This window comes from Bos javanicus, chromosome 24 (assembly GCF_032452875.1).
Source record: "Bos javanicus breed banteng chromosome 24, ARS-OSU_banteng_1.0, whole genome shotgun sequence".
Classification (NCBI taxonomy): Eukaryota; Metazoa; Chordata; class Mammalia; order Artiodactyla; family Bovidae; genus Bos; species Bos javanicus.
Window position 1 is genome coordinate 50,929,488 of NC_083891.1, and position 144,179 is coordinate 51,073,666.

The following is a 144,179-nucleotide window of genomic DNA, read 5'->3' on the forward strand; positions in this document are numbered from 1 at the left end:
GCTGTCTTCTTTCTTTGCTGATGTCCTGCTGCATACAAAAGGCCATTTCAAGTCTTTCTGCCCAAGTCCTTGTCTCTGAAGAAGGGAATAAATGCAAAATTCCATGGCCTGAGGATAGAGCTCAATAGATGAATTTTTGCAAAATTGCAAAACCGGTATTTAAACAATAAGTCCTTGTACTTTGTCTTTAAAAGACACAGGGCTTTGGCATTTCGTATGTACTTCTGAATGCTTTAATGTAAGTCATCTTAAAATAATTTTTGATGAAAATTTTCAATTTCTGTACACATCCCACCACGACTCTAAAAACTTTGACCAATTAGAAATATGCATCTACTTTGTTTGTGGCTTCTCATATTCTCTGCTCCCCTCTCCCTGCTGCCCCCTGCTGTGTGGACCTGGGAACTCTGAGATCTGGACTTAATGAATGAAAACCAAAATTCTTAGCTTAGCTGTTTAGGGCCTCCAGAAATCTGCCCTCCAGACTGTTCAATTGTCTTCTCCAGATCCACCTTCTTCTTAGAGGAGCATATTCACGGTGGTCAGGTCATGGTTTCTTGACCTTGAAGAGTGTGGTTTGCTACGCCCAAAGGCTCATCAGTTTGGGAAAATAAAGCCGTTTGCCACAGTTTAATCCCATTACAGATGTAGCTTCGAGTACCAGTGCTTTTTATTCCTTCCTTTCCCAGCGTCCTCTTTTCTGCTCTGTCTTTTCTTCCTTCCTCCTTCCCCTCCTCCTCTTTACCAAAAAATCAGGTATAAATATTTATTTCTTGATCGATCATGAAACTTTTCCTACCACTGTTTCTTCCCAGGCTCTATTTGTATTCAAGAGTAGGATGACCGGCTTCCCGGGTTCCTAGGCACACCTATTGTCCTTGCAAGGTTATGACTCCTACTCTTTTCACTCTCAAAAATGTCAGGGTTTGGGAGATGAGTTAAATCACAACTCTACTGTCATATGAACCTGTTATTGCTACTAAATATGTTGCTGGAGTTGGGAACATGGATGAATTCAGTTGGATGTGCAGGACACTTTGTGGGTAGTGACCCCTCACTCTCTCCATGCATCAGCACTACATTCCATAGTTACAGGGAATGGCTGAATTAGTTCAACATGATCCTTTCTCCACATGCTGTACTGCTGAGGTTTTAAAATTGTGAATATAGATACAAGTGATTCCAATTTTAATAATTTAAAATACAGTAACACTGTGGTTAATATTATGGATGGGTTAATAAAACCTTTCCTGTGTGACAACTGTGCATGGTCCTTACATGTTTTCATTTCTTGATGGTGGAGGTGGGGGTTTGCTAACATGAACAATAATCTAACAAGTGACCACCATTTAAAACAATTTGTAACTTTTAAAATAGTTTTCCTCCCATTGTCTCCCTCTCATGATAACTTTGAGGTAGAAACCACAGGTGTTATTGTTACCTATTCTGTGGATGAAGAAACTGAGGCTTGAAGAGTTTTGTTGAGTTGCTTCTGGTCATATGGTAAGTTGGAAGTAACTAGGGCTTCTAACACTGCATTTCTTTTTAACAAGCCTAGGCTAAGCTGAGATAAAAGGTAGACTCCTTGATTTTAGTAGCTGGAAAAAACAAAGACTTCTCACATAAAATCTGCTGTGAAGTAGCAGCTTCCTTCTATCTCGTATCTATGTCACTTGGAACATTAGAATTCCAAGGTCACTGAAGCAGGAAGATAGAACCATGGAAGAGGTCCCTGGCTCTTAATGCCTTAACATGGCAGGATGCCAGTTATCGCTGCCCTTGGCTTTAGCTAGGAAAAGTCACATGACCCTGACCTAGGTATAAAGACTGGAGGATATGGTAACCCCCAACTGTTTCTGGCACAGCCACATACATATTGATCTTCTGGAAAATCTTTAATAAGTACACATATCAAGCAAAACACTATATTTTCTTAAACATGCTTTAACATTCTATAAAGAAAAAGTGGGGAGGACTGAAGGATGAAAGAATATTGGCAAAGTGTTGTTAACTGTTGAAGATGAGGGGTGAATACATGAATACATGAGAAATTATGATATTATTGTACTTTTGGGTATCTCTGAAAATTTTCATTATATATATATATTTAAATAAAAGAATAAACATTGATCTAGGGGGCCCTTAATCTGTATATCTGAGGTGAGCATTTAGCAAAATTTTTCCAGATAACCTAGGTTCAATCCCTGAGGGGAGAAGATCCACTGGAGAAAGGAATGGCTACTCACTCCAGTATTCTTGCCCGGAGAATACCATGAACAGAGGAGCCTGGAGGGCTACAGTCTATAGGGTCACAAAGAGTCGACCACAACTGAGTGACTAACACTTTCGTTTCCATATGGGCTTTCCTGATGTCTTAGCAATAAAGAATCTGCCTGCAAAGCAGGAGACCGTGGTTGGATCCCTGGGTCGGGAAGATTCTCTGGAGAAGGAAATGGCAACCCTCTCCAGTGTTCTTGCATGGTAAATCCCATGGACAGAGGAGCCTGGCAGGTTAACAGCCCATGGGTGGCAAAGAGTCAGAAATGACTTAGCCACTAAACCACCACTACATATATACATATATATATGTATACATATGTATACACACACATATATATATATATATGTATACATATGTATACACATATACATATTTATGTATACATATGGGATTTATAATTTATGGGATTCCCTGGTGGCTCAGATGGTAAAGAGTCTGCCTGTAATGCAGGAAACCCGGGTTCGGTCTCTGGGTGGGGAATATCCCCTAGAGAAACAAAAGGCAACCCACTCTAATATTCTTGCCTGGAAAATCCCATGGATGGAGGAGACTGGCAGGCTACAGTCCCCGGGGTTGCAAAAAGTCAGACACGACTGACAGACTTCACTTTCTTTCACTTTCATACTTATTTCTAGCTATTGGAAGTTTAGTTCATGAAAATGATTGAGTTTCATTATTTGCTTTCTGATTACATGTTGAATTTTCCTTAACTTTGAGTCCTTTAGAATCTGGTAATTCTTGATGTTACGAACTAAATGTTCCTTTCCTATGAAGAAATGAAAAAATTAAATAAAACTCTGCTGGGGCCAGAATGTTAAGTCCTCTCCACTTCTGCATTTTGGAAATCTGATGGTGTGCTTGATTTAAAAGGGCCACTGTTCCTGCAGTTTCTGCCATAGAGAATGGGCTCTATTTTCCTACTCTTGGATTTGGATGGTCCTTGTGGCTACTTTGACCAATAGAATGTAGCAGGAAGGATTTGTAGGAGGTGTCAGCCTAGGCACAGGCTTCTGTTCTCACCGTCCAGTGATCAGCTGCCCTGTGAGGAAGCCCATGCTCGCTTGCTGGAGCTGTGTGACCCAGTCCACCGTCACACCAACCACAGGACATATGAGTGACAGCTACAGTTAAGCCTCCAGACACCTACAGGTATGTGGGAGACCCTAAGTGAGATCAACCAAGAACCACTCCTCTGAGTCCAGCTCAAATTGTTGACCCTCAGATTCATAAGCAAATCAAATAGCTGTTATTTTAAGCCACTGAGTTTTGGAATAGTTTGTTATGCAGAAGACGAGCGATCAGAAAAAATAGTGTTCCACCCACAGGCCCCCAAGGCAACGGTTAAGATTTCAAAATGCGTTTTCTATTTTGGGGAAGTTTTTTTCTTTTTTCCCATTTCTTGAAAATCTCTAGGCAGCACAACTTAGAGATGATAAGAACTGAGTCTCAGAAGTCTCTGAGCTAAAAAAAAAAAAAAAAAATTATCAAACTGTATTTCTCTTGGAGGGAATTGGTGTCCTTTATTCACTCAGCTTTAGTTTTATCTACTTTTATGACATCTGAATTGCACAAGGATGTGATTTAATTCTGGGCTTGGAACAGAATTTACATTGGCACTGGGGGACTTTTCCTGAGAGATAAATTTCAAGGAAACACATATTGTAATTCAAGGGAAAGTGTGAGTTTCAAACCAATATGATTTTGAGAGCAACAGAGTTGAGGGGCTGAAGACTAACTTAGTCCCCAGTGAAGTGGATACTTACCTCTTCTGGGATTAACCCAAGAGCTTCATGAGGCAGGAGACGTTTGCTACGGAGGTGATGAAAGTAAGACTGAAAAAAAACAAAAACAAAAACCTCTTTCACGTGTCCTAGTTTCTATCACAGTTCGGAGAGGTATAATGTTCTTCACGATTACACCAAGGCCCTAGATTTTAATGAAGCAAACCCTCCTTTTCCTATCAATCTTCAGTGGATCAGACAGAGAGAACCATTGTTTCCCAACCACTCTGTTCTGAGTCTCTTTGCATTTAGAGAAGTTTGAGAAAGAAACTTGCATTCCAGATACAGCTCCCTATATGTCCTGAAGCAGAGTAAAGCTGAATTTATGAATTCCTGAACTCCACCAGTGAGTCTGAACTACATGAATTCCTGAACTACAGCAGTGAGTCTGAGCATCTTTGGGAATGATTTGCTAAACTGCTGTTTTTCAGGTTAAGGTACCTTTGCTACAGATTGAATCTTGCCTATGAGAGCCAGTCTAAAAAAGAATCATGAATTGAAATGTATCACTTTGGAGAGTGCCTTTCATCTTCAGAATACTCACTGTATATATTAGAGTTTACAATCTGGAATCTTTGACCCTTGATAATCATTTTCAAAATATATTGTAGCCAAGAATAACTGTTTTTTCCTGTCCCTAAGAGGCTATATTAGATTTATTTTTCAAGGATGTGAATAGTTCACATCTTTTCTACTAAAAAAAAGTCATGAATGGGAACAAAGATATTTACCAGGAGAGAAGGCTGAACACTGTATGAGGGGTTGAATGGATAAAACAGGCGATTTATTCAAGCCTGGAAGCCTACTGACAAAGAAAGTGCTTGAAAGAGCGGAGAAATTCAACAAGAGGAGTTTGATGGCTTGCTTCTCTGTGCAAGGCCTTGAACCTGGGGCTGTTATGACTCCAAAAATAATGAGACACAGCTTGTCTGTCCTCAGGAACTTACAGCCTATGAAGGCATGAAAGACATAATGTATCTGAAAAGTTAAGAGCAATGTAACAGGGAAACACCAACAGAGCAGACTGACACATCACAGAAGTGCCAGGTAAACATGAAATGACTATATAGTGTGTGCTATAAGAACTCAGGTGCAGCAGAGATTGTTGAAGCCTGGGCCTGGGAGAAGGTCATGCATTTTATGCTGCTGGAGTGAATTAGGATCCTGAAGAATGGACAGGATTTGGAAAAGCTGAAAGGGATGGGGGAGGTAATTCAGTCTGCAGAAGAATAGAGAAATTGGTACATGGGATGACAAAGGAAAGAGGCAAGACAATATACGACATGAAGCATATTTGGTAGACAGTGAGTAGAAGAGTTTAACTAGAACAGACTGAAGGTGTATGTTGATGGATTTTGGGGTGATGAACTGTATTTGAGCCTGATTGTGGCTCACCTCTTTAGTGGTTAAGGAGTTTGATCTATATTTTCTTGGTAATTGTGATCTTATACAAATCTTTTGATCGTTTCAAACATTTGTTAAGGGACACAAAAGACTAAAGATTTTGTGGGGCCTTGATGAATGAACAGGTACTTTCTGAAGGGTTATAAGCTGAAATAAGATACATTACTCTTTCCATCTTTGGTTTAAAAAAGTGATCAGAAACCCAGCCAATCTATTAATTAAGATCAGGTTGAGAACCTCTCTACACCAAAATATGAACTTGGTTCTATCATCTAAATTAGGTTTCTCACATGAAACTGGACAAAAAGAAATTGAACAGTAAGCTTCACCATTCTCCTCTACCCAAAAACACACATGTGCACTCAGAAATGATATTCAAAATATCCAACATTCAGAAAGTAATAGAAAACGTAGCTTACAAATGATACATGTAGGGATACATGTGTCATTGTACTGCTTATTGAGTGATTTAAAATGAGGTGCAAATTGCTCATAAAATCATTTTAATAATTTCCAAATAATTTGTTGATGAACAGAGATGGTGATTGCAATATTTGACATGACTGTCATCCAAAAAATAATGACCTGGTCTCAACTTTGGTTTGATGAAGGAAATTACACTGAATGGCACCAAACTGTTCCAAAGCGATTTCATCGAATTGTGAGCCTTTAGGTCCTTGGGGACCAGACACTTTGTAGCGGACAGAGGAGAGAGGATGCACAGTCTGCTTTGTGGCTTGGCATCCACTTGGGCACAAGGGCTTTTCATGAAGCTGGGGCTGGCCTGAAGATCTCTGTTGCCTTCCTCCTCCCCCACTGCACTCCAAAGGTGGCTCTCGGAGCTGGAAGCAGAGATGTGGACACCCCTTGCTCCCTCTTGTGTGCAGCATCAGCTTCATTACCACGAGGGTTGGGTTTAATGGCGTTATATAAGAAGTGACCGAAGCAGGACTTACATTTTCTGAGCAACGAAGGCTGCCACTTCTGCCTTGATTTCAATAGGATGGATCTGTGCCTGTAACAGTGAGTTTAAAACACAAACAAAAAACAACAGAAAAACTCCTCAAGTTGTAGTAAGAGAGAACTCGGGCAAAGGCAGACCTCTATGTTAAGTCAGATGCTGGCAAAACCATGCCCAAAGGTGAATGCAGATAATTCTAACAGCAGTATAGAGAGCACATGTGTGTGTGTGTGTGTGTGTGTGTGTGTGTGTGAGTGAGTGTTAATAGCTCAGTCATGTTTGTCTCTCTGAGACCTCATGGACTGTAGCCTACCAGGCTCTTCTGTCCATGGAATTCTCCAGACAGGAGTACTGGAGTGGGTTGCCATTCCCTTCTCCTGGCTATCTTCCTGACCCAGGGATCGAACCTGGATCTCCCCTATTGCAGGCAGATTCTTAACCCACCAAGCCACTAGGGAAGCCCCCTAGAGAGATCTGTGTCACAGAAGAGAATGCAGACTAGATGAGCTTTGGCCTCTTTCAGAGGCACTCATTATTTTTTCAGTTAGGAGACTATGTTCAAAACTCAGTTACCTATCAGTGTGTATAAGAAATGGAAATTGGTTTTCTGTATAGAATGGCCTGAACTGATCTGTCATCTTTATAAAATCTCAAGGAAAATAACCCTCTTTGGATATTGCTTAATATAAATACTTGGACTAGGTAGACCATTCTTGCTATAAATGTCAAGATCAAGTAATACAGGTAAGTAGCTCCCGTTTCAACATTCTATAACCATGAAGTCTACTACAGTCTGGACACACTAAATACGTTAGTGTCTGAATAGGATCACAAAGGATTATCTGGGTTCAAGGTTGAGAGGTTCAATCCTTAAAGTGCTTTGTGACGACCAAAGGAAGTTGTAGAAGAACAGATCTTGGGTTCCATTCCAGAGATGCTGATTCATCAGGGAAGGGCTCTGGAATCTCCTTTTTTTTGCAAATGCCTAAGGTACTTGGCTGTCCATATGGCCTTGTGTTACCGAACCTTAAGAAACACTGAACTAAAGCTTTTAGTTTCAGGAGACTGTAATTGCAGACTTTTTGAAGGAAGGAGAGAATGATTAAGGGTGTAGGATGGAGGGAAGATAATGATGGTATTCTTGTTATCTACATCAAGAAGTGAAACCATTGGTGAGCAGCTTCTATCTTCCCAAGAACTGCCCGAACAGCCACAGTTTTCTAGAAGCTGTACAAAACAGGAAGGTCCTGCTGTTAATTTCTCACAAAGTTATAATCAGATTATGACAGAGACAGAAGGCAGGGAGAAGGGGAGAGGCGGGTGTCATCCTGCTAGTTTCTTACTTCCAAACCTATTATCATCTCTGAATGAAATGAACACACTGCCAACTCTGATTCTAGATCGTTAACCAAGAATTTAAATTTAATAAAATCCCTGACTAATCCAGACAATTGGTGGCCAACTAGAAACTTTCCCATCAAATTCTTAAATAGTATTTACTTTTATAAGATGCTCATGGTTTCCAAGTCAATTATCATGCTAGAGAATACTACACATGAGTCAGAAGAAATGAGCTTGATTTACATGTAGCAACATGAGTGGATCTCAAAAACAAAAGACTGAATTGAAAAAGTAACACACAGAGGTTGATAGTAAAATACCACTTATGTATATAATATGCACACACAAAAACAATGCTATTTTTCCAGCCTGAGTACACATCTAAAAAAAAGTTGGAATGGGAATATATGTGTTAAATAGACTAAAATGAGGGCCTGTGTTGGGAAAATTAAAACTGGAGATAGACAATAAAAAGGAAAAATAATTCACACTATACCAAACCAAATAAAACCAGGACCTTGCCACAGATAAACAATAATTGTGGATCTTGAGTTGAACAGTATGATATGGACTCAATTTGGGACCTTGGGACCTCTGAGGGACAAAAGGAAAAATGTTCACGACTTGGTCTCTGTACTTATGGAATTGCACTATAGCTGGATTACATACATGGAATAAATATGATACTGTAATAGAACCACAGTGGCCAAGGGGTAAAGAATCTGCCTGCAATGCAAGAGACACAGGAGACACGGGTTCGATTCCTGGGTCAGGAAGATCATCTGGAGAAGGAAATGGCCACCCACTCCAGTATTCTTGCCTGGAGAATTCCACGGACAGAGGAGCCTGGTGGGCTGCTGTCCACTGGTGACAAAAGAGTCAGACACAACCTAATGTCTAAACAACAACAACTATAGAGCCTGTCCTGGCGCAGCCTTTAGCAGGCAGCCATTGCTTCTCAGTCAAGAAGCAACAGTTAGAACCAGACATGGAACAACAGACTGGTTCAAATTGGGAAAGGAGTGTGTCAAAGTTGTATATTGTCACCATGATTATTTAACTTATATGCAGAGTACATCATGTCAAATGCTGGGCTGGATGAAGCACAAGCTGGAATCAAGACTGTGGGGGGAAATAATCAATAACCTCAGATATGCAGATGACACCACCCTTATGGCAGAAAGTGAAGAACTAAAGAGCCTCTTGAAAGTTAAAGAGGAAAGTGAAAAAATTGGCTTAAAACTCAACATTCAGAAAATGAAGATCATGGCATCCGGTCCCATCACTCCATGGCAAATAGATGGGGATACAATGGAAACAGAGACTTTATTTTGGGGGGCTCCAAAATCACTGCAGATGGTGACTGCAGCCATGAAATTAAAAGACGCTTGCTCCTTGGAAGAAAAGCTATGATCAGCCTAGCAGAGACATATTAAAAAGCAGAGACACTACTTTGCCAACAAAAGTCTGTCTAGTCAAAGCTATGATATTTCCGGTTGTCATGTATGGATGTGAGAGTAGGACTATAAAGAAAGCTGAGCGCCAGAGAATTGATGCTTTTGAACTGTGGTGTTGGAGAAGACTCTTGAGAGTCCCTTGGATTGCAAGGAGATGCAATCAGTCCATCCTAAAGGAAATCAGCCCTGAATGCTCATTAGAATGACTGATGCTGAAGGTGAAACTCCTATACTTTGGCCACCTCATGCGAAGAGTTGACTCATTGGAAAAGACTCTGATGCTGGGAGGGATTGGGGGCAGGAGGAGAAGGGGATGACAGAGGATGAGATGGTTGGATGGCATCACCAACTCGGACATGAGTTTGAGTGAACTCCGGGAGTTGGTGATGGACAGGGAGGCCTGGCGTGCTGTTATTCATGGGGTTGCAGAGGCAGACACCACTGAGTGACTGAACTGAACTGAGCGACTTAACTGACTGACTGCTTCACATAACCCAACTCCACTCCCGCCCCCCACCACTCTGTTACTAGGCAGCAGTTGCCATGGGACCATTCGTGATTCTGCCCAGCCATTGGTCGGCACTGCAGGGGCTCCTCCCCCAAGCTAGCAACTGTCACTGAACGACCATTAATAGACCTGCTCAGCCATTGGTCAGTGATGCAGTTGGTCCCTCCCCAAAGTGAGCACCAGCCTGAGAGCGACAATTAGTGGGACTTTTCAGCCAAAGTTGGTAGAGTGGTGGTCGTCTAGAGGAGAGTGAGGTAAGAGGCTTCTCCCCTCCAGCTCACTTGGCTTCGGACCAGCAGGAACAGGCTGAGGGCTGTGTCCTGCTGCTCCAGAGCCCTCGCCAAGGCCACCCACTGGCTTGGCCCAGGCCTCGAGGTGGTGGTGAACTTCTCCCTGAGCCCTGCCTCTGCAACATAATGGCGGCGGCCGACTGCATGGGACAGTGGTCTGAGGGACCTGGTTCCTGCCATTTGGGTGGCCCGAGGAGCCTGAGGGCTGGCTGATCCTGGGCACCTGGCTCCCACAGTGATGTAGCTGGGCAGGGTCTGGGGACCCGACCCTGAGGGAGCTGCCACCTGAGACCTGCTTCCTCTCAGCCAGGGCTGGACCTCAGGGTTAAAGTGGTCCCTGAGGACCTTGCCCTTACTTGTCAGAACAGAGAATAACATTCATTTGGTAGAGATTTATGGGAACTTTGTTACCTGACGGTGACCTTACTTCAAGAACCAAGGCTCTAACACCAAGACGTTTGCAACAACTCACCGTGCCCCTCCCTCATCTTTCTTAGAAAAGGGCTTTTCTGAGAACTTTCGGAGAGTTTGGAGTTTTTAAAGGATGAGCCACCCATCTCCTTGCATTATTGTTGCTCAGTTGCTAAGTCGTGTCCGAGTCTTTGTGACCCCATGGACTGCAGCACACCAGGTTTCTCTGTCCCCCACTGTCTTCCAGAGTTTGCTCAAATTCATGTCCATTGAGTCAGTGATGCTGTCTAACCATCTCATCCTCTGTCACACCCTTCTTCGCTTGCCCTCAGTCTTTCCCAGGATCAGGGTTCTTTTCCAGTGAGTCAGCTCTTTGCATCAGGTGGCCAAAGTATTGGAGCATCAGCTTCAGCATTAGTCCTTCCGATGAATATTCAGGATTGATTTTCTTTAGTATTGACTGGTTGGATCTCCTTGCAGTCCAAGGACTCTCAAGAGTCTTCTCCAGCACCACAGTTCGAAAGCATCAATTCTTGGGTGCTCAGCCTTCTTTATGGTCCTACCCTCACATCCATATGTGACTACTGGAAAAACCATAGCTTTGACTATACAGACCTGTGTCTACAAAGTGATGTCTGTGGTTTTAAATACGGTGTCTTGGTTTGTCATAGTTTTCCTTCCAAGGAGCATGTGTTTTTTAATTTCATGGCTGCAATCACTGTCTGCAGTGACTTTGGAGCCCAAGAAAACAAAATCTGTCACTGCTTCCATTTTTTCCCCTTCTATTTGCTAAAACCTTTCTCTGATCCAAACGCCAACATTTTGACATTTGACCCCACTGTGCGTTGGGCACACAGACTTGCATTTCAGTAGCAAAATAGTCAAGTGTTAGGCAATACCATGGAGAAGGAAATGGCTTCCACTCCAGTATTCTTGCCTGGAGAATCCCAGGGACAGAGGAGCCTAGTGGGCTGCTGTCTGTGGGATCGCACAGAGTCGGACACAACTGAAGCGACTTAGCAGCAGCAGCAGCAGGCAATACCAGTGATTACTATAATAGTTCAGAGACTGGGAAAAAAAGAAAAAGAAAATTACAGAAAATTTTAAGGTGAAAGGAAAGGAAAAAGCAAACATTTGTCCGTGTCTGCTAGTGGTCCTTAATGGATTTTCCTGTGTGACAATCTTTGAAAGTCTGTTCTTTTCACCATTTCCTCAAGAGTCTGCAAGAATTAATACCAGTATAGATCCTCTAGGCCTATCCCAGTTTCAAAGAACTATTTTGTTCACTTTGTACTCTTCCAGATGACTGAACTTTGCATACATGAGGATGATGTTATTTTAATCTAATTTCATGTATTTATTCTTATTGTTTTTTATATTGATTTTAAAAATATTTTTTCTGTAAGGCGAGGTAATATATGCAAAAGTTTTCCAGTGTTAAAGTGTGCTCTTCTGCCTCACATTAGTTAAGGTGATGCTAACTACAGTAGACACACATCAGAGGCTGAAGACTCACATTACAGTACAATGATGGTTCTCCTGGTCTACTGGCTCTTCTCCATGCAGTGATTCCAGACTTCAGTTTCCTGCAGTGTTGAATCTTTGCCATGTTATACATATGATTCTCAAATTTCTCTGGGGGACTTTTTCATTCCAGCCTGCTGGAAGAGGGAAAGAGGATGGAACACCATGTTTGGAGAATTTGATGGACCAAAACTGGAAGAAGTGTTACATCACTTCTTAACTCCATGCGCTTGGCTAGAGCTCAGATGGAGGACTAACAAGACGGTTGTGAAAGGTAATCTTTCCGTATGCTCAGGGATATGGGGAGATAGTCTGCCATGTAACTCCTTCTTATTTATTTATTTTCATTGAGCTTCCCTTGTGGGTCAGCTAGTAAAGAATCTGCCTGCAGTGCGGGAGACCTGGGTTTGATCCCTGGGTTGGGAAGATCTCCTGGAGAATTCCATGTCCTATATAGACCATGGGGTCGAAAAGAGTCGGACATGACAAAATGACTTTCACTTTCACTTCACTTTTTTCATAAGATGTGTAGAAATAGAAAATGTTAAAACTCATAGGAAATATCCCTTTGACTTAACTTGATATGTTTGATATATTGAATCTGAAGTTGGATAAAAGGACTTGGTTGTGCCCTTTTAAAGTCTTCTTCATTAATTGATCATAAAATAAAGAAGGCTATATGAATAGCACAATTGTATGAATTGAAAAAGTTTGCAAGCCTTCACCTGAAAAATATTCTGGCATCTGGCCAACCGGGGCACTAATCAGCCATTCACCTCTCCTTCTTAAGCTGCCTTTTCTGACTTCTCTGAGCCAATAAATATCCAGATGTCTGAATCTTCCAGTCTTGATTAAATTTTATGGATTTTACCCCTGACCTGCCCACAGGGAATAGCCTGGGCCTTTAGGCCTTAGCTGTTTTCCTTGGACTCCCATTTCCTGACAGCCTGAATTTCTCTGCCTAATTGCTTCAGCCATGGCTGTGCTGGTATAGAATTTCCTTCCAACTTTTTCAAAGCAAGGATCAGCTCCCTTCTAAGTAGCTAGATTCTGGGTAGTGCTATATCCTGCTTAGTATCACTTTGTTGCTATCTTCATCTCATTGTAACTCTGGCGTACTAATAGTTGGGATTTATATGTGAAATCCCCACAAAAGAGCTTACTATTTTATCCTGTATATGTTTGGAAGAGTGCTGAGTCATCCAGATATTTCAAATAGAAATTTAAATCTGAATCCTGTAAGAAAGTTCTCCTGGGGATATCTGCTCCAGTGTCTCTGCCACGTGTTTGGGAATTTGCTCATCATTTTTGGTAACTGTTCAAAGTTGTAGAGGGAATGGAATCAAATTTCAACTCAGGCCTAGGAAAGTCAATGTGACTGAACACAGACTTTGTTCCTTGGATAACCTGGGGTCTAAAGTGTGTGCAGCAGGGTTATCAATTCATAATACAAATATCGGTAATGTATCTTTTAATCACACTTTTACATAAACTGATTGATAATGAATAGTGCAGTCATTTCCTTGCCTTTGCCTTATTATAAAGGTCAGATATTGGCAAATTACCATCTGTTGGTCAAATCTGGCCCACTGCCTATTTTGGTAAATAAAGTTTTATTGGAACACAGCAGTACTCATCTTTTCACTTATTGTCTCTAGCTACTTTCATGCCACAACAGCATAGTTGAGTAGTTGTGACAGAGACTGTAGTGCTTCCCAGGTGGCTCAGTGGTAAAAGAGTCCGCCTGTGAATGCAGGAGACACAGGAGACCTAGGTTCAATTCCTGGGTCAGGAAGATCCCCGGGAGGAGGAAATGGCAACCCACTCCAGTATTCTTGCCTGAAAAATTCAATGGACAGAGGAGCCTGGTGGGCTATAGTCCAAGGGGTTGCAAAAGAGTCAGACTCAACTGAGTGACTGAGCACACACTACGGAGACTGTATGGCCGTCACAGACTGAAATATTTATTATCTGGTCCTTTACACAGAACGTGTGCCTATTTCTTATATGATTTATATGATTCCTAACATCCCTTACATGATTTATAAGACTTATATGATTCCTAACACGGAATATGGCCAGTGAATGTGAATTTTTGATCCCACCTTCCTTTGCTTAGACTGTTGCTTCTACCTGGAGAGCTTTGACTCTCCATTTATTCACTTATCCAACAGGCACTGTTCTTGGTGCTGGGTCAGTGAAGATCACACACAGAATATGCTCTGTTGGGGCTTCTGTTCTTCTGGGGTAGGAGACGAGGTTCCAGGTAAGCGAGTAGATGCGTAACATCACGTCTCCTCACGATTAGCCTCACAAAGGCAAATAAAGCAGTGCACAGGGTGTCTGCCTGTTTAATTCCTCCTCGTTTTCCAAAGTTTTGCGCAAGCCCCACTTCCTTCACGAGATGTTCCTTGGTCTCCCCATTTCGTCTTTCCCTCCCTGTTAGCTCACAGATCCTTCTAGTTTGTGCTTTTTTGTGTTATTCCACTTTGAACTGGAGTTCTTTGTGGATGTTTTTCTTCGTAACCAGAGATTGTGAGCCTTAATAACAAGAGTCATATGACAACTTTTTTTGTTCCCAACAGTAACTAACACAGTAACTGAAAACAGGAAACTGGTGAATAGCCCCAGTTAAGCCCGGTTCTAACAATGGAGGTCTTTAGTAAAGTACAATTTAATGCACCCGCCTCACAGTCTGTAGTATTCCTGAGTTTGTGATCATCACTGTGGTCCACCAGTTGCTTACAAGAGAGGAGGAGAAAATTTCCCACTTTTTAAGGAGCTGGGATCCTTTCAGAAATTAACTACACCCACAGATATATCCTAGCCATAAGTTTTATCTTCTCTTTTGATATAGAAATCAGATAAAATTTTAATTGATTATACCCTAAATTTCCCCCAGTCAAGGGGGAAAAGTCCAAGCAATCAAGCAAATAAAAGAGAGAAAGGGATGAAGTTGCATATACCAAAGCAGTTACCAAATAGGTGATATAAATGAGAAATTCTTGGCATTTTGTTGCTGTATTAAATCATTAAATCACACACACACACATACACCCTCTGAGTTCATGGGCTGGTCTGTCAAGAAAAAAAACAGGTTACTTTGTTGGAAAGAAGCTAGCGTTGGAGGTTGCATTAATCAGTGCTTAGGGATCAGCCAATTTCTCCCCTGATTGGGATGAATGGGGTTATTCATGAGAGGGCATCTGTGAAGGAAGTGGGGGGAGTTGTGGCTCGCTGGGCTGGCTAGTGCCTGAGAGTGGAAGGAAAATCTGTCATCAGAACAAATGAACATCAGCGAGGTGAGGGCAAAGGCCAAAGGTGCTGGTGGAAGCTGAGTGAGAAGGCAATGAAGAGCTGCAGCCTGTTAGAAATTCGCACGTTTCTCCAGGCAAAGCCAGAGACACAGAGCTGGGCTACAGATTATGAGCCTATCGTATTTCACTCATCACAGAGGCCTTCGCGGAAAAGACCCGAGTCTGTAACCCTTGGCCTGGAAGAGACTAATTTTATTATTGCCTCATTCTCTTCAGCATCATCACCAATGTCCCCCAGTGTTTCTCAGCACTGACTGGGAGGAAAGAGCCGGTATGGAGGTCTTGTAATGCCTAATAAAATCGTACAGCTCCTAGGTACTTGTAGCTTCTATCTCAGGACACCCAAGTGCTACTGAACTAGAAAGTCTGGAAATTTCTGTCGATGATGAGAGTGAATTGGAGACAAGGCAGCAGTCTTGCCTGCTGTGGGGCCTTGGATAAGATCCTCTCCTCAGCCCAGTGTTAACCTTCCCTTTGAACTTGACCCATGCTCATTCCCACTCTGTTACAACTACATATCCTTGAAAAAAGCAATCAAGGACTCTGGCCTGTTGGAATTCAGACTGTGTTTTTGAGAACAAACTGTTTTATGGGACAACCTGCAGGCACCTGGGCTAGGAGTGCCCCCTGGGACAGACAGTGCAGTGGTTGGTTAGGCAGTGGCCTTGACTGCCCTGTAGGTTTCTCTCACTGTGTATTTAAAGTCTTTCCCATGAAGGTTGTACCTCTTGATGCTCATGTCTTTGCATATTTATAAAATGAGACTGATTCCATTCCTAAGATTCTATGCTCGTGTTTCTAGTACAGTCTAAATTCCCCAACACTATCACTGTGAACTTGAGCTGTCTATAATGACAGTCACAGCATTTGTCCTGTAGTAAATATAAGTGCATTTGTCCGATGATATAGATACTACTGTTATAAAAATGGGCCTCCCAGGTGGCGCTAGTGGTAAAGAACCTGCTTGCCAGTGTGGGAAACACAAGAGACACAGGTTCAGTCTCTGGGTGGGGAAGATCCCCTGGAGTAGGAAATGGCAACCCACTCCAGCCTTCTTGCCTGGAGAATCCCCTGGACAGAGGAGTCTTGACGGGCTATAGTCCATGGGGGTCACAAAGAGTTGGACACGACTGAAGCAACTTAGCGTAGCACACATTATAATAATAGCTATCATTAATCAATAACTTACTATGTGCCTGATACCCTGCTAAACACTTAAAAATTATTTGATATACTTATATATTGCAAAATGATTGCCGCCATAGAGTTAGCTAACACATCCATCATCTTACATAATTACAATTTTTTTTTTTTGTGGTGAGAACAACAAAGATCTACTCTTTTAGCAACTTTTAGGTGTATAATACAATATTATTACCTATAGCCAGCAGTACATTGTACATGAGACTCCTAGAATTTATTTGTCTTATTACTTTGACCAACATTTCACATCTGTCTCATTCTCCCACCTCTCAGCTCCTGGCTAGTACCATTCTACTGTGTCTCTGTGAATTTAGCTTTTTTAGATTCCACGTATAGATAATGATATGTAATGATATTTGTCTTTCTCTGTTTGACATTTTATTTATTATTAACTTACTAATTATTAACTTAGCATAATACCCTGAAGCTCCGTCCATGTTCTTGTAAACGGCAGAATTTCCTTGTTTCTCATATATAAATATAAATATATATAATATGAATATGTATATCTTCTTTGTCCATTTATCTGTTTAGGGACACAGACACTTGGGTTGTTTCTATGTATTGATTACTGTTAATTTTGAACAGTGCTGCAATAAATATGGGAGTACAGATAAAAACATACAAAGTAACATTTGCAATAACACTATGAGGTAAGTACTAATATTCTTCCCTTTTTATAGATGGGGAACGTGAGGCTTAGGTTAAATATCTTTCCCAAAGACTCACAGTCAGAATCTGCAAAGCTAATTCCAGAACCCAGGCTCTTAGCTTCTGTGTTATGATTGCTCCAGTTCACACAGCCTAACGAGGGAGGGTAACTGAGGTTCAGGCGCCGGCAGCTGGGCTCAGAGGCACCACTCTTCTTCAGTGCTCTATGCTTTTATTTGTGTCTGTGTTTACATATGTTTTCACCAGATTTGCTGCACTGAGTGGTAGCTCTTTTTCTTCTTGGGGACAAGTGGAAGTCAGGAGAAATCACGGCCTGAGGCTTAGTAACTGTGCATTTTACAGTGTAGGTTAGCTCTGTGCATTTATGGAAGAATGAGACATGGCACTGAGATGTAGAAATAGTCATAGGCACTTTTAAAACTGTGCACTTGTAAACTGTGGCAGGAAGGTTGCAGTTATATCTGTTTCAAACACCATGAAGTTGCACTGACCTTTTTTGATCCTATGTAACAGTGGACTCCGGAGAGGGTGATGGCAACCCACTCCAGTACTCCTGCCCGGAGGATCCCGTGGATGGAGGAGCCTGGTAGGCTGCAGTCCGTGGGGTCGCTGGGGGTCGGACACGACTGAGCGGCTTCACTTTCATGCATTGGAGAAGGAAATGGCAGCCCACTCCAGTGTTCTTGCCTGGAGAATCCCAGGGACGGGGGAGCCTGGTGGGCTGCCATCTATGGGGTCGCACAGAGTCGGACACGACTGAAGCGACTTAGCAGCTTAGCAGCAACAGTGGACTCAACTGTAGGTAGAAAAAGGAAATTGCAGTCAGTGGAGAAAGAGCATTGTCAATTCTGTTTTACCTGAAGTGATTAACTCATTACCGTTGGATATAATTTATGAGTAACTGCAGGTTACCTTCTATGACTTGCCCGTTATCTGAAATGTTTCATATTTCAGGCTGCTTTGGCCAGATCTGTGCTAAAAGAAATAAACAGTAAGAGAAAGAGTGAATTTCTATCTTATTTGAAATATCTTCTTCCTTGTGATTAACCAGCAGAGAGGTTTTCTGTTTAGCTAACAAAGAAAAAGGAGTTTATAATATAGTATTTGGAATTTGAGATCCCAGTAACCTGCTTCGTAATTTTCCTTTAATATAAGCAACATAATCCATTCTCTGATTTACTAGTTTCCACTTTCAAAGAGGCTCAGTTCAGTTCAGTTCAGTCGTTCAGTCGTGTCCGACTCTGCGACCCCGTGGACTGTAGCACGCTAGGCCTCCCTGTCCATCACCAACTCCTGGAGTTTACTCAAACTCATGTCCATTGAGTCGGTGATGCCATCCAACCATCTCATCCTCTGTCATCCCCTTCTCCTCCCGCCTTCAAAGAGGTGGCACATGCTATTTCCACAGCATTTGCCAGAGGTTTGTTTAACCCATGTCTTGATTTGCATCTAGAATTGCACAATGTAAATTACCAAGTAGACCCTGAGTAACATGGTGGAATGAGATTCTTTAGATTCTGAACGCAGTCTCTTAACCCTCAGCTTCCTGTTTCTATCTGTTCCATCTATATGCCTGTAGGAAGGCTGCTGAAACCGTTGGGATAGTGGTGCAGGTGATGGTGATTAGTTCAACAAATGTTTTTGGCTGCCTTCCAGAGACATGGTCAGTAGAACTTCCTGGCTGCCTTGGAGTTTGGTGGGGCCTCCGTGACCAGTTCTGGTAAATGTGTTATGTTTGGAAGTGTGTGTCATTACTGTCAGGGCATTCCATTGGCAGAACATACCCTCCAGAGCTCTTTTTCCATCTGCTGTGGACCAGCAATGAGCCTTCTACATCTGTCCTGTTAGCCTTGTTCCTAGAATGGGGACTTCATGGAAAAATGCTGACACAAAGGATATATAACATGAGCAAGAAATTGATTTTTTTTTTTAAGTATGGGGGTTTGTTAGCAGAACAGAAGCCAGCCTATCATGAGGCCAGAGTTATCTGTTAGAATATTGTATGGAACTAGCTAAGCCCAAGAATCCTCATCAGGATAGTCCCGAAGAACAAGGTGCTGGGATGGGCAGGCTCTCCTTTTGTATTAAAATAAAGCATATTATTATAAAGCTGTGTTAATTAAACCAGTACAGTATTGTTAAGGTGATAAATAAAATGGCCAATGAAAGAAAAGTGAGAGTTCAGAGCAGTCTCAAACTTATTGGGGAATTGTATATTTGATATAGTAATGTTGCAGATTGTTAAGGAAAAATAGAAAAGTCAAGAAATGGTGCTGGGAAAGTTGGTGTTCCAAATGGAAAAAAATGAATTTAGCACTCTATCTTGTACACAAAAATCAATTCACATGTAGGTTAAATAGCTAGATGTGAAAGATAAAATTTTTAAACTTATGAGGCTTTGAGTAGAGAAGGAATTTTTAAAAGAGAAATAAAAGATTGATAAATTAGATGCACTATACTGGATGCTTGGGGCTAGTGCACTGGGACGACCCAGAGGGATGGTATGGGGAGGGAGGAGGGAGGAGGGTTCAGGATGGGGAACACATGTATACCGGTGGTGGATTCATTTTGATATTTGGCAAAACTAATACAATTATGTAAAGTTTAAAAATAAAATAAAATTAAAAAAAATTAAGAAACATGTATAATATCATGTATGAAACGAGTTGCCAGTCCAGGGTCAATGCACGATACTGGATGCTTAGGGCTAGTGCACTGGGACGACCCAGAGGGATGGTATGGGGAGGGAGGAGGGAGGAGGGTTCAGGATGGGGAACACATTATACCTGTGGCGGATCCATTTTGATATTTGGCAAAACTAATACAATTTGTAAAGTTTAAAAATAAAATAAAATTTAAAAAAAAGAAATCAAAAGCCTTTATAAAAATTTATGAAAAAAGAGAAGCCACCACAGCAAATGAATATAATTTGCAAAGGGTTACATATCAGAAAGAAAAAGATAACTGTGTAATAATTCAGTTCATAGGAAACACCTTTAAGCCATTTCACAGAAGAGGGAATACAAATGCCAAATAGATACAAGAAAAGACATTTACTTCATTAATTATCAGAAGAATGCAAATTAAGTACACATAAGCACTCAAAAATTTAGAAGTTATACCAAGTTGTTATATCACTTGTTATACCAAGTGTAGATGAGGGTGTGGATATATATGAATCCTCATGTACTCCTTATAGAAGTGTAGGTAGTTAATAACACTTCGGAAAACAAGTTTTCGTTCTCTGTAAAGCCAAACATTTCATTTCTCTACAAATGAGCAATTTCAGTCATAATTTGTCATGAAGAAATACTCTAAATATGTATACTAAGACATATTCAATGGTATAGCCATTAGGGAAAGCAGTTTGGAAGTGCCCCCTAGAATTACAAATGGAATTACTGTATGATCCAGCAATTCCACTTGTGGGTATATATGCCAAAGCTATGAAATCAAAGAGATATCCGCATTCCCCTGTTCATTGCAGCAGTATACAGAATCATCCTGTGTCCATTGACGAATGGATTAAGAAATAGGTCTCTCTCTAAGTATGTATGTATGTGTGTGTGTATGTGTCTGCTGTTAGTCATATTCAACTCCTTTTGACCCCATGGACTGTAGGCTGCCAGGCTCCTCTGTCCATGGAACTTTCCAGGCAAGAATACTGGAGTATTTGATCTATATAAATACATGTATAATATTCAGCCAGTTATTTATGACAATATGGATGAAACCGGAGGACATTATACTAAGTGAAATAAGCCAGGAACAAATAATGCATGATCTCACTTTTACATGGAATCTAAAAAAATTGAACTTGCAGAAGCAGAGAGTAGAATTGTGATTTTCAGGGGCTAGAGGATAGGAGAAATGGGGAGATGTTGGTAAAAGAGTACAAGCTTTCAATTTTGCAGGATGGGAAATTTTGGAGAGCTAATAGCATAGTGATTATACTTATAAAATACTATATTTTATAGTTGAAATTTACTGAGAGTACATCTTAAGTATTCTCATAACCTACACACATAAAGTGGTAACTAGGTGAGGTGGTGGATATATTAATTATCTTTATTGTGGTTATTTTACAATGCATGTATACATCAAAGCATTGTAATATATACCATAAATACATACAATATTTTTTTGTCAATTATACTTCAATAAACATTGGGGAGGTGGAAAGATACATGCAATACTGTTCATGGCAACACTGAAAGAGCAAAAATACTAAAATCAAATCAAACAAATCAATATGCCCATTGACAGGAACATAATTAATTGTGGAATGGCTTTAAATGGAATATTATACATCAGTGAAAACGAAATGTATCACCTGTGTGTCATATTTGTTTGATTTATGTATAATTATGAATGATGAATATTTGAATAAGGAAAATAAGTTATAGAATAATACATACAGAATGAAACCATTTTTGAATGCTTAAAAACAAGAGCAACTATGTAGAGAAAAAAGCTGGGGAATGAATGAGCAACGGTAACACACTTGCAGCTACAGCGATTTTGATAATACTCCAAGTATTTAGTAGGCGATAGATCCATACGTGTTTGTTTTATTAGAGTATTTTCTCCTTTATTTATATGTCACATATATGTAACAGATCTTATTAAATAATTTTTCCTAAAGATCGTATATATGTCCAGTGAAGTATTTAAAGAACTGTCCAGTGAAGGTGGAACAAAAGATACATCTCCATTGGAAACCTCTTTCCAGCAACATGTTAAACACCTTTGAACAGTGTTCCCAAATACAGTTGCTTTTCCCAACATTTTTTCATTTCTGATTCTGACATTCATGAATGCCTCTGAAATCCTCGGATAACAGAAGAAGGGCCCTTCCCTGGCAACATATTCTTTTCCTCCTTTTCTTTCTCTTTCTTTTCTTCCTTTCTCTTTTTCTTTTCATTTAAAAAGTTCAACTAAATCACAGATACTTTGTTGCTTTAATAGTTGTTATTAGCATCATTTCTAAGACATTTGCTTCTAAAGTACTTCTTTTTTGGTCAACACGAAGTACCTTTCTCAGATGATAGCTTGTCTTCTCAATATTTGCATTTAAGTTTTCAGATAATTCTTTCCTGCCTCTGTGTCAGTGTCTGCAGTTTCCCTGGAACCCCACTAACTGCGATAGCCCACGTTCATATAGCACATACTATGCTCTAGCTTATACTCTTAGTGTTATCTCATTCAGTCCTCACAAATCTTGCTAGTATTATCCCCATATTGCAGATGAGAAAGTTAAGGCCTGAAGAAGTTAAAAATCACCAGTGGCAAAGCTGGGATTCAAACCAAGTGGTCAAGATACATTTTCCATGTTTCTAACTAACTAACACATCATTACACCCACCCTGTGCTTTTAAAGCAACCAGTTTTCTGTAAGAAGCAATACAATTGTCTATTGCTTTCAAAAAAATTTTCCACTGGGCATCTTCCAACACGCCTGTATTGAATTTATCTCTGGATGAGATGCAAGCCTTTACCAAGAGTGTTGCCTGGTTTTCAAGTATTGGATTGTTCTATCTGATCCTGAAATATGCAAACCTAGCTAGTATAGCCTGCTAGACTAGTTTGGATACAAATAAAGTTCTGTCTTTTTAAAAAAAAAATCATCAAACTCAATTATCATTGTATCCGTAATACACTTACCTGATTCAAAATTCTGAAATTACAAAAAAGACTATGCAGTCTGAAATAGTTCCCACATGCACCTTTCACCCAGGCTCCCAGATTCTCTGTGCAAAAATTTATTCTACCGTGCAATAAACTTTTCCAGTTTCTTGAACACAGCAGAGAAAACTTACAAAATTTATTCATTTTTAATTGGATGATAAGGGCTTTACATTACTTTGTTGATTTCTGCCATACATCAACATGAATCAGCCATAGATATACCTATGTCCCCTCTGTCTTGAACCTCCCTCCCACCTCCCACCCCATCCCACCCCTCTAGGTTGTCACAGACAACCTGTTTGAGCTTCCTGCATCATACAGCAAATTCCCATGGCTATCTGTTTTCCATATGGTAATGTGTATGTTTCAATGATCCTCTCTCAGTTCATCCCACCCTCCTCTTCTCCCACTGGGTTCACAAAGTCTGTTCTCTAGATCTGCATCTCCACTGCTGCCTTACAAATAGGTTCACCAGCACCATTTTTCTAGATTCCATACATATTTATTAATATATGATATTTGTTTTTCTCTAACTTACTTCACTCTGTATCATAGGCTGTATGTTCATCTACCTCGTTAGAACTGAGCCAAATGTGTTTCTTTTTAGGCTGAGTAACATTTCATTCTATACACATACCATAACTTCTTTATCCATTCATCTCTCGATGGACATCTAGGTTGCTTCCATGTCCTAGCTAATGTAGTGCTGCAATGAACATTAAAAAGACAACATGTGTCTTTTTAAATTATGGTTTCCTTAGGGTATATGCCCAGTAACGGAATTGTGTCATATGGTAGTTTTATTCCTAATTTTTTAAGGGCTCTCCAGCCTGTTCTCCATAGTGGCTGTATCAATCTATATTCCCACCAACAAGGCAAGAGAGTTCTGTTTTCCCCACACCCTCTCCAGCATTTATTGTTTGTAAACTTTTTGGTGATGGTCATTCTGACCCGTGTGAAGTGGTATTGCATTGTAATTGTGATATTGCATTGTAGTTTTGATTTGCATTTCTCTAATACTTATATGCAGAGTACATCATGAGAAATGCTGGGCTGGAAGAAGCACAAGCTGGAATCAAGATTGCCGGGAGAAATATCAATAACGTCAGACATACAGATGACACCACTCTTATAGAAAGTGAAGAGGAACTAAAAAGCCTCTTGATGAAAGTGAAAGAGGAGAGTGAAAAAGTTGGCTTAAACCTCAACATTCAGAAAACTAAGATCATGGCATCCGGTCCCATCACTTCATGGGAAATAGATGGGGAAACAGTGGAAGCTGTGTCAGACTTTATTTTTCTGGGCTCCAAAATCACTGCAGATGGTGACTGCAGCCATGAAATTAAAAGACGCTTACTCCTTGGAAGGAAAGTTATGACCAACCTAGATAGCATATTCAAAAGCAGAGACATTACTTTGCCAACAAAGGTCTGTCTAGTCAAGGCTATGGTTTTTCCAGTAGTCATGTATGGATGTGAGAGTTGGACGGTGAAGAAAGCTGAGTGCCAAAGAATTGATGCTTTTGAACTGTAGTGTTGGAGAAGACTCTTGAGAGTCCCTTGGACTGCAGGAGATCCAATCAGACCATTCTAAAAGAGATCAGTCCTGGGTGTCCTTTGGAAGGAATGATGCTAAAGCTGAAACTCCAGTACTTTGGCCACCTCATGTGAAGAGTTGACTCATTGGAAAAGACTCTGATGCTGGATTTATATACTTTGGATTGTGGGCAGAAGGAGAAGGGGACAACAGAGGATGAGATGGCTGGATGGCATCACTGACTCGATGAACGTGAGTTTGAGTGAATTCTGGGAGTTGGTGATGGACAGGGAGGCCTGGCGTGCTGCGGTTCATGGGGTCGCAAAAAGTCGAACACGACTGAGCGACTGAACTGAACTGAATAATGACCGATGTTGAGCATCTTTTCCTGTGCTTATTAGCCATCTGTATGTCAGCTTTGGGGAAATGTCTGTTTAGGTCTTCTGCTCACTTTTTGATTGGCTTGGTTGTTTTTCTGGTACTGAGTTGCATGAGCTGCTTGTATATTTTGGGGAATTGTCCTTTGTCAGTTGCTTCATTTGTTATTGTTTTCTCCCATTCTGAGGGTTGTCTTTTCACCTTGTTTATAGTTTCCTTTGCTGTGCAAAACCTTTTAAATTTAACTAGGTCCTACTTATTTTATAGACAAATAAATATGCATATTTAAAAATCATTTTGAATATGAAATATTTATTTTGCACTTAATTTCATGTCAGGCACTACACTTAACCCTTTTGCTTAATCTTTCTAATAGCTCAGTCAGGTAGATTTTACTGCATCCCATTTTGCAGATGAGAAAACTGAGGCACAAGAATCACACATACTGTACCAAACATAGCTGAGATTTGAAGCCAGAGAGTCTGACTCCAGAGCCCATACTGTTAACTGCTATGATATATTGCCTTTCCCTGCTGAAGTGTTTTATGAGAAAAATGAGATACCAGATTCTTTAAAGTTTATATAGTCCACATAGGGGAAAATATCCCCATTTCTTTAGGGAGAGTAAAATATTGTACATTTCTTTTTTTACAACATCTTTAGTGAGATATAATTTGTTTACCATAAAATTTACCCATTTAAAATGCACAATTTAATGATTTAGAGTATATTCACAGAGCTGTGTAACCATCACCACAATAAAAGTTTAGAACATTTTCATCATCTATAAAAGAAACTCTATACCCATCAACAGTCACTCTCCATCCCCACTGTCCCTATAGCACTCGGCAACCACTAACACACTTTCTGTCTCTGCGGATTTATCCATTCTGGACTTTTCACATAAATGGAATCCTACAGTATATAACCTTTTGAACTGAGTTCTTTCACTTTGTATAATATTCTCTGTTAATTGTTCTATCCCTGACATGTCCCTTTAGCAGGAAGTTAATATTTTTATCCTGTGGACTTCTCCCTGTCTCCAGTTTCTTAATCAGTTCAAAATTCTGGCACAATAATTGGTTAAACAGGTCAGTTTTGCTAATGCTTTTGTGGCTGTGCTGATATCTCATTTAAAGACTAGTCTTGCATGTTTCAGTGGACTCTTCTAGACCATGGAAGGATGCACTCACTCACCCAAATTCTGCTTGGAGTGCCACATGCTTGATCTCTGGGATCTTTTTGTTGTTGTTGATCACGTTTACATGCCTACCCACTGCTTTTTTCAAATAAGAGTCATGGTGTCAGTTGGCCAAGTTTCAAAGTGGGCGTCTAGCTCCAGCCTGGACCAGAACATCTAGATCCCTCTGTTAGAACTGGGACGATAGTGCAGTCCCATTGGTGAGTTTACTTTTAGGGTCCTTGGGGTCTTGTTTGGCTAGTGGAATTTGGATTTGGCAAATCTTGTCTCTGCTAATAGTCTTCCTTAACTTTGAATTTTAGGGAATAGGTGTTGGGGGTCTGTGTTCCTTTCTTCACAAAAAACCTTGAGGAAAATCATTCAACTTCGTATACTCTCTGCTGGCACTAGTTTAAACCTTCAAAAGTGTGTCTTATTGGAACATAAAGGTATTTGCTATGTCTACTTCTAGACCAATGACTGACTATCAGATAAGGGAGCCGCCCTTAAAATTCTTCGAGCAAGGAAGACCATTGCCAAGGCTGCTTGCTATATCCAGCTAAGCAAAGAAGTGAAACATAGCTTCAGCAATCCACTACACAATGCAAACATTTCACATCTGGTAAATAATTCCTTTTCATTGTTTAAAAGAAATTGCATCAGCTCAGTGCTCTTCATAGTCTCCATTGACATTTCCTTGAAATTTCAGAGCTCTGTTTGTGCATTTAAAATTTTTCTTTTTGTTTTTAAATTTTTTTCGAGCTATGGTTAATATATAATGTTGTGTTAGTTTCTGCTGTACAGCCAAGTGTATCAATTATACATATATCCACTCTTTTTTAGATTCTTTTCCCATGAAGGTCATCACAGAGTGCTGAGTAGAGTTCCTGTACTAAACAGTAGGCACCTATTAGTTATCTGTTTTATATATAATACTATGCATAGTAGTATGTGTATGTCAATCCCAATCTCCCAGTTTGTGTTTGTGCATTGAGTATGGCAGTGTGGACTTGGAAATTTGCTCACTCACATTCATTTCTCCTACCATTAAGTTAAACTCTTCTGTGTCCCTTTCAGAGAGATGGATTATCTTGCCTTTCGGGGAGGTAGATTTGACAGTCTGTATATCCCATCAACTTTTCTCTCTTTTTTTTTTTTTTGACACAGTGAAGAGCAAGAAATTTAAAAGTTTAAAGAAAATTTGCAAAGATAAAGGGGAGAGCAGTTTGCAGGAGATCCACTTACTGTAAATACGCCTGCAGACGGTGTCAGCCAAGTGACTGCCAGCTGCGGTGAGTACAGCTGCTGATCGGAATGCAGAAGCATTGCTTGCAGAGCTTAGAGCTCATCAGTATGGGGTTCGGTCCTGGCCGTGCTGTGAGAGTGGGGAGCATCCCTAGTTCAGCAGGTTTAAATCCAGGGTCGCTTGTATTAGAATTCTGTTACATACGTTTGTTAATGGAGAAGATTTCTAGTACTAATATAATGAGTTGTTTTCCCTTCTTGTTGCTCTCAAGGCATTACTTTTATTATAATAGATTCTAGCTAGTTTATGAGAGTAAAATGAAGCCAGTGACTGGAAAGGCAAGAAGTTACTTACTTTTTTTCTTAAGGAGGAAAGTAGATATTTCACATGTATGATTTACAGTTGTTTATCATGCAAGATGACTGACTGCTGACCCCCAAAAGGTTTCATTTTCTGGTTCAGATCTAGAAAGGGCCATACAGACAAATGTGGTAGAGTGTCATATGGAAGATTTAGATGGTCGGACTTCTGCCAGCCTTCTCAGGGTGAGGAGGCACACAGACCAGACAGAAAGCTGAGAGATCCCTCCATTGCTTGTGCCTGAGCCCCTTCTTCAGGCCAGCTGTTATGCTAGGTACTTTCCTTGTGGAAAAAGAAAATTAATAGCCCTATCTATCTACCTGTCTAATTTTGGCCTTCCAAGTGGCTCAGTGGGTAAAGAATCTGCCTGCAGAGCAGGAGACCTAGGAGATATGGGTTTGAGCCCTGGGCTGGGAAGATCCCCTGGAAGAGGGCATGGCAACCCACTCCAGTGTTCTTGCCTGGAGGAGCCCGTGGACAGAGGAGCCTGGGGGACAGCAGGCCATAGCGTCACAAAGAGTCAGCCACAACTAAAGCGACTATGCATGCATGCAGGCACACTGTTTTAATTGAAGTATAATTGGCTTACAATGTCATGTTAATTTCAGATGTACAGCAAAGCTATTCAGATGTATATGTGTATGTGTGTGTGTGTGTGTGTGTATATTTATGTATATATTCTTTTCCCTTATAGGTTATTACAAAATATTGAGTAAAGTTTCCCGTGCTCCCTATGCTATACAGTAGATCCTTGTTGGTTATCTATTTTATGTATAATAGTGTTATACATAATCCCAGACTCGTAATTTATCCCCACCCCTTCCCCTTTGGTAGCCATAAATTTGTTTTCTCTATCTGTGGGTCTATTTTGTTTTGTCTGTAAGTTCATTTGTATCTTTTTTTTTCTTTTTTATTTTAGACTCCTCGTATAAGCCGTATCATATGCATTTGTCTTTCTCTGGTTTACTTCATTTAGTTTGATAATCTCTAGGCGCATCCATATTGCTGCACATGGCATTATTTCATTCTTGTGCCTGAGTGATATCCCACTGTATAAATATGCCATGTCTTAAAAGTCATATTTTCCTATTCACAATTTTTCTAGGTCACAAGTGTGGCTGAACTATTGCTATACATCTCAACAGACTTAGAGCAAATAGGAGTTGAAAAGAAGACTTAACTCAAGTGACTATGGGACTAGAAAGCCTTGGGCTAGTTCATTATCAAGATCAGAGCTTAAAGGCTATTGACAAGTCAATTACTGTAAAATGACAAGCAAGAAAGAACTTTAGCCAGGTAAGACAAATGTTTTTGAAATAGTATCTGTAGGAATTCTGAATTATTAAATTTCTCACTATGTTATTTGCTGAAAAAAATAAACTCTCCTTTGCTGATCCGCCATTTAAAGTACAAGTATTTATTTCTATGGAATGTAACCTTTAATTATATGGCTAGATTTATTTCAAAATTCACTTTTTTGGTAAGAAATTCTATTTATACATTAGAAGTTCAGTAAGAAAGTGTTTTGTTAGAAAATGCTATAGAAATTGAGTTAATTTGCCTCAGTTTTGACATACACACTGATTATGAACTCCTTGTTTATGACATTTTAACTTCATTCTGTCACCTCCGTATATTGTTGTTGTTCAGTCGCTCAGTCGTGTCCGACTCTTTGCGACCCCATGGACTGCAGCACGCCAGGCGTCCCTGTCCATCACCAACTCCCGGAGCTTGCTCAAACTCATGTCCATTGAGTCGGTGATGCCATCCAACCATCTCATCCTCTGTCGTCCCCTTTTCCTCCTGCCTTCAATCTTTCCCAGCATCAGGGTCTTTTCCAACGAGTCGGCTCTTCGCATGAGGTGGCCAAAATATTGGAGTTTCAGCTTCTTCAGCATTAGCCCTTCCAATGAATATTCAGGTGACCTCAGTATATAAATGACAAGAATTTGCTTGTTAGAAAAAAGCATGAATATCTCATGCTTTGGCTTTTGTTCCTTTGTTCCCTTTAGCAAAACAGATGAGTGAGTCAAACAGATTCATTTCTAATCACATTTGAAGTTCTTTTTGTTGTGCCATTGTTATTGTTTTCAGTCCTCACAAAACCCCTCTGAGAGAAATTGCATTATTGCTGGGGAAATAACTGCTGGGAAAACTGGGGCTTAGAGGCTTAGAGACCTTCTGCTCCAAGGCAACATGGGAGGTGACAGAGCCAGGAATCAAATCCAGACCTGTCTGTACTTATGGCCCAGCTCTTTTCACGCATCAATGATGCAAATGTTAGATGTTTTATAGTAGGCTCACAGGTCTCTGGGTCTCCCTCTGAGTTTTTTTCAATCTGTTTTTTTCCTGTTGTTCATATTGTGTTATTTCCGTCATTTTGTTTTCAAAATCGCTCATTCTTTCCTTTGTCATCTCCATTCTGCTGTGAAGCTTGTCCATTGGGTTTTCATTTGGATTATTCTTCATTTCTAAAATTTCCATCTGGTTTTTTTGTTGTTGTTGTTGCTGCTGCTGACCTTTTCTATTTTTTCTCTTGTTTCAAGCATACTTGCTATTGCTTATTGAAATATTTATACAATGGCTAAATTTACATTTCTTGTGAGACAATTCTGTCATTTCCATGTCGATATCTGTATATTAGTTTCTTAGGGCTATTGCAACAAATTACCATAGATTTGGTGGCTTCAGACAATAGAAATTTATTCTCTTACCATGTGGAGGTCAGAAATCTGAAACCATGGGCTTCCCTGGTGGCTCAGTGGTAAAGAATCCACTTGCCATTCAAGAGACATGGGTTTGATCTCTGGGTTGGGAAGATCCTCTGGGGAAGGAAATGGCAACCCACTCTAGTATTCTTATTTGGGAAGTCCCATGAACAGGGGAGCCTGGTATATTACAATTCAAGTGGTCACAAAGAGTCTGACATGACCTTTTGACTAAACAACAACAATGATCTGAAATCAAGTGTCTGGTGGGGCTGTGCTCCTTTGAAGCCTGTAGAGGTGAATGTATCCTTGCTTCTTCCAGTATCTAGTTGGTTAAAAGACTTACAGGAAAAGTTTCTGTACTCATAATTCCATTTCTAAGGCTCTGGGTGCTTTATAGATGGCAAAATAAACAGCTTCAATTTAAGGCTGAGGTTGGCGGGGATGCAGTTACTATTGCTTCTGCTACTTTTGGGAGACAGAAGAATTTGGGTTGTTTCCATTGACATTTTTGGTTCATTGCTGTGTTTGTGGTCTTATTGGGGCAGCCATGAAGGTTGTTGAGCATCAGCAAACTGCTTGGACAATCTAATCCTGAATAAAGTTTCAGACTTTCTTTAATGAATCCTGCCTCCTTAGCATCAATCCCCTTCAAGTTTTCATCACCGATCCCAGTGCCATTGCTCTTCTGTCTTGCCTGAACAATTGTCAGTTTCTACTCCTAATTTTTCTTGTCTACCTACCCACGGAGAAGGCAATGGCACCCCACTCTAGTACTTTTGCCTGGAAAATCCCATGGATGGAGGAGCTTGGTAGGCTGCAGTCCAGGGGTCGCTGAGGGTCGGACACGACTGAGAGACTTCACTTTCACTTTTCACTTGCATGCATTGGAGAAGGAAAGGGCAACCCACTCCAGTGTTCTTGCCTGGAGAATCCCAGGGACGGGGGAGCCTGGTGGGCTGCCGTCTATGGGGTTGCACAGAGTCGGACACGACTGAAGTGACTTAGCAAAATACCTACCCTAGAAAAGTGAAAGTGTTAGTTGCTTAGTTGTGTCTGACTCTTTGTGACCCCATGGACTGTAGCCCGCCAGGCTCCTTTGTCCTATTCTCCAGGCTAGAATATTGAAGTGACTAGCTGTTTCCTTCTCCAGGGGGTCTTCCCAACTCTGGAATCGAGCCCCAGTCTCCTGCATTGGAGGCAGAATTTTTACCATCTGAGCTACCAAGGAAGCCCCATAATATAGTTAAAGGTATTAAAAATATTTAAGATAGTATAAATTAACTGCATGAATGTGGTCCCAGACCACTTCTGCCCATGTTTCCTGACACAGAGAAGAAGCTGAAGAATAAAGTCGGTGTTTAGAATGAAACAGAAATGAGAGGTTGAGAGAAAGGCCTGGGTATTGGATCTCTGAGGTCTGTCTTTTATTAGCCAGTAACCTGGTAAAGTTAATTAACTTCTGTAAACTCTGTATTTTTTAACCTATGAAATAGGGAAATTAATACTACTTATCCAATAGAGTTCTTATGAAGATTATGTGAAATAAAAAGCATAAAAAGTGCATAAAAAGTGCTTAACAGTGTCTGGCTAGAGTAAATGCTCAATAAACTTTAGTAGAATTCATTATAGCTAAAGGTAGAAGACAGCTTCCTCCTCTTTTTTCTCATCCATAGTGATTGGGGCTTCTCTGTCAGTATTTAGGCTTAAGCTCCCAAGTGGTGCAGTGGTAAAGGATCTGCCTGCCAATGCAAGAAACTCGGGAGACTCAGGTTCGATCCCTGCCTTTGGAAGATCCCCTGGAGGAGGAAATGGCAACCCACTCCAGTATTCTTGCCTGAAGAATTCCATGGACAGAGGATCCTGGTGGGCTGTCATCAATGGGGTCGCCAAGAGTTGGACACGTGTGAGTGCACGCACACACGGACACACACGCATCACTGACTGTGGGACCAATTTCCGGTCCCCAGTATCCTCTTAGCCCATCTGTCAGGCTCATTACCATCCTTGATGTCTCACTTTACTCATCCTTATTCCTTTAAGACATTTAAGTAAATTCAGTCTTAACAGACATACTTTGAGAATATTTTCATTTAATTGCAGTAAGATTGAAATTTTTAAGGTACTAAAATGCATTAGGAGATGGGACCAGTGAAGTTTTTTTTTCCATTTTTGGAAATTGAATACATTGAAACACAAAATAATTTTGATTGTTTCAAGTATCACATTACCAAGTGGGTACCTTATAGGAAGAATGTGTTTGACAAGGGCATTCTGTAGGCAATTCAGCCTGCTCAGCACAATTGCTCCAAGAAGTTGAAATGTTTTTTCTCTTATTAACAGACTGACTTCATATTTTTATGGGAAAACTGATACTTTCCTTTGTAGTGTCCTCTTAAGATGCATATGAACTCTAGTTTAAAGCGGGCAGCCAGTGACCTTATTGCATTTCTCTCTTCTGACCCAGTTTTTAAAAGAAATGCAGCCTCAGCACCTCTCTTATCTTTTCCTTTAGCTGCTTGAGATCTAAGCAGAATTCCCCCAGAATTCATCAGTGAGGTTGGTCTGGGGAGACTCTAATGATCTCTGCTATTTCTCTTTAATATAGAGAAATATTAAAGGCTGTTTTGACTGCCCCAGTGGACATAATCATTGGAAAGAGCAGAGTCAGTGATGGCAAAGTAATAAAGGAACCCTGGACAACATGAAGGGCCCTTGGTCCTAGTCTTCATTCCATCAATTGCTGTGCACCTGGCTATCTTTTTTTTCCTTCTAGATATCTTTTTCCTCATCCGTAAAATGAGAAGCTTTTACTAAAGAATCTTTAGGATCCATAACACGTGTACTTTATAGCCTACAGATAACCTCAATATTTCAGGATCAACATGAATATGAATTTGACACTCTTTATTGAAAGTGAAAGTGAAATCCCTCAGTCATGTGAGACTCTTTTCGACCCCATGGACTGTAGCCTACCAGGCTCCTCCACCCATGGGATTTTCCAGGCAAGAATACTGAAATGGGTTGCCATTTCCTTCTCCAGGAGACCTTCCTGACCCAGGGATTGAACCTGGGTCTCCTGCATTGTAGGCAGACGCTTTACCGTCTGAGCCACCAGGGAAGTCCCATTGGGTATAGTTTAATTCAGGCCTTGTTAACTGCAAGAACAGAAACCTATCAGACTAGTCCAGAGATAAAGGGAGATTATTGAAGGACTGCAAGGAACTTTACTGAAGGCATCCCAGGATAGGAGGTGAAGTTCTGCCAGGCCACAGGGGAGCTAGGGAGAGTCAGGAACAGAGCCGCCCCATTCCAGAATTTCTCAGCGCTGCCTCAGTTGGACATTTGGTCTGTTCCTCTGCTTTCTACTACAGACAGGTTGGTTTCTTCTAATTAATTTTGAATTTTTAGCTCCCTTGTAATTCTGAGTTGTCTTGGCACAGTGCTGATGCTTATTAAACCTTGACATTTTTGCTATTTAAAATTTTATTTTATATTGGATTATGATTGATTTACAATCTTGTGTTAGTTTCGTGTGTACAGCAAAGTGATTCAGTTATACACATACACACATCTATTCTTTTTCAAATTCTTTTCCTATTTCGGTATTATAGAATATTGAGCAGAGTTCCCTGTGCTATATACTAGATTCTTATTGGTTATCTCTTTTATTTATAGTTAGTGTATATATGTTAATCCCAACCTCCTAATTTATATCTCTTCTCCCATCTTTCCCCTTGGGTAACCATATGTTTGTTTTCTAAGTCTGTATAAGCTCCATGATGTTTAACTAAAAGATCTGATACCTCTCATGATCCAACGTCTTTAGCCCTTTAGAGATCTTCTTCTTCTATAGCCTTTAGAAGAGAGTGCCCAGTTTGAGTCAGGCATCCATCCTGGGTCCCACCAGTGGTGGCTAGGGGCCATGCAGTGCTCAGAGTCACTCCTGTCACAGGCTGTGTGTAGGGGTACAGGCATTGAGACAGTGATGGGCGTGTCTACTAAAGGCCTAAGGAAATCCAATCTAGGGGCCCGGGGGCTTGAGTGGACCTTCATCTCATTTATGAAAATCCACTGGAGAGATTGGGGGTGGGCAGACACTAAAGAGGCTCCTAGTCAATCATTTGCTCAGCAATACTCAGTAAAGACCCTCACAGACAGATGACATCTGTGTATTCAGTAATCTATGCAGAGTGCCTGGTGGGGCACTTACCACTGAGCACGTGCTGTGTGATTGACGACTCCCCTCTCAGTTGAGCTGTAAAAATAAAATGTCCTTTTATCTAGTGATGTATAGGGGAAATGGGATGGGCCTTTGAATTCCAAACAAGGGAGAGCTCTTTAGGGGTTGAAGCTGGAGGTCAGAAAAATCTCAGGTGACTGTCTAGCCTTGAAGGGTGGATAGAATTCACACAGGATACAGAGAGAGAGGGGTGAAGAATGCATTCAGATTTCAGGAATATAAAGAGAGAGAGAGGCCAGCTGCTGAGATTTGTGGAGCAGAGAGCAGGCCGTTTCTGGTTGGGGTGGGGAGTTTGCCAAGTAGATAGCAAAGGCCCTAACGCTTCAGGATGGAAGGCTTGCCCAGGGACTGTTCGTGAGTTGGGTGAAAGGTAGAGCCGTTCCTTGATAGGCAGACTCCTAGGTGTTCACTGAGCACGACTTGACTCAGAAATACCGTCAGTGGCCCAGTTTGCCATGAGGTCCAGCACATAAGGCACTTGATGACCTGGCACTTAGATGATTCAGAGGCTTATTATGTAAGCAGTGAAAAGGTATTTAAAGTACTACTTCTCAGAAGAAAGACTCCTTGAAGGCAGGTAGATGCCCTGGTAGCAGATGAGAGCTGGCTAGCGGGCATACTTATGACCCAGAAAGTGAACATAAAGGGTTCCACACTGAGACTGTTCTGTTGAGATCAAATAGATCATATTGCCAAAAAGTTTTTAAGAATGGAAAAGTTCATTATAAAGGCTTATCAGATATAAAACTTATTTTTTTTTCCTCTAAATTACTCCATCACTTAAAAGTCTAGTGTGTCCTGAGTTTCACAGGTGCTTATGTTTCTTACTGAATATAGGATTCCCCACCTTGGGGATGATAGAGGTGGATACGCTATCTCTGTTGGGTCCTGCTGTTGTGAAACACACATAGCCCTGTGTATCAGTTATCTGCTACTGTGTAACGAATTACTCCAAACCTAGCAACCTAAAACAATGAACATTTATTCAGTTACTGAGAGTGAGGTGTCCAGGAATGGCTTAGCTGAGTGCTTTTGGTACAGGGTCTCTAATAAGGTTGCAGTTAAGCTGTTGGCCGTTATCTGAAGGCTTAACTACAGTTATCTGAAGGCTTAACTTGGGCTAAAGTATCCGCTTCCAAGCTCATTCACATGGGTTTTCTGGTTCTTTGCTGGATTTTGGCTGGAGACATCATTTCCTCACCACATGGACCTCTCCTAGGTGGCCCGAGGCCTCCTAATATGTCTTGAGAAATGAGAGAGGAAGAGTGAGAGGGAGAGACAGAGAGAGAGAGAGAGGGCCTCCCAAAACTGAAGCCAGTCTTTTTTGTCATCTAATCTTATAAACAATGTGCTATTATTTCTGCTGACTGCTATAGGTCACACAACCCAATCCTGGGACAATATGCCTTGGTCCAGGGACCAACTGGTCATCTTGGAGGCTGGCTATTATATCATGAAGCTTTGGGTAAGACAGCTAACTTCTCTGAATCTCCTCTTCCCCTCCATTAAACAGGAATAAAGACATGAGCTAGAAGTGCTGACGTCATGGAGTCAGGTGATGGATGAGAAAGCCCTTTGTAAACTGTAAAATCTATTGGATGAAAAAGTTGATACATGATCTGGAGGTGAGAACTAAAAGGCAAAAAACAGTGGGAAGTTCCAGCCCAGCAGAGGGGAATCCTGAGTTCTTTTAGGCCATAAAACCCTTCCCCTTCTCACAGACATGGTAAGTCCCCCTAGGGCTTGGCAGATGGAGACTATGTAGAGTTTGGGGTTGGAGTGCTTTTTTTTTTTTTCTTGGAATAATAAACTTCATGTTTCTAAGGAAAATAAATGAAGAAACAAGTCTTCCTGCAAGGTTTAAAAGGTTTGAGGCCATCAGCTTGTTCTTACAATACAGTTTGTTAATGCATCAATTGTCAATGAATTTAAAACATGTGGATTCAATTTTACTGAAAGGGTTCATCACTTGCAAAAATATATTTGGGGTTCCATTGAATGCAAGGACATCTAATAAAAGTGCCCATGTCCTGAGCTCACATACCCTTTTTCAGGCCAGCATCAGAGGCAGACATTCTTGCCCACAAACTGGCTGGGCTTATTCCTCATTTGCATGTTACCTCTTGACATGATTTGAGCTGAGTTTAAGTAGATAATTTTGACAAAAATGTGCAAGATTGATTAGAAAGTAGGTACACACTGGTCAGAATGACCATCACCAAAAAAAAATCTACAAACAAAAAATGCTGGAGAAGATGTAGAGAAAAGGGAACGCTCCTACACTGTTGGTGGGAATGTAAATTGGTGCAGCCACTTGGAGAACAGTACGGAGGTTCCTTAAAAAACTGAAAACAGAACTGCCATCTGATCCAGCAGTCCCACTCCTGGGCGTACACCCAGAGAGAACGATAATCCCAAAGGATACTTGCACCCCCGTGTTCACTGTAGCCCTATTTGCCACAGCCAGGACGTGGAAGAAACAAATGCTCATTGATGGAGGATGGACAAAGAAGACACGGTACATATACACAATGCAGTGTTCTTAGACATAAAAAAGAATGAATTAATGCCATTTGCAGTGATATGGATGGATCTAGAGATTGTCATATCATATGATATCGCTTATATATGAAATCTAAGAAATGGGACAAATGAACTTATTTACAAAATAGAAATAGAGAGTCACAAATGTAGAAAACAAAGTTATGGTTACCAAGCGGGGAAGGGGTAGATACATTGGGAGATTTGGATTGACATGTACACACTATATAAAATAGATCACTAATAAGAACCTACTATATAATGCAGGCTCAGATGGTAAAGAATCCACCTGCAATGCGGGAGACCTGGGTTTGCTCCCTGGGTTGGGAAGATCCTCTGGAGGAGGGCATGGCAACCCACTCCAGTATTCTTGCCCGGAGAATCCCCATGGACAGAGGAGCCTGGTGGGCTACAGTCCATGGGGTCACAAAGAGTCCGACATGACTGAGTGACTAAGCACACACATACAGCGCAGGAAACTCTTTTCAACCTCTCTAATGACCTATTTGGGAAAAGAATCCAAAGAAGAGTGTATGTGTGTAATGGATTCACTTTGCTGTACACCCAAATCTAACACAAGATTGTAAACCAACTATATTCTAATGAAAATTAATTTAGTGGAGGGAGTGGGTAATGGTAAACTAGATAATTACACCCAAATAACCATTTTGTTCAAGCCGCTAAAATAGCCAAGACAAATCTAAAAATTATTTTCTTTAAAGTGTGAAGGAACTAAAAAGATAACGAGGAACTACAAACTACGGTCTTGGCAGACACAGGAAACTAGAAAGATGAGATCATCTTTTAAGACCACTTTATATACACTATCATGTGTAAAATAGTTACTAAAGTAGAAGAAAGAAATGAGAATCTAAAAATTAACACAGACTGAGAAAGTAAAATCTGCCCCGCCATGTTGCCATCAGGTGGACATAGCCACAGATAGAGCTAGCTGCAAAGTTAGTGGGAGACAATGTTTGTCCAAGGACATGCTGCCCTTGTAAAATGTCATAACGACTTCTTTCTTTAAGTGATTCCTGCTTTCTTACCTGTGAACAGTATTTTTTTTCCTCTGAAATCTTTTGTTACTTGAAATTATATCAACAAGAATGAAACATCTCACTTTTGCCAAAGGATCTGAGCCACTTTGATAAAGAGAAGGAACCTCAAGCTTCAGTCTATCTGCAGAGTTTCAGGTAACTGGTTGCTAGACACAGCATTCCATATCTATCTTAACTTTTAGTGTCTAAGGAAACAGGACCCTGAATCCACTTTTCAGTCCAGACTTGTTTTGCTTTGAGCCTGTCCCAGCACTGCTTCTTTTAAGTTTCAACTAAACTCCACCTTTCCCCCAAATTCTGTAACTTTGTCATTTCTGTTGTTTGGTGAGATGTTTATGGTTCTTCTGTCATTTCCCTGGTGGTTGGTGGTGGTTTAGTTGCTAAGTGGAGTCTGACCCTTGCAAGCCCATGGACTATAGCCCGTCAGACTTCTCTGTCCATGGGATTGTCCAGGCAAGAATACTGGTGTGGATTGCCGTTTCCTTCTCCAGGGGATCTTCCTGATCAAGGAACTGAACCCAGGTCTCCTGCACTGCAGGAGGATTCTTTGCTGACTGAGCCACCAGGGAAGCCCTATTAATCTGACTTTATAGAGCTATGGGGTTTGCTGCTGGTTGTCTTACACTGATGGGTTAGTAGAGGAAGAAGTCATTTTTCCACTTCTGACAGTGACTGTAAGCCCTTACAGCTTTGATGTTGGTTTCTGCAGCATCAATGGGGTTAACTCCAGAGCTTCTGATTAAAAGTGGTGGGTGAGTTTCAGTAGCAGTGGCAAGAGCAGTGGCAATCACGTGGGTTAGTGGGCTCTGAACTGGGACACGAAGCAGCTTCCTGGTCTCTGGGTGACTTACTCTTTTCCTCTTGTTCCTCTAATTCTTCTAACATTTTACAACCAATTCTCTCTTCTGCTTTTTTCATCCTTTTGTCTATTTTTAATCTTGATAGATTCTTTTAACCTAATTTTCAGTTCAGTAATTCTTCAGCTGTGTCTAATTTAGGATTAAAGCCAACTATTGAATGACTTTTTTTGTTACTGCTTTAATTTTCACTTCTAAAATTTCCAGGTTTTTTTTTTCCCCCAAATCTGTTGTTACATTTTTAGTCTCCATTTTCTGAATTTTTGGCCTTATCTGTACTTTTAATTTGTATGCTCTTAATAACATGCTCTGTGTGTGTGTGTGTGTGTGTGTGTGTGTGTGTATTTGATAGAATTACTAAGAGAAATAAATAAATCTGCTGTCATAATGGAAAATGACAAAAATCTCTCTCTCAGTAATTGATAGAATAAACAGACAAAACTTAAAAATAATATAGATGTGAATAGCACAGCTTACAAAACTACTTAATTCCCATATATAGAACACTGTACCCAACTGAAAAATGTTTATTATTTTTTAATTACATGGAGAATAGTTACAGAAATTGACTATAGACCTATAGATCTATACATTCATTAGGGAAGATATGTATCAAAGATGTCAGTTTGCTGGGAGCCAGCATATTGCATATTGAGTGCATATTGCATATTGCATATTGAGTGCAGCACTTTCCACAGCATCATCTTTCAGGATCTGGAATAGCTCAACTGGAATTCTACCACTGCCAGGAGCCAGCGTGAGGAGCTCCACCCACGACAAAGGTCATGAGGAAGGAGGCTCGGCATACGCAAAGGCGGGATCGAGCCTCAGGAGTCCCCCTGGAAATTCTTGAGCATTTACACCCAAAACCAGAGTCTGCCTACTTTCTGCTTTGTGCTTTCACCTACACCTCTGACTTTACAGGGGGCTGTCCCCCACTACCTCTCTCTGAAAAAGAGTTAGCTTACAGCTCCAGTTAATAATTCCTGGGTGTGACAGTGTTTCAACCTACAAACTCCTTTGGAAGTCCCCTAGCCTGCCTGAATAGGTTTTTCCGGCCACATGTGATTGCTCAGAGCCTCCCAACTGTGAGAGGCATGAGATGTTCTAAACTGTCTAAACACAGATTCCTTTGAGTAGTTAAAAGATTGATTAGAAATTGTATTGGTGAAGGGATTTTCACTTGTTGGGCCAATGTTTGCTGCTAAGTTTCCATATCCCTTACCTGCTGTGTCCCTGGCAGTGTATTGATTAATATAATTGGTGTAAGTAGTAGCTTTAATGTTTGTAACCTGGGACCCCTGAGTTAATTCTTTTTCTTGTTATAGCCCACCACACCTTTGCTCTGTAGGAATGCAACTTTATCTAATGCTTTTGGAGGGTGGCTCCTGACCAATCACCTTTAGAGAAAAATAAGTTTTCTGAAGAAAGGGTCTTAAAATGTTAACAGGCCTCCGGGCCAGAAGATGATGCAAATCACCTAAGCTTTTGCATATGATGAGTTTGCAGGAAGAAAGCCTGGCTTGCTGCATGACTCTACCCCTTCCCCCATTATCTATGCATAACTTAAGGTATAAAAACTACTTTGGAAAATAAAGTGCGGGCCTTGTTCACCAAACCTTGGTCTCCCCATGTCGTTCTTTCTCTTACCTTCTGGCTGAATTATTCAGCCTCTTTTCTCCACTGAATTTCCTCACTGAGCTATCCTTATTCTATTACTCTTTATATCTTTGATAAATATTTAAATAAATAGGTCACCTATGCCGTCTCTCCTTCGAATACCCTGGATCAGCCGGGGCTGGACCCCGGCATCAGTTCTTCCAAATGGATCTATAGATTCAATGCAATCCCATTGAGAATACCAGCAAAGTATTTTCCAGAACCCAACAAGCTTATTTTAAAATTTGTACTAAAACTAAAAGAATGAGAAGCGATATTCTTAAAAAAAAAAAAAAAAAACTTGGCCTACTCATTGTTAAAATTTATAGTAATTAAGACTAGTCTAGTATTGGCAAAGGGGACTTCCTAGGTGGCCCAGCAGTAAAGAATTCACGAAAGAGATGGGCTTGATCCCTGTAGTAGGGGTCCCCTGTAGTAGGAAAGACCCCCTGTAGTAGGAAATGGCAACCTGCTCCAGGACACTTGCCTGGAATACCCATGGACAGAAGAGCCTGGCGGGCAACAGTCCCTGGAGTCGCAGAGTCAGATATAACTGAGCATGCATGCAAACCTGACATACAAAGTATTGGCAAAAAGCTTAAAAAAACCAACCAATGGAACAGAAGAGAGGACCCAGATATTCACTGATGTATGTATGGACTTGAGTTGTGACAAAGGAAACCATAGACTAGAAAAAGAATGTTTTTCCCAATAAATAGAGTTAGGGTAATTGGATAGTCGTGCAGGCAAAAATGAAATAGGATCCTTTTCTCATTTTACATGTAAAAACAATTCCAGGCATATACAGACCTAAGTGTAAATGGAAAAACATAAAAGCTTTTAGAATGTAACATAGGTGAGCATCTTTAAGACCTCAGAATGTGGAAAAAACAAGACAGACGAGTCACTAACTGTAAAATAAAGAATTGATATATCTGATGACATTAAAATTAAGATATTTTGCTCACCAAAAGACAAATAATGAGAGACAAAAAGCAAACTACAGAGTGGGAGAATAATTCCATAACATATCTAACAAAGAAAAGGTTTGTATCTAGAATCTATTTCAAAACTCCTTCAGATGAATAATAAAAATGCATGTTATCTATTAACAATAGAAAAACTTTGGAAACACTTCAACCATAGTTTATTATCTGCTGCTGCTGCTGCTAAGTCACTTCAGTTGTGTCTGACTCTGTGTGACCCCATAGATGGCAGCCCACCAGGTTCCCCGTCCCTGGGATTCTCCAGGCAAGAACACTGGAGTGGGTTGCCATTTCCTTCTCCAATGCATGAAAGTGAAAAGTGAAAGTGAAGTCGCTCAGCTGTAGCTTCTACCATTAGATTGTCATCTTAGCAAGGACAGGACTGTTTTGTCTGTTTTTATGTTATGTACCTGAATGCCCAGGCTTCCCTTGTAGCTCAGCTGGTAAAAAATCTGCCTGTAATGCAGGAGACCCTGGTTCTATTCCTGGGTCGGGAGGATCTTCTGGAGAAGGGTTAGGGTACCCACTCCAGTATTCATGGGCTTCCCTGGTGGCTCAGATGGTAAAGAATCCACCTGCAATGCAGGAGACCTGGGTTTGATCCCTGGGTTGGGAAGATCCCCTGGAGGAGGGTATGGCTACCCACTCCAGCATTTTTGCCTGGAGAATCCCATGGACAGAGGAGCCTCGTGGGCTACAGTCCATGGGGTTGCAAAGTGTCAGACACGACTGAGCAACTTAGCAGAGCACAGCACCTGAATGCCCAGGACAGCACATAATTGGCACATAATTGTGCTCAAAAAATATTTATTGAATATCCTCATTTAACTCTCATAACAAACCCACAATTGAAGGACTGCTACTCTTCCTAAATTACAATGAGGAATCAGAGGCTCAGAGAGCTCAAAAATGGCCCATCCAGTCTCTCTAGATAGCAATTAATAAGGGCAAGACCCAAATTCGTACCTTCAGATGCCAGAAGCCCATTTTGTGTCCACTGTATTACCTGAGCCTCTTTACAATCCTGCTAATGGCCAGTCATGGGTAGCCAGCTGAGAGTACTTCAACATGCAGGCCCCAGGTAACTTACACTTTACACGAAAGACTACATCAGGCCAACATAAGTGGCTCAGAATAATGGAAATTGTCAGATCCTGGTCATCTAATTTAACAGTTTTCCAATGAGATGTTTCCCTCAAGGGGCAGGGCTGCTTAGCCTCCATTCCACAGAGTAAAGGAAGAGGCTTTCTTCTCTGGCTTGACCATTTACTCTTTCCTTATGAGATAATCTGAATGAAACTACAGTTTTCTTCATCTGCTAACATTCAAAAGGCTCAGCTAAGAACTCTCTTTCCTTGTCTTCTGCCAGTATTCTTTATTACAGGCTCTGAGCTTGATGTACAATTAATGCAAGGTTGATTATATTGAGATTATAAGAATTTACAGTGGTTTACTCATTCTTAGATTTAAACAATGTCATATAGGATAAAGCTTCATGAAAATGCCAGCCATTTATCTTGAGTTCCATGTAGGCCAGTCAGATCTAAGAGCAGAGTGCAGCATATTGACCTCCAGGGCTAGGACCTGCCACGGAGGGTAGACACGTTCCAGCCTCCTGACTGGCCACAGGATGGAGAAAGACTCCTAGGAGTCTTGAATGAATCGATCTTTGAAAGAAGGCAGTTTTTGTTTTTGTTTTCCCACAAGGAGATTTTTTGCAGTGTTTAAGAGAAATTAGTACCCAGGAAGTTTGAGAGTCACACAGGAAAGATGCTCCCTTCACTGTCACAGTAATTCAAAGATATTACTTCCATTCTGAGCTTCAAATCAGATTTGTTGCTTGATTAAAGAATAGGGTTCCTTTGTGTCTATATGTTTGCTCTTTCCCATAGGTTACCACCTTTTCTCTCACTTTTCAAAGCCCTTTCCATTCTTCATGATCTGCCTTTTTAATGACTCATACTGTCTAAGGTTGGCTGGTCAGGAGGATAAGAAATTGTGGCTGTGTATTACCAGAAATGGGGCTTCTATGGTGGTTTAGTGGTAAATAATCCACCTGCCAATGCAGGATATGTGAGTCTGATCCCTTGGTCAGGTAGATCCCCTGACAAGGAAATGGCAACCCACTCCAGTATTCTTGCCTAGGAAATCCCCTGGACAGAGGAGCCTGGCGGGCTGCCATTCATGGGTGGCAAAAGAGTAGGGCATGACTTACTGACTAAACAACAACATTACTAGAGCAGAGGCACAGACACACCTGGATAGTGAGCTGCCGAACAATAGGACCAGCATCCAAAACAGTTCAGTCGCTCAGTCGTGTCCGACTCTTTGCGACCCCATGGACTGCAGCACGCCAGGCTTCCCTGTCCATCACCAACTCCTGGAGCTTACTCAGATTCACGTCCATTGAACTGGTTATGCCATCCAACCATCTCATCCTCTGTTGCCCCCTTCTCCTCCTGCCTTCAATCTTTCCCAGCATCAGGATCTTTTCCAATGAGTCAGTTCTTTGCATCAGGTGGCCAAAGTATTGGAGTTTCAGCTTCAACATTAATCCTTCCAATGAATATTCAGGACTGATTTCCTTTAGGATGGACTGGTTGGATCTCCTTGCAGTCCAAGGGACTCTCAAGAATCTTCTCCAACACCACGGTTCAAAAGCATCAATTCTTCAGTGCTCAGCTTTCTTTATAGTTCAACTCTAACATCCAAAACTTGATTTTCTGGTTATTTCCATCCCCAGGTATGGATCTGTCTGGTGGGGTTATGCCCAGTCATCTCTGAACTGTGGTGCTTCTCCTAATGCCTTGGTTTTGAGGGTCCATCAAAGTTGAATGTACAGCCATAAGCTCTGCATGGGAGCTTTCAAGAGCTAGTGGGTTTGTCAAGGTACCAAATGTGGTGGGTTGAATGGCAGCTCTAAAGATATGTCTATATTCTAATCTATGGACTCTATAACAGTGAAAAAATTAGGCTTATTTGGAGAAAAGTTCTTTACAGATGTAATTAAGTTAAGGATCTTGAGATAAGATTATCCTGGATTAACCACATGGAACCTAAATCCAATGACATGTGTCCTTACAAGAGACACACAGATGAAAAGACCCAGAGAGAAGGAGGCCATATGAAAAGAGGCAGACATCAGACTGATGAAGCCACAGGCCCAGGGACGCCTGCAACTACAAAGCTATGACAAACCTAGACAGCATATTAAAAAGCAGAGACATCACTCTGCTAACAAAGGGCTGCATAGTCAAAGCTATGATTTTTCTAGTAGTCTGTATAGATGTGAGAGTTGGACCATAAAGAAGGGCTTGAGGCCCAAAGAATTGATGCTTTCAAACTGTGGTGCTGGAGAACACACTTGAGAGTCCCTTGGACAGCAAGGAGATCAAACCAATCAATCCTAAAGGAAATCAATCCTGAATATTCACTGGAAGGACTGATGCGGAAGCTGAAGCTCCAGTACTTTGGCCACCTGATGTGAAGAGCTGATTCATTGAGAAAAAACCCCTGATGCTGGAAAAGATTGAAGGCAGGAGGAGAAGGGGATGACAGAGGATGAGATGGTTGGATGGCATCACCAACTCAATGGACATGAGTTTGAGCAAGCTCCAGGAGTTGGTGATTGACAGGGAGGCCTGGCGTGCTGCAGTCCATGGGGTCGCAAAGGGTCGGGCACGACTGAGCGACTGAACAACCTGAGGCTGGAGGAGACAAAGGACAGAATCCCTTATAGCGCCTCTGCACAAGTGTGGGTTTAATTTCAGAGTTCTGGCCGCCAGAGCTGTGAGGGGGTGAATTTATGTTGCTTTCTGTCACCTGGTTTGGGTAGTTTGTTACAGAAACCCTAGGAAGCTGATCCACCAGGCCATGGGCCTCGTGCTCAGGCCAGTTAGAGGCCCACTGGGGATTAGGTAAAACTGGTAACTGGGACTGAAAAAGGCTCAGTTACAGGAATGAGACCTCTAAAAGGGGGCCAGGTATAGACAAGAAGCTGCAGGTCAATGAAGGCCCAGTTGGCCAGGGTCTCATCTAGGACATAAGACTAATTCCAGACATTCCGCTGATGGGAATATGGTTTATGTTAGAACAGTAAGTTCAGTTGTTTTTGATGAAGACAAGTTTGATTCCCCAAACTATGGGTCACTACTCCTTAGTTGATTGTGAAATCAATTAAGTGAGAGACAATAGTTTTTTAATGTTTGTTTGCTTTTAAGAATGGAATAAAAAACATCAGATTGCATCACACAGGGCAGAAGTAAGGATTTGTATCAGTGAGATACTTTCAGGAAACAGATGACACTCAAATTGAATAACTTGAGTTAGTTTAAACTCGGAAAGTACTATTTGCAAGAGCAAAAGCAGCAAGAGATGGTGCAGCATTGGGGTATAATATTAGAAGGGAGACCTTGCTATTTCTGTGGGCTTCACTGGTGGCTCAGGCGGTAAAGAATCCACCTGCCAATGCAGGAGATATAAGGAGGGCATGGCAACCCATTTCAATATTCTTGCCTGGAGAATCCCATGGACAGAGGAGCCTGGCGGGCTATAGTCCATGGGGTTGCAAAGAGTCGGACACAGCTGAGAGACTAACACAACTCCGAAGCCTGAAGATGTAAATGGAAAGAGCTTCTAGAATACTGTAAGGTTGGGGGTTGAGTTGCCTGGTGGGGCTGTGGTCTTCAGAGGAAGCAGGCAGATGCCCCACACTAAGCTGGCAGGTGAGGGCCAGTATAAAATAAGTGCCCAGTCCCACCCCCCTCCTGCTTCCTCATCTCCCGCCTGCAGCTCTCAGTGGCCAAGACCACCTTCGGGCAGAGAGCAAATGAGTCCATGGATCCGCTGCATACACATCAGCTGGAGAAGGGTGGATACTGAGCTAGAAGAGCAGGAAGAACTAATCTAGACTAGTACTGCTTCCTGATGCTCTTGTGAGTGCCGAGTGGCAGTAGAAAGTAGCAGTACTTTGCTTACTGTGTGTTATGGTTAAAAACTGGAGAAAACGTAGGAGGAATTCCAAACCTTCCAAACTTAACGATTGAAATTGTTCTGGGCTGCAAGTTAAAGGTTTCAGAAACTGTAGCCAGGCCAAGCCAGGAGGGACAGCACGGATTCCATGGAGAACCTTCCCTTAACTCCACACCATATCCATCCCTCCTTACGAGAACTGCCTGCAGCTTTTACTGCACATGATGGGCTTGGATTATACTTTATTCAGCATTGCACGTTATGCTAGCATTTAAAATTCTTTGCGTCAAGTATGTAAGTTGGGTCTCCCTGATATTCTAAAGTCCTTCAGGGAAGAAGCAGGGTCATGGGCTTCTCATGTAATCTCCGCAGTGCTCAGAGGAGAGTGAAGCTGGCCAACCCCTGGAAATTTAATTACATATGAAGTACAAGAGGCCAGGGAGCCTCCCGATCTTTCATCAGACCTGGTGCTTCAGACCTTGGTTCGCGCTGAGGAAACTATAATGAGTTGAACTTAAAACCTAATTCGTCCTAAGAAAAGTTTCCTTTAATGGTTAGTAAGGATATAACTGAAAGCCAGAAGTCATTTAGTTACTAGACTCATTGGAACCTTTGCAGGATCCATCTTTGAATTTTTTTTCCCCTTAGACTTTGACCTCTGCAAACCCAGAGACCATCCAAACTTGCCTCAATTATATTTCTAAGAATCTCAGTTCTCTACAGAGCCGAAGTATGTCAAAGAAAGTTCTGAACCTGAAAAACTGGAAATTCTACACCCCACCGAGTCCTAGGTTTCGCCAGTCACCATTTGGGCAATCCTGAGTGGGTGAGGTGGCCTTGGTTACTCAGCCATCTCATCATCAAAGCCACAAGGAGTCACTGTGAGGCTGAAGAGAGTGGTAATCAGGGCAGTTGAGGTTCAGAAAGAAAAGTTTCAAGGGTAGGGATGGAAGGCTTTTCCTATCTTCTAAATCCCATAAAAGAAGCTACGTTTAGTTCCAACCTTCTTCCTCTCCAGTCCTTCATAACAGACAGAGAGACACAGACACACTCCTCCAAGAGAATCTCGCTGTCTCTAAAGGTGGCCGATTGCTGGTGGGGTGGGCGTCGGTTGTCTTTGCTGGAACCTTGGGTGAATGTGAAATCAGATTTGGGCTGAGGAAAGCTGCTCCCTGGTCATTTCTAGCATTACTTTACATACAGATTGGTTTTCTGAAGAAGCAACATGGATTTTAGTTGTTCTGCACTGGGAGGGAGAGACACGGGGCTCAGGATATTGTCTTTGACATCCCTTTGATGTCCCTTTGACATCTTATTTTCAAGGAAAATAGATGTTTTGAGAAACACACAGTTTGCTTACAAAGCTTAAACGTGTGTGTACCAACTCCACGCTTTCAGTGTCTGTTACCATCTGTTATCCTTCAGAGTGAGAAGGTGGGAAAGAGGGTTCTGCCTGTTACAAGCTGTGTTGTATCCCCCAGAGGACTGCTGAAATCCTAACCCTGGTACCTGTGAATGTGACCTGGTTTGGAAAGAAGGTCTTTGCAGGTGTGATTGAGTTGACATGAGGTCGTATATGACAAGCATGTGTGCTAAGTTGATTCAGTCATGTCCAACTGTTTGTGACCCCATGGAATGGAGCCCGCCAGGCTCCTCTGTCCATGGGATTCTCCAGGCAGAAATACTGGAATGGGTTACCATGCCCTTCTCCGGGGGAAATCTTCCTGACCCAGGGATCAAACCAGTGTCTCCTGAATCTCCTGCACTGCAGGTGGATTCTTTACCATGGAGCCACCAGGGAAGCCCCATATGATGAGAGAGGACCCTAAATCAGTATGACTGGGGTCCTTCGAGGAAGAGAAGAGGACATGTCCACAGAGGGAGATGATGTGAGGAGATGGAGGAGAAGCCAGGTGACGATGGAGGCAGAGAAGGGAGCAGTGCTTCTGTAGATCAAGGAGCGCTGGGGATTGTTGCTGTCAGTGGAAGCAAGGAGACAGGCAGGGACCAAATTATCCCTCAGCAGGAGCTAACCCTGCTGACACCTTGATTTCCAGCTTCTAGGCTCTAGACCGGAGAGAGAATCAATTTCCCTCAGTTTAAGCCACTCCTTTCTGTAGTATTGATATCAATACGTTGTTGTGGGGGGCCCTAGCAAACTCATATATTACCTCCTTTTTTAGCCAAGGGTTGTAACATGGTCTTAGCCACTACCAGCTTCTACAGAACTTTCATGATTTCTACTCTTAATGTTTCAAATGTTATAGACTTCATGTTTACCGTGTAGTATCACACATCTGGCAGATGTTGTACATTTAGCTCTTCATTGAAACATATTTTAACATCCTGAGTTTTCTGGGAAATGGTAAGGCTGGACTCAGGGCCCTCGATGATCCCTGTGAACCCATCCTCTGATTGGACCACCTGCTTAACAAACCTCTGGGGATGAAGCTTTTTAAAACTGAACTCTTCCAGGTGGAGAGAGACCTGGGTAAAACAGGGCCTCCTGGAAACTGAAGATCATCACACAGAAAGGCTCTCAGTGATGCTGAGAGGGGCACTTGTGGCTAAGGGAGACGGTCTGGCAAAGGGGAGCATCTGGAGGGAGGGCCAGGAGCGAGGTGCAGGGATAGATGGAGGCACAGAGAAGCCCTCCTTCAGATGTGTCGCCTGCTCCTTCCTGCAGGGCCGACGCGCTGGGATGTCACCCCTCTTTTAAGAGCAGAGGACTGGCTGCCTTAGGGACCCTCTGGGCCAGGCTTGGTCCAGCTCCACGTCGTTGTCCCTCTGAAGAGCCGCCCAGTCCCACAGGGCTGCCTCCCATCACACGGATCTGGCTTGTCGGCTTTGGTTTTCTTTGGCTCCTCGGTTCTTCTTCGGAAGCTCCTCACGGGGCAGTTGGGCAGGCAGCTGCGGGACCGCTGCGGTGGTGGTTGTGCTGATTGATTGAACACCACAGGCGACACCGGCCAGAACACTCCTCACTCTGATTGTCCTGAGGATCGGGCTCACTAATGAACGGGCTCTGATTACAGCCCGGCTTCTGAGAGCCTCCCTTCAGCCCAGGGGCTGACGCGTCTGCTCTAAGTACATCTTGAAAAGCATGGCAGAGTTCTCAGTGGGATCTGCTGCCATGGGAATGAGATTTGTTCAGCCTGCTCGTTGTTCTCAACACTGTTGCGAGGTGGCAGGCGATTCCACCCAAGCCAGGTGCTGCCACACAAAGCCACCTGCCAGTGAGCAATGGGGAAGAGCTGGCTTCCTGGATCCTGACATTAGGCCTGCGTGTTCCCAACTGGAACCAAGCTGGGAATCTCTCAGAGTTTGCTGGGGAGACTAGAGGGTGTGATGGCTCCTTCTAGCAAGGTCAGCTCTTCCCATTCAGAGACTGCTGCTTAAAGCTTTGGAAAACAATGAGGTTGACCTGTAATTTCGCCTGTGCCCAGTTCCTGGTCAGTGACCTGGCAGGAAAGTGACCATAGGCATTTCGCTCTTTCATTCTCTATTTCTGTCTCCAACTCCCTGGGTTGTAATAGGCAAACGGAGATTGATCCTTTTTTTTTTGGTAAAATAATGATTTCTAAAGTATCTCCTTGTTTTAAAAAAAAGTCTGGTGTTTCTATTTTAACTATTTCCACCCATATGTCATCTTCCATGGGCTCAGAGCTGCCCATCCCTCGAAATGTGTTTCTGCCCTGAGAAGAAGCACATGAGAAGCTGAGCAGGAAACTTGTCTCCTTTCAGATTTACCCCAGACATGATTAGACAGTTACCCAGAGTGATGCTGTGCTGTCCAAGGTTCCCAGCCTCCTTGACCTGGGCATAGACACCTCATTCTCCCTTACTTGCGAGGAGCATCCTGGGTTTCTGCCCACTGAGCTGCTTGGGCCTGTGGTAATTGCATATCCTGACTGGGGCCAGGCTCTGAGGATGATTACAGTATCCGGAGAGCTGCCCAGTGTCATGCATACCGCACTCTGCACAGACTCCTTCAGCGCTGGCTGGGGTGGATGAATGGGAAGTTGGTTTCAAGGCTGAAGGTTTCAGCCCATCATAACAGGCTGAAGGGTTGAGGAGTCTAATTTTGGAGGCCCAGGGGAAGGAAGAAGGGACATTTGTGGGGCTTGTAGAAGCTAGGACTCTGGTGCCAGGAAGAACACAGGAGAGAAAGACAGGGCTTAAATCTGTGTATGAGAGGGTAAGGCAAGATCTGAACCTTCTTCCAAAAACCTTTGTTCAACAAGGTTTAGTTTTAGGAGAAGAGATTACAGTAGGCCAGTTAGAAGAACCTGGCTATGAGTTGGCAACTGCTTTAATAGCTTCTTTGGATTGAATTGTGCCCCCCCAATAATAGATGTTGAAGATTAACCCCCAAATCTGTGATTGTGACCTTAGTTGGAAATAGAATCTTTGGGGATATAATCAGAGTAATATCCCCCAGTGGGTTAAATCTGATATGACTGATGCCCTTGGAAGAAGAGGGAAATGTGGAAGCAGATACTCAGGGAAGAAGGCTGTGTGAAGATGGGGGCAGGGATAGGAGTCACGTGCTTCCTTGCTAAAGACCACTACCGCATGCTGGCAACCCCCAGAAGCTAGGAGAGAGGCATGGAAAAAATTCTCTTTTATAGTCAGACGGAGCCAACTCACTTTGATTTCAGACTTCTAGCCTCCAGAACTGTAAAAGAGAATAAATTCACTTTGCTTTAAGCCACCCAGTTGGTGGTAATTTGTTATGACATTGCTAAGAAACTCAGTAACCAAGTTAATCTGATGTGGAACTGCTGAAGGGCTGGTCTGGCCCTGCTTATATGTTCTTTGTGTGAGAGTCAGATGGGTTTCAAAGACGGATAAAGGGCTGAACCAAAAAGGGGGCTGTGAGGGCAGTGACTCTCGAATGATGTGGCTGGGTTGTTTTGAAGGTGGGTGTGTGTTGGTACATAACATAGCCACCAAGGCTTTATTACTAAATGTATCTATGTGTCATGATTACCAAGGTGGGATTATTTGTAAGTGGGCTGGGGCAATGTAATACACCATTTCTGTAGCTCGCATCCCTATCCTTGAAGGCACAATCTTACAACTCCCCATCCTCCTACCTTAATTCCCTGACTTCTTCTCAACATGCAGTTTCAAAAACACATGTTAGAGGAACGTAGGGCAAAAAGATAAGGAGATTCCCTACCTAGTTCATCTGACAACTCTGTCTTAGGGAAACGCTAGATGATGTAACAAACAAACCCTAAAAATATTACTGTTTCACATAGTAAAAGTTCTTTTCCTCACTAATGTATTAATAATAGTTCAGTAGTCCTGGAAGGGAGGACAAGCTGGATCTGCTCCACACTGGTGATTCAGGGACCCGGGCTCCTTCCACATTGACATTTACATCCTTAATGGCCTTGAGTTCCCTGTTTTAGGGAAGGGGGTTTGTAAAAGTTCCATGTATGTCTCAAAAGCCATGGTCTGTAAGTGAAAGTTTTGAGTTCCTCCATATTCTGTTGGAAAAGCAGACGCATGGCCCTGCCTGGGAGGGAGTTGGGCTGTGCTGGGAAATGTGGTGTCCGGCTCCGTGTCTCCCGGTCATGCTCCCACGACGATGGGCCCACTTTCTTGGTGGACAGCTGTCCATCTTTGTTATGGTCTCTTATATAATTTCAGAAATGTCACCACATAGTTCTCAGAAACTTCCTTTTACTCTTTATTTGAATTTTTATATAGCAGATAATAGAATTGGCAGCTAACTACAATAAAAAAAAATGGCAATTTTTTTTTTTTTCAAATAAGACCTGTGTTTTAATCCTGGCCCCAACATTTAATAATTGGCTAAATCTTGGGCAATTTACCTAAATTCTCTGAGTCCCCATATCCAGATGTGTAAAATAGAAATAGTAAAATATTTATTTGAAGTGTAATGATTAGAAATTATAAGTATACAGGGCTTGCATTTAATAAGTGCCTATTAAATAGGAGCTTTTCTTTTAATTTCAATACAGTTATCAGCAATGGATTTTTATAAGTTAACATGTTACTGTTAAACTAAAAATTTCCTTAAGTCTGAGATATTTTTCCTGTAATTTAAATGTTTCCACTTAACCATGGAAGTTAGAGTTAAAGATCTCTTGGACATCACTGTATTTGATTTCTGGGGATTTGGAATGACTTAGTCAAGGTTACAGAAGGATTTAGTCGCAGAGATAAGACTAAACCTCGTGACTTTTCGGCTTGTAGTTCAGTGCGCCATCCACGTCCTCCTGTTGAATTTATTGAAGATTGAGTACACCAGAATAGTAGCTTCCAAATAGGAACTTTCGGATAAACTTTTTGTCTGCTTTGGTTGGGTATGACTTCTGGGCTAGCCGTCATTTTCCTGAATCTCATCTCATTTTTAGTATTGTTGTGCCAGAACGCTTCCCTGATGGCTCAGAAGGTAAAGAATTTGCCTGCAGTGCAGGAGACCTGGGTTCGATCCCTGGGCTGAAAAGGTCCCTTGGAGAAGGGAATGGCAACCCACTCCAGTATTTTTGCCAGGAGACTCCCATGGACAGAGGAGCCTGGAGGGCTATTGTCCACGGAGTCGCAAAGAGTCAGACACGACTGAGCAACTAACACACAATGAATTTTGTTGTTTCTAGAGAGTTTATTCCTTCCTAGTCATTAAAATATGACTTAAATAGCAATGCTTTTAAAGGACATGAAAACTGATTTGCCTGTGTGCTGTGTTTTACACCAGTAGTTTTCTTTTTGCTCCTCCCTTTCCAAACCTTTGGACCTCCTTTCTTTCAATGATTTTCTGATGGTTAAGAACAAATCATCTCTGTATGTTTGTGAGTATATGGGTGAGTGTGTGTGTTATCAGTTCATAAATAGATTATAATATTGTACAGTGTAAATGCCAAACAATTAAGCAACTTTATTTTGAGAGAGCTGAATTTCTGATAAACATTATCAAGAAGTATATAGACCTCCAGGTCTGACTCTATGGTCATGTGTTGAATATTAGTAGGAAGAGTGAGTAGTCATAGCTGGGCATAGTAGCATATTAACTGGATCCAGCATGGTCCTTTCCTTTTTTTTCTTAAGGGATGGTCTTTGCCAACCTCAGTAGAGAGGAATTAATAACCAGGAACCAGAACTGTACAGCCTGACAAGCCTGGAGGAGGTCTGCTGTGGAGTTTCTGTAACCCTGGAAGACTAGGTGATGGTCACCCACCTCAACAAGGCTTCACCAGATCAAACACTCTAGGCTGTGGGAAGATCATAAAGTATTCTTAGCATTAGAGGCCTATGACATGGAGATGTCAGAGACTGGAGCCTGTCTCCAGCAGGATTAGTTCCTCTAGACATGCTTCCAAAGGGTAGTTCAGGCTCAGGCCTTGAATGGAGGCTCTTCTGGGAGTGCTCCTTCTCCTTCCTCTGCGCCTCCCTGTTCTCATGCGTCTCCTCCTTGAAAACTCCTCAGTTTGGATCTGCTCATCTTCAGCTTCATGAATGGCCTTCTCCTGCCCACCTTCAGAAGCAAAGGTGGGATCCCTGGTCCTTCCATGTCTTGGAAATGAGAAAGCTCCATTCTTTGTCCAGATATTAATAAAAGTGTTCCTTAGCTGCAATAGATTGATCAGAATATGTTCTGGCCCCCAAAACTACAGCCCATTTCCTTATTATTCACCTAGGAAGTAATCTCATTTGACCACATTGAGAGTCCTAAAAGGCAATCCCATTTAATATCTCAAGAAGAACAGAGAGTTCTAGAGGTAACATGGATTTCACTTTACCTGTGTTGAAATATTGGATTGGCCAAAAATTTTGTTTGGGTTTTCCTGTATGATCTTATGGAAAAGCCTGAATGAATTTTTTGGCCAACCCAATATTAAGCCCTTGTATCATTGGATTAAAGACATTTTGACTTCTTCCTACTTCTAAGTGGCCCAACAAGTGTTTCCCCATCCTACTTACTATACATATCTGGCACGCTCATATTGCTATCCAGAAAGTGAGGCAATAGTTTTGATTATTTTCCTCTATTCAAATATAGGGGATTGGCATCCAGGCTATTTTCACTTCATTCTTCCAATAAAGAACACAGAAAAATAAAAGACACTCATTAATAATTTGGTTTAGATTAGGAAGATGTATTAGTAAAAATTCTTAACTGTGCAAGTGACAGAAAGTCAACAGAAGCTAAGAAGAAAAAAAAGGTTAATTAATATAAATGTGAAGTTCAAGGGAAGTAAATTTAGCTCCAGACCTGGCTGGTCCTAGATAGCATATTAAAAAGCAGAGACATTACTTTGTTGACAAAAGTCCGTATAGTCAAAGCTATCGTTTTTCCAGTAGTCATGTATGGATGTGATAGTTGGACCATAAAAAAAGCTGAGCTTAGAAGAATTGATGCTTTTGCACTGTGGTGTTGGAGAAGACTCTTGAGAGTCCCTTGGACTGCAAGGAGATCCAACCAGTCCATCTTAAAGGAAGTAAGTCCTGAATATTCATTGGAAGGACTGATGCTGAAGCTGAAACTCCAATACTTTGGCCACCTGATGCAAAGAAGTAACTAATTTGAAAAGACCCTGATGCTGGGAAAGATTGAAGGCAGGAGGAGAAGGGGATGGCAGAGGATGCAATGGTTTGATGGCATCACTGACTTGATGGACATGAGTTTGAGTAAGCTCTGGGAGTTGGTGATGGACAGGGAAGCCTGGCGTGCTGCAGTCCATGGGGTCAAAAAGAGTTGGACACGACTGAGCAAATGAACTGACTGGCTGGTCCAGAGATACTGAGCACTATTCTCTCTCTTCCCTTATCTCAGTGAAACCCTTGCTTTGGATTTCATCATGGATTGGCATGACTGCTGGCAGTCTCAGAGCCAACTGTTGTTACAGGTCCTGAATCCTCTTGGATGATGGCTCCAGAAGGGATATTGGCTTAGTGTACTTTTCATCTGAGAACCACTCACTGGGGAGAGGGTCATTTTACTAATTTGATAAATCTGGGTCTTATGTCCAATTTGGGTGGCAGAACTAACCCAGCTCAACCAAAAGGATAGAGCAGAATTATCTTAGAAAGTTGGAGGGCAAGTTTCTCTTAGGGAGGAATGCTGTGTAGATAACAAATCTCCATGTGTCTACTCCAGGAATGGTCTATGGTGTCCTAATGGGAAACACCTAATATACAATAGCAAATGTTGTATAATTAAATACTGAAACGCAGATCCCAGAAGGGCAGTATGGAAGGAGCTTCCAAAAAAGACGGAAAGCACAGAGAAATGAGGATAATCAGAGAATATTTCATACAGAGGGGATCTTCAACCTGGATTTTAGAGAAAGGTTTCAGACAGATAGTGGTTAGTAAAAGAAACGAAAACACTGGCAGGAAAACAGAGTTGGGGAGCCTGAGATAGTGAGAGTTCACATCAAGGCAAAGCACGGTTCATCCCAGACAGAAGACGGTCCAAGGCGCAGCTCCCTACCTTGGCAGTTTCTCTGTCAGCAAGCTGACTTACGATGGTTCACTCCTCTCTGTTCACTTGGCTTCCTTCAACAGAATCAAAGCACTGCTTGCATTTGGGGAATCTGAGACCTACTAAATGGTAGAGGCTTTGGGGACTGGAGAAGGGAGTGAGAGACTCTAGGCTTTTCCTCAATCCTCTTCCTTCCCTGCTGTCAGGTGCTTGAAATTGCATCCAGAAGACAATGTTCATTGACAAGACTTTGGTTTTTGGGGCTCTAAAATCACTGCAGATGGTGACTGCAGCCATGAAATTAAAAGACGCTTGCTCCTTGGAAGAAAAGTTATGACTAATCTAGACAGTATATTAAAAAGCAGAGACATTACTTTACCAACAAAGATCCATCTAGTTAAGGCTATGGTTTTTCCAGTGGTCATGTATGGATGTGAGAGTTGGACCATGAAGAAAGCTGAACACCAAAGAATTGATGCTTTTAAACTGGGGTGTTGAAGAAGACTCTTGAGAGTCCCTTGGATTGCAAGGAGATCCAACCAGTCAATCCTAAAGGAAATCAGTCCTCAATATTCATTGGAAGGACTGATGCTGAAGCTGAAACTCCAATACTTTGACCACCTGATGTGAAGAACTGACTCATTTGAAAAGACCCTGATGCTGGGAAAGATTGAAGGTGGGAGGAGAAAGGGACAACAGAGGAGATGGTTGGATGGCATCACTGACTCGATGGACATAAGTTTGGATAAACAGGGAGGCGTGGTGTGCTGCAGTCCATGGGGTTGCAAAGAGTCGGACACAACTGAGTGACTGAACTGAACTGACAATGCTCATGAAATGCCTGATGTGCCCATTCCTGGAGAGAGGGGCTCTGTGACAGATTCTTTCATGTGATGAGGCTTATGAATGAGATCAGGAGAGTCAGGTTGGTAAAGTAGGTAAAGGACTGGAAGTGTGAAAGTGTTAGTTGCTCAGTCGTGTCTGACTCTGTGCGACCCCATGGACTGCAGCCCACCAGGTTCCTCTGTCCATGGGATTCTTCAGGCAAGAATACTAGAGTGGGTTGCCATGCCCTCCTCCAGGGGATCTTCCCAATCCAGGGATCGAACTTGGGTCTCCCATATTGCAGGCATATTCTTTACCATCTGAGCCCAGGAAAGCCCAGGTAAAGGACTGGAAAAAGATAAAACCCAGAGATGAAAGGTGGGTGAGTGGGGAACAGAGGAATGAGACAAGAAAGGGTAGGACACCTCAGTCAGGGACAAACTGCACGGGCCAGGGCGCTGTGGCCTGGGGAGGCGGGCGGGTGCCCGACAAGCCCCTGTCCTGCTGTGCTGCTATGTTGTAGAAGCTTCTCTCACAGCAATGTTGTGGTTTTCTAGTCGCCAAGTCATGTCCGACTCTTTTGTGACCCCATGGGCTGTAACCCTACCAGGCTCCTCTGTCCATGTGATTCTCCAGGCAAAAACACTGGAGTGGGTTGCCATGCCCTTCTCCAGGGGATCTTCCTGATCCAGAGATGGAACCTGGGTCTCCTACATTGGCAGGCGGATTCCTTACCACTGAGTTACCTGGGAAGCCCCAACAACAATGTAAAGCAGTGTAAATATTTCTGTGTAGGCACATCGCATTTTATACACTGAGAGTGTGTGTGTTTGTGTGTGAGTGTAAATGTGTGTCGTGTTGTGTTATCTGAAGAACTGTGTAACCTTTGGGTTTTAGGTCATATTACGCTGGGGAGGAGTGTCCTCACTCTGGTCCACAGCACAGGGCTCATCGAGTGAGCTGAACGAGCAGGCAGCTTCGTGGTCTGCCTCTGGCGTGATCACGACGCAGCCCTGCTCCTGGGGGCCCTTTGTGACTTGCTCTGGGCTGCACTCCCATGTTTATTTTGGGAATAATGGAGACTCAGAACCCAGCATGACACTGCCTGACAATTTATTTTTAAAGGGGTTATAAATATGTAATTCCTTGAACAAGAAATCAAAGCTCTTCAAGTATGTTTTATAATCAGCTATAATCTCTGAAATAAACTGGCTTACACCTTAATGCAATTTGCATTAATAATTTCATTTTCTTTAAAATATCAGCATTTGCTTTGCTGGCATGTGAGACACACCGCCAACAGTTGTCTGTTGCAAAGCCGAGCTCGGAGGCCTGTCGCAGGTGCCCCTGACAGAGTGCCTCCCACTGCAGCTCATGCAGGGTTCATATCCCCTTTCTTACTTTCTGAGACATTCACTCCCAGTTCTCCTTTTTGTCCTGAACCTTCTTTTCTGATATCATGAACAGAAACACTGGTAGAGCAGAAAAATAAGAGGCAGAAAGATGGAAGTAGGTGTATTTTGCATGACTTTCTGGGATGAAGAGTATGGACTTGAGAGTTAGACATGAGTGGTTAGGTTCAAATCTAAGATCGGTCATTTGTTACCAATCTTGGGATATTACTTAACTTTTCTGAGTCAGAGCTGCCTTATTTGTAATAAGCATAATACTTTCTTCCTCACAGGGCCGTTAGGATAAAACACTGAAAAGACACCACATATAAAGTACCAAGCAGGAAGTAGTCATGAAGTGCTAGTTTCTTCTAATAAGGGTGAGTTTCCTCCTTTACTTAAAGCAAAGGCAGGAGCCTTCTTCCTTGTGAAGGAGATACAACACTGACTTCATTTGGGGACATAATCAGAATAGGCTAGATGGTGTTGCAGTAACAAACAATCCCCAGATCTCAGTGACTTACAAAGCAAAGGTTTATTTTCTACTCTTGCTACCCATTCACTGTGGGTCAGTTGCGTCTCTTCTTCACTGTGGGATCCAGGAGGACCGGGTGGACGCTACTGGGATATACTAGTCACGGTGAGAGAGAGAACGAAGCTTATGAACAATGCTGCTGCTGCTGCTGCTGAACCATGAGCTGCCTCTTTTACCCAAAGTGACATATCTCACTTTGCCCACGTTTCATTGGCTAAATCAAGTCACATGGCTAAGCATATTGATTAAGGTAGAGAATTAGAATGCTTTATCCCTTTCTGACTAGGGAGGCCTCCTTATTGACAGCATAAGATAAAACTGAGGTCTGAACCAGGACATTGTGTACATGACAAAGATAAATGTCAGTTATCTTTGTACATAGATGACAAAGTCCTAGTGAATCAAAATCTTGTGAGAGGCTCATGACACACATTTTTGCTACTTTCCACAGATAATTCTGGTATGCATTGTCTGGTTAACAGCCACTGTGTTAGAAGGTTAAAGTAGATCTAAGAGTCAGGAAAAATAGTAAGCTAATTAGCTTTGGAGGGAAGTGTTATAATAGAGAAAACTTGACCTTTTTTTGTCTTACAAATCTTTTTTTTTTTCCTGTTATATCTTTATTGAATTGTTCCATGGTCTCCTTATTTATAATTTAGGAAGCAGGTGAATTGAATACTTACTATTTCTCCAGGGAAAATAAAGAACTAGGTTGCTTTTCGTTTGTTTGTAGACCTGCATTGATTTTCTGATGGGTCAGGGGCTCTCAAGGCAAAACAGCATCAACATCTTTGACTTAAATCTTTCTGGGCTGTCTGAGGATGGATGCTGAGAGTCAGGCTTTGATTAACCATTTGCTTTGGGTACATTCTACTGTCTTCTGTACAGATAGTCTTCTGTTAGCTTTTCATTGCTTTGTTAGTCAGTCAGGCATATTGAGTTTCCTTCCTAGCACACTCATTTTTCCTGTGGTACAAAGTAAGTCTAGGAAAGAAAATCAGTGGGGATGTGCCTATGAGAGAGGAAGACACAGGAAAATGAAGGGGCAAAGGAGCATGTCTTAATTGAGTGCCCTGACTTCAGATTGCCTTTTTAACAATGCTGTGTCTTTAATCTTCATTAATCTCATCCTTAGGTTCCAGACATTCCTTTGGCCGAAGAGGAGCCTGAGCCAGCACCTCCCCCACATCCAACCAAGGAAAGACCCGATCCATACTCCAATACTTACAGACGTTTAATAAAGATATCTTACTGATGGGAGGGAGGTGGCAACAAGTATTTTCCTGGATCCAAAGAACACATCATAGTTCAAGACTACAAATAACTCTCCGTGGGATTTTCTGGAGTCAGTGTGACTTCTCCCAGGTCAGTGCTTACCCTGGGGTTTGGCTTTTTCTTCTCATGTCAGAAAAATGGGAAACTGAATTATAGAAAGTTTAAGCAAATATTCAAACACCTTAGAAGCTGGAGGCCCACCAGTTGCAGGACTTTGATTAGTGTGACTTTGTTCTCGCACTCTTCACCTTGACTCTCTGTGTGTTCGCATGCCTGGGGAGTGCCTGACGGGCCGACGCTGTGTCTTGGCAGGAGCTCCTTGCACCGAGGTCTCGGAGCAGCAGAGCGGCCCCTCAGCTCCCTTTGCCTGCTGTCAGGTGAGCTGGAATATTTTTTGGTTTAAGTTTTCAGTTTTTGTTAAAATGGAAATGTCTCTGGGAGGAGTCAAATCTCATTTTTTGTGGGGCGTGTGCATGCGAGTGCTATTTGAGGAAAGAAAATCTATGCTGGGAAAATTATAATAGTGCTCTACAAATGTTTGCTGATTGTTTTTTTTTTTTTTCTGAGAGAGTTACACAGATGGCCAGCTCTTCTACCATAATGTAGATTCTTCCCTGGGAAGTAGCTGCCTAAGGTCTACCCTCTATCAGCCCTTTTATATCTAAGTGTGGCCACGTAAATGAGTTCAAGCCTATGAAATGTGATTGGAAATTGTCGAGTAGAGAACCTTGCACTGGTTCTCAGTGCCTGGGGAGGGCTCCCACTACGTGGAAGATAGCAAAGATTGTCACAGTGCCAGCCACTAGGAGTGGACGTTCAGACATTCTGCCTCCTGCGTCCAGGTATTAGAGTTCCAGGGAAAACACTGGGAGTCAAGAACTGGATAGAACAATGCTGAACTTCCATAGGAAAAGGCAGAGCAAGATCAGTTCCTGTGGATATCGGTCCCCCAAGGTCAGGGAGTCTTTCCTGGCAGTCCATGCTAAGCAGTTGACCTACACACACCCCTGCAGTGAAAGGAATCCACGTGAGGTCACATTAGACGGGGCTGGAGGACTTTTTAAAGATGCATGAAAAGGTCAGGGGTTGATTGAATCCCCCCTTTTTTCCAAAGGTTCTCAGCAGGTCTGAATAAGGTGTGGCTCTAAATCAAATATTCCCTGATGCCCTAGGGACAGAGGCAAAGAGGTATAATGGGAATTGGACACATAAACTGGAAATTTCTGCATGGTGAATACCAGAAGTATGGGCGTTCAAGGGAGAGATTTCAACTGTGGACTTGAAAAGTGGCCCCAAACTATGTTATACAAAAAGTGAGTGAGAGGTAGACGGATAAAAGAAGGGATGGCTAGGGTGGGCGAGTGCACTGAGCTCTGCAAAGGGAAGTGTCTCTCCAGCCACCTGCATCTTCTCTGCTGGGCCTGGGGAGGTAGGTTTGATGAGGGAGCAACTCCCTGGACTGAGGTTGGTCCACATCAGAGACTAGACCCACCCTTCCTCACAGTGCTAACTAGAGGCTGACACTGTGGTCAAGTCCTTGCAACAGTGATCCTCACAGGTATCTACTCCTACACCTGTTCCTCCTTAAAGGCTTAGCTGATGGACCAGAGGTGGAAAGTCTCATTCAGCTCCCATGAGGTGTGGAACTCAGTGGAAAGCTCTCATTTAGCCCACGTGGGACCCTTCCTCCTTTTAGGAAGCCTAATTCATTAGGCTCAGTGACCACACCACAGACTCAGGTATAGGGGGAAGGTTGGCTGACACTAGGGACCTGAGCCTGAGAATTGGACACAATTTTTTTCTATTTTGTCTGAGACTTTCCCCAGCTCACATTCAGCCAGACCTCCACCTCCAATGAGAGACCTGCATATCTGGGTCACAGTTACAGCTTCAGTTCTGCCAGCTGGAGTATCTAGTTCTGACAGCTGCTTCTTGTGGCTCAGCTGGTAAAGAATTTGCCTGCCATGCAGGAGACCTGGGTCTGATCCCTGGGTTGGGAAGATCCCCTGGAGAAGGGAAAGGCTACCCACTCCAGTATTCTGGCCTGGAGAATTCCCTGGACTGTTTAGTCCATGGGGTCTCAAAGAGTCTGACGTGACTGAGCAACTTTCACTTGCACTTTGCCTGCGTATACATCCCAAGTCCAAGTTAGACCTGAGGCTTTTTTTTTTTAAGGTCTTCTGGCCTGGATTTTACCAAAGACAAAAACAAGCCTGTCCTTTTCTCCTGGTCCTCCTTTCTTGTCTCTCAACCTGCCCCCAGGTGAGCCCATGCAAATCACCAATGTGTTCCCCAGCCTGATTCATCATCAAGCAGACTTAGGAAGTATATGCCCCAAAGACCCCGGTGTCGGCAAAGGTGAAATGTTTTGGTTTATTGTAGTATCTCTCATGCAGTATCTCTTTTTACCCACATGAGCATGATCATTGCATACTTCATTTACTCAAAGGCCTAAAAATGACAGAAAAATTTGAAAAAGGATTTGATTGTGTGTTTTTAGCAGGAACAAAAGCTTTCATGCAAAAGTAGCAGAGTGGAATTTCTGGCTTTTTCAGGTTGATGGGGATATAGCATTAAGAATTCCCCATTCCTAAAATAATACCTCATAGTTTGAATGCCAGGAGAAGGTCTAGTATATAGCATGTGGTTGTGCCTTGAAATTCAGGACAGAAATGGAAAGGACATTTGGAGTGGGTAGGACCTGGAGAGAAGTGCTCATTTGCTTTTTTTAAAGTGAACTAAACTAGAGCTTGAGTATTCTCTGGAGATCAGAAGATGGAGAAAAGATGTTAAATAACTCCAGAGAATGTAAAAGGGAAATTGCTAGGGACATTTAGTAGGTAATGAAACGTGTTTGTTTTTTTTTTTCCCCCTCCCTAGGTGGAGGTGTTACATTCAGGTGTTACAGAGAAGATTCAGGATATGTAGATATTTTAGTTTGACAAGGATTGGGGTTTTCTAGGTGTGTGTCAAGTGGAGGGGGGACAGTGGAGCTAAAGATGTTTTCAGTGGAAGTCTAAGAAAGGTTACGTGATTCATCTCAGGTCACATAGCAAGTTAATGGCAACAGCCCCAAATATGAACCCAGGTCTGCTACCCCATCATTAGAAACCCCTATCAGGGCCCTGACACTCTGGGCTGGATAAAGTGGGAAGGGAGACAATGAGGGGTGGTTTCATCCAGATTATTCATCTGGTCTAATATTGTTATTTTGTTATTGTGTGTGTGTGCACACGCTAAGTCACTTCAGTCATGTCCAACTCTGTGCAACCCTATGAACTGCAGCCTGCCAGGCTCCTCTGTCCATGGGATTCTCCAGGCAAGAATACTGGAGTGGGTTGCCATGCCCTCCTCCAGGGGATCTCTCCAACCCAGGGATCAAACGCATCTCTTATGTCTCCTGCAGTGGCAAGCAGGTTCTTTACCACTAGCGCCACCTGGGAATAAGTTCCATATTGCAAATACTGTGCCAAATAAATTTGACACATTGCTTTAACGTTAACAGGTATCTGCTTGTATTTAAGAAAATCATCCCCATGTATGCTTGTGGTCAAAGAGAACAGCTGTACCCTATCTGGGAGGTTGATTGGAGGACTCGCTAAGAGCTCTGAGCAGCCTTAGCCACACTCTTCACAGATAGACAGGGAGGCACAAAGTCATAACACGTTTTATGGAAAAACCCATGAAAACTTCAAGCCTTCTGTAACACCAATTATGAATAATTTAAATCATTCATATTGTATTAGAAAATGTCAGTGGCTATGAGCTAATTCGTTTCAAATGTATTTTATTTGCATAAAATTGGCATTTTAGAAAGTGAATTTATTGCTCACAATCATCTCTTCCAATGTGAGATTATTGCCATATTAGTAGTAAATGTGCTCTGACTGAATCTATATCATTTAATCAAATATTCCTAGATTGAAATCCTAATCATGTCTTATAAGATTAAATAAAAAGACCCAGAGGATGTTTTTGCAAGGCCTCAACCAAGGAGGACGAACTGGTGACTTAATAGGAACATTTACTGCTTTGACTGCCTGGAGTGTGAAACCACCTATGTTTGAGGAGTCCCTCATTTCACACATCATAGCAGGAGGCAGAATCCTGCTTGAGAAGGTGGCCGGGTAGCAAACTGAAAAGGCCAGATCCTTTCCCCGTCTCCTTTGCAGCTAGCGTGGCATTGTGATCTAGGCTCAGCCAATCAGACACACCTTCCCCAGCCCCCACCGAGGCTTTGAATCACTGCTAAGGAAGCACAGAGTGGGCAGAGGAGAAGCCGTTCTGGTAGCACAGGTGACGGTAGAAGCAACTCCAGGTCTGATGCCAGTGGCAGAGAGAGGGCAAGCTGGCATCCGGTGTTCTTCGGTTGTAGAAGACGTGTCACTGTAAGTCAGTCGCAAGTGGGATGACGATACATTGTAGTTTGCTTGGGACAGGCCCAGGTCATGCCTGTTGTCTTGTGACAACAGAATTCCACTTCGTTTTCAGAATTGTTCCAGTTTGTCAAGTTAACAATCTGGCCACCTCAGTTGTAATCAAGATCCTTTAGATCTGCAAACGTCTCTTAGAGTGTTCCCTTTACCTCCTTGCTTTGAAATCAGGTTCTTTGCTGAGAACGCTTCTTTATTTTTGTCCCTCCTCAGTGATGGCTGTCTTTCTTCCTACATTCATTTCATTCCTTCATTCTTGCCTCATTCTTCTGTGCCCAGAAGGAGAATATATGCCTTCCTTGTCATCCTTGCTTCTTGTTCCAAATTTCAAATCATTCTCCAAATCATTCCTTTCAAATGTAATAACCCTAGTCCTTTCTCACCACCTATCACCCTTTTAGTGTCTTATTTATTGTCACTTATTGTGTTTATTCCCTGTGGCTCAGTTGGTAAAGAATCCGCCTGCAATGCAGGAGACCCCGGTTCGATTCCTGGGTTGGGAAGATCCCCTGGAGAAGGGAGAGGCTACCCACTCCAGTATTCTTGGGCTTCCCTTGTGGCTCAGCTGGTAAAGAATCTGCCTGCAATGTGGGAGACCTGGGTTTGATCTGTGGGTTGGAAAGATCCCCTGGAGAAGGGAAAGGCCACCCACTCCAGTATTCTGGCCTGGAGAATTCTATATAGTCCATAGGGGGCAAAGAGGCAGACCCAACTGAGTGACTTTCATTGTCTTTATGGACTTGAATCCCATGATTCATGATTATTATCATGCCTTTGTGTATATCATCAGCTAGCTTGATCTTTCTCCCTCTTATGCACTTGCCTGGTAAAACCTTCACCCAGATTCTATCCAATAACAAGCTTGAGATCAGCTGAGGTGAAACCACTCAGTCGTGCTGTGAAGAAGCTTTTAATTTTCTACCCTAGTAGCCCTTTCTCTGTTTTTTCCCTTAGTAAAATTACACTTCAATTTTAGCTGATTGCATGGAAAAATGGGCCTCTCAAATGCCCATTGAGATGAAAGCAGAGCTGTTTTATAAATTTGTAGGGAAATGTTCCCGAAGAAAGGGTATATGTGTGTGAGAACACCTATAGCTTTTTTCCTTTCCTGGAAAGAACACATTTGTGAGGGCTGGAACCCGAGCACCTGTCTTAGGCAATGAGGTCATGTGTTAAGAAAGCAGAGGTTGGGTCCTGATGATCACAGTGATCATCATGCACTGGAGACCTAGACCTCCTGTTTCTGGACCCCATGTCAGAGCAAAATGAACTTTCGTCATGTTGTGCTAGTCAGAATAATGATTCCTAACGATGTCTATTCCCTTATCTCAAAAACCTATGAATATATTTCCTTCCCTGGTGGCTCAGACGGTAAAGCGTCTTGCTTACAAGGTGGGAGACCTGGGTTCGATCCCTGGGTCAGGAAGATCCTCTGGAGAAGGTAATGACAACCCACTCCAGTACACTTGCCTGGAAAATCCCATGGACAGAGGGGCATGGCGGGCTACAGTCCACGGGGTCGCAAAGAGTCGGACACGACTGAGCGACTTCACTTTCACTTACCTTGGCCAACGGGACTTTGCAGATGTGGTTAAATTAAGGGCCTTGATGAGAGGACCCTGGATTATTCAGGTGGGTCCAATCTGATCACATGAATCTTTAAAATTGATAATTTTCCCAGCTGTAATCAGTCAGAGAGAAAGGTGTGAGGATGGAAGTTGGGACAGAGAAACGTAGTATTTCAGGCTTTGATGATGGAGGGAGAGGATGAGAGAAGCTGGAAAGGGCAGGAAAACGGATTCTCCTTTAGATTCTCTGGAATTGAATGCAACCCATCAACACTTGATTTTTACCCTCAAGACCCATTTTGGACTTTGCATCTATGGAATCATAAGATAACATATTAGTGTTGTTTTGAGTTAATAATTTGTAATGTCAGTAATAGAAAACTGATGCAATTGGTTTATACATTGTTATCTTGTGTTTATATATTACTCACAAATATACTCAATCTCAAATAATATACATACTGAATGGTTTTAACTGAGTAAGATACACATTGAAGAATCCAGGACTGCTAGTCTTGAGGAAGTTTTTGAAACTACCCAGACTTTATGTTGAATTGACCAAAAAATTCATATGGGCTTTTCTATTCCATCTTACAGAAAAACCTGAACAAACTTTTTGGTCAACCCAGTACTGTATTTCCCCAATTGACTCATATTTCCCCTCTTTCAAATGGCATCTTCTCTATTCTTCAAACCTCAAACATTTCCTTCCCATAACATATACCAGTGCCTTTGCTTCTTATTTTATTTAGAAAATAGAAGCAACGCAAGGGGAACCTCCTGGTCCTCTCTCCACCATACAGATTAACTTGTTGTTTCTTGTTGTTATTAGTCACTCAGTCATGTTGGCCTCTTTGCGACCCCACAGACTGTAGCCTGCAAGGTTCCTGTGCCCATGGAATTCTCCAGGCAAGAATACTGGAGTAGGTTGCCATTTCCTTCTCCAGGGGATCTTCCAGATCCAGGGATTGAACCCTGCTCTCCCACTCCAGTACTCTTGCCTGGCAAATCCCGTGGATGGAGGAGACTGGTAGGCTGCAGTCCATGGGGTCACTAGGAGTCAGACACGACTGAGTGACTTCACTTTCACCTTTCACTTTCATGCATTGGAGAAGGAAATGGCAACCCACTCCAGTGTTCTTGCCTGGAGAATCCCAGGGACGGGGGAGCCAGGTGAGCTGCCGTCTCTGGGGTCGCACAGAGTCAGACACGACTGAATCGACTTAGCAGCAGCAGCTCCTGCATTGCAGGCAGATTCTTTACCAACTGAACCACCAGGGAAGCCGATATACTAACCTACCCACATTTTATCCATTTGCTGAGCCATCTTTGCCTGTTTCGTGGACAGTGTATTAATGCTTAGTTTAGACTCTTCACATGTGCACTGTGAAGAGTATTCCTTGCCCTAGTCTCTATGCAGAGATGTTGTTCCTTTAATTACACCTTTTTGCTCCAGCATCATCAGTATTTTCTATTTGATAACTTCTTCTATGCTTTTTGCTTTTACATGGAAAGGGAGAATTGAGGGAATGTATATGTGGTTGGGGGGGTGTATGTGTGTGTGTGTGTGTATATGCAGAGGAGAGCTATCTATAGATCTTAGTATTTATTCTCTGAAGCCTTAACTAGAAAATCAATACATATCAACACATGTTTATTTATAATCTATACAATGCCTATTTACTTAATAAAGAGTTATGAGGTTATAAAGTGATGTGTTTATCACAAGTCCTAGCTTATTTAGAGAAGTTCTAAAATAAAATACCTTTACTACTGATCTCCATAGCTACATCTTTCACTGTCAGCCTAAGTAACTAATTTTGGGTTCCAAAAATAAGTCAATCTATCCATTAGACAAGAATGATTTCAAGACCATCTTTGAATTCATGAGGGGTTAGCACACATGAAACACTAAAGGATAAAAGGCGCAACTTGAGGTGGCAACACGACTGGGTGAGATTGGAGGTAGGAGAGTCTGGCTCTGCTGGAGTAGCAGAGTTTGTCCTGTCCAGGCCTGAGCAAAACGAGTGGTTTTGGCTGCAGTGCTGTGGTTTGGCTAAAACTGTCCTGGTATCGGAGAAGGCAATGGCACCCCACTCCAGTACTCTTGCCTGGAAAATCCCATGGACAGAGGAGCCTGGTAGGCTGCAGTCCATGAGGTCGAGAAGAGTTGGACACGACTGAGCGACTTCACTTTCACTTTTCACTTTCATGCATTGGAGAAGGAAATGGCAACCCACTCCAGTGTTCTTGCCTGGAGGGCTGCTGTCTGTGGGGTCGCACAGAGTCGGACACGACTGAAGCAACTTAGCAGCAGCAGCAGCAGTCCTGCAGTATAGACAGACATCCAAGTTTGTTAGAAACGGCCATTGGTCAGAAGAGCTGCACCATTTCCACTCCACCGGCCATGGAAGGGTTCCCCTTGTTCTACAATGTTGTCAAGACCTGTATTGTCAGTCTTTATAATTTTTAGGCATTAGGTGGCTATGTAGTGATCTCTAACTGTGATTTTAATTTGCATTTCCCTGATGAACAATCATATTGAGCACTTTTTTAATAGGTGTTTTGGCCATTATGTATCTTCCTTTGTGAAGTGCTTGTTAAAATCTTTTACCTATTTTATTGGGGTGCTTGTCTCATTATTACGGATTTGTGGAAGTTCTTTATTATTCTAAATACAAATCCTTTGTCACCTCGAAGCCAAGAAGACTTCTGAAAGCAAATAAAGAACTTGACTAGTGGTGACTTAAGCAGCCACATGGCAATTATCTGATAAAGCAAAAAGTCCAGAGCCAGTGAGTTCATGGCTTACTAAGCGGACCTGCGGGCCTTGGCAGTTTGGCTTTTCATTTTGTGCTTGTGACTTCATGGCTACGAGATGGCTGCCATTGCTTCAGGAGCTAGGTCTTCATTCAAAGGCCAGAAGCAGTGAGGCAACCAGGGAGGCAACATAAAAAGGTCCTTGTATGATTTTTCCTTCTTTCAAGGGAGATAAACATTTCTCAGTAGCACTCCCAAACTTCCTTTGGTTTCTGATGGGCCACACACGCTCCAGCAGCAGAAAGGCTGGGAAATGAGCATTAGGCAGTGGTCTGTATATTAGTTAGGGAGCCTAAGATCGTAAAGAATATGCAACCTGGGTTCAATCCCTAGGTTGGGAAGATCCCCTGGAGAAGGGAATGGCTACCCACCCACTCCAGCATTCTTGCATTCCATGAATGGAGAATTCCATGAATGGAGGAGCCTATCAAGCTATAGTCCATGGGGTTGCAAATGGCTGGACCTGGCTGAGCAACTGACACTTGGAGTGCTATATGTAGTCCTGACGGCATTAGGCCATCGTGAGTCATGCCCTGGGGCTGGGCACGTTGCATAAGCACAGGTGCTGTGGTTTAGTTTTTATTTATTCATTTTATTTTTGGCTACACTGGGCCTCTGTTGCTGCTCATGGGCTTTCTTCAGTTGCTGTGAGTGGGGACTCCTCTTGGTTTCGTTGCAGGGGCTGCTCATGACGGGTTCTCTCGTTGCGGAGCGCAGACTCCAGGCCTGCGGGCTTCAGTAGTTGTAGCACATGGGCTCAGTAGTTGCTCCAGGGGCTTAGCTGCCCCGCAGCATGTGGAATCTTCCCGGACCAGGGATCAAAGCCACGTCCCCTGCATTGCCACAGGGACTCTCAGCCTCTGGACCACCAGGAAGGCACGGGTGCTATTATTTAGGAGAGAGGAATGACACTGCATAGGCACTTAACAAGGAAACATTAAAACCCCCAAGCCTATGTGTTACTCCCTGATGCAATGAGGGATTCTCTGGAAAATGTTGGGAAATCTTGGTAAGCTTGTGGACATCATGGAAGTCTCATAAACAAAAATTAGAAGACCAAACGGTTTGACTTAAAAGCACAAACTTTCCTTGAATGTCTCATCTCAAAGAAGCCCTACTGGCTTAAAGAGCTGAATCAAGTTGTTAGTTCTGATCAACTTCATTGCTGCAATAGGAAGTCAGGTTTCATATCTACATTGTCCAGGGGAACAAGGGCAGATGGGGTGCCACAGGAGTGCTGAAGGCAAGTGGGGGTTAAAGGGTCTATGCCTTCGTCTGGGTCTCCTTTGAAAGTGGAGCCTGAGATAGGGACGTTTGCGTTTGAGAAGTGATTCTAGGAAGCAGGAGCAAAGGCCTGGGGAAAGTCAATGCAGAAGCACAGGAAGGGTTGGTCATTCCTGGTGATGGCTGACACATGACTGTTCTGGGGGCCTCTGGGGAGCGGATAGACTACAGGACGGGCTGGTTCTCTAAGTGTGGCCCTTGAATGAGCTGCACTGGCCTCACCTTGACTGGGTTATATGTGCAAATGCATGCCCCCCTCCTTGATCTCCTGAATCAAGACATCTGGTGGGGAGGGGACCAGGGTGTTGTATTTTAACAAAGTCTTCAGGTGACACTTACACATGCTCACATTTGAGAAGCAATGGTTTGCCCCACAGAGAGCGCATTCATTTAATTAGCTCACATGCCCCAGTGATCAAACCATGTGGGGTTAACTTCCTTCTACTTTAAGGTTGCTCATGCTCTAGGGCATCGCTCACCACCTGTCAGAGGAGCCCAGGATGGAAAGCAAGAGTCTTCAGTGCAGCTGAGGCAAGGCCTATCCACAAACACTCCCAGGATGCTAGTTTCTAGCAATGGTTGGAGTAGAAGGAGGGACAAAAGAGTGTGACCATGGCACGCCAAGCCATCCGTGCATGCTCAGTCATGTCTGACTCTTCATGGATGGTAGCCTGCCAGGCTCCTCTGTTCATGGAATTTCCCAGGCAAGAATCCTGGAAGTGGGTTGCCATTTTCTACTCTAGGAGGTCTTCCCAACCCAGGGATCAAACCCACATCTACCTCTCTTACATTGGCAGGTCACCACTGCACCAGTTGGCAAGCCCAAAGAATCAGACAAGAGCTGTCTGATCCATGAGAGGAGAACAAGGATAGGCCAGTGTAGATCTGACAGCTGCTGTAATACCCGAACTTCAGAGAGGAAGCCAGGAAATCACTTTGTAAAGCATTAAGCGCTTCATCAAGGGCCTTGAGCTCCCAGAAGGAAACACACTGTATAATTGCGTGGGACTTAAGTGTACAGAATGCTTTAACAAGACACATGAGAAACAGTAGTATTTAGGCTGTAGTGTATCCTTGAGGCAGGTGGAGTGTTTCCATCTGTTGAAAGTGGCGTCAGTGATGTCTCCCTGCTGGGATCAAGTTAAAGAGAATGGATTTGTCACTGTGTTGGGAAAGAGCTTCTCAAAAGAAGATATTCACCAACTCTCCCTTGGTTTCTTCGGAAAGTTAAATCTGTGCAGTTTCCCATCTCTATTCTCCTTCACATGGCCCCAGGAAAACTTCCACTTCTTTGCCACAAATTGCTTCCCATCCAGTTTTCTCCTTTCTCCTTCGACCCTAAAATTTTCACTGGTCTGATTTGAATTATTCGAAGAAAGGACAGAAAAATAGCCTGTTGAGACTAGTTAATGTGGGTTGGTGGGGTGGGGATGATTAACTCAGGTGTGGAGTAGAGGGATTCATCTCACAGGTCCTTCATAAGTGATGTTTGATTCAACATGAGAAATTTCCAAATTTTATTCAGAAGTATCATTAAGCTGGGAGGCAATAACATGAGCTCTAAAGATGGAGAGAGAGAACATAGTTGCAGGCTTTTTCTACTGTGGGTGGGAGGTGCTTGAAAATTCAATTTGAAAAGTTATAGCTACTGCAATTTTACATTTATGCGTCTATGTGTATACAGATCAGGGAGAACTGGTCAACCTCTCCACCGCCACGCTGCCCCACCCCCTTTTAGGGCTTCCCTTCTAGGGCACATCTCTTAAGCTCAAGTTGTATCTGGTGACGACATTTATTTTGTCTCCATTGTTGGAAACTTAAAGTGTCCAAGACACAGGCCATGGCCTAGGCTTAGTATCTCAGAAAGCATAGTAGTGCTCTTCTAGTTTCCTTTAAAAAGAAGATGGTCGGATTCCAGAAAGAAACAATTCTCCCTTGGAATAAAACTCTGATTCATCTTCATAAAATGTACCTTTTCTCATGTTCCAATTCAGCTCTAGACTGCAGTGATCTTTAATAAAACAGCCCAGAAGCCAGCCTAGGTCTCTGCCCTCCAGATCTAGGCAAAATTAATCCCAAACTTTGTACATTATAAGCCCCCCAATGATGCCTATGGCCTGTGAGCTGATGCACAGGATGGAACTGTCAAATCAGACTCGTATCAGTTGGAGATCTTACCTTTGGCGTACTCTTCTAACCATTGATACTTCCGTCTTCTCCCTGGCCTCTGGGATGTGGGCAGCATGATCAGAACAGCACTGAATCTCATTCTTTCTGTTCCTTTTATCACAACTGAGGCAAGTCAGTTTTAAAAATGGACTATTCACTTACAAATGAAACAACAGGGAAATACAGGGACAATGTTTCTGAAATTACCTTTTCTAGCTCACGTTCAGGCTCATGTGTTTTTTCACCTGTGCAATCTTGTCCTAGGAAGCAGAGTTCATTATGGGCTAACCTCCAAGGCTGTTTTCCTCCACATTTATGGCTCCATCAAACGGTTCATGGACCCAGTAGTGCAGCCTTGATCCCTAGACTCACAGTCAAGGAAGCAGAGAGTAACCCTACCACTTTTATTTGTCTAGGGCTACGGCCCCACCTTCTTAGGAAAGACAGAGGAACCAGAGATCAAATTGCCAGTATCCGTTGGATCATACAAAAAGCAAGGGGATTTTAGAAAACATCTACTTCTGCTTCATTGACTACGCTAAAGCCTTTGACTGTATGAAGAAAGTAAAAGTGAAAGTAGCAGTCACTCAGTTGCGTCCAACTCTTTGTGACTCCATAGACTGGAGCCCACCAGGCTCCTCTGCCCATGGAGTTCTCCAGGTGAGAAGACTGGAGAGCATTGCCATGCCCTTCTCCAGGGGATCTTCCCAACCCAGGGATCAAACCCAGGTGTCTCCCATTGCAGGCAGATTCTTTACCATTTGAACTATCTGGGAAACCCAACCTTGTGACTGTGTGGATCACAACAAACTGTGGAAAATTCTCCAAGAGGTGGGAATACCAGACTCTTTTACCTGCTTCCTGAGAAACTGGTTTGCAGGTCAAGAAGCAACAGTTAGAACTGGACATGAAATAACAGACTGGTTAAAAATTGGGAAGGGAGTACAACAAGGCTGTATGTTGTTGCCCTGCTTATTTGACTTCTATGCAGAGAACATCATGTGAAATGCTGGACTGGATGAAGCTCAAGCTGGAATCAAGATTGCCGGGAGAAATATCAATAACCTCAGAGAGGCAGATGACACCACCCTTATGGCAGAAAGTGAAGAGGAACTAAAGAGCCTCTTGATGAAGGTGAGAGAGGAGAGTGAAAAAACTGGCATAAAATTCAACATTCAAGAATTCAATATTCATTCATCACTTCATGGCAAATAGATGGGGAAACAATGGAAACAATGACAGATTTTATTTTCTTGGGCTCCAAAATCACTGTGGATGGTGACTACAGCCATGAAATTAAAAGACGCTTGCTCTTTGGAAGGAAAGCTAAGACAGACCTAGACAGCGTATTAAAAAGCAGAGACATCACTTTGCAAGCAAAGGTCCATATAGTCAAAGCTATGGTTTTTCCAGTAATCATGTATGGATGTGAGAGTTGAACCATAAAGAAAGCTGAGCACCCAAGAATTGATGCTTTTGCACTGTGGTGTTGGAGAAGACTCTTGAGAGTCTCTTGGATTGCAAAGAGGTAAAACCATTCAGCCCTAAAGGAAATCAACACTGTATATTCATTGGAAGGACTGATACTGAAGCTGAAACTCCAATATTTTGAGTGAAGAGCCAACTCACTGGGAAAGACCCTGATGCTGGGAAAGATTGAGGGCAAGAGGAGAAGGGAGTGACAGAGGGTGAGATGGTTGATGGCATCATTGACTCAGTGAACACGAGTTTGAGCAAACTCCAGGAGATAGTGAAGGACAGGGAAGCCTGCCGTGTCACAGTCCATGGAGTCACAAAGAGTCAGACAAGATTTAGCGACTGAACAGCCTTGGGGCCCACTAGGAAGCTGTCTTTCTGAAGAGCAGTCCTCTCTCCCTATTGGCAGATCTGTTGAGATTAAGGAAGTGAATGGCCTCCACATTTTGATGTTATTCTTCTTATACACAGGGAATCCTTTGCAACCTAAAACAGGCCCACTAATTTAGTGCCAGAATTCTTTATCTTAGTTAGGAATTTTTAAAAAATGTTATTTATTTGTATGTTTATTTTTGGCTGTGCTGGGTCTTTGCTGCTGAGAGGGCTTTTCTCTAGCTGCAGAGAGCAGGGGCTGTTCTCTAGTTGCGGTGTGCGGGCTTCCCATCGCTGCAGCTTCTCTTGCCGCAGAGCACAGGCTCTAGGGCCCTCGGACTGCAGTAGCTGTGGCTCCTGGGCTCTAAAGCACGGGCTCAATATTGTAATGAAGGGTTAGTTGCTCCACTGCTTGTGGGATCTTCTTGGATCAGGGATTGAACCTGTGTCTCCTGCATTAGGAGTCAGATTCTTCACCACTGAGCCGCCAGGAATGCTCCTAGTGCTAAAATTTTAAAAAGTACCCAAACACCCAGAGCTATGGTGGAAGAAACTTTATTGGAGAGTCCAAACATTACCATCTCTGAGCAATAAAATTATTCTAAAGGAACTCACAAATAATTTTTTCTATTTTTCATCATACCCTTGTCATAATTCAAGATTTATTTTATAGTCTATTTCCCCCAGGCTGTGATTGATTAGTCCATGATTCCACAGTTGTTCAATCTGACACATGTTTTGGCAGACAAATACTCTTTTGAATAATAATTGTAAAAATATAAATGATCCTTCTTATTCCTTAAATCTATACAGAAAGTAAATTACCAAACTGGACTGGATCTCAGCTTTGTTGAGCTGCAAGTTTGGTTTGAAGTTGAGTTAAATCAAAAAGAGTGCTTACCAAAAGAAACCACTGCTTCTGGCAGTGAAGTAGCTCAGTCGTGTCCGACTCTTTGCGACCCCATGGACTGTAGCCTACCAGGCTCCTCCCTCCATGGGATTCTCCAGGTAAGAATACTGGAGTGGGTTGCCACTTCCTTCTCCAGGGGATCTTCCAGACCCAGGTATCGAACCCAGGTCTCCCGCATTGGAGGCAGACGCTTTAACCTCTGAGCCTAACAAATATCCCAGATACCTTTGGGAGGGTTAGTAAATCATAAGATCACATGCTTGCCATATGAATTAATATAGGTTATCCTTTCTTTATAGCGGGTTTGTGTAGAGAGAGAGAGGACAGGGATGCATAAAGGACTAAGGGGCTTTCAGTCTGATGTCTGCCTTCGTGATGGTGTCTTCACAGGTGATCAAGATATCTTTAATCTACAATCGTATCATGAATGTACAATTGCACAGACTCCACAAATATTACTGACATAGTTCTGACAGTTCTCTTTCCCTTAATGAGTTCAGAAATCAACTTTCCCCCTTGCTAATTCGTGACAGTGGGTGATGAAGAGGTGAATTTCTCTCAAGCATTTTAGCCTGGGAATAAGATTTCTAGCAACACATTGCTTTTCCTTAGATTTCAGTAGCTCACACCATTTTTCAGGTCTAGTGGATTTTGACAGAATGTGATTTTTATGCTGAGCATTTCCTGTGAATATTTGAGTCTGGCTCTGCTCTAGGAGACCCACAGCCTAGCCTAAAAGGGGAATATGCAGGAGAGATGACATTGGTGGGAGGCTCAGATGGAATATAGTCTCCAAGGTGTCCAGCCCATGAAGTATTAGGAGTCCTAAATCCTATGGGCAAAACTCCATCACTTCCTGTCTCAGCTCCCTATGGGAAAGCCTTAGCCTTTGGGCAATAAGAAGGAAATTCAAAAGAAATCCTGTCTAGGAGTTCACATAGGTATGGGGTAACATGTTTCCACTGATACCCTAGATAGCGCTGGGTTTATTCAGAATTTGCAGTCATGTTCCTGTCCCATTCATTTCCTGATCATAACCAGGACTTATTCTATCAGGAGAGTCAGTTTCCATAGATTATCAACTATGGATTGGGGCATGCAGAATGAACAGGGCTAAGCTTCCTGTAGGCTCATGGCTATGATGAGTGCTTGGGGCTTGAGTGAAATGGAGAGATGGAGGTGATGATGGGAAGGGATGTTGGTACTTTTCTGGCCCTGGACCAGGAAGCTTCTCTCTTGTGCTGCTTTAAAGAAAATCACCACAGCCTCAGTTAATACTTGATTTCTACAAGAAATTTTATGTAAGCAGAAAAATTACTTGTATGCCATTTTTTGTTTAGCTTGTTGGCAAACGTCACATTCTATTTTTTAAACATCATCTGAACCAATTTTATGAGTCTCCAAAGTGTCTTGTTTTCAAACTCAGAGATTCTCTTAAAAATACTCACTAGCTGAAATAGTCCAAACCAATTTTTTCAGTATCATGGCTTAAAATGTTTTTTTTTTTTTTCCCAGACAAAATTTGAACTGCTGAAAGCTTAGTTTCAAGGGAAATGTAAACACACTAGAAATCAAAACAAATAGGATGAAAAAAAGGGACAGCAACGTGATAAATACAAGATCACTAATATGGATCCTGATGCTAGGGTGTATTTTAACTCTAAATGACTCTCAGCAGGTGATACTTATAGAGGAAAAAAAAATACCTGTTAGTTGCATCTTAGTAACCAGTTGTATGACCATTTTATCTGTCTTAATCACTCCATGAAACTATGGGACTGGACTATGATATCATAAGAACCCCTTCTCTTCTCATGTACTAGAAATCTGGCCAATATCTTTTATTTTGCATTTAAGAAAACATAAATTTTGAAAAGATATCACATTTAATTTAATTTAAATTTGAGAAAATACTTAGTTGTATTTAATCTATCAATTTAATTTTAGTTGAACAAAACTTCTTAGTTAGGGTATGTCCTTTAGATTTCCCATGACCTTTGACCGGAATAGTAGATGATCAGCTTTGCCATGTGAACAGGGATGGAACAATGGAGTTGTTAGCTGCTTAGGGCTTCCTTCAAGCAATTCACATGATCCGGGGCACATTTTCTCATCCAAACTGCTATATACCCCAACTGGCTCTTGAGATACTGAGGGTCAGTACAGCCAGACACCCACCATTCTCTTCCCATGCACTGACTTAACCCAAATGACACTAGAATGGGACCAGAGCCATTCTTTCCAGAGGAGACGTACCATATTGGAAGATAAGTCAGCAGATGAGTTTTGTGATATGTACCCCTCCCAGAGGACAAAATGTTGTCCTATAATCTTCCATATTGCCATTCACAATTGACAAATAGCCAGGTAGGATTCCTTAATGAGTGTGCTCCTCAGGATCATATAGGGAGAAGTTGGGTAAAAGTTAGATCAAGTGCCAGGTCCTAACTGATGGATCAGATTTACTTTTTTCTAAATTGAGGTATAATATATATGATACATAATACATAAAATATATACTATTATATAAGTTTCAGATATACACAGTGATTCACAATTTTGAAAGATTATACTCCAGTTATAGTTCTTATATTCCCTATGTTGTACAGTATAACCTGATGTGCATGGGTGCTTGCATGCTAAGTCACCTGTCATGTCCAACTCCTTGCAACCCTATGAACTATAGCCCACTGGGCTCCTCTGTCCATGGGATTCTCCAGGCAAGAAATACTGGAGTGAGTTGCCATGTCCTCCTCCAGGGAATCTTTCTGATCAGGGATCGAACCTGAGTCTCTTATATCTCCTGCTTTGGCAGGCTGATTCTTTACCTCTAGCACCACCTGGGAAACCCAAAATATAACCTTAGAGCATATTTATTTTATACATAGTAGTTTATACCTCTTAATCCTCTACCCCTATCTTGCCCCTCCCCCTCCTTCCACTAGTAACTATTAGTTCTCTGCATATGTGAGTCTGTTTCTTTTAAATTATTCACAAGTTTGTGTTATATTTTAGATTCCACATCTAAGTGATATCATACAGTATTTGTCTTTCTCTGTCTAATTTATTTCACTTAGGATAATACCCTTCAAATCCATCCGTGTTGTTTCAAATGCTAAAATTTAATTCTCTTTTATGGCTGAGTAGAATTCCATTATGAATTCCCCAGGAGGTGCAGTGTAAAGAATCCACCTGACAATGCAGGAGATGCAAGAGATGCTGGTTCTATCCCTGGATGGGGAAGTTCCCTTGGAGGAAGAAATGGCAAGCTCCTCCAGTATTCTTGCCTGAAAAATTTCAGATAGAGGAGCCTGGGGGGACTGCAGTCCATGGGGTTTCCAAGAGTCAGACAGAGTGACTGAGCACACAGAATTCCATTATATATGTATACACACCACGTCTTCTTTATCCATTCATCTGTCAATGAATGCGTAGGTTACTTCCATATCTTGGCAGTTGTATTAAATAAATAATGCCGCTATGAATACTGGTGTGCATGTATCTTTTCAAATTAGCATCTTCATTTTTTTCAGATATATCCCCGGGAGTGGAATTGCTGAGTCATATGGTAGTTCTATTTTTAGTTTTTTGACACAGATCTGTAATGTTTTCCACAGTGAATACACAAATTTTACAGTCTCATCAATACTGTACAAGATTTTCCTTTTCTTCACATCCTCACCAATGTTTGTAACTTGTGTTCTTTTTAATGACATCACATTAAAAAGCAGAGACATTACTTTGCCAACAAAGGTCCATCTAGTCAAAGCCATGGTTTTTCAAGTAGTCATGCATGGATGTGAGAGTTGGACTATAAAGGAAGCTGAGCACCAAAGAATTGATGCTTTTGAACTGTGCTGTTGGAGAAGACTCTTGAGAGTCTCTTGGACTGCAAGGAAATCCAACCAGTCCATCCTAAAGGAAATCAGTCCTGAATATTCATTAGAAGGACTGATGCTGAAGCTGAAGCTGAAGCTCCAATACTTCGGCCACCTGATGCAAAGAACTGACTCATTGGAAAAAACCCTGATGCTGGGAAAGGTTGAAGGCAGGAGGAGAAGGGGACAACAGAGGATGAGATGGTTGGATGGTAACACTGACTCAATGGACATGAATTTGAGTAAGTTCTGCAAGTTGGTGATGGACAGGAACGCCCGGCGTGCTGCAGTCCCTGGGGTTGCAAAGAGTCGGACACGACTGAGCCACTGAGCTGATTGACTCTTAATAGTTGTGAGGTGACACTTCATTGTGGTTTTAATTTACATTTCTCTGATGATTAGTGATGTCGAGCATCTTTTCAAGTGCCTGTTGGCCATCTGTGTGTCTTCTTTGGAAAAATGTCTATTCAAGTCTTCTTCCCATTTTTTGATTGGATTGCTTTTTTTTTTTTAACTTTTGAGTTGTATGATCTCTTGATATATTTTGGATGTTAACCCTCTCTTCATCATATGATTTGTAAATATTTTCTCCCATTCAGTAGGTTGTCTTTTCATTTTTGTCAATTATTTTCTTTGATGTGTGAATGTTTTTAACTATGTACTAGTTGTTAATTTTTGCTTTTATTTCCCTTGCTTCGGGATACAGATTAAAACATATTGTTATGATTTATGTCAAAGAATATTCTGTGGTTTTTTTCCTAGTAGCTTTATGGTTTTTGGTCTTAACATTTAGGTCTTTAATAAATTTTTGACTTTATGTTTGTATATGGTGTTAAAGAATGCTCCAGTTTCATTCTTTTGCATGTAGCTGTCAAGTTTTTCCAGCACCACTTACTGGAAAAGACCACATTTTCTCCACTGTGGTTGTTTTTCCCCCACCCGCCAAGTAAATGAGTAAGTTGGACAGTTTCAATATTTTCTTAACTAAAACCGTATTTTTCACAGAGTGTTACACTTGAGGAGTTGCTATGTATTATAAGAAAAGGCGGTTCCATGATTGAATGTTTGGGAAATGGTATGTAAAACAATGTTAACAGGTTTCTTTACTACAGAATTTCTCCTAGTCTCTTCTATGCAGATATGCTTTTGACTCTAATATGGGAGTTAAATTAAGCTTTTATTTATTTGAAAATGATTTTTTGAGGAGTGGCCTATGATATTAGTATTCACAAAAGTTCTTTCAGCTTTATAAATCTCACCAATGCACTAATCATTTTAGAAGATTTGAATGTCCATTAAACTCAATGAAGATCCACATTCTCTGGGAAGTCATTCTGTATTTCACTGTTTTCCAACAGGAACCTTCTCCTCCTCTCAGTGGAGAGAATATTTTCTCTGATCAACTGAAAAGGGAATTATCAAAGGGAGTGCTTCTGAATAATTTGATGCAAATTTCCCTGACTTTTATTGACTCTCCCATCTCCACATAATGATTTTTTCTTCCATTTTCTGAAATGTAGCCTTATGTAAAAAGTCAACATATGAAAATCCAAACATGTAAAGCATAAAAGATGAGGGGAGAGCTATTTATATAACAGGAGAATTTTTTACTTTACAAAATGATTCCTCCCAGAGTCTATTTTAGATCAAAAGTTGGAGACACTGAAGAAAATTCAGTGGTCTCACAGTTTCCTCTAACTTCACCATCTATTACCTTTTAGTAATCTTAACCTTTAAAAGGCACTTCCAAAGTGGTGCTAGTGATAAAGAACCCACCTGCCAATGCAGGAGACATAAGCGATGAGGGTTTGTAAGATTGCCTGGAAGAGGGCATGGCAACCCACTCCAGTATTCTTGCCTGGAGAATCCCATGGGCAGAGGGGCCTGGTGGGCTACAGTCCATAGGGTGGCCAAGATTTGGACTTGACTGAAGCAGCTTAGCACATAGATGCCTCTGTTTACCCACCAGTGGGATTGATTTAGCCTTAGAATGGCACCTTCCTCTTCCACGTGGCCGGTGGGCTACTCCCAAGATCCTCTGCTGGTCAGGGAGGTCTTTCCCACCAGCTGGGGACCACTGTTCAGTGCCAAGCAAGCTCCAGCCAGAATCTCATTATTTATTTTCCCAGTGGTGCTTGTGGCTTGGAGACTTATTTATCTACAGAGATTATCACCCATTGGAAACAAATCTTTGTATATCATTTTTTAATTATGCCTCTGAAACATGTATTCTGTTTTGCCAGTTGTCTGAGTTGCTGGGACGTTCCCCCTTGGTTGACCAAACGGTTTCTCAGACAGCCACAATGAATCAAGATGTACACAAACTTGATTTTTAAAGGTGTTTCCTGCCTTGTTAACCCAATCATTATGAAGACAAAGGAACAGTTGGATCATTGATACGTTGGCGAAAAGCATTAGCTTTCTTGTAAGGGCAATTTGCCACTTCAGGCATAATTAGGCTAGTTAAACACATCTTTGTGAGTCAGTGGGCTGGGAAGTCTTTATCCTTATCGTGAATGGTGTAATTCAAAGAGACTCTTAGCTCTAAATGGAGATGCCCTTTCAGGGCAAGGTAGTTCCTATGATTGCTGGATATTTTAATCTCTAGGCCTAACTAACCCATTGGTTTATGTGCCTCAAGAAGACCATCACCTCTAAAATATTTCTGCAGTCCTTCATTAAGTAGGATTTGAAATCCTTGGCGACACTTGAGGAGAAGAGAAATCAGTTAAAACACCAAGTCCCGAGAGTGAATGTTCTTTTTCAGGTTATTTTGTGCTAGTTGTCTGAGAAAAGAGAATGGAGTATGTAAGGGGTCGGGAGGAGGCCAATAAATCCTTGCATCCCCCAAACCCATACTCTGCCTGTAGCTCAAGCCTGAGGACAGACACAGATGACAGAAGATCGGTGTGCTTGGCTAACTTCTCCTATGGCAATGAAGCATATGGATCTGCCCTTGAGAGTGAGGGGGGAGGGGGGTTCTGATCATGTTCCTGGTTCTGCTTCTCCAACCAGCTCTGTGATCACAGCGGTCCATTAGCCTCTGAGTTTTCTCACAGCAAAGTGGGGATCCATCTCTGCTTTGCTTGGATGCACAGAATGTTGTGCTGAGGGCTGTGCTACTAAGATCATGGCTCTGAGAATTACAGATTATGATGATTAATAAGGGCAAAGGTCATGACTTTTTTCTTTGCTTCTTTTACATCTGTTTGGCTTATGTGGGAAGAGCACAGGTATTAGAATTGCACCCATCTGAGATTCCTCTGCTCATTACTCAGTTTCCTCATCTGTACACCAGGCAGTGATCATCTGTGTCTCGGGGACCGTGAAGTCTTGGCAAATTCTACTGCCTCTAGTTGCGTCATCTGGGGTTGGGCCTAGCAATCTTTCCCTAGTAGCTTTCCCTTGTGTGTTTGGTCAATGGCAAATGCAGCTTCATCAACACTTTCCCAAGTCATTCAGGGCACTTAGTTGTTGGGTTGTGGCTTTATAAGAAAAACACTAAATTGTGACATTTCCACATTTCCTGCTACACTGTTTCTTTGCTTGTAACATATAAAGTCACCTTATCGTGTAATCTTTTTGAAGACACTTAAAGCAGCAGTCCTCAACCTTTTTGGCACCGGGGACCAGTTTCGTGGACACAATTTTATAACAGACCACAGAGGACAAGGGGATGCTTTCAGGATGATTCAGGGGTATTGCATTTATTGTACATTTTATTTACATCAGCTCCACCTCAGATCATCAGGCATTAGATCCCGGAGGTTGGGGACCCCCGATTTAAAGCAATAATTAATGATCCAAGTATAAGTTAAAATTGAACTGCAGGTTAAAACCATAATAAGATACCAACAGAACATTAAAAAATAAAAAGCAAAAATTAGTTCTACTCCCCCTCCCTCGCCCCTGCCCCCACCCCTAACTCATGCATAATGGAAACAAACCAAGCAACCAAACAAAAACTAAACACAAATCTGACAATATCAATTTTTGGCAAGGGTGTAGAACAACTGGGATTCTTATATATTGTTGGTGAGAATGCAAACTGGCATAACCATTTTAGAAAACTATTAGATAGTACCTAGGAAAGCTGAACATATGCCTACCTTATGACCCCTAAACAAATGCGCATGCACACCAAAAGTATACAAGAATGTTCCTGACAGTTTTACTTAAAACCACCAGAAACTAATATCAGAGTCCACTGTGGTGTATTCACTCATGGGAACACTGCATAGTAATGAGAGGGCAGTGGGAAGCTTCCATGGTGCTGGTAAGGTTTTATATTTTGATCTCAGAGGTAGTTATATAGGACTATTTATTTTATAACAAATTATCAAGCTGTACACTTAAGATCTCTGCATATATCTTATACTTCAGCAAAATTTTTGCTAAATAAATATTGATATTATTTTTTAAAAAATTCACTGCCAGATGGCTGGAAAGTTTCTTTAGGCTGCAATTAAAAGATGTCACGATTTTAGAGATCTTAAAATAGATATAAAAGAAAAATGCAACTTAAAATTCAGCACTCACATATTCATGCAATTGTGCATTACTTTTTATTCAGAAATAATTTACCAAAAAAATCCCCCACACAGATATTAAGTGTACAATTCAGTGAGTTTTGCTACATGCATACCTTCAAGTTTATAACTCCAGTCAAGATATAAACATTTCCTTTCCTTCACCACTTGTGCTTCTTCCCAGTCAATTCTCCACCTCTTCTACCCAGAGTAAGCTAACTGTTCTTTTTTTTCTAATTGTTGAAATATAGTTGATTTACAATATTTCAGGTATACAGCAAAGTGATTCCGTTATGCACACACATATATTCTTTTGAAGATTCTCTTTCATTATAGGTTACTGCAAGATACTGAGTATAGTCCCTGTGCTATACACTAGCTCCCTGTTGTTTATTTTATATACAGTAGTGGGTGTACCAACTGTTCTTCATTGCAGCACATCAGGTTAGCTTCACTTGTCCTTGAACAGAATAGAATTAAAATAGAATCACAAAGTACTCTTGTGGCTGGCTTATTCATTCAGCATTATGCTTTTGATGTTCATCCAAATTGTTGAATGCACCAGTGGTTAATTTTTTATTTTATGAATATATATTTTTTCCATTTCTCTGCTGTTGGATATTTGGGTTATTTCCAGCTTGGAGTTACTGATGAATAAGACTGCTATCAATATTTTTGTGCAAGTTTTTCTTGAAATGTGTGTCCTAAGAACTCTTTGCCTCTTAGGTCATAAAGTCATTTCTTATGTCCCTTAAGAAGCTTTTTTTTTTTTTTTAATGATTGTAACTGTGATCTATCTCAAAATAATTTTTACGTATAGTGTGAGGTGAGGATCAAGTTTCATTTTTATCTGGTTGTTCAAACCCTGTTTGTTGAGAAGAACCTTTCTTTCTCCATTTGATTACTTTGCATTGTCTGTTGAGAATCAACGAGTCATTTATGCATAGATCTATCCAGGAGTTTCTGCTCAGTTCCATTGATCTATGCACTTACCTTAATTCTCATAGCACACTGTTTTAATTACGGCAGCTGTAGAATAAGTATTGAAAGCATAGAATGAGTATTTATGTATTGATTTTTCCCATTAGGTAACACAAGTGCGTTTATAGACCTCTTGCCAATGAAGATAAACTGCATCCAGTGTGCTGTGTGGTAAGTCGATTTTATGTTAGATGAGAAATAATCACTCTGATTTCAAAAACCTTTCAGGCAGGATACCTTAAAACGTGGAGGTGTCTCTGCTACTCAATAAAAATTTTACTACTGTTTATCCTGCTTATCGAGGGTAGTAAGTACATTTCTTATGGCTCTGTTGACATTTCTGCCTTTACCGTGAAGTTCTTAGTACATCTAACCATATTAAATAGTGGCTTTGGGTATATAGTAATTGATAAATGTGCTTTTATTTACATTTCAGTCTCCAGTATCACTTTTAGCATACTTAGTTGGTCCGAATTTTCCCTTTTTTTTCCTTTTTTTTTTAATGTTTCACTTTTTCTTTTTTTGCTTATTTTTTTCCTTTTTTTTTTTTTTTTTTAGAAAAGGTGGATTATAACCTCAGCCCAGAGCAATAAAGATTGACCTTAAAATAATTAGGTGGTCTCATTTCTTATTTGTCAGTGACTGGTTGAGGTGTGGCAATGTGGTGCAATTCTAGGCAATAAGAGGGGATGGGGTATGACTTCTGGAGTTTCTGTGAAAGGTTTTCTGGCTGATAAAATGAATTGGGGGTTGTGAACAAGGTAACAGTTTCTCTCCTGCTGTTATTGTTGCTGGATGTTGGGAAGTCAGGAGGTGATACCTGGAAACTTTGTAGCCATCTTGTGACCAGGAAGAGACTTACAAGCTGATTTGCTGAATTAAGCAGAGTCAAGAGAAGGAAGAAATCTGAGTCCTCAAAAAAAACGAGGGAGTTTAAAAAATAATGTTTTAATATATCCCCAGTCTTCTAGTTATGGGGCTTAAAATTTTTTGCTCTTTGTCAAAATCATTTGAGTTGGGATTTTTCTTATTTGCTCCCTAAAGCATGCTATCTTGCATTTCAGCAGCTCTTTGATGTGCTAAGAACTCATACTCAGAAAATTAAATGAATGAGGCATTAGATTAAGAACCAAAGCATGAGCAAAGGCATACTCTATTGACCAATTTTAGTCCTCAGAATGTATGATTCTAAAAGTGAGGGGGGACCACTCATTTTCATAAAGTTTGAAAATACCTGCATGAACTCGATACTGCTATGTCTTGGGATATGGATATTCATGACTCGGGTAACTATAGATGAGAGTAGAATGTTGGGGGCAGGAGAAGCAAAACCAACTACAGATCTTGAGACGAAGTTCACGATCATGTCCCCTGCCTAAAGAACCACTGGACTATAGAGACCTGAGCTTATGAGAGATGTCGAGTAGTACAGCTAAGAACGCTGAGCGCGAGGCAGGACCAGACATAGAGCTCCTGAGTTTCTGTGTAGGAGGGGCTTAACGGCTGTAGCAGGTTTCTGTTTGGACCTGCCGTTGCAAAGAACTTTTCCTATTAGCTATCCATGTCAACGAATGGGGCGGGACAGTAGCCAAGACACTGGTTACCTCCGCTGAGTCAATGATTAACACCAAACCAATTTTCCTGCCTTGGATTGAGAAAACCCACAGTCATTAGAAAAGCAAGCCAACCTCAAGATCCATAGCTGTTTTATTTTGAAATGAAGTCATTATTTCAAGGCAGAGTGCATAAAGTATTCCTGAAGGGTTTTCAAGACAGAAAAATTTCAGTTCTGGTTGGTTAGCAATCAAGGTAGTCTTTCAGTTTTCAATTTCATTGAAGGGAATGCTCCATAATTTGAACTCCTGGTGCTGAAAATTGAGCTGAAAATGAGACTCTCATGTTGTTCAACCACTGCTTTGTTATTGGCCTGATTATTACTAGTAAATCATCTCATCCATGTCGGAGGAGAACAAGAGACTCCGTCCTTGCCCTCAAGGTGTACAGGCAAGATCCCTGGAAATCCTTTTTTCAAAATAGCCTGTGCAAGGTGGGGAATGGTATCTTCCACTGGTTTGAGTCATGGTTCTTTCCATTTCAAGCAAAGGGTCTTCTTTTTTGGCTGAATTTCTACATTTTAAAAGTTCTTCCAATGGGAAAGCGTTAATATCCCTATGATACAGGACATGGCAGCATGAAATCCATAGACTGAATTGCCTGGGTTTCTTTTAACCACTGTACACAGGCAGGGTTGGGAGTTCTTTGGGAGACCTGTCTTTCTTGCTAATATGTTAGCATGGTACTTTTCTTGGTTAATACATTTGTATATTTGCAGGGGTCTTTGGAAAAATGATGTGAAAAGCTATTTGTTCATAATGCATGTTTTACCTACCATGGGGTGGATTGAACTGAATAATGTATGTTTAGCTCATCTAAAAACTATAGACCAAGGGAAAGAAAAGACCTTGCACCAAATTGTTTCCATTTCAAATTTAACACTGGAGATTACTGTCTTTGTGTTGTCAGGCTTACTCTGTGTGTGTGTGTGTGTGTGTGTGTGTGTGTGGAGTGTGGCCTTCAGGGTAAAGCTGTTCTACCAGCTATGAGCATATTTTTTAACTTGAAGAAAATACTACCAGCTTTTACAAAAAATTCAAGCCTGCCTCTCATGAATCACAGAAAATTGTACCAAAGAGTACAGCCCTAAAGTTTATGGAGGTCATACTGAAGCAGATGCTCAGAGCCTGTTCATATCGTGCTGCTGAGTTATTAGTAGAACAGTAAATTAGCCCGTGCTGCATACTGATACTGTTGACTGATGAATGACTTTGGTGACCTTATTGGAAGTTTGGGGCACTTCTGATCTGACTCTAATATGTACGAAAGGAGGTGGGAACTGCTGTTCAATATGATCATGGGACAGAGGAAGCCTACTGAAGCAGGGGTACGATGGCCTCTTCCCTCCTGCACCTTCGGGGAAATGTTTGCCTGCATGCCTTTTTAGGATCAGCAAGGTAATGACAGGGTAGTGCAAGTGGGGAAATCAAGAGACTGGGCCAGTGACTACAGGGAGAGTGGATGTGAGGAAAGATGGCAGCGAGGAGTTTGGAGAGGATCAAGTTCTTAAAGAGGGTTTGTGGAAAAGAGGAAGATTCTGGGAAAATAGCAGCCAAATGGGACTCTGAGGAGATAAGTAAGAAAGCATAATTTTTAGTATTTTTTTCCTTTGCGTCCATTTATTTCCATTTTCTGAAATCTTCAGAAAAGATGCGATCAAAATTGCCTTCGGCCACTGGAGGTGGTCCAACTTCATATATACACAATCACTTATTTCACATTGTACAACCTGTTTCTATCACTCATCTTGCAAGTTCCCAGATTAGTTATTGAAAAGTTTCTTGAAATTATGTCTTGGTGTTGCTCCGCTATCAGGCAGGAAGTGCTATAGTTGGGCGAGGGTCCAAGAGTTGAGCATGTGGTCTGGCAACTTAGACAGAAAAGATTCTGTTGGAGGACTTTGGAAAAGGTGCTTCCCTGGTGCAGGGAGAGGATGCTTACAAAGTGAAGGTCTCTTTGTGTCCTGGCCACCCTTTGACCTAGTTTTTTGATAATTTTTTTGGTGGCTCGTGACCATTAAGTGACTTCCCAGAGGTAAAAGGACAGCCTAGGATGGAAATATGGAAGGCACTGGGGTCCTTTACGACTCTGTTGAGCTGGTTCTGTATCGTCTACCTTTAGAGTACTTGTTCAAATCTTCTTAACCACTATTTCTAACTATGAATTTTTCTGCATTACTAAATTTTGTTAATCAAGAGTGAATTTCCTTACGGTTAAGCCTCTAACATTAAACTGTTTTCTCACCTGTAGCCAAAGTCATTACTAACTGGCATACAACACATTTAAAACTTTCACCATTCATAAGGTGCAACCAAACAAAACAGAAATAAATTGGAAATTAGAACCTATGAAAAATTGCACTTGTCATCCATACCGTCTGATTTTTCAAATGTTTATATGGGTCAGAACTGTTTGGCCTCATTGATTGACTTTATCATGAGCAAATATCATAATTGAACTCAAATATAAATGTTCATGAATAAATGTTTGCAGTGTGTCTGTTTTACATATTGGTGTTCAATTAAAATTTCATTTGAAAAGAGCTAAAATAACTAAAAAGCTCTAGCAAAAGCCAAAGGGAAGTAGGATAGTTAAATATTTGTGTCTGTGTATATGTGCATGTGTCAACCACTGCATTTAATATCTGATCATTTAAGTTTATTAAACTCCTATGTGGGATCCACTGTTCTGGGGGCTAGAGATACAACACTTAATTTGATACAGATTCTGACATCGACAAGACTCCAGCTTGATCAATGGTGCCACGATCTGACCACATGCTGAGAATGAAAACCAAGTAATCATCCTTCAAAGACTTCACACGTCCCATTTGTAATGTGTGAGCAAATCACTTTGCTCCACCCCCGGGGTACAACCCCCTCTTATGCTCTTCTTTTCTCCCGCCTTGAGCTCAAGCCATCCCTGTTTCCCACTTGTCCTCTGTAGGTTCTTCTCTACATGGTAGGTTCTTCTCTACATGGTAACAAGGGTGATTTTTTTTTTAAAAAAACCTCAAGGAGATCATGATGGTCCCTTCTTTTCAGCTTTTTCATGGCTTTGCATCACTATTAAAAGAATAATCTAAAGACCTACCCCTTGTGCACAGAGCTTTGAGATCTCACACCGGTTACCTCTGCATGTAAATTCTGCCTTCACTGAGTCCAGCCCAAGTATTCTGGTCTCCTTGCTGTTGTTCCGCAGCAGGTTGTTCCCTTCCTGGTAACCTTGCCCTGATTTTCTCGCTTCAGTCAGGTCTCTGCTCTGAGTCATCCCAGGTGTGTTGTGTATCTACTCATTTATTCTCTGTTTTTCTCACTTGAATATCAGTTCCAAGAGGGCAGGGTCTTGGCCATTCTAATAAATCCAAATGAATGAATCAGTTAACGAATTGTGGGTGATAAGCTCTTTTTCTTTTTTCCCTCGTCTTGAGTCTGCCCTGACTGGCAACATTTTCTGGGCCGGGTTCATCCACTGTCTGTGCCTGTGTGTTTGCATTTGTGAGACAAGGGGAAATTTCCGGCCAGTTCGAGGATGGGAGGTTTTCAAGCACGGGCCTGGTGGCTCTCCTCCTGTATTGCTGGGGTGGCTCCCACCTTTGCTTATGCATCAGACCAGCTTGTTGCCGGGCAGGGTAGGCAGCAGGACAGTGCAAAGGTGCTGACTAAAGCAGGTGTCTCTCCCTTTATCCGAAGAAGAAGAAAAGCCAGCTCAGGTTGCCCCAGGCAGAGAAACACAGGAAGTCAGCAGTGCTCTCTCTGGCTTGGCGTCTGCTGTGCACAGTCCTTGCCTGTTTCTGCTCCTCCTGCCGGTGAACTGAGTGGGATCCTGCGGCCCTGTTTCGCATTCCAGGAGCATGGATTAGAAAATATAATCGATCCACAGAAACTCAGCATATATTCCTTTCTATGTGTGCACTGAGTGGCAAGAAGATGTCTAGAACCACACACACCTGTGTCCAGCTCTGGCTCTTCTCTAGCTGTGTGACCCTGGGCAGGTGTCTCTACCTTTCTGAGCCTCAGTCATATTGTCAGCAACATGGGAGCTCTAAGACCCACCTCATGTGGTTGACACAACAGCTACGTGATATCTAGAAGGTATCTATGTAGCATCACAGCCGAGAAGATTGTAGTGAGCAGATGATGGGTCGTTCATCACTGTTTTGGCCCCCTTTGTCTTTTTAGCAGCCTTTAAATTCACTCTCGAGGTCATTTCTGTTCAAATAAATTGCCAGTCTTGTTGACAAGACCTGGGAACTGTGGGAAACCAGGCTGAGACAAATGGGAAACAATTGCAAAAACCTGAACACACTCATATGCCGGGACCCATTTCAGAAGAAACTGCAGCCTGTACACCGTTCATGGAACACCGCTCTGAGGCTGGAGAGGCTGTGGAACCCACAGCGAGGCTCTCCTCTCCCACGGGGACTTCCCTCCCAGTGGGCGGTCCTGCAGGAGCCAGGGGTGGCCTGGGGGGCAGGCCCCTCATCTGCAACCCCAGCCCGGCTCTGGGGGTGGTGGTTTCACTGCCCTCCTCCTCAATGCTGGCCCCCTTCCCCCGGTAGGGTGGGGAGGTGGGGAGTCCAGCGCACTTACCAGGCCTGTGAGAAGGGGGCCCAGTGAGCATTGCGCCAGCCTGTCCTCCACGCAGCTCAGCTCTCTCTTACCCGCCACGTTTCAAGCTCCTTTGTGGGAGGGCAGGGTCTGGGGTGGGAAGGGGTCTGCTCTGGAATGATTGGAGTCTTGTCAATACCTCCACTGGATCGTGGAGTTGTCAGCAAAGGAAAGCCCATGTTGAAAGACCAGGAGTCCTCAGGACAAAGGGGTTTGGTTCACCTGGAAGAACTAGTCTTAGGACCCTGGCAACAGAAGTTTTGGGGGCAGGGCCACTCTGAGATGGCGAGTTCAGACCGAGGGCTGGGAAGGCCCTGGGTCTAACAGAGAGGGAGAGGCTGGCTGCTGGGATAGCATGAGGATTTGGGATTCTAGCCAAGGGAGGAAGGGAAAGAAGTCAGAGGAGTCTCCTGTGTCCTGAAACATCGAGATCGTTTCCACCTCAGGGCCTTTGCACATGCTCTCCCTGGAATGCTCTTACTTCTAAATCTGCATGGCTTCTTTCTTGCTTCGAAGATCCAGGGCTTGTCCAAAAGATGCATTATCTTTGAGACCTTCCTGGATTTCCTCTCTCCCAGTATCAAATCTCCCCTTCCCCTTACTATCTACAGAGCATCTCTAAGTGTTTTACTTGGTATATTCAACACTCCCATGAGGTTCTAAGTCCATGCTCAACAAGTAAAAGAATGCATTTTATATCAGAGACTCCCCAGCTGATGAATGTCCCTACTTTGTAGTCAGTTTCCAGAACATAAGTCTGGGTTCAGAATAAACTGTAGAAACTTTGGCCAAAAGGAGTAATACTCAGACAGGCCTGACAAGTGTGGCTGGCTCCTCTTGTGAGCAGAGGCTGTTTATACTCAGGTGTTCTAAGGTTCCCCTTTAAGGCACATCTGTGAAGCTAAATAAACATGAGCTGTTTTTGTAAAGTTACAATTAATCTAGTGTAAAAGGGTCACAATCATGACTGTCCTCTTACTTAAAACTTCATTCTCCAAGCAAAATGATGAAGGCCATTATTAGAGGGACAAGAATCATTTTTCAAACACTGACACACTGCAAGCCTGTGTGCTTAGTTGCTCAGTCATGTCCGACTCTTTGTGACCCCATGGACTGCAGCCTGTCAGGCTCTTCTGTCCATGGTGATTCTCCAGGCAGGAATATTAGAGTGGGTTGCCATGCCCTCCTCCAGGGGACCTTCCCAAGCCACGGATCGAACCCAGGTCTCCTGCATTGCAGGCAGATTCTTTACTAACTGAGCCACCAGAGAAGCCCAAGGTGAAGTGAAAACATTTTGCTTTAGCCATCTGTGTGTATTTCTAATTTTTTTTTTAAAGTGTTAGTTGCTCAGTCATGTCCGACTCTTTGCACCCCCATGGACTATAGCCTGCCAGGCTCCTCTGTCCATGGAATTTTCCAGGCAAGAATACTGGAGTTGGTTGCCATTCCCTTCTCCAGAAGATCTTCTAGAACTTAGAAAAGAAATGCTATAGAATGTTAATTGCTATGTCTGTACGTCTTACCAGGCTCAGGCAATTCCTAACAAACTGGATTGATGGCTGTGAAACTGTTCCACTTTGGTAGAGAGAAAAGGCAGGCAAACTGGCCACCTCTAGCTCTTTGTGGATCCCTAAGATTAAGCTGTGACTGGCTCAGCCACAGAGCCAAACAGATAGTAGCTTCATTCATTCACTTATAAAGTATTCACGGATCCCCTACCACGTGCCATACTTTTTTCTAGGGGTTGGGGATTCAGCAGTGACAAAGAGACAGGTGTGTCTGCCTGCAAGCAGCTGCCCATTCTAGTGGGGGAGACAGACAACATCACAATAGATGAAGTACCCAGGATGGCGGAAGGCGACCCACAGTGGAAAAGAGGCAGAGGAAGGTGAGGCAGGATGCAGGAAGCTCTCAGGTGACATCTGGGCAAAGATCAAAGGCAGTCAGGAGCACAGCGGGGCGAGGGGTGTGCCAAGCAGAATGGCCAGGGGAGATTCTATGCATATTTGAGGAGGGGCAAGGAAACCAGTGCATCGGGACTGTGAGCAAAGCAGCGGACAAAGGGCTGACGAGCCAGAGGGAAACACAGCGGTGATCGCTTAGCGCCTGCAGCCAGTGGAAGGAGCCTTGGGCTCTATTCCGAGTGAAACACCAAGCCAATCCAGAGTTTCACAGTGGAGCCGCACGATAAGTTCACAATGTAAAAGGACTCCTGAATTCAATGCTTGGACAGCCTGTGTTATTTTGGTCAAAACATTCAAATCTAAAAAAGGGCTTGCAGGCAGCATAAATGCTGGGTATAGTGGGGACCCTGATGAAAATCCCCATCTATGCGGCAGATACTTGCCATCCGCTAAAGCTTCTGCATTTTTTCTCGCAGCAACGCTGAAGGCCAGAGCCAGGGGCAAAAGGGTTTGAGCTCTCAGCCCATCTTGGCCCCACAAGGTCACCCTCCCCCTCATTTTGGCATCCTTGACTGAAGGGAGGAACTGGGGGGGTCATGCTGATGCCCAGCTCGCAGAGTCCTGGTCACCACTGACCTCCCCCTGCAGATTCTGAGGCTAAGATTGCCCCCATCATTCTCAACTTTTGGCATTGATGCAATTCTTCATTTCATGGCTCATGATCAGCGATGTCTTTTAAACCTGGGGCACTCTGTCTAATGGGATTTTTGAGTTATTTTAAAGTTTGAGAAGTAGCATGTGAGATGTGGTTTGGATGCAAAATGTTCAAGTTAGCCTCTCTGGGGTTTTGAGTTACTTACTTTATGAAGACAGTAAGGTAATGAGTCCTGGCCAGTCCTCCTAACGAGATGGGCCAGGATGAGGTGTTAAGACAGAGGCACATATCCAGAGCTTCAGGAGCTGGGAAAGCAGGAGCCCCTGTATTGTACAAGATGAGCTCACCAACCTTCTAACTGTGTCCCCTCAGAGGGTCCTGAGGGTACTCCCTTCACCAAGGCTGGGGGAGATACATTTATGGGGGAGCCCCAGTGTTCTCTGTGCAGGCTCTTATCCATGGCCAGAAGTGATGGTGTGGGCAGCTGCCATCCCACAGGGCTCCTTGACTTCGGTGGGGATGACGGAACACAGCACCAAGATGGGGTATTGCATTGCTAAAGACAAGGTGGGTGTGTTTCCTGTAAGAGTTTGCAGAACCCAAAGTAGCAATCAGAATAGTATGGCCTGCAGAGCCATTGAATGGGCCCGTTGATCACGATGTTCCTTGAGCAGAAATAGATGGGCAGGCTATTAAAGCCTTAATTGACTTGCATAAATGGGAAAGCTCTAGCTCTGGTGAATAGAATCACCACAATAGAAAGCAGTGATCCCTCAACCCATTCTCAGACTTGAGTCATTTCATAGACACAGAGCCTCTTGATAAATGGGAGGAAAAATCTCCTTGGAAATCCTGCCACACAGCCAACAGTTTACACTTTGAATCCTCCTTCTGACCCTCGCTAAAGGGGCCTTTGGCAATGTATTAGGGTGACTGTGTGTGGGGGTACGGGGTGTAACTGGACTGTCATGGACGAGAGGACCCTAGAGACCCAAACTGCCACTGTATTCCACTGACCAGGTGATCGGGGGGTCTGGCTCTGTTCCATCTCCAGGGGGGCCCTAGACCCACTCTGGGGTTATTTCTCCAGTTTCAAAAATCATAGTTGGAAAAAAAAAAAAAAACATGACCCAGTGCCCTCACAGGCGTCAGAATCCGGCACCTCTTCGTTTAAGCGCTTCTTCTTCCGGAATGCTGAGTTTGCCCAGTGCTCAGAGCACTCTCTGTGCACAGATGACCTCGCATAGACCGCTGTCTCGAGACTGTGTCTCCAGGGCCCGGCCACCCTGGCTTGTCAGCTGGTTGCTCATGAGGCCGAGCATGATGGAGTGGACAGTGGCAGGACAAGGAAGGACTGTAGAGGACAAGGAGGAGAAATCTGGTTCCAGTTCTGCCATTAGCTCCCTGCGTGTTGCTGGACAGACCACTCTGCCTTTCTGTGCTAGAAGCCAGTGATTCTCAACCCTGGCAGCATACGTATTGATACAAACACCAGAGTGACTCATTGTCTGTGGAGGATATGTTCCAGGATTCCCAGAGGATGCCTTAAACTGGGGATCGTCCCGGATCCTATATACACTATGTTTTTTCCTATGCATACACACCTATGATATGTTCACTTTATAAATTATGCACAGATTAATAATTAATTATAAAATAGATAAATTACAACTATATACTGTAATAAACGTTTGGATATGTAGTCATTTTATCTCTCAAAATATTGTACTACTGAACTCAACCTTCATCATGCTGTGAGATGATAAAATATCTACGTGATGAGACGAAGTGAGGTGAATGACCAAGGCGTTAGGCTCTGGACCTTTGGACCACGTGTCAAAAGCAGGTCACCTGGAGGAGGTGATCCTGGATCGAGCTCCCATGATAATGTCAATGGTTGGGGATCCCAGGCTGTACGGTGTAAGACTTCATCACAACACTCCAAAAAGCATACAGTGTAAAACTTCTGAGTTACTTATTTCTGGAATGTTCCATTTAATATTTTTTTGAGCTATAGTTAACTGTGGGTAACTGAAAATATAGAAAGCGAAATCACAGATAAGGATGGTGGGTCTACTGTACTTAGACCCCACACTAGAGAATTATATTTAATTGTTCTGGGGTGGGGCCCTAGCATTGATCCTTTTTTTTTTTTTTTTTTCCAAATATACATCTACTTGGATCTCCAACTCATTCTTTTATTTATTTATTTGGCTGCGCTGGGTCTCGGTTGCAGGATGTGGGGTCTTCACTGCGGCTCACAGCCTCTCTAGCTGTGGCCTGTGGGCTTAGTTACTCCACAGCATGTGGGATCTTAGTTCCCTGACCAGGAGCCGAATCCTTGTCCCCTGCGTTCCTGCTCTAATAGGCTGAGTCTCCACGATGTTCCTCCCCAAGAGAGGAAGAGCATTGGACACATTTGAAGTCAAAGCTCCAAAGGGCCTTCAGAGAAGAAAACCCCGAAAATCCCTAATTCCCAAATTAAAATCTGCAACATTTCTCCTTGGAGGGGGAAATGTGACTGACCAGACCACAGAGCGGTTGGGTTGGAGAAGAGCCCAAATATTGCTCTCAGTCATCTCAGTGACATTTTGGAGGGCTGCTCAAAGGTTTGTCCGTGGTGTGTGTCCATATCCTAGACACAAGTCAAAATCTGTCTTCTGTGTTATCAATATATAGATTCAGAGAGACGGACCCAGACCTTTATTTACTTACTGATGGATGCTCTTCTGTGTCTCGTTCCTACCTCCATCTCTGCCCAGCCTTTAAGAGAGTTTCCATCCTGTGAACAGCAAGATTGGTTCTAGTTTTTGAGCCTGATCCAACCATAAAATAGCTGCGTGACCATGAAGAAGCAACTTTTTCTCCTTGGGCCTCCATCTTCTCATCTTTTAAATGTGTAGCTCCAAGGAGTCTTATAGGTGAGATGACCTACAGTAATGAAGTTTTATAAAACCTTGCTTATCCACCCAGAATATTAAGCTGAGCTGCTTTCCTGAAGTAAAATGGACTCCAGGCTGTCGCCAACAGATCGTGCTCACTGATAGCAGAGCTGGATTTGCAGAGACAATCTCTCCAGCTTGGTCAGCCTCAAGAGAACCCTCAGCCTTTTCCAATGGCTCAGTCAACAAACCCAGCTTCGAGGCACTTAGATAGAGGACTGCTAGGTGGCGCTGTTTCCCCAGATTTCCAGGGAGTCTTTGGTTAAGCAGATGGCTTTTGGAGAATTAACAATTAACGTCCACAGTATGAGCCAGAGCCTGTAGAAAATATGTTATGTTCTAGAAACTACAGAGAGCCGAGATTGCTCAAAGATATGCTTCTGCCAGCCTGGTTCTCTCCTGGCCAAGAATGTAATCACACAGCCTGTCCCATCCACAAATTAGTGGGACGTTAATAACAAGGGTAAATAAGGAATATTATAATAAATGATTTGTATGCTTGTTTTTTTTAGCCTTATTGCATTTTATTTTGGAAATTTTCCCTGCATATAATAGCTAGAAAAGAATTGCCACTGGGCAGGAGGGTAAACCAATTCTGACGTGAACTCAATTTCCAACAGCTTAAAAAAGGAAATCACCAAATGAGATACCTAGGTTTTTCCCCTGAATTCATACGGATGCTTATAGGGTATCCTAAACAAGGGTGCCAGGGCTGTGATGACTGGCAGAAAATATTTGTGTTTTCCTGACTTTTCCTTTTCTAGAAAAAGACCATTTGAGTTAAGGATTTAGGCTCTGATGCTATGGCTTTCTTCATCAAAGGCAAAGGTGTCCTTTGTCACACAAGGAGTGCAGGAAGGCAGGAAGAGGGAAGGGCGAAGAGGTCATTCGGCCCATTTTTAGCTCTGTTTTCTTGCACTTTTTCCCTTGAATGATTGTAAACTTGATTATTTCCACGGATGCCTTTCCATGGAAAGGCAAACTCCTCCTGGACAGCAGAATTTGCGAGGAGGAGGATGCCAAAGGTTTTGCTTCCCTGCCCGTCCTTCATGACATTTTTCTTGTAGAAATGACCATACAGAGGCGCAGCGAGAGGCGCAGTGACCGGTTGGGTCAGGAGAACCACAGGGCACTTCTGTCTTGAAGGCCAGGACAGGCTCTGAAATAGAACTATCTGCGCCTCCAGAGCCACGCACCGCCCCCTCCCCGCACTGGCTCCTGACTACTCCCTTGCCCAGAAACTGCAACTTGTCAAAATTAAATCAACTGCCTCGCCCCGCCTCTGCCACGCCCTTTGCAGCTGACGTTTGTAGGAAGCAGAGTGAAACCCCTACATTTGTTCCCTGTTTCCACTTTAGTTTAATTCTCCCTTTCATGAATTCATGGTATGCATTGTTAAGTCTATAAAAATGTTCCCAGTGCCAACTCCTCTGGTGTGCATCCAAAAATAAATCATTTGCAATCAGCAGCATCAAATACTCAGACTCCAGCCTGGTAGACGGGATCCTTGCAGGGAAGTGGACGGGGGCGGGCGGTCCGCATCCCTGGGAAGCAGAGCATCTCCCCTCCTGGCAGGGAAAAGCGAGGCGCCTTGACCCCTGGCGCCAATTACTATCTTAACCACCCTCCCCCACGGCCCAGGGGCAGCTGGAAAGGAAACCGCACCCTGGGGGTCCCCACAGCGTCTTGCCGGCTCCCTAAGGCTCCCGGGCGTTTGCCCATCTGGTGCGGCCTGCCGGGCGGGGGGCCTCATTAGGCGTCATCTGGCCACCTGAGAAGGCTCGGTGGGTCTCCCCCGGGGCCCCCTCCTCCAGGCAGGACTCCACCCGCCAGCTGCGGATCTCCGGACCTTGTTTGCTCGAGCAGCTGCCCTGGCTAATTATTGGATCTCAGTGTCCCCAGGTGGCTGCCCCGGACTGGAGGGGCTGGGCCGAGAGAGGGCCGGGGACATAAAGGGACAGAGACGGGGACAATAGGAGGGGTGGTCAGAGAGGGTCGGGGGGTGAAGTAGCAGAGAGCATTAGATGAGCATCGCAATTCAAATCTCTTGAGCTGGAAGACAAGCTGACCTGACCTGCAGCAGGAAGCTGGTCCCATAGCGGGAGCTTATCCATGAGAGACACCCCTGCCCCACTCCACCCTCACCCTCACCTCCCACCTCCCACCATGCCACGATAGATTTCTCTTTTCCTGCTCTTTACTGCCCTTTTAGTGCAGGGTCTAACGGGCAGTTTTCCACTAGGAGAACACGGCCTTACAGCCCTACTTCTGGGGAGTCGCTGTGGGAAGAGGATATTGTTAAACTCAAAACTATTCTTTGTTCTTGTTGGGCGTCTAGGCGTGTGGGAGTGTATGTGTTTTAAGAGGTATTTATTTCACCCTTTGTGTGTCTAAACCAGGCTTCCCCGGTGGCTCAGATGGTAAAGAATCTGCCTGCCATGCGGGAGGCCTGGGTTGGGAAGATCCCCTGGAGAAAGGGAACAGCTACGTCTCTAGTTGGGAGGAGTCCAGAGAGTTGGGCAGTTGCTGATATGCAGGCCAGGCCCTGCCCATCACTTCTTGGGCATTTTTCCTTTGTCTTCTGGGCAATCACACCCTCAGGGTAAGACATATGACAAATGTCACAGTGACAAAAATGTTGGGACAAATTGAGGGGAAGCAGATGGAGAGCAGGATCATCCCCAAGGGGCCGTGTTGGCAAAGATGCTGCGTCCAGGTCACTGACAGCCTGCTGTCTGTTTGAACCCTGGCTCTCAAGAAAACCGGGCTGAGCCACCGAAACAATTAACTCGGTGGTTTTCTCTCTTGTAACATAGGATCGTTTGAAGCAATGAGATTCTGTTGAGTAGGGGGAGGATCCCTGGACTAGGTCAGAATGAAGTTTAATTTCTGGTTCTATTATATCTGGGGTTTTGACCATCGTAGTTCATTGAGTTTCCTCTCTCCTCCAATGTTCTCATTGGAAAATGTAAGAGAACGTTTCTTTTAGTGTTCTAGAAGTTACCATTTTCTGAATATATTAGAGGTTATAATATTATGTTTTTATATTTAGCTTAGCAGGGTTAAAAGAGGAATGTCTTTCTCCGCACCAACCCCCCGAACTGCCACAGTGCAGTTTTGCTCAAGGAAAGGATAACTGGTACATGGAGAACAGCTGTTGCGAAACTCATGTGCCCCGCACAGCAGAAGGGTGGGCTGTACAGATCTGCAGCAAGAATCGGAAGGGTGGCAGGAAGATAATCTCATTAGGTTTTTGAAGACTTGTCCTTGTGAATCCAGGGCTGACATGGGAAGCCTCAGACTCAGATTTAGATCTGTCCAAGGAGATTCACAAAGGTGAGCAGCTCTTTTCAGAACACTCACATCCTTTGATTCCATTAGTTGTGGGCTGAGGTCAACTTTGGCTCCTCCAACGGGCCTCTGCGCATAAAATGCAGGGATGCAGGGTGAAGCCCTAGAAGCAGAGAGGGGAGCAAATGAAGGGAATCTTCCTACTAATGGGTGTTGCCTTCAGCTGGGTATGCAAATAGAGGGAAGTTGAATTTTTCAGTCTCAGAGGAAAGGTTATGATTTTAAAGGGCCCTTGGGGCCAAGATAAATCTTAGAGGGATGACTGATACTCTTTTCTGCAGGCCACAAAGCACCCCAGTTTTGTCCTTGAGCTCCAGTAGAAAATGATTAATCTCTTTCTGACTTATTTCACTCTGTACAAAAGACTCTAGGTCCATCTGCATCTCTACCCAAGTTTGTTCCTTTTTATGTCTGAGTAATATCCCACTGTATGTATGTGCCACAGCTTCTTTATGCAGTCCTCTGTCATTGAACACTGAGGTTGCCTCTATGTTCTGGTTACTGTAAATAGTGCTGCAATGAAAATTGGGGTGCATGTGTCCTTTTTAAATTATAGTTTTCTCAGAGTATGTACCCAATAATGGGGATGCTGGGTCATATGGTAGTTTTTATTTTTTTAGGGAACTGTTTTCAATAGTGGCTGTATCAATCTGCATTCCCACTGACAGTGCGTGATGGTTCCGTTTTCTCCACACCATCTCCACAGCATTTATTGTTTGCGGATTTTTCTGATGATGACCAGTGAGAACCCACTGTACAGTACAGGAGTTCAGCTCGATGCTTGTGATCACTTAGGTGGCTGGGTTGGAGGGTGGGGTTTGAGGATGTCCAAGGGGGAGGTTAGATATACCTACCTATGGCTGATTTTCTTTGTTGTATAGCATAAACCAACACAGCTTGGTAAGGCAACTATACCCCCAAATATAAAAAAAGGAAGGAAATGACTAAATCTTTCATTAAAATCTATAGATTCTGCAGGAGGATATTTGAGGCTCAAGAGTTGATCTGGCCCAGCACATCAGTCTGGTGGGCACCTCTCCCGAGTCTCAGATGAGAATCAACCCTCTGTTTGACTGCTGCTGCTGCTGCTGCTGCTAAGTCGCTTCAGTCGTGTCCGACTCTGCTCGACCCCAAAGACGGCAGCCCACCAGGCTCCCCCGTCCCTGGGATTCTCCAGGCAAGAACACTGGAGTGGGTTGCCATTTCCTTCTCCAATGCAGGAAAGTGAAAAGTGAAAGTGAAGTCGCTCAGTCGTGTCTGACTCTTAGTGACCCCATGGACTACAGCCTACCAGGCTCCTCCATCCATGGGATTTTTCCAGGCAAGAGTACTGGAGTGGGGTGCCATTGCCTTCTCCTCTGCTTGACTAGCCCCCTACAAAAGTCACCAGTACATTCCATTGTGGGCAGTTCAAGGACTTAGAGGACCGTTCCTCTTAGAAACCTGCTCCCAGTGAGTGAGAAAACTTCTGCCTGCTAATCCTTGTTCTGCCCTCTGGAACTACACAGGATAAATATAATCCCTTTTTTGATTGAAAGCTCTTCAAGTAGTCAAAGCTGGTGATCACATTCCCTAAGTCTTGCTTTGAACGAGACATGCATTCCAAGTACCACATGGTATCCACCTCTTCCTGTGGACGTCATCTGGGTTTTCAGCATTTGCATCAGTCAGACCCTGAAAAGAAGACAGAAATCTTCTCAACATTTCCAGTAAAGGGAAAGTAACACAGGAGCTTCTCATATAGCTACATGAGGACAGAGAGTAAATGTGAGATAACCCAGACATGAGTAACTAAAGGAAGCAATTACCATCCCTATAAGTGGGGGGGTGAATGAGAGGATGTTCGCAGAGAAGAGAATCGCAGAGCAGAGCCACCAGGGGGCCATGGCGGAGGTCCTGTGGCCATGTTGGAGTGTCTGAAGGGGCACCAGCTTACTGATGCTGGCACTGCCGAGGCTGTGTTAGTACTCTTACTGTGCTTACAGCCAACTAAACCCCTTATTTACATAAAGGAGGTAAGGCCAAACCTGTATGCTTGAAAATGAGTGTAAGTCTGAAGTTCACGTCTTTTTGCTGTTGTTCAGTCACTCAGTCATGGCTGACTCTTTATGGCTGACTCTTTGTGACCCCATGGACTGCAGCACGCCAGGCTTCCCTGCCCTACACTATCTCCTGGAGTTTACTCAAACTCATGTCCATTGAGTCGGTGATGCCATCCAACCATCTCATCTTCTGTCGTCTCCTTCTCCTCCTGCCCACAATCTTTCCCAGCATCAGGGTCTTTTCCAATGAGTTGGCTCTTCGCATCAGGTGGCCAAAGTATTGGAACTTCAGCTTCAGCATCAGTCCTTCTAATGAATATTCAGGACTGATTTCCTTTAGGAACACCTGGTTTGATCTTCTTGCAGTCCAAGGGACTCTCAAGAGTCTTTTCCAGACCACAGTTTGAAAGCGTTAGTTCTTCAGTGCTCAGCCTTCTTTATGGACCAGCTCTCACAGGCATACGTGACTACTGGAAAAACCATAGCTTTGACTAGACGAACCTTTGTCTGCAAAGTAGCCTCTGCTTTTTAATATGTTGTTTAGGTTTGTTGTAGCTTTTCTTCCAAGAAACAAGCATCTTTTAATTTCATGGCTGCAGTTACCATCTGCAGTGATTTTGGAGCCCAAGAAAATAAAGTCTGTCTCTATTTCCAATGTTTCCCCATCTATTTGCCATGAAGTGATAGAATTGGATGGCATGATCTTAGTTTTTTGAATGTTGAGTTTTAAGCCAGCTTCTTCACTCTTCTCTTTCACTTTCATCAAGAGGCTCTTTAGTTCCTCTTCGCTTTCTGCCATAACGGTGGTATCATCTGCATATCTGAGGTTATTGATATTTCTGGCAATCTTGATTCCAGCTTGAGTTTCATCTAGCCTGGCATTTCACATGATGTACTCTGCATAGATTTTAAATAAACAGGATAACACTATACAGCCTGTTGTACTTCTTTCCCAATTTTGAACCAGTCCGTTTTTCCAGCTGTTGCTTCTGGTTCTAACTGTTGCTTCTTGACCTGCATACAGGTTTCTCAGGAGGCAGGTAAGGTGGTCTGGTATTTCCACCTCTTTAGTGGGTCTATTTTTTCTTTCTTATTCCACATACTACCCCTTTCCTCTAAGAACTGTGCCCTTCCTTTTCCCTTGGGGCGATTGCCCTCCTCTGTCCACACGACCCCAGCTGTTCCGATCAAAGGGAAGGGGGCACCTGAAACAGCGTTAGAAACTTGGGCCGAGACCCAGAAGGACCAATGGCCAGCGGAGCTGAAGCTCTTGGTGGCGCCTCCTTAAGGAAGGTGTGTCTGGGCTCTTTGTGAGCTCTCTGGAGCTCCTCTGACCAGGGGCCTTCCCCTATCTTGTTTGCCTCTTCTGCTATTGAAAGCATTGCTGTGCAGCCTCCTAAAAAGTCCTTCCTGGCTTAGTCAGCCAGGGTCTATTTCTACTTCTTACAAACAAAGAACCTGGAATGATACATGGTCTTTACTTATATTCCCGAAAGCAAGAAAACAACATCTGTTTTGGTGGAGATCTATCAAATATTGACTCTGAAACCAGCCTCCATCTTTCTCTCCTCATGAGTATTAGAAGCACAATGAATTATTGCCAACCTGAAAGTAAATGTCTCAGAGAGAGCTGAAGATATGGATCCTTACTGTTATAGAGTTCCAACATCTGTAATGCATATAAATATGTGAAAATCAGGTCTGGAAAGAGATTTTGATGTGACTACTTTGATTTGGTCATATTAAAATGGGTGCATCAAAATACAGGCACATCTTTTTTCATTCCCTAGCAAAGTCAATAATGAATTTTGCAGTCTCATCTCACTCTCGAATTTGACCTTACTGCCCCTCTAAAATTCACTCAGAAGTGGGACGAAGGTCAGGAAGTGAGTGTGTATGTAATTATGTTAATTGGCATTTGAGAAAAATTCTTTAAAATTAAATTATTTCACAGGGCTGTCAAAATACCTTCAAAATAATTGTATCAAAATATCTTGTACCTGATTTCTGTATATCCACATGAGTCATAAACATTATTTATACACTGTGTCTATCTTTTCCTTGTCAATCTTTTCTGAGATTTTGTAACATTTTTTTGTCCAAAGTTCATTTTGTGATATCAAACATGATTCATAAAATACTAAATCAAATATATATGTTTTACTTTAGAAACACAGTTTCATCTGTGTTATCTGTATTAATTATAGTCATCAATTATTAGTCACTCTAATTTGGAAAATAATGAGATTAGTTCTCAGTGTTAAAGAACTTCAGAAGACGCTTTGTATTCTGAAATGTCTTTATTTAGAATTGATTTTGCTGATTTTTACTTCAGTTACCATTACTACTTAACAAAAAATACTTGGGCCATCTATTTGTTTTAAAAAGATCTTTATGCTTACTAAAATGATTGCCCTAATAAAAGTCTTCATGTCTGTAAAAAATATTGCCAGGTCTTGATACTTTTCCCTTTTTCTAAGATTCATCTTTTGAAGGTTTTTGTTTCTGTTTTGTGTATTATTTATTTTATTTTTTAAGTTTATTTTGTATTGAAGTATAGTTGAATTACAGTGTTGTGTTCATTATTGCTGTACAGAAAAGTGACTCAGTTATACACACTTTTGTTGTTCAGTTGGTAAGTTGTGTCCAACTCTTTTCGACCCCATGGACTGCCAAAAGCCAGGGTTCCCTGTCCTTCACCATCTTCTGGAATTCGCTAAAACCCATGTCCATTGAGTCGGTGATGCCATCCAACCATCTCATCCTCTGTTGCCCCCTTCTCCTCATGCACTCACTCTTTCCCAGCATCAGGGTCTTTTCCAGTGAGTCAGCTCTTCACAGCAGGTGAAGGCCTTCACAGAAGGCCAAAGTACTGGAGCTTCACCTTCAGCATCAGTCCTTCTGATGAATATTCAGAATTGATTTCCTTTTAGGATTGACTGGTTTGATCTCCTTGCTGTTCAAGGGACTCTGAAGAGTCTTCTGCAGCACTACAGTTCGAAACCATAGATTCTTCAGTGCTCAGCCTTCTTTTTGGTCCAACTTCCATACTGTCATACATGACTACTGGAAAAATCATATCTTTGACTAGACAGACCTTTGTTGGCAAAATGATGTCTCTGCTTTTTAATACACTGTCTAGATTTGTCATAGCTTTTCTTCCAAGCAGCAAGCATCTTTTAATTACACACACACACACACACACACATATATACATTCTTTTCCATATTCTTTCCACTATGGTTTATCACAGGATATTGAATATGCTGTACAGTAGGACCTTGTTTTTAAAAGTTGGAGCGTGTGTCTGTTCTCTAAAATCCCCTCAAATTCTCCAGCACTCACTGCAGCTGGACCTGTGGACCTGAAATCACTTGAGGTGCTTGGTATTTCCTTGTTGTCTCCTTGCCTGTCTCAGGGTTCAGTTTCCTACAAACCATATTTGTTTAAGTTTTCCAAGTTTGAAGGTCGCTTTCCTCAATAGAGAAGGCAAGACAGAGACCGCTTGTCCTGTCCTTCCTCTGTTAGCTTTCAGCAGGACATTCTCTGACCCTGAGCACAGGGCTCTTGCTTTCTGCAGTCTTCTCCCTGTTCTGAACTCAGCCCAAAGCCAGTCAATCTTTTTAGGCCTGGGGCAATTTTAGCTGTCTTTTTCTTGGTACATTAAGAGTGGCTAGTATTTCTTGGTTATAAATACTTCTTTTCGTATTTCAGGCATTTCTTTTGTAATCTGAGATCATTAGAGAGCTATCTGCATAGATTTTGTTTGCTTTTTTTTTTTTTTGAAGGACACTTTCCTCTTCTTGATCAATATCATTTGTTTTTATGGACTGAATATTTGTGTTGTCTAAAACTTAGGTGCTGAGATAAAATTCTTAATGTGATGATATTTGGAGATGGAGCCTTTAAGGGATTAGTGCCCTGATAAGAAATCAGAGAGCTGGATTACATTTTGTGCCCTGTGAGGGTTCATTGAGAAATGGGCAGTCAGCAACTCAGACGAGGGTTCTTGCCAGAAACTGAGCGTGCTGGCACTCTGACCTCTGACTTCCAGAACTGTGAGAAAGAAATTTCTGTTGTTTATAAGTCATCCAGTCTATGGTACTTTGTTTCAGCAGCTCAAACAAACTAAGACATTAGTGATTGTTCTGATAGAATTCTTTTCTATGAATCTTTCCTCTTTTAGCCATTTTAACTTTTATCATTGTCACCAAGGAGTCATACCACCCCTTTCTCCAAACTTTTATAAATTACTTTCTTCTTAAAGTCTAGACTTTATGTCTAGTTGTGGCCAATGCTTCCTTCCTTCTTTGGCTGTTAATAGTTCTACCATGGTAACAGTCAATTTATCTGAGTGTTCATTCGACTGTACTAAGCTGGTTTGCCTAGCAATTGATAAGAAGGATGCTGTCATAGTTGAAAGGGCAGGGGCCTCTGAATTTGGCAGATCTTGATTCAAATGTCAACAGATCTGCTGCTGATCTTGAACAATCCACTTGAGTTGTCTGACTCACAGGGCTAAAATATTGTCATTTATACAGTTTTGCAAGGATGCTTTTAAAATCATAAAGAAGGCACAATGCCATTAGCTATTGTTATTACTGTTTGAATAGTGGTTTTGATCTTCTGGGAATCTTTCTTGCTCTAGCATATGTGTTAATATATGTACATGAGTTGGTAGTGTAGTGTGAAGAAATTAAAGCTACAGTAGGTAGCATTAGGGTTGAAGTATAGACACACTGGTGGCAAATAGCACACTGGTTGAGCACATCGGTCCTGAAGCCAAACTATGACTCAGAGTTTGCTGTGCTACATATCAGCCTTGAGATCCTGAGAAAAGGGCAGGAACATTTCGTGTTCCCATTTCTTTATCTGCAAAACAACTCTAATTCATGGAGTTATTAACTAAGATTTAAATTAAATGTATGCAATTGTTCAGAACATTACCATGTACCCACCCAGCATTTAATAATGTTAGCTCTTATTATTAGCATGCTGAGGATGGCTTGGATGAACACCGAGCCAGAAGCACCAGCATTCTTGGGTCAACCAAATTATCTGCAGCAAAGCTGAGAAACCTTCCAGATCAAGGCTAAAAGGAATGAACAAAAGAAAGTTACTGAAAAATGTTGACAAGAAAGCTGAGGTTGATGTTATTCCATTGGCAAACATATGGACATATTTGGAGGGAATGTTTTCAGAGTCATGAAACTATAAGGGATGAGCTTCTAAGAGCAGCTGAAACCTGACCATCTTTTTGGGTGCATATTGCTGAATCGCTAGAGCCCTCAGCACTGTGCTAATGCTCCCTGCCTTCTTAGGAAATTGGAGGTGTGTACCATTCTTGATGGGTTGGCAGTGGACACCTGGGTGGACAGATACACATCTTTATAAATCCTTCTCTTTCTTGTTTTCTGCTGTCAGGCCATCCAGCTTTTAAAATATGGGTCCTCATATTGTGAGATTAAAGTTTGGGAGAGTTGCAAAAAGGCAGGGCACTTAAAACAAGGTTAGTGCCCCTCAGGACTATTCCCTAGACTCAAAGGGAGCAAAACATTGCTCAGAGATGGAATAAACATGTTTTCAAGTTTGAGAAACTCTCCTCAGGGAATGGAGTCATTTGCCGCACAGAAAGAGACAGATAAATAGTTATCCCTCTTTCCTCAATCTCATAGTTACTCAGGAAGTTGACTCCAAAACTGATGACCTAAGGCCCTTTACTTTCAAAACATAATCACGTGTGCACCCAAATGAATATCAAGTCTTTTGTCACATATCATCTTTCTAACGTTTCTCTTCCCATGTAATGAACTCAGCAAATTCCCCTAAATTTCCACCCAGGCTAGGTTGTCAGTGTAGCTGATTGTTAGAGAGAGCTGCTGTCACTGGACTCTCAGGGTCTAAATCCTGTCTCTACCATTTCCCACCTGCTACATCTTGGCCAGGTTCATGTCATTTTAAAGCCGGGCATGGTAACAGTACCTCACCCTAAGTGTCTGGATAAGGATTAAATGAGTTAATACCGTGGCTGGCACTCGGTGAACACTCAGCAAAGTTTGCCTTCTCCTTGGAGGCCTGTTGAAGAACTGGGGACTCACAAACCAGGAAGCTTTTCTTTGTTTGGGAATTCCACTCTCTGTCACCCATAAATATTTTTCCTTATCAAAAGAAATATTTGAGGTGGATTTTTTGGAGATTCTGGTCTGTTTAAACCCAGGCTCTACATAAGGTAGAATGAATTCAAAATTATATGGACTCTTCAGAGCTGATTCAAAACACTGTTTCTCTAGCAGCCCCTCCAGGGACTCTGAATTGTATGAAAAAATTCAAAGTGTTAGTCACTCAGTTGTGTCCAACTCTTTGCAACCCCTTCTGGACTGTAGCTCGACAGACTCTTGTGTCCATGGAATTCTCCAGGCAAGATACTGGAGTGGGTAACCTTTTCCTTCACCAGGGGAGACAATATATGCTCCGTATTTTTTAATATAATGAATGCATTTACTTCTCTTGTATACTCCCAGTTTGGCATATAAAGAGCAGATTGTTTGGTGTAATTTTTAAAAATGCAGAAGTATTGAGTCGGGCTCCTCACCTTATTTTGCTTCGTGACCCTATGCAAGTTATTTTAACTCTCTGAACCTTGATCTCTTCATCTAGAATATAAGAATGATTGAGAGGAAGGAAATGGCATAAACCACATGCTCAAGTGCTTGGACTAAAGCAGATGCTGGACTCACATGAGCCAACTCAAATGTTAGCTCCTCACCAGTATCAGTGGGCACCCTCTTCTCAGTCAGACGACCTTGATCTCCACCCATCCTCTTGGTCCTTAATCAATTGACAATCAATTAGTTATCAGTTTCTGACATGTTAAAAAAAAATCAGCCTTGGGTTTTGATTGGACTCCCAAGACCTTTTTAGGGCCATTCTCAAATCTTAGGAGCTCTTAATCTATATAAAGTATAAATACTACTGGAGTGCTTTTAAAAATGCAAATTCCCAAACCCTAAAATGAATGAGTCTGATTATTTAATTCTGAGAAGGGGCTCAGGAATCTGCATTTTCAGCAAGGACTAGGTGATGGTACCAGGTGGATGTGACGTAAATGCTGCAGGAGGCACACTTTGAGAAATTGCTAGTGAGGTTATTATATCCTATAAATAAACTGCACACCTGGTCCATTCAAGAATGCCTCCTAAGCAAGGCTTCTTGACCTTGGGTGTACACTTGGGATTCAGGGTTTCTGTGAGCCCCCTGAATTTGAAGGCAAGTCATGTGTATATGCATTTCTTTGCAGAAAAAGTTTGACCTGTAGCTTTCATTTTACATGTTATTTTTTTATTGTTGTTTTTTTAAAAAAATTTTTCTTTATTTTGACCACACCACATGGCATGTGGAATCTTAGTTCCCCAACCAGGGATGGAACTCATATCTCCTGCATTTGAAATATGGAGTCTTAACCACTCGGCTGTCAGGGAAGTCCCTATATATGTTCTTGAGCCCTCTATCCCACTGCCAACTCCTACCAAAACCACAACCAGACAAAAAACTTAAGAACTGTGTCTCCAAGCCCCAGGCTATTTCCCATCCCAGTTCTCATGGTCTTTCTCTAATAACCAACTTGATAGAGCTGTGTGAACAGCTAGTTATCCCCTCACTGACTGACCTTGCCCTGGAAACTCATGTTTAAAAACATTTATTTATTTTTCTGCGGCTGCGCTGGGTCTTTGTTCCAATGTGGGCTGCTCCCTGGTTGTGGTGTGTGGGGATACCCTCTAGTTGCAGTGTGCCGGCTTCTCCTGTTGCAGAGCGTGGGCTCTGGGCTGCATCTGGTTTCAGTCATTGCAGCATGCAGGGGTGCCAGGCTCCAGGGCACAGGCTCACTACTTGCGGTACTAGGGTTCACTTGCCCCGCGGCTTCTGTGCCATGTGGGATCTTCCCAGACCAGGGATCAACCCGGGGTCTCCTGCATGGGCCGTCTGGTTCTTCACCGTTGAGCCCCTGGGGAAGCCCCTCATTAAGGTTTTCACTGCCGACAGGTGTTCTTCCTTGCCAGGCACGGACAGGAGCAGAGCATGCAGATGTAACTTATCTGGCTTCTCTTCGGCTGTTTCCTGACCATTTTGTGCCCCTGTGGAGCACAGGTCTGGGAAGAACCCTGCTCTGGTTCCCGTGTGGGCCTACAAGGGGCCCGAAGACGGCAGTCTATAGTCCTCTCTGGGTTTAAAGCTGTTTGCCAGGGTCTGTTGTCAGAAGTTCTGTTTTTCAAAAGAAATGCATAGACCATCTCCACGGAGGTCTAAATCATCTGCCCTGAGGTAGGACTGAGCCCCCGCTGTTACCAAGGTGGTTCTCTCTCTCTGGAGACTCTGGCCACATTGCAGACTCTGGCCACACTGCCTTCGGTACCAAGCTTGAATCGAGGTGTGATTTCCCTTTCTCCAGGAAACACACTGCAAACAGATCGGATCCTCAGGGGATGGGGAACACTTGCTTGCTGCCTGTACTCACGGTCCCCTAAATTTTCACTTTCTCTGCTGTCAGCTTGTGGGGTGGGACCCACCTCGACCCACGAGCATTTAAGTACCTTGTCTCCCAAGCGTCTCTCTTGACAGAGGAATATCAAAGTCATTCATCCACCACCTCCACCACCACCACCAACTCCTGATTCCCTAGTGATGAGAATCCTGTTTCCCTTATTATGAGCTTCTACACTGTTCCAGGGCTTGGGCCAACTATAAACGGCTATCAGATGATGCCTGCAGGCATGTGTTCGTTCTCTGGGCAGACCCTCTTTGTCCCAGTCTTTAGAACTGATGACATCTGGGTTTTGTGTGTACTGGAGAGGAGGGGCGTGGAGCAGGGAGGGTGCAATGGGGCACTGGTGTGGTCAGGCAGCTCTGCCTGACGGCCCTGGGGATCTCTGAGTGGATCCAAGTCCACCTTTTTGTCCTTCATGACAAAACCTTTCCTGGAGATGCCCAGCGTTGGTTCCTATATTGTTAGTGTCTACCTGGCTGGTAAAAGCAGTCTGGAGATAGTAAAGGGCCTTTGACGTTCATTCCCATCCCTCCAATCACTCTGTTCTCCTGCCTAGTGTTCTATATGAAGAGCTTAGCAGCACTGGACTCTAGAAGAGAACAGGCAAATATGGTGCTTGAAAATGCTAGCAACAGCAGATGGCAAGACGAGTTTCCTTAAAATCCACATGAGCAATTGCTTCTCCTAGTGGGTTTTTATTATTAAATTCATTTCCATCATTTGACTAGATAGGTCCATCCTCATGTTCACTTAGCATGTGCTAAAATCATCTTGCTTGTAACATCTGAAACGAAGAGCTGTTCATTACACCAATTATAAATACAGCCAGATGGTCCCATGCGCAACTGTCAACTCAGTTCCATGGATGTGGCCTTTGTATTTGTGGGGAGTGAATGCTCACCTTCTTCTACAGAAAATGAGGTGCCTCTGAGATTTTAGGCTCTTGCCAGTCATTTTCATAAGGATAAAGTGAAACTTTTGGGGGCCCAAAGTTATCAATCCTTAAATTGATTTCAAATATATTACCCTTATCTTAGGCCCTGCTGCTGCTGCTGCTGCTAAATCGCTTCAGTCATGTCCGACTCTGTGCGACCCCATAGACGGCAGCCCACCAGGCTCCTCTGTCTCTGGGATTCTCCAGGCAAGAATACTGGAGTGGGTTGCCATTTCCTTCTCCAGTGCAAAGTGGAAGTGAAGTTGCTCGGTCGTGTCCGACCCTCAGCGACCCCATGGACTGCAGCCTTCCAGGCTCCTCCATCCATGGGATTTTCCAGGCAAGAGTACTGGAGTGGGATGCCATCGCCTTCTCCGATCTTAGGCCCAGAGGTCCTGAATCTAATCCTTATTTTGCAACTAAATAAAACTCAGTGCCTTAATGTTAAGCCATCTCTGCTCCTTCCCTCTGTGAACTTGTGATTTGTTTTCATTTCCAACTTCCAATAAGAGGAATCAAAGTTCATCAAGTTCTTTGGAAATTAAGCTCAAATGAGTCTTATACCTTCTACTCCCCACTCCAAACCAAAGTAGAAGTTTTCATGATCACCGTTAGCAGCAGCAGCACTCACATGATCACTATCCTGATGTATGGTTGTTACTTGTGATATTGATTAACTTCATATATGGCAGAAATAGCATATGATATATTTTTGGCTATTTCCGGCTCAGGAATCCAGGAATCGTAACATTCCAACACACCAAGGGACATCGGGAAGTCATCTACCCCACCCTCTGCTTTTCAGAGATGTTCAAACCATATGGAAATACTTTATTTTCAAGCAAAATATTTGTACGTGTGTGATGAGATGGCTAGTGAAAGGAAAATAGACACCAACAGGAAGTTAAAATGAAATGCTTCATTTTTTTCCATAGGGTTTTAGTTAGCAATAAAAGACCTTCAGTGCTGTGGGAGAAAGGCCATCATGGGTAGTTTTGTGAACTCAGTGATAAGCTCACCATTGAAGAGAGATGTGCAGTGAACCTGATTATTTCTCCAAGTGCTGTCATTTTCGCAAGAGCTGGCATTTGCAGCCTCTTGAAGAACACCAACACTGTCATCACAGCTCCAACTTGAGCAATCAATCAGGGGTTTGAAACATTAAACTCGAATATATAATTTCAAAGAGGATAATTTTAGGAAAATTCACCCCGAACAGAAACAGCTTCAGTCAGCCCTTCTTTAACAAGAAGGTCACTGCTCTTCTTGGCCCTGACAGTTGCCTCCCTGCACTCAGTCTGTTCTCCTTCTCAGCCAGAGGAGATGAGGCGCCAGGCCATGGATTTATGAGGTTCCCTGAAAAGAATGCCCAGAAACCTTCCCAAGGAGGCAAACACAGGCTGCTTGGGAGAATTACCATGCGGTCTAGAATAGGGATGATATAGATGGAAAGGTGGCGTGAATGTTATCTCTGACCCTAGTGAATATCATAAATGATACAACTTCGGCTCCAGAAACCTCACAAACCAATTTAAATTCATTAGCTACATTGTCTTGGCTAATCGCATAGCCCTTAATTTCTTCTTAGCTAGCCAAGAGGAAATTTATGTTGTAGCAAACACTTTTTGTTGCATCTAAATTAGAAATCTATAATTAGGCTCCATTTGGATCTCAAGAGAACGCTATTTGGAACGTGGGACAGGTTTCCGTTGCCTGTGTTTGGTAATCTAGGTCCCTGTCTTCTGGGTCTATTACATGAACTAACTACCATTTTTGCTGCTGTTTCTCGTGACTGCCTGTGTTACCGTTGGCTGCTGTGTCCCGTCCAGAGGTGTAAATGCTAGCGTGCAGCCATTGTCTTGTCGGATGTTAACCACTTGTCCTACCACAAAGAGAACTGCAGTGATAAACTCTAGTCCCATTGCAGACTGCGTCCTTTTCAACCTCCCAATCAGCAAAAGCTCAGCAGTGATGACAACAGGAATATCTTAGATGAGTGTCCTGCAGCCCAACTTTATCTGCCCTTGACCAGAAGAGGTGACTGAGAAAAGAAAGCAGCTCTGACAGCTGGAAACTCACCTGGCCCCATCATGGAGGCTGTGCTGTTGCTGGGAGCTTTCTGTCCTTTACAGCTAAACCGTGGGGCCGTCTGGCTCAACATAAATGATTTCAAAGAACGCTAGCATCAGGCAAGGCCGCTCAGACAAGACACAAGCAAGATCATTTCGTAGTTGTGTCTGAACATAGACGAAAACATAAACAATGTCCCTAAAACAAAAATGACCAAACATCACCCATCCTGTACACTTCCAGGTATGAATTATGAAGTTATCCAATCACAGAATCACCCTCACTTCTCTACAGCACCCAAAGCAGAGCAAAACCCCGTTTCCTTGCATGATCCCCAAATCACCTACGAGAAGCCCAAATTCTGTAACACGTCCCTTCTTGCACCCTCGCCCTGAGGCGCTGTGCAGGTGCCCGTCACGCGCTGCTGCTCGGTAGCCAGCACACCCAGCTTTGCTCGGGCGCAGGCAGGTCTCCAGCACTTGTCCGTTTCACATCTCGGTCGGTGTCACCCCATCTCCTGCATCCTGCTGTGTGTGCAGGAGGCACGATGACACACTGGGCATTTCCCTCTCGACCTCATCGTGTGTCAGTCACAGAACCTGATGATTTCACCCTATAAACAGCTCTCTGAACCAGTTGCTTCTCTCCGTCTTCAAAGTGACCTCAGTGGCCTGAGAGACCGCCTGTCTCATTTTGTCTGTGGCAACTGTCTCTCAGCTGCTTTTCCTGTAGCTCCATTGACTCTCTCCAGCGTTTCCCACACTGCAGCCAGAGTAATCCTTTCTAATTAGAAATCTTAAAAAGTCATGTTGAAAGCCCTTTAATGCTTTCTAATGCTCTTGGAATAAAGCCACACTTGCTTAAAATGGCTGACAAGGTCATGAGGAGTCTGACCAGTCCTTGCCTCTTCCGTGTCTTCTCATGTCACTCTGCCATCTTTCTGGTCCAGACACATGGCCTTCTCTGATTTCCTTGATCCTCACATGCTTCCTGCCACCACAGGCCTTTGTACATGTCCTCTCTCTGGATATTCCCTCCTCTCCCTCACTGAGTAAACTCTCCTTTGCCTTTCAGACCTCAGTCCAATTGTGTCTCCAGTTAGTCCCCTTGGACTCCTGAGTAAGTCAGCTCATCTTATTTACATCTCGTAGCACAGATACCTGTCCGTGGTAGCAATTATTATAGTTTTATTTGCGTTGTGTGATTCTTTGACTGGCCTCCTCCAGAAGACTCCTTACACTTTGTAGGTGTTTAATAAACAAATATTTGTGCAGTGAGTGATGCGTCCCTGCTCTCCACTGGTGAGCTGCCTCGTTTTGAACATATCATCTAACCTTCTTAACTTAGTCTCCTCCAGCTGCCATAATGAACTACTTCTGGCTGTGGGGCTCATACAACAGACATTTATTTTCTCACAGTTCTGGAGGACAGAAGGCAGAGATCAAGGTGTCATCAGCGTTGGTTTCTGAGGAGGGCTCTCTTCCCAGCTTGCAGATGGCCACCTTTCTGCTGTATTCTCAGATGGCATTTTTATCTGTGTATAGAGAGAGAGAGGGAGAGAGAGAGATCTCTAGTGTCTTTTCCTTTGCTCACAAGGATACCAGTCCTTTTGGGTTAGGGCCCCACCCTTATGATCTCATTTAATCTTCATTACCTCCCTCATGGCCCTGTCTTCAAATACAGTCATGTTGGAAGTTAATCTTCAATGTATGCATTTGGGGAGGGACACAATTCAGTCCATAACTTTAACCCTTAGCTTCATCACCATGACAGGAATAATTATGAGGGCTTTTCCCCTGGAAGATGTTTTGAAGGCAAAATGGGATACTGTATGTGAAAGCCTCTTAATACATACAAAGTACTAACCCACGGAAATAGGTGGGATTCCTCTCTTTGATCAAAAAGGATTTTTGTTAATACCCTCTCAGTGTAGAAATAGGTTATAGATAGGGAAGCTTAAATCTTATCTGTATAAGATAGATGGAGGTAAGGATTGTTATAGTTTAATATCAAAAACATAGCATGTACATGTGTACCTGTGGTGGATTCATTTCAATATTTGGCAAAACCAATACAATATTGTAAAGTTTAAAAATAAAATTAAAAAAAAAAACTAAAAAAAACCCCCAAAACATAGGATGTAGAGTAGAGGTGTTTGATGAAGGGCTAGGCTTTTTGGAAGCTTGTTGAGTCCTAACTCCTGTATTTCTACAGGACATACTATAGAGTGGAAGGCTGGACCAGGAGTCTTCCAAATTCTCTTTGAACTTTAAATTTGTGCCTTATACTGTGTCACAGGACTTCCCTGGTGGCTCAGACGGTAAAGCATCTGTCTACAATGCAGGAGACCTGGGTTCGATCCCTGGGTTGGGAAGATCCCTTGGAGAAGGAAATGGCAATCCACTCCAGTACCATTGCCTGGAAAATCCCATGGACAGAGGAGCCTGGTAGGCTACAGCCCGTGAGGTCGCAAAGAGTCGGACACGCCTGGGCGATTTCACGTTCACGTTCAGTGTGTCACATGGTACCTTTACTTCATAAGAGATGGAACCTGAACTTATCTTGCATATTAGAGGTTGGCAAACTTCTGGAAAGTGATAGCTAGTGAACACATATTTTAGGATTTGCAGGCTAAGTGGTATCTTTTGTGGCTACTCAATTTTGCTATTGTAGCAGGAAAATGGCCTCTGACACACATTTATTCATTAATGAATACTTGTGGTCCTGTTGCAATAAAACTTTACTTTCGGGTACTGAAATTCACATTTCATATGACTTTCCTGTGTCATGAAATATTCTTCTTTTTTGATTTTCCTCCCATCCATTAAAAAATGTAAAGCCCATTCTTCTCCAGTGAGCCTACAGAAACGGGCGGTGGCCTAGGTTTGACCTGCAGGCCATAGTTTGCAAACCTCTTGGTATTGTACATCATTGACTGAGAACTTGAAATACCATTATCTTTCTGGCTATCCTTAGACCACCAAACTGCACTGGTTTTCAGGTCTGTTTGGAAGCATCTCCTCTTCTCTCATTTAACTCACTGGCTAGGCAGAACATTTACTTTATTTTTTTCATATGTTTAATTTTACAACCGGCTGTGAAAAAATTGCTTATTCCACTTGCCAGGTTGCAGCAGCTGATGCTGAGGCTCTTAAGCCAAACCTGGCCTTTTCCACACTCCCTCTGCTCTGGGCAGCCTTCGTCCTGCCATATTCTCCAAGCCCCTCAGCTGCTGACAATGCCAAATTCTCAACCTGTAAGCCAGCCTCTTCCAATAAGTATATCCAATCTCTGGATTTTAAAAGTACCCCAATGCCATATTTAGATTCAATTACAAAGCATAGACATGCACGTAGAGAAGGGAAGAGTAGAAAAAGTGACTGATGCTCTACCAGCAACTCTTGGGCCACTTGGCAAGAACGTGCCACCGATTTAAACTGTGGGTAAAACATTGTCACATTTCCCCCAATAGCCTCAAATAAGAGAGCACAAAGGCTTCTTCAAATGCCCCCCGTGGACTGTAGCCCACCAGGGTCCTCTGTCCATGGGACTCTCCAGGCAAGAATACTGGAGCGGGGTGCCATGTCCTCCTGCAGGGGATCTTCCCCACCCAGGGATCAAACCCAAGTCTCTTGCTGCGGGGAGATTCTTTACCATTTAAGCTACCCAGGAAGTTCCTTCAAATGCCCAGCCAGATGTAATTCTTCCATGGGTATTTTTAGTGCTGGCCTATTATTTAGTGATCAAGAGATGTGTGGAATCTTAAGCTTCAGATTTCCTCTTGGCTACTAAATGGTTTAGCTGTCTACCCCAGCCTTCCTCTGCTTCATAGATATGAGACTTGTTAGGGGGATGTCATATGTACTAGCAGTGACCCATATGGCTTGTGATATATGGGAAAAAAGTGTAGAACTGCTTCTGGCTAGCCAGGAGTACATGGATTATTCTAACTACAGAGCTTAGCTTTACAGTTATAGTCCTGGGCCTTTTCTGTGCAAAACTATCCAGCTCATTTATTGATCAATGTTTATTGGTAATTTCCCATGTTTTATGTGGCACAAAACTCCCCATCAGATGATTACATGCCCATGTCCTGATTTTAAAGGTGCCAGTTTGGGTTACAAATGTGCATGTATGCCCCACCTCAGGTAGTGCAATGAAATCTTTCCCACTTATATGTTCATGACTCATTCATTTATGTGCTCATTCCATCCAGCCACCGTTCTGTTTACACATTGTATCCATTCTTGCTAGAGATATTTGATCAAGCACTAAGAGGAGAATTAGGTAATTAGGATAAAAAAGATGAATAGACACAGCCTCCTTTGAAAAATAGCATGGGTATTTAGTTGTGGGGAAGTCAGACATTTTATGGAGAAGGCAATGGCACCCCACTCCAGTACTCTTGCTTAGAAAATCCCATGGACGGAGGAGCCTGGTAGGCTGCAGTCCATGGAGTTGCTGAGGGTCGGACTCGACTGAGCGACTTCACTTTCACTTTTCACTTTCATGCATTGGAGAAGGAAATGGCAACCCACTCCAGTGTTCTTGCTTGAAGAATCCCAGGGGCGGGGGAGCCTGGTGGGCTGCTGTCTATGGGGTTGCACAGAGTCGGACACGACTGAAGTGACTTAGCAGCAGCAGGAGCAGAAATTTAAAAAATACGTCAATTCATGTGAAAAATGGCATAGCAGATGTGTGGGCCAAGTGTCTTAGGACTAGTGAGAAAGATATAAAAGTTTGGAGGCAAGCATGTTAGCCACTCAGTCATGTCTGGCTCTTTGCAAGCCCATGGACTGTAGTCCGCCAGGCTCCTCTGTTCATGGAATTCTCCAGGCAGGAATACTGCAAGGCAGGTTGTAAAAGACTTCAAAGGTCTTTCATGAAGACCTTTGGAATAGGTTATGAAGGATGAGTGGTCTATTGGAGAGAAAATAGGAAAGAACATTCTAATAGAGTAGACAGTACAACCCCCTTACCATCCCAGCTCATGCTTTTTCCTACACCCAGCCTCAATCATATCTCCACTCTGCCCATAGCTCACCCGCCACCTTCTGCTACTCCCCTTCCGTGGTCACCCTTTCCCAGCCAGGCTGCTATACGGAGAACTTGACTGACTGGTAGATGGCAGGTGTTATAAGGAAGGACTTGAAAGCTAAACCAGTCTCTTTCCACTGGTGGTCACAGAAAGGTTTCTGAGCAGAGAAGTAAGCTGAGTAGATTGTGGAACACTGCATGGTCGTGGTATGTAACCTGAGTTGGAGGGAAGAAGCTGGGTGTTGGGAGGTCACCTGGGAGACTTTGTTGGGGAGGTACCTTCTGTCTCTCGTGGCATGAAACAGGCCCCACATTGAGGGGGTGATTGATGGGCTGTCCGGGTCCTGGTGGAGGAGGTGCATCTGCAGACGCCATGGAAGCTCCTCTGAGAACAAGGCAGAGCCTGGGAGGAGAGGCTTGGGCTTAGCTTGCAGCTCACTCAGTCTTTCTGGGAAGAGCCTGGAATCACTCAGCAATCAGGGAAACTTGGCCAACATGGCAGATGGGCAGGAGCAACACTAGCGCTTGGCCTGAGGTTGGAAATGAGGTCGGTTGCCGTCGTGCTGAGTGGGGACAGGAGAGAGAGAGAGGCCCCTGGGAAGGATATGGCGAGAGCTGCCAAGGTGCGTGTCAAGCAGGACTCACAGAGCTCCAGAAGCCTGAGCCAAGGGGAGGAAGTGATAAGTAGATACAAGGCTCCCCGCAGAACCCTGGCAGGTAGAAGAGGGTTATCAGGAAATACCCTTTTCTCACCATAGAAGGAAATTTGTTACTTGCCGGGTCCAGATATTCCAAAAGCTGCTTCCCTAGAAGGTATCATCAAAATTAAGATGTCAAGTGATAGCAGCCGTGCAACACTGCTGTTGAACAGATAAATAGATCGTCAAGTGGTTTTTAGTTCCTGGGGAGACAGTAGGGGAGAGTGGAACGGCGGACCTGGCTTCAGCCCAGTTCATCCCCCCAAGTGACCGTGACCCTGGGCAGACCACTGAACTGGCCAGACCTCAGTTTCCTAATGTATACAAGAAGGAGGGAGTCTTCCATCTCTAACGCTGTTTTCCTATTACAATTCAAAACATGATGGTTTTGTGTGTGCATTTGAAAGAAATTATCAAATTTAAAATGATGGTAAAATCCAGATTACTGTTAGTGGGGAAAAATTAGTGCAACTCATTTGGAAAGCAGTTTGCAATCTATCTCAAGAGCTTTGAAAGTGTTCATATCCGTTGGCTCGATGGTTTGTCTCCTAGAGAACTACTCTATAAAGTGTTCTGAAATTCAGAAAAAAAAAATTTCACCTTACTGTTATTTCTAGTAGTGAAAAATTATATAGGATTGGACAGAATGTATAATTGATAGTGTGTGCTCCATATAATTAATTTTTTTAGCCATTAGAAATGATTATTGAGCATATAAAATGATAATTTTAAGTCACTTAAAATGGTAAATAGGGAAGTTATTGAAATTCTTGAAGTAAGCAGGGAAATGTTTATAACAGTAAGTTAAAAAACCTAGAATATAAAAACTGTAATCTAAATTATGTCAAAATGCATAGACATATTGGCAGAAAATATTCATTTAAAATGTTTGGAGATTATTGATTTAATTTATTTTCTCTTTGTTCTCTTCTAATAATCTATAGTAAGTTCATATTACTTTCATTACAATAAAAACTGAAATAACTCAAGTTTATGATTATTAGTTGGTAGTATATATTAAGATACTGTCAGAAAAAATGGAAATAACCACAATTATAGAACTTTATTTGTTAACATGATATGAAATGGTGTCTACAGAGCTCAGTGGTACATGGGTTATTAGAAAGGTCCCTGAACTCAGTCAAGCTCTAATTCAAATCATGGTTCTTATATTTCCTGGCTGTATAGCCTCTAGTGATGAGAGAGTTCCATCTCTGGAATCTCAGGAGGGTCCTCTGTAAAACAAATTAAATTAATATTAAACAAAGTATTTATTGAGTATCTACCATCGACTTGATTTATTCGATAAAACAAATATTTATCGAATATCTATCATGTGCTAGGTACTTGTGAAATGCAGTGGTGATGCAAAGGTAAAGAAAATGACTCACACCAATAAAAGATTCATAAATTAATGGGCTGAGTCTTTAAGCTCAAGCAGTGAAATAAAAGATTCATAAATTAATGGGCTGAGTCCTTAAGCTCAGCGAGTCAAACAGGACATTACAGATAGAAAGAGTAGGAAACCCACTTTTAGGGACCTACTGAAGTGCTTCATGCAGTGAAGTGACCTGGCAGCACGGCGAAACAGAAGGACCACAGTCCTGGTGCCGTAGGTCTGGCTTCAAACCCTGACCGCCTTTGTGGTGTGGCTCGACCTCTCTGTGCCTCAGTTATCTTCACCTGAATATAAAGATGATAACACTTACATCTTATGAAAATCATGTGACAAAGCCATGATCTGCCTTCAAAAAATACGTATTGAATGCCTGGTACACGCAACACATAGGGAGACATTCTGAGACTAAATAAGCCAGACAGACACTTGCTCTTGCTCTTTCATCTAGAATAAATGATGTCATTATTGCTGTTATCAGTATTAATCACATAATTGTTGGAAAGACGTTCTCAACATTTTCTAGGTGCTGAGTGGCCCCGTCAGTTTTCATTACTGCAGTGGTTTTCAACCCAGGGGCACGTAGGTTCGTGCCATCAGACATCACGATATAGATGGTTGATCTGCTGGTGGAAAATGTCCCTTCGGGTACCCTGTGATGCCCCTTCCTCCTTGCTGCCTCATTGAGTCTCCTGGGAGGGGGGAGAACAGATGTGTGGATGATGGTGGGCAGGATGGGATACTGTGATGGCCCCCAGAAATGGGACGCCCCCAACCCCTGGCAGCCAGGGATGGCTGTCCCCCTACCCAGAGTGGCAGGGATGGAAGAAGGGAAGGAGCCAAGGGCATACTCCTTCCAGAGGGCTCCTTAGAGCCACAGCGGGTAATTATGGCAATGTCTCAGTAACCCCAGGGGCAGGAGGGGGTACGGAGGGGAGAGCCTGGTTAATTACGGAGCAGATGCCCGCAGCACCTTGGGGTGAATGCATTAAGGTCGGGGAGCTGTCATCTCACTCACCCTGTCACATTTATTTACAGGCCCCTAGGCACCCAGCTGGGGCTGCCTTCGTGTGGATTCCGGCTCAGTTGGAGAGATCTGCAAGTTCAAAGCCTGCGCCTTCTTTCCAAATGGGATTCCCCCTCCTACCTTCTCTCCCTTGCTTCCCACCCCGCCTGCCTCCCATCAGGACTCTCCCCACCCCACCCCATGGCTGCCTCCTGGCCTCCTCCTACCCTACAGACAGCCTGAATTCTTTTGCCTGCACTGGTTTAGAAAGGAGGGTTTCAGGCCTTCAGGCAGATTGGAGGAGGGGGCTTCCAGGCCTCCCCTGGACCCCCAGCTCACTCCTTGTCCCCTCCTGGGCCTGCCCACGGCTGACAGCAGACCTTTGTATGGATGGACGGTGCCCTGAGAAGAGTCTTCAAAGCCCTGCTGTCCCTGCAGAAATGGGATCAGCCGGGAACTGTCACAAAGAGCAGAGGCCCCAGTGCTATGTGCCCAGCCCTCTGCCAGCTTGCAACTGTGCCGTGGGCACCCAGGCCACAGCGGTTTATGCCGGAGGTAAAATGTGCCAGGGCCAAATAGGGGCAGAAAAGAAGTCAGGGACCTCCAGGTTGTCCTGGTTCATCTTCAGTCTCCTCATTGTCTTTCCCACACGCGTCCCAGGCTGCCAAATGGAGATAAAACTTGCAAATCCGAAGAGGAGAATTGAATTTGCACCCTCTGCCTTCCTGCCTGCATTTTCGAACATGACTCACCTCCCCAGGGGCCCGACTCTATCCACCTCTGCTACAAAAAAAGAGCAAACTCCTCTACCACCTCTCATCTCTCTCCCTGCTGAATTTGTCCCTGAGTTAGCTCTTGCTTTTCTATTAATAGGCAGAGATCCTTTTGCTCTCTGGCTAGATTGTCAATTTCTGGAGAAACTATGCCCACTTCAGAGCCACCCTGAGTTAATCTGGTGAAACAATAGAAAAGGCGATCTTTTCGTACAGCCTGCCTCATTCTGCACATGCTTGCCCTGGGGGTAACAATTTTGGCCAGTAAAGCAAAATGCCACCAGTAATTAGGCACGTCTGTAATCTCTGGCACAAGTATCCAAAAAAGGATGAGCAGGTCCGGCTTATATTTTACCCATAGTGTGTAATTCAGTGATAATGTTTCCTGCACAAATGAGATGATTGAACACTTTGAGTAATTTAAACCAGATAACACGGGCGGACTCACTGGAAGTGAAGTATTTAATGCATCATTGCCTTCATTATTGTTATGCTGTTATTATTCTCATAATTTCAAGCTGGGGGTTGTCAGTTAGATTCAGAAGCGACCTTTGAAGTCACCTAGTCCAGTGTCCTCCTCAAAAGATAGCTCTTTCGCTTGGCAAATATCGAGGTAAAATGCGACGTCAGTTTATAAGGAATGTGGAATTGCTGTGAGGTGTTTGCCATGCTGGAGAAGAAGCCCAGGCTCTGGAATAATGGGATCTGTCTGGCTTTGCACTCTGAGATCTATAACCTTGCACCACACCATTTCAAGGCCGAGGCAGCAAACTGGCTCCTCAAAAGTTGAGTCCCACCTGCCAAGGTGTTTGGTTTGGCCTGTTTGGAATTTAATTTTTTTATATGAGTCAACATTTAAAAATCAGGAGAGTTCACCTAAAAAAAATCAGAATTATTGCTTTACTTTAAAAAGTGAAGCTTTGGAAACAGTGGCCCTGCAGTTATACTTGGAAGCAATTAGCTGAAAGAGTGTCCTATAGATCCGGGTGAATGCTTGTTTACCATGGTCCTCACCACTCCCTATCACCTCCCTGTTCCTAAGCCCAGGTCCCGGTTGCCACGTACCCTCATGCTTCTTTTTATTTTCCTGCTTTTCTTCTTCCTTTCCTCCCCTTTCAACTCCCTTCTTTTATTCTCTTTCTTCTGGTAAAGATGGAACAACAAAAGACAGATTAATATTATTTATGTTTCATGCTGGAAAAGACCCTGATGCTGGGGAAGATTGGGGGCAGGAGGAGAAGGAGGCAACAGAGGATGAGATGGTTGGATGGCATCACCGACTCAATGGACATAAGTTGAGCAAACCCCGGGAGATGGTGAAGGACAAGAAAGCCTGGTGTCCATGGGGTCGCAGAGTCGGACACGACTGAGCAACTGAACAGCAACAACAGCAACCCTTTAAAATGCTGCTTACGCATCTGTGCTTTCCTTCCATAGTTCTTGTACTCATACAGCTGTTCCATGCTTTCCTCTCCCTCTGGACCGTGAATTCTAAGCAGCCATCCACTGCCTGTCTTGCTCACGACTATACCTCATGCTGTGCCCAACAGTGTCCACATCCGATATATGTTCTTGGACTCTTATTAAATTCTCTTACTCTTGTCTGACAGGTAGCGAGATACCTCCTCAGCCAGAATTGACTACAACCTCAGCCGTAACAAGATAAGTGGGCTGTAAAAATTCAGTGGCATACGATGCGGTTGATGTCATCAGGAGGAAGAGAAAGGGCTCTTTTCTGGTTGGTCTGTACTGTCACAGGAGCCCGATGGGGGAAGGATAATGGTCACACATCTGCCACTTCCTCACCCACCTCTCCCCACCAGAATATAAGAAGCCAACCCGCTCACATTTGAGAATAAGAGCTGGCGCAGTGAGGGAGTCAAACATCACTGGAGACATACAAACACCTGTAATCACAGCCACAGTTTCTCAGGACCCACAGTCGGGGTTTCGGTGAGTGCCAAAGCTCTGGCTGGCAGCTGTGCAATAAAACACCCATGTCTTGGCTGGCTAACCAACGTCCCCTGCAAGTAGCCCAGCTAAGATGGTGCTGGCCTCGGCGTCACTGTGTTGCTGTCTCCTTCACTCACTTTGAAGCCTCGGGGAACAGGCCTTGTCCCCATCTCTGAGCAAAGTGCCGGCCCACCACATGTGGCAGATGCACTTGCTCCCTGGTCCAGCGTGAGCTCCCAGAGGGAGGCGTCTCTGCTTGGTGGTGGGACCCCAGCTCTGCACCCTGAGGGGTCTGCCTTTCTCCAGGAGCCTCAAAACCCCGTGAGCAGGGAGCTCGGATCAGAAAGGGCAACTAACCTTCTCCTGAGGTCTGTGTCAGAACTATGGTATGTGTCAGGGAGTCCCAGTCCTTTGTTACGAGTTTTGGGGCAGGGGGGTGGTGGGCATGACTCCTGGGAAGCTTATGTTAGCATCCATTGGCAGCTACTGTTCCTTGCCTGAAAGGAACATCTAGCCCTTGTACTTGGTCACGCTCTTGTCCCTTTGGGCTTTGCTGGATTCCTGGGTGGGGAACCCGGCTGGAGCACCTGAAGATCATCCCCAGGTCCCGGTCTAACCCAGTGTGTGGGTGAGGCTGCTTGACTACATGAGACCCTCAGTGTTTGCTCGACACCCAGCCTTCTGTCCTTTGTCTGATCACATATGACTGTTCAACATTTTTGTTGTTGTTCAGTCGCTCAGTCGTGTCCGACTCTTTGGGACCCCATGGACTACAGCACGCCAGGCCTCCCTATCCTCCACTATCTCCCAGAGTTTACTCAAACTCATGTCCATAGCTTCATTGATGCCATCCAATCATCTCATCCTCTGTCGTCCCCTTCTCCTCCCGCCTTCAGTCATTCCCAGCATCAGGGTCTGTTCAAATGAGTCAGTTCTTCGCATCAGGTGGCCAAAGTATTGGAGCTTCAGCTTCAGCATCAGTCCTTCCAATTAACATTCAGGGTTGATTTCCTTTAGAATTGACTGATTGGATGTCCTTGTTTTCCAAGAGACTCTCTTCTTCTCCAGCATATAGTTTGAAGGATCAATTCTTTGGTGCTCAGCTTTCTTTATAGTCCAAATCTCACAACCATACATGATTACTGGAAAAACCATAGCTTTGATTATACAGACCTTTGTTGGCAAAGTGATGTCCCTCCTATATGGAAAACCAAAGGAAAAGTGACTTCACCTACTTGGACTCTCTGCTTTATCATTTTTAAATGAATATTTTTCTTTGACAAATTCTTTATGCCCTTCTTGATACAGCATCTGGGTGGCACTGGAGCAAGTCGGTGCTGAAGCAGGGGTGGCTGAACCCTCGTGGGGGTGTGGCTGGGGAGGTGGGCTTCAGGAAGCCACGGTGATGACTGACAGGGCAAGTACCTGGACTTAAGGAGTGGTACTCGGCATTAGTGATTCTGATGATTTGACATATATTTTTTGCACCAGAAGCAGTGATTGTGCATCGAGAGGGACCTAATGGGCCAGTTTTGATAATCCAGGTTACCCAGCAGGCTTCTTTGCTTCTACAAGCAGTCGGTAGAAATCCCACTGTGCTAGGCTGTTGGCAGGTTTTTCTAGGATTCAAAAGTCACCTGAGGGTCATCTCTAATCCCTTCTGATCTAGCAGATGCCTTCCACTCTTCGCCTGCGAGCTTCCCTCTCCCCCAGAGCCTCCTTGTCTAGAACTGTCTGTTTCAATAGTGGCTTTATCTGTCCTCACACTGACACTTTTAGTACCTTATTCTTGTCAAAATCTTTCACAAAACCACTGCCTCAGCTTCCTGGGGTCTGTTCCCCCTGAGCGCATCCCTTCATTAATGCTCCATTTCTCTGATGAGATCCACACTTCATCCGTTTAACCCGTTCGCTGTGCAGTTTGAACCCTTCCCTTGGAAGATCATCTCTTTCTATTTACACTGTTATTCAGGACATGTTTGAAATGTGCATTATTCATGTGCATTATTGGAGATCAGTGTGCAAATCAGCTTTATTGGGAACCCTAGAGACTGCAGCAGATTCCTGGGTACTTACACATTGAATAGTATCATTTTCTGAAGAGCAGGCTTGCTCTGCCTGTTGGGGGGAAAAATGACAGTTTCAGGCAACTTCCAGGAACAATCATGCCTTTGAAAGAGATCGAGCAGCTGATTGATTTGCTGTTTGACGCACGTCCTCTAGCCAGGCTGGGGAAGTCCTCAGCTAGATTTGACTCATTTGATTTTGAGAACGTATTCAGATCCAGACTGGCCAGGACTCTGCTGATGTCATGGGAGAGTTGTGGCTTTCAAAAAAAAAAAAAATCATCCTTTTTGCTTAACAAGCATGGAAAGGCTACTGTAGAGAATGTCCCCAGTCTAAGGACACATACAATCAGCAAAAGGGATGAGCATGGTTGCAAAGGGAAGACTTGGGTGTAACTTGGGTGCTTAGTTTGCCTTTCTGAGTGTGTCTTCTCTGCTCAAATTTCCCTCCATGCTCTGAGGCTTTCTTTTCTTGGAGAAAGTGACCCATGCCATGGGCTGTAGAAGCTGATCTTACTGCTCCTCTGAGGAATACTCAGCTAGTGTATCCAATTGGGATAGTTCTGTTGATAGAGATCAAAGGTTCTTTGGTGGGAAGACACCTGGGGGACAAGACGGCTTTCCTAGAGTCTCTCTAAAACCTGTTGTGTATGTGACTTAGATCCCATCTGAACTTTGAAAAGACAGCCCCTTCTCTGCCTATACGTTATAATAGGCTCTGTGCCAAAGTGAACTAGACCCTCTGACCCCATTTTCTCTGTACTCATTTCCCACTTGCTTTACTAGTCCTCAGGGGTAAATTAGGGTTTTTGGAAAACACTCACTCTGTGAGGCTTCTGTACTATAGCAGGTTGTATATTCTAAGACTATTAAAGTTGATTTGTTCCTGGAGACCAAAGTGACACCATAAAAACAGCTCCTATGCCATTGATGGCAATGGGCAGAGTTCTCACAACCCTGCCATGGTTCTGGCTTTATTCTGTCTATAGACGCTGTTATATGGAAAACTTTAATTGAAATGTTTTTGTAGAGGGAAAAAGGTGAATGACTCCCTTAAAAGTGTAAAGTGTTCGTTGCTCAGTCGTGTCCGACTCTTTGAGACCTCATCGACTGCAACCTGTCAGGCCCCTCTGTCCATGGGATTCTCTAGGCAAGAATACTGGAGTGGGGTGCCATTTCCTTCTCCATAAAAGTGTAAAGGTAAACTTTATTTTCGTAGTGCATTTGTATGCACTTAGCTCCTGACAATCTCAAATTGTCAGAGCTCTCTAAACCTAAAAATTTTGGTTCATTCATTCACAAATGGAATAAAAAAAAATTGTGAATGTTTACGCGGTGTCAGCTCTATGCTAGGTGCGGGGATAAAGCGAACTGTGTGTGTGTGTTTGTGTGTGTGTGTATGTGTGTGCGCTCTTCATCATGATCATGCTCAGTTGTGTCTGACTCTTTGTGACCCCATGGACTAGGCTCCTCTGCCCATGGGATTTCCCAGGCAAGAATACTGGAGTGGGTTGCCATTTCTGCACCCAGGGGATCTTCCCAATCCAGGGACTGAACCTGTGTCTCCTGCATTGCAGGCAGATTCTTTACCACTAGCCACCTGAGAGGCCCATGTACTCTCCCGACACACACACAAATGCACACACGTGTTACAGGGCACTAGTCCAATAGGTATGGCTCAGTGGGAGTTGGATGCAAGGAAGGTGAGGACGTTAGGGAGTGAGCAGATAAAAGGGCCCAGCTCAAGGTTGGAGGACCACAGCTGGGGAGATGAGCCAAAGGAACTGATGCCTAAGCCGGTTCTTGAAGGATGATGAAGACCTCTGTGTGGAGAGGAAAGAGGGTGGTCAAAGCAAAAGAAGCATTAAAAAAAAAGGCACAGAAGCAAGAGGGAACAAGGCTGCTTACGAAACTGGGATGGGGTCTGTTGGGAGGTCTGAAGCATATGGGGATTCTAGCAGGAGAAAAGGTTAGAAAAGAAAACTGGATCACACCAGGAGGTTGCAGGCATGCCAGGCTTGGGGGTGGGGACCCACCCTTAAAGCAACAGGAAATTCCTGCTGATTGAAGCAAGACCGTGTGCTTTGGTGAGACCACTGTGATGCGATGGTGGAAACTGGGTTAGAGGGCTGCTGCTGCTAAGTTGCTTCAGTCGTGTCCAACTCTGTGCGACCCCATAGACGGCAGCCCACCAGGCCCCTCCGTCCATGGGATTTTCCGGGCAAGAGTACTGGAGTGGGTTGCCATTGAGGGCAAGAGATGAGAAGAGAGTAGTGCTGGGACCTTTTCCAGGTGGGAAAGGCTCAGCAAAGATGGGGGCAAAGGGGCTGGGGAGAAGGGGGTGAACCAGAGAGTCACTGATGAGAGAAAAAGAGGAGATGCTTGCGGGGAGGCAGAAGATGGTTCTCAGGGTTCGGATGTGGTGACTGGATGCTTGGCAGCCCATTCCTGAGACACAGAACTTGAGGACGGTCTTCCTTTAGGTGAAAGAATACGCATCACCTCAGGGAACTATTCGAAAACAGAATTAACTTGTATTAAGAAAAGGGAATTTTTAAAGATATAAACAGCCCACAACAGGCAGTACAAATTCTAGGCTCAGTGGGGTAACACATTTTAGACAAAAATGTCTCTTTCCTGGGGACAAAGACCAGTGATATTAAGGATGGTGACTTTGAAGCCTTGTAAGTCATTATCAAGGCTGAAAGATTCAGTTATTTGCCTCAAAGCAGGAGAGTGCACTCAGGTATTTGCTGCTGCTGCTGCTAAGTCACTTCAGTCATGTCTGACTCTGTGCGACCCCATAGACGGCAGCCCACCAGGCTCCCTCATCCCTGAGATTCTCCAGGCAAGAACACTGGAGTGGGTTGCTATTGGTATTTGAAGTTATTCCAACTCCGCGTGGTACCCACTTTGAGTCTGTTTACAGATTTTGACTGTTCAAGATAAGATGTTTCTGGGGAAAGCAGGAGGAGTTGGAGCTTTCTCAGCACTGGAGTCGAGTAGACATTGACACTGGATGATATAATATCACAGCAGTTTGGGGTTCTTTCTGCTGAGGCCAAAAAAATTGAACTCATTCCTTCTGGATGATATAAAGAGTGTGCCTTCATCACTTGTAAAAGATATTTCTGCAGGAAAACTTAAACAAGGTCCATTAATCATTATTTCTAGTATGGTAACAGCAGTCGTGAAGTCATCCAAAGTGTTTAATGGGGAATATTTGTCTTCATCCCCAAGGCCACAGAGTCATCCTTTAAACAACCTCAAAGAGTCTCTCTTCTTTGAACTCCACGCCCAGACTGCCAATTTTCTGTGCCTGGACCATGGTGGGACTTCCTCGTGGCCCCGTCCCCATCACTCCCTGTCCTCTTAGACCCATCTTATGTGTACCCCCGTCTGCTCATCTATACATGAAAGACACCCTAACCTTCCTGGCCCCCAACCTCCCCACCGATTCATACATCTGACGCTCTGATATTGGAGCAACGTCACCACGAGGGCCACCTCCTCCTAACACATCCAAACCAGATTGCCAGTTTTGCCTTGCTCTTCCTGCCGTCTTCCCGTCTCAACGAATGACAGTTCCATCCTCTGGTAGCTTATTTCAGCAAATTCTGTTGGCTCTATCTTCCTAATATGTCCAGATCCTCACTACCTGTCACCAGCTCTACCATCGTGGCAAAAGTCATTGTCATTTATCACCTGGACTGTTCATGTTCAGGACCTCCTACCTGGTCCCCTGCTTCTACACCCGAGCCAAAAGAATGTTCATGGCAGAAGAGTCAGAATGACCCTATTAATATCAGTGACTGAGTCCTTTCTCTGATCCTCTCCTGCAGTTCCATCAGAATAAATCTGATGGCGTTGCAGTGGTCTGGTGGCCCTCTTAATCTGGTGGCCCTCTTAATCTGGTCTCTGGTCACTTTCCTCTTTTCACTTAGTACCAGTCCCCACTTACTAAGTGTGTTCTGGCTGCACTAACTTTCTTCCTTCCTAAGCTCCCAAATCCCATCTTGCCCAAGCATGAGTTCCTGCCCTGTTCTCCCGTCTTGGGTCATACTGTTCCCTCCTGAGTCCTTTTCACTTTTCCAGCTCCTTCTTACTTCTCAGCTCACCTCACGCTCACTTCCTCCAGGAACACGCACATGACACTCGGATGATCTTTTTCCCAAACCCTGATGTTAGACTACTGTGTTCATCTCTTCACACGTGATAAACAGCCTGGCGTCCTTACTTGAGTGACACAGCTGGGTTTAATGCTAGCCAGCCAGTGGGATGAGGACCACTTCTTTCGTTTCTGGCTCCTGAAGACCCTCAGCACAGCCTGCCTGTAAATAAATCTCTTTTGGATTCTGGTAGACAGTTTGCATTACTATATCAGGCTAGGAAAGAAGGTGCAGGAGAACTGATGGGCTCTACCTTAAATGTCATCTCGGATGACTGCTGAGCAGTGAGGAGGAAGGAACTATGAACGCGTTTCACAGCATGGATGGAGCGCAAAGGTGAAGTGAAAGACGCCACACCCCAAAGGATTCATAATCTATGATCCAAATGGTGTGAGATTCTGGAAAAGGCAAAATTACAGGGCTGGAGTGTAGACCAGGGGTTGCCAAAGGGTTGATTGAGAGTGAGGAAGGCAACAGAGAGTTGGCAGGAGGGAATTTGGGGGATATTGGGTCTGTTCTGTATCACCGTGGTGGGGAATTCACAGACAGGGAAGTCTGATCGTTGGCTGAAAATAAATTTGGAAAATACATGAAAAACAGACCACTGATAAACAATTCAACTCTTTGATAATTGTTTCCATTGTGTGTGCCCAGTTGTTCAGTCTTGTCCGACTCTCTGTGGTCTCATGGACTATAGCCCGCCAGGCTCCTCTGCCCGTGGAATTTTCTAGGCAAGAACACTGTAGCGGGATACCATTTCTTACTCCAGGGGATCTTCCAGACACAGGGATCAAACCCGTGTCTCTTGCGTCTCCTATATTGGCAGGTGGATTCTTCACCACTAAGGGAAAAAAGCTTGCTTTGCAGAAAATGTGGACTATACCAATTGCAAAAATGTATTTATCTATGGAGTATTACCTGGATGAAACATACATAAAATGGATTGCAAAAATATTTTTCGGTTTGTGAATATCCGGTTGTATTTATTCTTGACAGAGATTTTATCTTTGAAAGAATGAAAGAAAATATTGTGAAACATCGCAAGTAGGTGCTGATTATTTTAAATAATACAAATAAAAGTAATTGTATTTTTAAAAATGTTCTGATGTCCAAAGAAACATGCTGTCATCATTGTAACGAATGTGCAAAAGAATTGTTTTTGGAAACACACACCTATACAGATAGCTATCATCTCATTTTTCAGAGAGAACAACTGTCAAGGGAATTCAGCTTGAGCCTAGCTGTGCGGGGTACTTGCGTTTTTTAGGTCTTATAATAATCCTATGAGGAAAGCAATATTATCCCCATGGGATGGATAAAAACGATGAAACCCGGAGAGGTTAAACGAACAAAGGGGCTGGTGAGTGGCTGAGCTAGGGTCCCCCCGGGTCCGTCTGACTCGGATGTTGCACTTGACACAGACACGCGATTGTCTAGCTGTGCAGATGGAAGGCAGCCAAGGGAGCCTTCAGCCTGAATAACACCCAACCGGGCTTCTGTTGAGACCTCCGTCTGGCCTCGGGACATGGAGCCTCATCACTCCTGCCCCGTTAGTGACCTCAGTTCGGTCAGTATGGCGAGAAAACTGTCCCTTTGCAAAGGCAGGGCCAGGCTCTTAAGTCCTCTCTCTCTCAGCTGCAGTCCCAGCTTGAAAACAAACAGCCTTGGAGGGGCCGCTCTGTCGGGAAGATCAATGCTGCCTCCCTGATTCTCTCACCGGGGAGCTCGGCCTAAGCGGCAGCTGCTAGATGAAAACGCTTTGAAGGTTGAACTCAGGAGTCCAGCGCCGCCCCTTCTGGCAGGCTTGCCGAGCAAGGCAGACGCGCAAGGCAAATTAAAGTCCCCGTCACAGGCTACGACAGAAAGTAAAATGCATAATTCATACAACTTTTCCAGGGAGATCCTTAGAAAGTTGCCAGGACTGAGCACGCTGGATTCTCCCCACCTTGGAATTCCGGCCACCCACCCCAGGATTGACAAAGCTCACTTACAATGAACGGCAAGGGCAAAGGGCATTCCTGCAGGCGATGAAGTCATAAGAAGGGAGAAATGTCAAGTCTCCCCCTTTGCAGGAGATGGTGAAGGTGTCATTTGGGATTGTACGTGTGTATGTACGGATATTTATACTGTACCAGTGAATGGCATCACCCCATCCCTCTCTGGAACCCGCTCCCTCATGTCACTGCCCTACTCCTAGCAAGCATCCTCAGAGAGTGGGGGCTCAGGGAACGTCCCCCAAATCCCCATGTGCTGGGAAAGCGGCACAAGATCTCAGATGAGATAGGGGCAGGGATGGGAGCAGAGGGTCGTGTCCAGTCTTCACCTAGCTTCTCACGACGAAGGGTCCATCCTGGTGCAGTGGCAGATCTCTCCACTAGGTGGCACTCAGAGCCTGGCTTTATTTTTGTCTCTATCCCTGGAAAACTTTGCTCTGCTGTGGAGGGACGCAAGACTTTTGCTTTCTTCCCAATTAAGGTACTGATTTCATGTACTGTCATCTTTGTCTTCTATACAATTATAATTTATTGCTTCCCTTGGGGTCTTGGCAAAGGTCACTTTAAGGGGAGAGCTGTTATAACCTGAGTGGGAAGGGTCATTTCATCATCATCTGACACACACACACACTCACACACACACACACACTCCCACACCCACAACTGCTCTAGGGGTGAAATAGTGAAAGTGCAAGTCTCTCAGTCGTGTGCAACTCTGAGACCCTGTGGACTGTATCCCGCCAAGCTCCTCTGTCCATGGAATTCTCCAGGCAAGAGTACTGGAGTGGGTTGTCATTTTCCCTTCCAGGGGATCTTCCCAACCCAGGGATTGAACCTGGGTCTCCTGCATTTTTGCAGACAGATTTATTACCGTCTGAGCCACCAGGGAAGTTTAGATCCTGCCATATTTTTCTTTTCCAGTTTTCCTTACCTCCTGCCTCTCTAGCCCTCCCTTGTTCTTCTCTGCAGTCAAAATGGCGTGACTGGCTGGCACACTCTGGTGTACAGAATCCCACACAGGATACCTTTTCAGTATTTGTCTTCGTTCCATGGTGGTTAAGGCTTGGATATGCAGCCTCCAAAAAAGGCTCACCTGTGAGTCTTAAAGATCAAAGGCCAGAGAGAAAAAGATGATGGCAGACTTGTCTTTGAGAAAGGACATTAGAATGGTGTGTGTCTGGGACGTTGTGACTGGATTTCATCCAGCTGTTCTCTGTGGGGAAGCAGAGACTCTAGGACTGTGCTGACCAAGGTTCTTGGAAGCCTCTATTAATATTATTGGACACAATTTAGTTATTAGAGCTTAGGACAAAGGATATAAGATATGGTCTCTTTCCTCAAAAAATCCAGTCTACTTAGGGAGATCAGAAACGTGGCCATTTCAATAGTATTATTGGAGTAAGGCAATCTCAGCTAAGAGCTTCATGTTAACAGATTTGCTCAAAGAGTTCATAAAGCCTGTGCCTGAGTCCTGGGAGGTTGGGGGAGTTAAGGGGAAGGATCAGCCTAGGTGGGCTTTGATAGGATTAAGGTGATACAGGGGGTGGGAGAGGGCATACCCTGGGAAGCAGGAGGAATCTTGCAAGAGAGGCTCAGATGCAGACCTGCAAAGCCACAGATAGCCACGTCTCAATTACTTGGTGCCTTCAATGATAAATGGTTCCTTTAAAAATCCCATCTTATGAAAAGACCAAACCACAGTAAATTCCTCCAGCTCCAGCACGGGATGATGGTATCTCCAAGCTCCACAAAAGTATTCATCTTTAAAACAGTGCTTATTCTTATTAAATACTGAGGGTGACCTCATTCATCCAACACATATTTATGGAGTACTTTTTCATTGTGCTGAATGTTTGTGGGAAACCAAGATATATCAGGCAGGATTGTTTTCTCTAGAGCCTTCTTGCTAGGAGGGAAGACAAGAAGTGTGCATATAATAACTATAAATGTCTGAGAGAAAGAATCTTGAAGGTACGTATAGAAAAATATTATAGGAGTTAAGCATAAGAGCAAAGTGGTACTCGGCTGTGGGTTCAGTGGTGGGATAAGATCATGTAAAGATGAGGGGAGGGGAAGGGTGCTTCTCATGAAGGAAATGACAAGTACAAGATAAAATGTTCAGAAAGAAAGAACTGAATGGGACACGCATACAGGAGCAGGGCCGTGAGAAAGGATGCTGAAAGTTTAGGCCAAGGCCTGACGGGAGCCAGCCTCGTATGGAAGGTTAAAGAACATGAACTCAGTAGAAAGTTACTGTATAATTTTGAGTTCGTGTATAAATTGATCTTTAAAAAGGCCTGTGTTTCCAAAAATTAACACCTGACACCAACGTATATGATGGACTGGGCAGGGGAGAGGCGAGAAATTAAGGACTTCTCAGCTCTGGAAGGAAAATGACTTCATAAGTCGGCATCTACTCATGTGTATGCATGCTCAGTTGCTCGGTCATGTCTGATTCTATGTGACCCCATGGATTATAGCCCGCCAGGCTCCTCTGTCCATGGGATTCTCCAGGCAAGAACACTGGAGTGGGTTGCCATGACCTCCTCCAGGGGATCTTCTCAGCCTGGGGACCAAATCTGCATCTCCTGCATTGACAGGCAGATTCTTTACCACTGAGCCACCTGGGAAGCCCCATTTACTCGTATCATTCTGGAAATGACCAATATGACAAAAGCAAAGTTAAAGACGTAAAGCCCTGGAGATTGTTTTTGGTAAAATTAGGAGACATGCATAATTCACAGATCCCCGAATGTGTTAAGTCTCAACAAAGTAGCTGAGAGCAGAGAGAAATGATAGATGATGTGAAGAGAGAGGTGTGGGGCAGAGTGAGGAGGCAGCTGTGTCCGAAAGCACCGGTGCTTCCTGAAGGGAAGGTTGCGGTTACCCAGTTCTCTGGGTAAATTGGAGATCTGAGCATAGGCACTCACGAAAGGATTTGGTAGAGGGAATCCAAAGATGGGAGCTTCGTGAAGAGCTGAACCAACAGCCGTATTTGCAGGACGCTGCTTCTCTGGGGTGTCATAGATTGTGTTGTAAACACCTGCTAGCCTCTCTGTTATCATAAAGGGTACTTCTCCCTCCAATAAAGTGATTCCCTGCAAATGGCTGGCCCAGGGATCCAGTGATGACTAAGGAAAAGATGCTGCTGCTGCTGCTAAGTTGCTTCAGTTGTGTCTGACTCTGTGTGACCCCCGAGATGGCAGCCCACCAGGCTCCCCCGTCCCTGGGATTCTCCAGGCAAGAACACTGGAGTGGAAAAGGAAGGAAGAGATGAGCAAGTACTAAACCAGTGCAAAGTTACTCTGAGAATAAAAGAAGCAAAGGTGCATCAAAACTTTCTAACAAATGGTGAACACTTGCCAGAAAAAATGTTTCCACCAAATAGAGTAAAATTGTGACCAAACATTTTACTACATTTGAAAAAAAGAAAAAGAAGCCACATGATGCCATCACCTCTACAAACAAAGAATTCAACAAGAATGTAAGAACTTGGGAAAGAGACGAGAAGAGAGTAAGAGAAGATGAAACGTGACTCTCTTGTTGACTGTGATGGCTACTCCATTTCTTCTAAGGGATTCTTGCCCACAGTAATAGATACAATGGTCATCTGAGTTTACTTTCTTTTATTGCTTTGATCCCAAGTCTATGCTCCAACCAGTAATGCTGAAGAAACTGAAGTTGAACAGTTCTATGAAGACCTACAAGACCTTCTAGAACTAACACCCAAAAGAGATGTCTTTTTCGTTATAGGGGACTGGAATGCAAAAGTAGGAATTCAAAAAATACCAGAGTAACAGGCAAATTTGGCCTTGGAGTACAGAATGAATCAGGGCAAAGGCTGATAGAGTTTTCCAAGAGAACACAAGGGTCAGAGCAAATACCCTCTTCCGTCACAAAAGACTCTACACATGGACATCACCAGATGGTTAACACCGAAATTAGACTGATTATATTCTTTGCAGCCAAAGATGGAGAAGCTCTATACCGTCAGCAAAAATAAGACCAGGAACTGACTGTGGCTCAGATCATGAACTCCTTATTGCAAAATTCAGACTTAAATTGAAGAAAGTAGGAAAATCACTAGACCACTCAGGTATGACCTAAATCAAATCCCTTAGAATTATAAAGTGGAAGTGACAGATCCAAGAGATTTGATCTGATAGACAGAGTGCCTGAAGAACTATGGATGGAGGTTTGTGACATTGTACAGGAAGCAGTGATCAAGATCATCCCCAAGAAAAAGAAATGCAAAAAGGCAAAATGGTTGTCCGTCCATAGTTCTTCAGGCACTCTGTCTATTAGATCGAATCCCTTGAATCTGGAACTTCCACTTTATAATTCTAAGGGATTTGATTAGGTCATACCTGAGTGGTCTAGTGATATTCCTTACTAATAGCTATGAAAAGAAGAAAAGCAAAAGGCAAAGGAGAAAAGGAAAGATGTACCCATCTGAATGCAGAGGTCCAGAAAATAGCAAGGAGAGACAAGAAAGCCTTCCTCAGTGACCAGTGCAAAGAAATAGAGGAAAACACCAGAAGGGGAAAGACTAGGGATCTCTTCAAGAAAATCAGAGATATCAAGGGAACATTCCATGCAAAGATGGGCTCAATAAAGGACAGAAATGGTATGGACCTAACAGAAGCAGAAGATATTAAGAAGAGGTGGCAAGAATACACAGAACTGTACAAAAAAGATCTTCACGACCCAGATAATCATGATGGTGTGATCACTCACCTAGAGCCAGACATCCTGGAATGCGAAGTCAAGTGGGCCTTAGAAAGCATCACTACGCACAAAGCTAGTGAAGGTGATGGAATTCCAGTTGAGCTATTCCAGATCCTACAAGATGATGCTGTGAAAGTGCTGCACTCAATATGCCAGCAAATTTGGAAAACTCAGCAGTGGCCACAGGACTGGAAAAGGTCAGTTTTCATTCCAATCCCAAAGAAAGGCAATGCCAAAGAATGCTCAAACTACTGCACAATTGCATTCATCTCACACGCTAGCAAAGTAATGCTCAAAATTCTCCAAGCCAGGTTTCAACAGTATGTGAACCATGAACTCCCAGATGTTCAAGCTGGTTTTAGAAAAGGCAGAGGAACCAGAGATCAAATTGCCAACATCTATTAAATCATCAAAAAAGCAAGAGAGTTCCAGAAAAACATCTGCTTTATCAACTATGCCAAAGCCTTTGACTGTGTGGATCACAATAAACTGTGAAAAATTCTTCAAGAGATGGGAATACCAGACCACCTGACCTGCCTCCTGAGAAATCTGTATGCAGGTCAAGAAGCAACAGTTAAAACTCGACATGGAACAACAGACTGGTTCCAAATTGGGAAAGGAGTATGTCAAGGCTGTATATTGTCACCCTACTTATTTAACTCGTGCAGAGTACATCATGAGAAACACTGGACTGGATGAAGCAAAGGCTGGAATCAAGATTTCCAGGAGAAATATCAATCACCTCAGATATGCAGATGATATCACCCTTATGGCAGAAAGTGAAGAACTAAAGATCCTTTTGATGAAAGTGGAAGAGGAGAGTGAAAAAGTTGGCTTAAAACTCAACATTCAGAAAGCTAAGATCATGGCAGCTGGTCCCATCACTTCATGACAAATAGATGGGGAAACAATGGAAACAATGGGAGACTTTGTTTTGGGGGGCTCTAAAATCACTGCAGATGGTGACTACAGCCATGAAATTTAAACACGCTTGCTTCTTGGAAGAAAAGTTATGACCAACCTAGACAGCTTATTAAAAAGCAGAGACATTACTTTGCCAACAAAAGTCTGTCTAATCAAAGCTATGGTTTTTCCAGTAGTCATGTTGGAATGTGTTGGAATGTGAGAAAATTGAGTGCCAAAGTAGTGATGCTTTTGAACTGTGGTGTTGGAGAAGACTCTTGAGAGTCCCTTGGACAACAAGGAGATCCAACCAGTCCACGCTGAAGGAAATCAGTCCTGAATATACATTGGAAGGACTGATGCTGAAGCTGAAACTCCAATACTTTGGCCACCTGATGCAAAGAACTGACTCATTTGAAAAGACCCTGATTTTCGGAAAGACTGAAGGTGGAAGGAGAAGTGGATAACAGATGATGAGATAGTTGGATGTCATCACTGACTTGATGGATATGAGTTTGAGTAAGCTCTGGGAGTTAGTGATGGACAGGGAAGCCTGGCGTGCTGCAGTCCATGGGGTCACAAAGAGCTGGACACTTTGAGTGACTGAACTGAACTGAAAAGTTAGGCAGGTCTCAAATTTGGTTATAGCAAAATGCCATGTCAAAGTATAATGATGCAGACTTAAACTTCAAATAAGAAAGTATAAATGAAGAATTTTCTATGCAAACTCTCCTGTAAATACAAAGCTAGTGTATAAAACTGAAATATGCAAAAACTAAGGGAGTATAATTATTATGAGAACTTTTTAAAGAAATTTCTGTAAGATAAACTTACCTTAGTTAAAAAATAACTAGGAAAATTACAACAAAAGTTAGGACATATTGAATGTATTTCACTCTAGAATTAACACTAGTGCAAATTTGGAGATTAGCGCAATGAACCATAATATGAATCTTGTTTTCTGACCACATAGAAGTGTTACAACTAACAGATATTTTGAGGAACTTCGAAAGAAGGTGGGCAGTGGAATGGTTTTGCTGATTGCCTTATGAAATAGTAGTCAGTAGTTATCATTAAAACTGTCTATTAGAAAATTGGCATAATTAAGTGTACAAGAGTAAACATTTAAAAAGATGGCCTTATTCACTAAAAACACATGTTTGGGGAACATGAAATATGCTAATTTTATCATTTCTCAAAATAAGGAATTGATACTTACTGTAAAGAAACAAAGGTCTAGGGGATTATATGCAATTATAAATAAAATTTTTATATATCAGAATAAATATGACCAATATTCCAAGCAAAGAAAATGCATCACATAGTTAAAGAGAGAGAGAAACACAAGATAAAATGCAGACCTATGGTATTGGTCTCATATTAATATTAATGGGTTTAAATCAGTTACCAAAAGGATTTTAGACTGGATCAGAAAAAAACAAACCATACTATATGGTGTATAGGAAACATATGAAAACAAAATAATTCAGTAAAGTTGACAATAAAAGCTGAGCAGAGATACAGTAAAGAAATGCAAGGAAAAAATACGGTCCTCCCCATAACAAAAAAATAGACCCTCCAAAAGCAAACAAAAAATGGAAGCAAACAAGCAAGAGTCATGATCTTATTTCTAGAAATTAGAATCCAGGCAAAAATAAAGAATTAAATAGGATAAAGAAAGCCATTTCAATCTTTTAGTGTGCAGCTTGTGAGTTTTAAACAATTATGCTGCTGCTGCTATCTACACATACAATGTCACGGCATCAAAATCGATAAAGCAGAAATTACAAGACATGAAAAGGAGAAACATGAATAGTCAGGGACCTCACTCACTTCTTTCCATCTTCAACTGGGCAAGTGAGCAAAAACACGGAGAAAAACAAAGCGATATGATTCCCAGTTTGATGAGATGGATAGAGTTCAAACTCTACACCGTGAAAATAGAGAACACACATTTTTCTCATACGCCTAGAAAATAGTCACAAAAATTGGCCCTAAACTAGGTCTTAGAGAAAATCTCTGTGCTTTGGAGGAAGTAATACGGACACATTCCTTCCATCTTGTTGATTTCTTATCTGCTAGAACCCCCTGGTCCTCTGCCCCCCAACTTGCAAAAGATGGGGAATGATCATGGCAAAGGCACAGCTTTCCTAAATGCCTTGGCCTGGAAGTGACACGCAAGTTGGTTCACCTTCCAGGGTGGCTGGAAAATGTAATCCCTAACCAGGCAACCAGTTGTCAGAGCAACCTTGGAACTGTTTTGGTGAACATCTAACCATCTTTGAAACACTTATCTCCTTGTATAGGCAGGCTACATATTATAAAAACAGTAATTCTTCCATGTCAATTTTTAAATTTAATGTAATCAACATTCCAAATGGTTTTTAAAACAGACAAGGTGTTTTAAAGCTCGAATGGGAAATTGAAAAATAAGTATAGCGAGAAAAACTCTTAGAAAAAGAATAGGTGTAAATGAGGTGTAAACAGTTTTTCCAAGTATCAAAATGTTTTAAGGTCCCAATGATTAAAATAGTAGATACCAGTGCATGAATTGTTGAATGAGTCAGAGGAAAGTTGAAAGCCAAGAAATATTGAGTTGGACAAAAATCTCCTTTGGTTTTTTAAGTAAAAATAAAAGACATTTTCCACTTTTACCAAGAATTTTATGGAATGACATATTCACCATTTTGTTCCACTATCTTCTGTCATTTTTCAGATAACTTCACAATTCTGTCTTCTGAAAAACTTTTTATCTTTTTGAGCAAAGAACTTTTCCAGGTGCCTTTTATAGTCTTCCAGGTAACTGAACATTTTTTCCATTAACAGAATTTTGTAAAGAGTGAAATAAACGGACATCTGAAGGTGCAATATCTGGTGAATATGATGGATGAATCAGAACTTCCCAGCTAAGTTGTAACAGTTTTTGCCTGGTCATCAGAGGAACATGCAGTTTTGCGGTATCCTGATGGAAGGTTGTGCATTTTCTGTTGACTAATTCCATACGCTTTTCGTCAAGTGCTGCTTTCCGTTGGTCTAATTGGGAGCAGTACTCATTGGAATTAATTGTTTGGCTTTCTGGAAGGGGCTGTTAATAGACGACTCCCTCCAAATCCCACCATATAACAACATCACCTTCTTTGGATGAAGACCGGCCTTTGGTGTTGTTGGTGGTGGTTCATTTTGCTTGCCCTATGATCTCTTCCATTGCACGTTTTTGTTAAGTATCCGCCTTTCATCGCTGGCCACAATTAGTTTTAAAAATGGAACTTTTTTTAAAACGTTCTAAGTAGAGAATCGCATAAGGAAATACAGTTAGGAAGGTTTACCTTTGACTTATCTTATGTGGAACCCAAACATCAAAGTGATTAATGATGCAAATGATTTTCAGCACTTGATTGGCATATTTTGAGTATGTCAGCCCTCTTTCCCATGGTGTGATGGTGATTGCTCTCAATTATGTCTCGCTATCAACTTCAGTTGGTCTACCTGATTGTGGAGTATCATCCAGTGAGAAATCTCTATCACAAAACTTCACCAAACCCTTCTGACACCTTTGATCAATCACAGCACCTTCACCATACACTGCATAAATCTCCTTTTTTTTTTTTTTTTTGCCTTTCAGTTGCATTTTTACCTTTCTTGAAATAATAAAGCATGATATGCTGAAAATGTTCCTTTTTTTCTTCCATCTTCAATATTAAAATGGCTATACAAAAATTCACCAATTTTTATTTTTTTAAATGCACACTGATATGACGGCTGTTACAACACAACCTAACAAAATTGTTTTGAATGAAGTTAAAGACAACTAAACACTATTAGTGGGCTTCCCTGGTGGCTCAGGGGTAAAGAACCTGCCTGGCAATGCTGCAGACAAGGGTTTGATCCCTGGTCTGGGAAGATCTCCTGGAGAAAGAAATGGAAACCCACTCCAGTATCCTTGCCTAGGAAATCCCATCAACAGAGGAACCAGGAAGACCACAGTCCATGGGGTTGCAAATGAGTTGGACACAACTTAGGGGCTGAACAACATGCAGAAGCACCATCAGAGCCATGCTACAGAGCAAAATGAATGAACCTTTTGGCCAACGCAATAACTTAAAGTAAGTCAGAATAAATGGAGGCTATAACAATCAGGGAAATGATAGAATACCAAAATAAACTCCAAAAGGATTAAAATTTAAGGATAAGGGATAAAACTATAAAAATAAAAAAATAAAATGTGCAATGTTTAAAATCTTAGCTTGGAAAGATCTTTCTAATCATAATACAATAGTCTTGAAGTCCTAAAAAGAGTTGGTTAATTGGACCACATAAAAATTGAAGAAAAGAGTTCTGCGTGGCATTTGGGTCTCCTACTATAATACCCTTTGTTTTAGGTCTAAACTATTCAATTTAATTGAAGTAACAGTAATAGAACATCTATGACAAAGTTCTAGATGAATAGGCAATGGCTGCTGCATTACCACAGCCACCTTGTTGACAGTTCTATCATTAATTGTAAGATCAGAGATGTACATCATTTTTTAAATACAAGTGTCAATATCAGTGACATGTAGTTTAATACAAATACTTGGATTATTGAGAGTAACAGAAGCATCCTATATGCTAGTTCAAATCCAAGATGAATAGCCATCTAGTACTCGATCATTGACAACATACTTAATGGCCTCAAAAGATTGCTTTAATGATTTGTGTATCATTCATTGAAAGATTAATTCTGTTAGTAATCTTCTCTAAAAAGATTATATCAGTAATAAGCTTAGCTCTAGATTAAAATTGTCAGAACATTTGTCATACTCATTTGCAACCATTAGATGCTATTATTGGGTGTTTAGTTTAAAAAAGAATGAGTGGGTTACATTTTATTGACTATTTACACTTACACACGTGCACATGTATACACCCACACACCCACTCACACGTATATACACAACACTCTTTCTCAATCTGCTTTAGGCTGAAAAGGACTAATAATGTCCACAGCAGGGAAGAATAATAAGAGCATATTCATGAATCTGATTTCTGTTTTTAGTTCTATTGTGAATGATAATTGTTTGTTACCATAAATAACAGTATATGCCTTGGTTGCAGTTTTCAATGTGGAAAAATATTAACTATTTCTATTCCTTCTGTGAAAAGCAAGCTCTGCTGATTTAATTCTGAGCAAATCTAACAGTATCACTTAATATTAGGCACTAATTATTTAAGTGGACACAGAAGACCTTATTTCACCCAAATAAGCAGCAAACACAGTGTCCCACACCACTCGTTCTGGGTACAATTAGAAAAGATTAGCCCGTTTGAAAAGTGCTTGTCACATTTTCTTTTCAAGAAGACTGACCCCCAAATCAAATTCCAGAGTTTTATTTTTTGTTTCTGCTTTTTATGCCTTTTAGGTTACAAATTTGATCCAAATATGTCAATTTTTCCTTTTTTTTTTTTTTTTTTTGAGTAAACAATCTGTCATAGGCAGAACCCAAGGATTTCTGTTAAAACTGTTGTTTGGTTATTGAATAAACATGTTAATGGTTCCTTTATGCCATAGATTTTAGTTCTGCTGGAGCTGATGGCTGTAATATTCAATTTATAGTACCCACCTCATGCGAAGAGTTGACTCATTGGAAAAGACTCTGATGCTGGGAGGGATTGGGGGCAAGAGGAGAAGGGGACGACAGAGGATGAGATGGCTGGATGGCATCACTGATTCGATGGACATGAGTCTCAGTGAACTCCGGGAGTTGGTGATGGACAGGGAGGCCTGGCATGCTGCGATTCATGGGGTCGCAAAGAGTCGGACACAACTGAGTGACTGATCTGATCTGAACCCTAACAACATAAGTCTTTCAGAAGTGGCTTTGAAATTTTTATTTTACTTTATTTTGGGGGCCACACCATGTAGCTTGTAGGATCTTAGTTCCCCGACCAGGGATTGAACCCGGGCCCTTGGCAGTGAAAGCTCAGAGTCCTAAACCCTGGCCCACCAGAGGATTCCCAAAATACTGATTTTAGAATGGAAACTGCCAGGAGGAATATAAAAATCTTCTAAGCACGTGGTCTTCTAGAATAGTTTAAAATGTGAGGACTCAAGGAAATCTACCCTGAGGGTGGCTGACACCCTCTTCGCCTCTCTGCGGTGCTGGCGGCCTCCTGGTCTGCTGACATGGCCTGCTGCTAAAGAGTTAAACCATTGGCATGCTTGTCATTGCCCTGCCTGACGGCCCCCGCAGCAAGCCACACATCTTCCTTGGTCTGGATGACAGCTAATGAGCTGTAAGCGTCTTGCACCGATATTTCTACTGCATCTGCAAGCTTGAAGAAA

The 144,179-nt window shown here is 43.0% G+C and overlaps 2 long non-coding RNA genes and 1 other non-coding gene across 4 annotated transcripts; 2 read left to right on the forward strand and 1 right to left on the reverse strand.

The window, feature by feature from the left end:
- The first annotated feature begins 9,496 nt into the window (after positions 1 to 9,496).
- LOC133237755 (uncharacterized) lies at positions 9,497 to 24,132 on the forward strand. The gene is made up of 3 exons (XR_009733327.1): positions 9,497 to 9,987; positions 12,092 to 12,232; positions 23,869 to 24,132. It is a non-coding gene; the product is annotated as an uncharacterized LOC133237755 (long non-coding RNA).
- Positions 24,133 to 24,150: 18 nt separating this feature from the next.
- LOC133237754 (uncharacterized) lies at positions 24,151 to 84,854 on the forward strand. Of its 2 annotated transcripts, none has more exons than XR_009733325.1 (7): positions 24,151 to 24,626; positions 27,100 to 27,224; positions 28,644 to 28,834; positions 36,003 to 38,226; positions 58,534 to 58,620; positions 59,911 to 60,140; positions 84,578 to 84,854. It is a non-coding gene; the product is annotated as an uncharacterized LOC133237754 (long non-coding RNA). The 2 variants fall into 2 exon arrangements; XR_009733326.1 differs by lacking the exon at positions 24,151 to 24,626 and adding an exon at positions 26,237 to 26,554.
- TRNAC-ACA (transfer RNA cysteine (anticodon ACA)) lies at positions 33,295 to 33,367 on the reverse strand. Its single transcript has one exon. It is a non-coding gene; the product is annotated as a tRNA-Cys (tRNA).
- Positions 84,855 to 144,179: the final 59,325 nt, after the last annotated feature.